Source organism: Coregonus lavaretus (genome assembly GCF_964263955.1).
Source record: "Coregonus lavaretus genome assembly, chromosome: 21".
NCBI lineage: Eukaryota > Metazoa > Chordata > Actinopteri > Salmoniformes > Salmonidae > Coregonus > Coregonus lavaretus.
Genome location: NC_140008.1, coordinates 39,088,377 through 39,210,272, shown reverse-complemented (window position 1 = coordinate 39,210,272; position 121,896 = coordinate 39,088,377). Strand labels below are relative to the sequence as shown.

The 121,896-nt window shown below is 43.9% G+C and overlaps 1 protein-coding gene across 1 annotated transcript; it reads left to right on the top strand.

The window, feature by feature from the left end:
* The first annotated feature begins 4,658 nt into the window (after nt 1–4,658).
* On the top strand, nt 4,659–100,227 carry LOC311149013 (rho GTPase-activating protein SYDE2-like). Its single transcript, XM_084186084.1, has 7 exons — nt 4,659–7,110; nt 35,664–36,413; nt 47,275–48,452; nt 53,116–53,242; nt 75,122–75,303; nt 75,579–75,810; nt 97,003–100,227. Exons 1-7 carry the CDS (start codon nt 4,872–4,874, stop codon nt 97,764–97,766), a joined length of 5,472 nt encoding a protein of 1,823 aa, XP_084042210.1. The 5' UTR covers nt 4,659–4,871; the 3' UTR covers nt 97,767–100,227.
* The last annotated feature ends 21,669 nt before the right edge of the window (nt 100,228–121,896 follow it).

Genomic DNA, 121,896 nt, shown 5'->3' with positions numbered 1-121,896 from the left:
CCACCAGGACAACAATCCTAAGCACATAGCCAAGACAACGCAGGAGTGGGTTCAGGTCAAGTCTCTGAATGTCCTTGAGTGGCCCAGCCAGAGCCTGGACTTGAACCCGATCTAACATCTCTGGAGAGACCTGAAAATAACTGTGCAGCGACACTCCCCATCCAACCTGACAGAGCTTGAGAGGATCTGCAGAGAAGAATGGGATAAACTCCCCAAATACAGGTGTGCCAAGCTTTTAGCGTCATACCCAAGAAGACTCGAGGCTGTAATCGCTGCCAAAGGTGCTTCAACAAAGTACTGAGTAAAGGGTCTGAATACTTATGTAAATGAGATATTTCCGTTTTTTATTTTTTAAACATTTGCATAAATTTCTAAAAACCTGTTTTTGCTTTGTCATTATGGGGTATTGTGTGTAGATTGATGAGGTGAAAAAACAATAAGGCTGTAACGTAAGAAAATGTGGAAAAGGTCAAGGGGTCTGAATACTTTCCGAATGCGCTGTATATCCTCTGTAAGTGTTTTATTTATACATCACTAGTGATTTACTAGGCATGATATGATACATTTACTGTAAGGTCAAGAATATGTCCTCTGTAAATGTCATGTATAAGTCAAACTTCCCTTATAATTGATATGCCTGATAAGTGAACAACTCCAATCGTAATATGGTATCATATGATGACATTACATCCTGTACAGTATGTTATGGGTGAAGCCTTGATGAAGATGTCCTGGCAAAACAGAGTGCACTCTGGGACGATACCGCTTTAATCCATAGCTGTGGCTGTTGCTACTCTGCTCTTAAAAGTCCTTAACCACTAATTTCCAGTGACACTATACCTTAGTGATATGGACATACTTAGTTAATGAAGACATTGTTTTTTCATGTGCTAGTTGTGGTATCAAACCCAAGTGATGATGGTATAACATCACCAATTATAGCATCCCATGGCTCTGGCCACAGCTGTTATCTGATGCTTTGCTGTGCTGTGGTCCACATTTACATCCTGAGAGCGAGTGGACTGCTAAGTGCCAGGAAAGAGGGCTGTCAGGTTGTCAGCGAGGCTCACGGGGAATGCTGGGTGGTGGGTGCTGCTGAGAGGCGCAGACCTGGGTTCAAATACTATTTGAAATAATTTCAAATACAATATACTGTATGTGCTTGATTAAGCTTGCCTGGTCAATAGAATAGTCCAAAACCTGCAAACCTTGCCCATCTTGCACTCCAGACAGGCTAGACCAAGCACTCAACGTATTTGAACGATTTCTAATAGTATTTGAACCCATGTCCACTGGGTGCTGAGGCATGCCCTGTGTTGTCTCTCTTCTCACTCCCACTGCCAGCAGTGGCCATGGGTAGATGTTTTCTAGAAGCAAACAGTTGCTTTTCACACCACTGGCTGGCCCATTCTGACAAACAGATGTTGTGGAGCGGAAAACCCGGGATATCCGCTAGGGACAAATCCTTTTTTAAATATGTCATTAAATGCTTCATGTAAGGCAAGACATGTTGCTGTTCCAGCTGTACATTAAACACATGTTATCGAGATGTGTGTGTGTTTTAGGTAACAGCATAATTATCATAATCATTACATTTCTAAACATGTAGTGGACCAGGGCCCAGGTTCCCAAAAGCATCTTTGATGGTTCTAAAGATGAACTTAGCCTTAAGATGCTTTTGGGAAACTGGGCCCAGGGCATTTCGGTGGTATTGAGTGGTATTATAGAGGAAAGACTATCTCTCGGGCTCGCGCTTTCTCACACTTGCTCTCTCTAGCGTGCGGACATGCCTGAGTTCATTGATGTGTGGCAGTAAAATGGAGCCAGACTCCAGAGAGGGAGAGGAGAGGTTGGGGATGGATGGTGAACAGTAGCAGTGAGGGAGACAAGGAGTCTGACCTCTGTGATGATAAACATGTCAGTGGCGGTCTGTTGATAAAGCCAAGCAGAGACAAAGGCAGGGCAGGGGGGCCAACCCCAACTCACTGAGCCTGAGCGATAGCCTGATAGCCAGCCTGGACAGCAGTAGGCTTATGGTTAGAGATGTGTATCTCTACTTCTCTGTCAACGTCATGTCCTACCTGAAGAGGCTTAAGTTACCAGAGCAGGTTAAGTAGCAAACACATGCACTGGCTTAAAGATAACCCTGCCCTGGTCTAGCCTGGGAGTGTCAGTGTGTTGGTGAGTGTGTTGTCTAGATGCTTAACGGTATGCACTACTTATAAAGCTGTGTCAGGATGTATAAGATTTCAGGGAAGGAGTTGTGATGTTGTGATGACAACATTTTGTTTGGCAGTGTTTGGAATACAGAATAATGTCTGTATATAAATGTATAAACAAATTCTAACTATTCACTTTAGGGACAATCAGGACAATATCACAATAAACTCAGTTTGATTGGTATTTTCCCAGACATTTTGAAATGAGAATAGAACATTAAACACTGTGTTCTCAACTGAAAACATATAATTTATGTTTTGTGTTGTTTTCATGGTTTTCTCATCATTCCAAATGGCGAGAGGATACATAGGAATGCATGTGAAAAGAATAGTGACTCTCTTGACCATAAAGGAGGCCCTTCGCAATGCTGCAGTTCTGACAGTCAGGGATCCAGTCTAATTTATACCCTGAGAAAGGCTGCATGTCATGGCCATACATTTAGTTGCGGTGTGCATTGAAAAATGCGAAGGCCCATAAACCAGGCTGGGGGGAGAGACTGGGAACAATGGCCAGCCATCGGGAAGAGAGCCCCAACAGCTGCAAAGCCCTGTGTCCACCACACTCTCACACACACACACAGGTTTGTCTGAATAGGGTCCAACCAAGCAGATGTTCTGCCCCTGCCATCACAAAGAGGAACGTGAGTGATTGAAAAAAGAAACAAAACATCCTCTTCTTTCCCTGCTGTATCATAGAGGTTGCAGAGTAAAGCAAACAGACTCCCCCGTGTCTGTAAGTTGGAGAATGTTCAATTTTTCAAACAACTGAAACACCCTTTTCCTGCAATCTAGAGCCATAATCATTATGCTTAATTCTATGTTTATTCAATAAATATGTTTATTTTTCTACATATCTAAGCACACCTCTAGAGCTGTCTGTTACCTCCTGACTGGTGATTTTTTGTCTTTCTCTGCATCACTGCTAAAATCTGGGTAAAAGATTGAAAGGAATGTGAGTCTTAGTTAGTAATTGCCTGCTTTTCAAATCTATCAACCTTGTCAGCAGGCATGCCAGCTAAGATACTTAGACAAGCTAGCTACTCTAACTTAATTGATAGCCTGAAATGGCTTCTTGGTAGCTAGTTATGATGTTGGGAGATAAATTCCCAATCTGGGCTAGCTAAAGCCAACTTCATAAAATGTATAAGTGGCTAGTAGTATTACAGAGAAACAACATCCGTTTTTACCAAAAAAAGAAAACATATTTTGTTTTATTTGACATTTTTAAACAGGACAAATCTGAGTGGCCACATGCCCCTGTGCCCCCTATGGGTATGATGCCTCTGAGCAGAAGGCTACTCATGGTCTTGCACTTTCATTAAGCAGGTCAAGGACAGAGTGCTGTTATATTTGGGCGGCAGGTAGCTTAGTGGTTAAGAGCGTTGTGCCAGTAACCGAAAGGTCGCTGGTTCTAATCCCTGAGCCGACTAGGTGAAAAATCCGTCGATGTGCCCTTGAGCAAGGCACTTAACCCTAATTGCTCCTGTAAGTCGCTCTGGATAAGAGCGTCTGCTAAATGACGTAAAATGTAATGTATTTGAATGCTATAAAGGATTTTCACTTAAAAATAAGGAATTCCCAGCAACACTATATCATAGGTCTTATTCCAGAATAACAAAAAAGGGAATAATTTGTGTAATTACATTATATCCGTACATAAAGTAACATACGTTTGTTATTTTCTAAGAAAGTACAGAAAAATGAATGCATAAGTGATAAGTAACCTGTTCAATCAAGTGTTTTAGCCTACTGGAAGTGAAGGCAGATACAGGATAGCAATACTTGGTAGACATTAGTCTATTCACTCTTATCTTTTCTTGTGGTTTTATTGGCATGCTCAACTCATTAAAACAAATCTTGAGCATCTTGTGAATCTGTTCTGCAGACATGCACAGAAGTCATGTGGTTCACTCATGCCTTGTACTCCATATCCCCCGGGAAAACGTGCACTGACAAGTCAGTAAAAATCAAGAAAATATATATTGAGATTGACAAACATGTTGATGATAAACACGTATATATTATAGCTATATGCGTTGTTATAGTTTGTGGATTGGCTTGGAAACCACATTTGAAACAGTTATTATATTATTAGTATTATTCTTATTATTAGTAGTAGTAGTAGTATAATATTATTATGCTTGACCAAGCCTGTAGGACTTTGCATAATGCGTTTATAGATTCTCTGGAATGTAACCAGTGATTTACTAATCTGTCACATGTTGCCTCTAGGATACTATGTCACATGTTGTGTCTTTCTGTTACCAAATTCATAACATATTCGGTGAATTTGTACAATGTAGCAGCCAGCTAAACATTTTTGAACCTACTGCTTGCGCACGAGTTTGCGCAATGCGCTCCTATCACGGTCAGGAAATATTCCAAATATTTGAGACGCAAGCACGGAGATGAGGGGAGACAGAGAGCGGAATGCGGAGAGAGAGGGTGAAGAGCGAGAGGTGCAATTGAGCAAGTGAGCTAACAAGCTAACTAGCTATAGACAGTGAGGGGGCAGATTAGAGGTGACAGTGGAGAATGGAGAGGACTCCGTACACTCGGCGAGTTTTGTCCGCAGAAAGGGTACTCAAACTCGGTCTCTACCGACCAGGGGGCGTGTGCTGAAACTGGAGAAACACCGGTGGAAAGTAAGGAATGGCTGATCCTCTGCGGAGGACTTTACTAGCAAAACTTCGGGGGAAGAAATCCAAGAAAGGGACACCGGCTGGTGGATACGGCGCTGCAGCTAATGGGGGCAGAGAAGGTAAAGAAAAAGTTTATCAAAACCCAGACGGACAAGCTCATCCAGTAGTAATGTTCGCAGAGTTGCATTGTGTGACAGACAATATCATGAGAGGTAACGAGAGTTATGTGAACGGGATTGTAGAAAACAAGGTCGGATCAATTTTGGAGCAGAGCACGGTAGGAGTTGTTGAGACTAGTGTGTTTCCCCAGCAGTACGAGCCTCCAGCTACCATGCACATAAACACTAGCCGGGGGCCGGGAGACAATCAGGGTAGCGGGGGCTCGGAGTTTAGGGGTCGAGTTAATGAAGAACGCTTGGGGGTCTCACTTCAAATAGCAACGCAGTACGGGGGACACGATAGAGACGAGATGAGCAGAATCCATAAACAAGGGCCCGGCTACTTTTCGAGACAAGTACAACAAGAACACATCGGGAGACCGCACGAACAGAGAAAACACTTTGGCCCAATTCCGCGACAGTACAGCGCAGGGGACTCAATCGGGTTCGGGGGCAGTAGTCCTAAAAATCCTATTATATACCACAGACGGCCTGGTTTTGTAGATCGAGAGGTAGTTAAACTGACAGATGGCCACTATCCTGCTTCAAAGAGTAATGGGACAAGTGTCTGCTTTGACAAATATCTAAAGACTCGAGTCAGCGACAGGCAGGCAGACTCCTGCCATCAAACTGTGTACAACTACAAGGCAGAGAAGGCACAGATGTCAATAAATGATTTAAAAGGCAAGGCGAACTTGCATCCTGGCCAAAACCAAATATTGGAAACAAACGTTACAACTAACTGGATGCAAATGTATCCGCCGGGTGTCCTATGTGCGCATCATCCGACCGGTAGTTACACCGAGGAAAACATTGTTATTAAAAACATTGAGCGTTACGGGAGCTCGCCTGAATTTACGGGGAACAACATTAGGGGGACACATTTGCAGAGCCCCACATTCTTCCCCACTGAATTGGAGATATGCGAAGTAACCGTGGCCTCCCATTTCATATGCGCTAGAGAGGGAACACTCCGACACCACTCTATAGATAGCGAGGATGACGATTATTATGATAACGAAATTCTCCCCTTTTACGCATCGGAATCAGTAGGACCAAATGACAGAAAAGGCTCTGATAAAGTAGAAAGCATAGAGTCGGGAATAGATGTTCCAAAAGGACATGTCATCAGTGACAGTGCGCAGGAGACAGACAGACTACATAGCCAGCTGAAAGAGGCTTATTACCTGCTTATAAACGCCATGCATGATATTAGTTTTGATGGTCAGGTCCGTGTCAACGGATGTATAGATGAGAAGAGCTCCTCCAGTCACTCTCGGGACAGCATGTGCTCGTGGTCATCCTTCAAGCACATGGCCAGTGATGCTTGGTCATCTGGAGAGTACAGTGCCCAACAGGTGTCTGACATGGACTTGCTCCTGTTGTGCCTGCTGAGTGAAAATAATAATAATTTAATTAGCAAGAGCCTTGTGAACCAATCTGCTAGCAGGATTAGGCCCCCCTTACTGCGTTCCTCTAGTGACGGAACTATCAAATACTCCAGTGGTGTGCACAATGGGCCCTGTATCCAGGGCCTCGGTTCCCAAAGCCCTGCTGTTGTTGGGGCCTGTGAGGATGGGGATGGAGCAAGTAGGCCGAAGGCTGTTGGAGCCTCTGACCCATTTGAGAAACAGACTAGCTACGATGGTGGCACGAGCAGCGACGACCTGCTCCAAGACACCGGTGACGATGGCAAGTTGAACGAGAGGAGAGGCTCGGTCAACAGCCTTACCGGGTCATCTGACAATGCAGAAACCCAGCAGGGTGGTAACAACAATCGAGACAGCGAGATGAGCGGTTGGGCTCTGGACCAGGGAGGCTCTGCCAAGTCCCACGGTGTCACCGTCAACAAGATGCAGGAGTGGATGCACAAAGGCCGCCTACTGTCATCTGAGATGAAGCAGCGCATCGCAGGCTCCACGCCCCAACCCCATGGTGCCCACGGTGGCCTGGATAGGGCACCACGGCCCAGCCAGGGCCAGGTCAGCTCAGTTCCAGGTGGATCTAAACCAGCAGCCCTGACAACCAGAGTTCACAGGGCTAAACCAGCCGCAGTGGTCTCATGCCAGGGCCAGGCAACGCAGCAGTCAGGTAGGAAGGCCCCTCCTGGGGTGGTGGTGGCCCCCCCAGTGGATTCACTCTGCCATCCAGGGAATCTCCCCCCTGTTGTCCTCCTCCAAACTCCTTAACCCATATTAAACCAATCCGTCTGGTGGTGGTGGTGGTCTCAATCTCCCCCCTCTGGATGCAAACCAAAGGGACGCAATGAATGCTTGTCTGACCGGCCTATTTGCTTTCCTTAGTAGGATTCTCTAAAGTCTAACTGGTGGTGGGTTCTGGTTCTTCTCCTTCACACACTAATTTACAATACATTTTAAACATTGAGTATTGCGTCACAGGGTTATAGAGGGTCACACTGTAGTATTAACAATAACCACTAACTCACTCTGTAGTCTCATGCTGTTGATAACGGTGATACTGGGAATGCATAAAAAATTTATCTTAAACAATTAAATGTAATGTGTATAAATGTTTAATGTTGCTTACCAGCATAATTTGAGATGAAAACATTGTATCATGAAACACAAATGGATATCCTGTTTTGATATTACTATGTTAGAAAATCTCAGGTTGGTGTTCCATGGTGTGTGTGTGTGACTGTGGTGGGTTGAGAGTCTGGTCGAGGGTAAATCAACAGGGCACTAGGCCACATGTGCCGGCTGCTGTTGTTGACTCTCTGGTGCAGTGCTAGAAATAGTGTGATCTCCGAACTGCAGCGAAAAGGCCTCTCTGTTTGACTTGAGAGAGGGGGGGGGGGGGGACCTTCTAATCTCTCTCTCTCTCTCTCTCTCTCTCTCTCTCTCTCTCTCTCTCTCTCGCTCTCTCTCTCTCTCTCTCTCCTCATCTTTCTCTCTTTTTTTCCATCTCTGTCACTCTATTCATCTTTGTGTACTCGACTCTCTTCTTCTCTCATCATAGAAAAGTTCATCCACTTCTGAACTTTTCCACTGTCCAACCATACCTGTTGAAGTTGACAAACAGCAGAAGAGAGAAGAAAGAGCTGGGGAGAGAGACATACAAGCCTCTAGGCTATTTCTGCTGTGTATGAAAAGGGATGTATAGAAAAGACTAGCTCAGGGACCTGGGAAGGGAAGGTCCCTCTCTCTGTAGGTTGCTCTTGGGTAGAGGAAAGAAGGAAGTGGGGGGATTGGGCTGTCATGTCCCCCCTCCTTACTTCTCCATGGTAACTTGCATTTTAAAAGGACCTGGGAGTGAATATTTAGAATGCCATTCATGTTGTTTAACTTGTTTGCACCCTGTTACTTAATTCCTCAGTATCAATGAACAAAATGGGGAGTGATTAAGTATTTACAAAGATCAGCCCTAGAGCTTATCCTACCCCTGTGGGCCCCTCTCTCTCTCTCTCTCTCTCTCTCTCTCTCTCTCTCTCTCTCTCTCTCTCTGTCTCTCTGTCTCTCTGTCTCTCTCTCTCTCTGTCTCTCTGTCTCATCTTTCTCTCTCTAGATCTCTCTCTCTCTCTCTCTCTCTCTCTGTCTCATCTTTCTCTCTAGATCTCTCTCTCTCTGTCTCTCTCTCTCTCTCTCTCTCTGTCTCATCTTTCTCTCTAGATCTCTCTCTCTCTCTCTCTCTCTCTCTCTCTCTCTCTCTCTGTCTGTCTCATCTTTCTCTCTCTAGATCTCTCTCTCTCTCTCTCTCTCTCTCTGTCTCATCTTTCTCTCTCTAGATCTCTATCTCTCCCTCTCTCTCTCTCTCTCTCTCTCTCTCTCTCTCTCTCTCTCTCTCTCTCTCTGTCTCATCTTTCTCTCTCTAGATCTCTCTCTCTCTCTCTCTCTCTCTCTCTCTCTCTCTCTCTCTCTCTCTCTCTCTCTCTCTCTCTGTCTCATCTTTCTCTCTCTAGATCTCTCTCTCTCTCTCTCTCTCTCTCTCTCTCTCTCTCTGTCTCATCTTTCTCTCTCTAGATCTCTCTCTTTCTAGCTCTCTCTCTCTTTCTTTCAATTCAATTCAATGTAAGGGCTTTATTGGCATGGGAAACATATTTTAACATTGCCAAAGCAAGTGAAGCAGATAGTAAACAAAAGTGAAATAAACAATAAAAAATTAACAGTAAATATTACACTCAGATGTTCCAAAAGAATAAAGAGATTTAAAATGTCATGTTATGTATATATACAGTGTTGTAACAATGTGCAAATAGTTAAAGTACAAATGGGAAAATGAATAAACATAAATATGGGTTGTATTTACAATGGTGTTTGTTCTTCACTGGTTGCCCTTTTCTTGTGGCAACAGGTCACAAATCTTGCTGCTGTGATGGCACACTGTGGTATTTCACACAGTAGATATGGGAGTTTATCAAAATTGGGTTTGTTTTTTAATTCTTTGTGGATCTGTGTAATCTGAGGGAAATGTGTGTCTCTAATATGGTCATACATTTGGCAGGAGGTTAGGAAGTGCAGCTCAGTTTCCACCTCATTTTGTGGGCAGTGTGCACATAGCCTGTCTTCTCTTGAGAGCCAGGTCTGCCTACGGCGGCCTTTCTCAATAGCAAGGCTATGCTCACTGAGTCTGTACATAGTCAAAGCTTTCCTTAAGTTTGGGTCAGTCACATTGGTCAGGTATTCTGCCACTGTGTACTCTCTGTTTAGGGCCAAATAGCATTCTAATTTGCTCTGTTTTTTTTGTTAATTCTTTCCAATGTGTCAAGTAATTCTCTTTTTGTTTTCTCATGATTTGGTTGGGTCTAAATGTGTTGTTGTCCTGGGGCTCTGTGGGGCCTGTTTGTGTTTGTGAACAGAGCCCCAGGACCAGTTTGCTTAGGGGACTCTTCTCCAACTTAATCTCTCTGTAGGTGATGGCTTTGTTATGGAAGGTTTGGGAATTGCTTCCTTTTAAGTGGTTATAGAATATAACGGCTCTTTTCTGGATTTTGATAATTAGCGGGTATCGGCCTAATTCTGCTCTGCATGTATTATTTGGTGTTTTTTGTTGTACACAGAGGATATTTTTGCAGAATTCTGCATGCAGAGTCTCAATTTGGTGTTTGTCCCATTTTGTGAATTCTTGGTTGGTGAGTGGACCCCAGACCTCACAACCATAAGGGCAATGGGTTCTATAACTGATTCAAGTATTTTTAGCCAGATCCTAATTGGTATGTCACATTTTATGTTCCTTTTGATGGCATAGAAGGCCCTTCTTGCCTTGTCTCTCAGATTGTTCAGAGCTTTGTGGAAGTTACCTGTGGCGCTTATTTTTAGGCAGAGGTATGTATAGTTTTTTGTGTGCTCTAGGGCAACGGTGTCTAGATGGAATTTGTATTTGTGGTCCTGGCAACTGGACCTCTTTTGGAACACCATTATTTTAGTCTTACTGAGATTTACTGTCAGGGCCCAGGTCTGACAGAATCTGTGCAGAAGATCTAGGGGCTGTTGTAGGCCCTCCTTGGTTGGTGACAGAAGCACCAGAACTTCAGCAAACAGTAGATATTTGACTTTCTCTCTCTTCCTCTTAAAGAAAAAAGAAATGCATTAACCTCTCAAAGTGTGAGTGATTGAATTACTACCCCAGACTATGAACTCTCCTTTTATAGGCTCTTTCTTAATTTATGCAGATGTTTATATGTCTAGGCTGACACTAAAAGTGATCCCTGTTTATCCTCCTCCTGGTTTTTTAATTGTAAATTAGAACTCAATTTGAAGTCAGGAATATAATTAATTAGTGTAAATTATATTTTAGGACAGTCATTTTCAAGTCTAGTGTGCAATCCCCTGTAGATTCATCACCTACACTGTGCTTGCTTTTCACAGTGATGTGAGTCTGTGTGTCTAGGGAAGTAGGTTAAAATAGTGAGAAGTTGTCAGATGTCCTATCGCATGTATGTGTGCGTGTGTGTGTGCGTGTGTATGTACGTACAGTGAGGGAAAAAAGTATTTGATCCCCTGCTGATTTTGTACGTTTGCCCACTGACAGAGAAATGATCAGTCTATAATTTTAATGGTAGGTTTATTTGAACAGTGAGAGACAGAATAACAACAACAAAATCCTGAAAAACGCATGTCAAAAATGTTATAAATTGATTTGCATTTTAATGAGGGAAATAAGTATTTGACCCCTCTGCAAAACATTACTTAGTACTTGGTGGTAAAACCCTTGTTGGCAATCACAGAGGTCAGACATTTCTTGTAGTTGGCCACCAGGTTTGCACACATCTCAGGAGGGATTTTGTCCCACTCCTTTTTGCAGATCTTCTCCAAGTCATTAAGGTTTGTCAGTGGGCAAACGTACAAAATCAGCAGGGGATCAAATACTTTTTTCCCTCACTGTACGTGTGTGTGTGTGTGTGTGTGTGTGCATGCATGCATGTATGCATGCGTGCGTGCGTGTGTCTGTGCGTGTGTGTGAGGTGAGACCAAGGTTATTATAGTAAATGAAAACTGAAACTAAAATAAAAACTACAATTGGAAAAACAATTTAGTAAACTGAAATAAAAAATAAAATCGAAAAATATTTGAAAAACTAAAACTATACAAAAACTATTATCTTTGCCTGCAAAATGAAATAAAATAAAAACCATCATAAATTATGTTTAGTTGTATTTTTTTCTTCTAAACTTTGGGCCAAAATCAAATAGGGTTTTCAAGCTATTTTTTCTAGTGGGGTTTTCGAGCTTCTGAATCTGGTGGGTAAATGTTGCCAGTAGATGCCGATGTTTCAAATAGGCCTACCCACTGGCCACAGACGTCAGTTCAACATCTAGTTTTGATTTACGTTTGGTTGAGTTGTCAACTAACGTTAATTCAACATGAAATCAACAACAAATATCACCATGTCATTGGATTTAGGTTAAAAGTTGGGTTAAAAGTTTGTGAAGCTTGTGAAGTTGCTGGACCCGTTCGCAATCCACACCGACCAACTTGCTGACCAGTGACTGGGCCAAGCTAGAGCAGCCTGTGAAGTTGCTGGAGCCATTCGCAATCCACACTGACCACCTTCAAACTGACAGCCAGTTGCTGTCTGATGTGGTACCATGCCTTCTCAACCTTGAGTAACACTTGCAGTCTACTACTGTTGTAAAACAGTTAGCACAGGTCCTCCTGAAGTCACTGCATGAGCGTTTTGCCTGCATAGTGAATCCTCCGGCAGCCAACTTCGATCCAACCCCTGCAGCAGCTTGCCTGATGGACCTAAGTGTGTCTCTGGTACTTCACTCAACAGAGATGGAGCCACTGATGAGGGAAGCAGAGTCAGAGAGTACAGCCGTGGAGCAGCAGGACCCCAGGAATATGCCAGCACGATGAATCCAGCAAGCATCTTGACCACAGTGCTTCTTATATAGATTCCTCGCATCAAAGATTGTGTCTGGGGTCACTGTCCAGCCGGAGGGTCAACCTGGCAGGGCATTAAGTGCCCCGTGTGAGCTGCGGAAATACCTGAAAGAGGTAAAGTGGAGCATGTTAACAGAGTCACCTCTCCAGATCTGGCAGGCAAGGATGGCTGTTTATCCAAAGCTGTGCCCTGTGGCACTTGATCTGGTTTCTGCCCCTGCGTCCATAGCGTTCGTGGTGAGAATATTCTCTGTATGTGGACAACTATCATCAGGCATGAGAAACCGAACGACCACCTCTCTGGAACGCAGAGATACACCAGAAAATCTTGTTTGGTTGAACAGAAAGGCACACACACACAAACCAAGGTTTTCCGTTAGCCGGTAATAGCCGGCTTTTGGCCGATAAAAAAATAGAAAAGCCGATAAATAAAATTGTCGCCGGCCAATTGTCAGGGAGAAGAAGAAAAAATCCCATTTGAGAAATAATGCTTTTTAGCCTATTAATTGATGGCAATACCAGTCGATGGAAACACATTTGACTGGTCATGCTTATTGGTCTATAGGTTAATTTGCATAATTTAGTGGAATTAAATTGGTGTGTGTGTACAGTATATTTGTTATGTATCTTATTTATCACATGCGTACAGCATACAGATACAGAGCCTCTGAGCTGAATATCTGTCAGACAGCACGAGAACTGCTGCTACAGCATATCAAATATCAAATGCATAGGCAACAGAAGGCAGGCTTCATCAGCACATCACACACCACTTTGCATTGAGCTGGAGGCAGTATGCATTTTGAAAACATATACTTTATTGATTGAAACCTGAACGTTTTACCTCATACAGTATTATGAGTCATGTCTGTCTGACCTTGCTTCAAAGTAGCCTAGCCAAAATCAGACCATATCCGTGGAGGCTATTATTTTATATCAACTTTCTTTCATTGTTCAGTAGCCAAAGGCACAGTCCTAGTCATATTAGCAACCCATGCTAGTTGTTGCATATCAGAGCTCCCCTCTTTCTACATTTTTAATGGATATTTTCATCTAGAGCTGGGATGATACACCGAAAATTACCGACACCAGCATTGCTAACTCATACCGAAGCAATTTTGTACATGTCGGTAATTTTCGGTGATTACACAATGTTCCTTCATGCATTAAACAATAGTCTAAGGAGCGGCGCGGTATATATCAATGCGACACGGCATTTAAAAAATAATTGAGCTCCGGGAGCTCAACACTTTGATCTATGCAGTTTCATTTGAATCAAGACTACAGCAGCCAATCAGAGCCGTGTTCTATCCCATGCTTCCCACACCTGTTGTCGGCTGTTTTCACAAGTGATGTTGCTAGTAGAAGCTTTGTTCATTAGTGGGGGGAAAATGAACAGAGACGAAGAAAATGCAGTCCCAGAAACCAATAACAATTACTGCCAAATAATGCTGTGTCGGTTATTTGGGCTTATTTTGTTGTTAAACCTAGTGACATCGAGCAGAGTGAGGCAGTGTGCTTGAACTGGTGCATAACTATAGCAACCACTCGAGGAAACATGAGCAACTTATTCCACCATTTGAAACACAGGCAAATGGTACAGCATGACGAATGCATGGCGAAGAAAAATGAGGCAGAGGACAACAAGTGAGCAAAGCCCAGTCAACAATCCATTATGGAATCGTTTGCACACACAACTCCCTAACAAGATGCCATAACGTACCACATCGCAAAAAACATGGCCACATATTCAGCAGTTGAACAAAGTGAGTTCAAGGAGATGGTTCACATTCTGGACAAGAAATACAAAATGCCATGTACAAGAAATGCCATGCCAAAATAACATCGGAGCTGAAACAGGTGCACTTTTTCGCGACAACAACTGGAGCCCTACATGTAATTGACACTGCACTACATCTGCAGAGGACCACACTGGGGAGATAATAGCCCAGGCCAGAGGCTGCGGGACTAGCTAGCCTGGGATCAGCCAAAGGAGCATCACAAATGTAATGAACGCATCACAAATGTTGTGAAAGCCACCAACCTAAATGGATGGACGAGGTTGCAGTGTTTTGGCCATTGAGTTCACCTCGCGATCGATATGTGTTGTAATAAAGTTAAATATAATTGAGCAAAAAGTTATAGGCCTACATTTTGATTGTTTGGAGCAAATAATATGCTGCAATTACCAAACACCAATATACTAATGGACAGAAATCAGAAATAAATGCGTAACTAAATGAATGTTTAAAATAGCAGCATTATATCATCTTATAAATCATATGCTGGATCACATGGTAACCAAATAACTTAGGCTAATATGGCCATTTCTTTGACCTGGTGTAAAAAGGGCGCTAATGAAGCGTAACTGTAGTCTTGCCAACAGCAGCCTCTAGAGTACCTGTGCCCCTCCCCAAAAATGTATTCATTGCAATTTATCGTTATGGATTTATAAATTTTTTTGCAATATGGATTTTTGTCCATATCGTCCAGCTCTATTTTCTTCTCTGTCAGATGAAACCGCTCGTATGTGCGGTGCGCTTTTGACAACCTTGTTTTCCCGCTAATTGCATTATGGAATGAACATTCGCACGTAGCCTACTGCCTTGTGTGCATTAGTGCGCGTATAATATGAAAAAAATAATAGTTTATAAACATTTTAAGCTAAACATTCTGACCTGTTGCATCAGACTCATTGCTTTTTAATGTTTTTTTTATGTAGCCTTGGCCTATTGGTTGTATGAATATGAGATCTATCGTTCCGCTACTGTCTCAAGAGTCTGTTTGGAATAGGCTATTTCTTTCTCGACACGCTGACCAGAGAATAGGTCAAGTTTTCTACTATGGGGATAGTAGATTGACATAGGCTGGTGATTTTGCTCTTCGTTACTCGTCTTGTTGGCTGAGGAAAATACATGTGGACAGTTATTCTAACATCTTCAAAGTGCGCATCAGAATTCGGTAAGAAGGACCGCACATCGTTGCATCCTCAACTTGCATGTTCTGTTAATATGAATTACCATAATCTAAATGTGATTTATTTCATTCTGAGCACTGTGGGTGGACGCCCTGATCAGGTTATGCACCCAATGCATATGGGTCCAGTTAGTTTATCAAATGTCTGCCGCCACATTTTCCTAACGGAAACCCTGACACACACACGCACACACACACACAGACACACACACACACACACACACACACACACACACACACACACACAGACACACACACACACAGACACACAAGCTGGCTGGTTTGCTGTGAACTGATGGATTTGTGAAGAAGTGTTGTCTTGCTTATGTTTTTTGCTCTTGTTGCAGCTGTTTTTATTAACCCTATTTGAAGGGGTTAGTCAGTGACACATGTTTAATATTACATAATCATTACATGTCGAATGTGCCATGACTTCATTTGTTGTTTTTTCCTCTCTTTCTGTTATATAACGGTAAAGGTACTTGATTCTTCTTACATCTACTACAAAACAAAACAAAAAGCATTGGATTGAGGTAAACATATTTCACCGTATTTCTTGCACCAGTCTAGGCGCTTATCCTTTAAATCCAAGTCACATTAGGATTGAATTATAATTTAAACCTAACCAAACCTATGTCCTGGCCATGGAGTTGTATGAAGTACTCTAGTGGCCAAAAGCCTGTGTTAGTATGGGCAACGTCATTGAGGACTTTCACCATTTTGATTCAGTCAACTGGGCTGGACTTCCAACTTCATTGGCTGATCCCTCCTGATGACCCAGTTGGAGTCGTGACAGCCGGGTCATCAGGAGGGATCAGCCAATGAATTTGACTTGTGAAGAAGAAAATTGACTATTTCAAGATGGAGATGGCCTCAGTGGGGCTGTCCATGCTCTCACAGACTCCTTCATGACACAGATACAGAGATGTTATGTCTATCCAAGTCTATGGTCCTAGGCCTATCACCTTATGTATTACTGAGTGGCAAGAAGTGACAGCCCCAAAAAACAAACTATAGGCCTACAATACATATATGCTCCTGGCCTCTCCTAGCCTCCCACTCATAGGCTACATTCTGTCCCTAACACTAAAACTGAAACAAAATAATATAAAAGCCAAATATAAATGTTTTTATCAAACTGAAACAAAATAGAAATGAGTAAATCAAGTCTGAAATCTAACTGAAACTAAACTGAATTTATAATAAAAATCTAAAAACGAATAGAAATCGAATCTAATATTAGATCACAAAACTATAATAACCTTGGGTAGGACCTCCACGATGCTGTTGATGGTTAAGAAAAATGGGGGAGACGTAGAAAGGGACAAACACAGGCAGAGTTGGGTTGAGTTGGGTTTTCTCCTGGCAGTGTGGGGGTCACTTCTCTGTATCCAAGCATTTTGTTTTCGTCAGCTCAGGGCTGCTTAGGGCTGAGGGGGCTCAGAAGAATGGGGCTTAAATCAAACCTGCATTAGAACAACAGCCATCAAATCAAATTGTATTTGTCACTTGCTTTGTAAACAACAGGTGTAGACTAATAGTGAAATGCTTCCTTAGCGTCCCAAAAAGGCAGAGAGAAAAATAGAAAAAAGAATAACACGAGGAATAAATACAATGAGTAATAGTAACAGTGCATTCAGAAAGTATTCAGACCCCTTCCCTTTTCCACATCAATCTACACACAATACCCCATAATGACAAAGCAAAAACAGGTTTTTATACATTTTTGCAAATTCATAAAAAATAAAATACAGAAATACCTTATTTACAAAAGTATTCAGACCCTTTGCTATGAGACTCGAAATTAAGCTCAGGTGCATCCTGTTTCCTTTGATCATCCTTGAGATGTTTCTACAACTTGATTGGAGTCCACCTGTGGTAAATTCAATTGATTGGACATGATTTGGAAAGGCACACACCTGTCTATATAAGGTCCCACAGTTGACAGTGTATGTCAGAGCAAAAACCAAGTCATGAGGTCAAAGGATTTGTCCGTAGAGCTCCGAAACAAGTTTGTGTCGAGGCCCATATCTGGGGAAGGGTACCAACAAAATTCTGCAGCATTGAAAGTTCCCAAGAACACAGTAGCCTCCATCATTCTTCAAAGGAAGAAGTGTGGAACCACCTAGACTCTTCCTATAGCTGGCCGCCCGGCAAAACTGAGCAATCGGGGGAGAAGGGCCTTGGTCAGGGAGGTGACCAAGAACCAGATGGTCACTCTGGCAGAGCTCCAAAGTTCCTCTGTGGAGATGGGAGAACCTTCCAGAAGGACAACCATCTCTGCAGCACTCCACCAATCAGGCCTTTATGGTAGAGTGGCCAGACGGAAGCCACTCCTCAGTAAAAGACACATGACAGTCCGCTTGGAGTTTGCCAAAATGCACTTAAAGGACTCTCAGACCATGAGAAACAAGATTCTCTGGTCTGATGAACTCAAGATTGAACTCTTTGGCCTGAATGCCAGTGTCACGTCTGGAGGAAACCTGGCACCATCCCTACGTTAAAGCATGGTGGTGGCAGCATCATGCTGTGGGGATGTTTTTCAGCGGCAGGGACTGGGAGACTAGTCAGGATCGAGGGAAAGATGAACGGAGCAAAGTACAGAGAGATCCTTGATGAAAACCTGCTCCAGAGTGCTTAGGACCTCAGACTGGGGCGAAGGTTCACCTTCCAGCAGGACAACAACCCTAAGCACACAGCCAAGACAACGCAATAGTGGGTTCGGGACAAGTCTCTGAATGTCCTTGAGTGGCCCAGCCAGAGCCCGGAATTGAACCCGATCGAACATCTCTGGAGAGACCTGAAAATAGCTGTGCAGCAACACTCCCCATCCAACTTGACAGAGTTTGAGAGGATCTGCAGAGAAGAATGGGAGAAGCTCCCCAAATACAGGTGTGCCAAGCTTGTAGCGTCATACCCAAGAAGACTCAAGGCTGTAATCGCTGCCAAAGGTGCTTCAACAAAGTACTGAGTAAAGGGTATTTTTATACATTTGCAAACATTTCAGAAAACCTGTTTTTGCTTTGTCATTATGCGGTATTGTGTGTAGATTGATGAGGGGGAAAAAACGATTTAATCCATTTTAAAATAAGGCTGTAACGTAACAAAATGTGGGAAAGTCAAGGGGTCTGAATACTTTCCAAATGCACTCTATAGCCATGCTAGCCAGCAGGGTAAAACGCCCACTTGCTGTTTGAACTTTGAAGATTTGATTTTCTGTGTCCCTGCCTCTCCCTTTCTCAGTACCTGTTATGCCTCAGTCTGTGGCTCAGTCTGTTCCCCTCGTAAAATTTGTCAGAGGTCACACTATGTAAATAATAAGGCGTAAAAGCTTCATAAACCCTTTTAAAGGTTGACATAGATGTTTCACAAATAATAGATGTTTTACATACTTTATAAAGGTGATATATCCAGTTTTAAGAGCTGATGCTTTGCAATATTGTGGCATAACCCTTTTGCCATAACACATAACCCAGGGTAAAGTGATCTCCCCTGCCCTTGTTGATCTATTAAAGTGGCTACAATATCAAATAGGCAGGAAATATGTAATCTGATCCTCTTTGCCTGCTTCCCTCCACTGTTAAGTCTTGTTAAGAATATCACTCTCAGTGTCTGTATCACGCCAAGTCTTGTTACTGAGCTGCATGGTTTTCTCTCATAAACACACATAGCACCAGTTCCAGGTTACCAGGTACAATGCTTCCTCTTGTCTGCTGTTTATGTAAGTGGATAGATTTATGGATGATGGTGATGCTAAAGACAGATCAGGTGATGAATGGAGGAGGCATCAGGGTAGCAGAGCCAGACGAGGATGACTCAAATACGAATCATACAATACTCTCCAAGTCAAAGTCAAGCACCAGCATCTTCATTTTCATCTGATGACTCAGTCAGGAAGGTATGTTTTGTGGTTTTTGTTGATTAATATTCCAAAGAAAAGTAATTATCTATATGAATGAATAGGCAGAAGAGAATAGGAACTGTTTCCAGTTCTCACCCTTGCAACAGGGTGGCAGGGTCATGTGATTGCAGGGAAGAGGACTGACTGACACACACACACACACACACACCAGTGTGTTATTTAACCAGGCCATCTGTTACCCCTAAGGTCTTGGGTGTTCATTGGGCAGGAAGGCCACTCTCTGAGACACAGGGGTACAGCACTCACTCTGCGTGACTTTTAATTGGCCTGCACTCTGTGTCTTTTGTGTGTGTGTGTGTGTGTGTGTGTGTGTGTGTGTGTGTGTGTGTGTGTGTGTGTGTGTGTGTGTGTGTGTGTGTGTGTGTGTGTGTGTGTGTGTGTGTGTGTGTGTGTGTGTGTGTGTGTGTGTGTGTGTGTGTGTGGGAGACCAATGTGGACACTGGTGGTGAAGGTCACCAGACGTTCACACCAAATAGCATCCCAGGGCAAAGGAAGGCTCAGGATAACTGCCGTTATCTTGGGGTCGGGTCAGGATATACACGTACACACAGACAGTGCACACACACTGTGCTCACACTCACATTGCGCTCACACACTGAGGTTGAGGTTCTCTCACAGCTTACTGAGATGATGGATGATAGGAGTAACTTTTCTAGAACACGCAGAAGTTCTTTTTCAGTTGGTTCTTTCCTGTTTGAGGCTCCATGGCAAAGGCTATGTCCTACATACAGCATATTTTTATTTTCAAAGCACTGTATGTTGATATGAATGGCATATGCGTTTACAGTTTGAGTGTGACGGCACAGTAGATAGATAGTATGAAAGGGAAGGAGTAGTGTTGTGGCAAGGTGGTGCCGTGCCGTGTGTGATGGAGGTGTAGGAGGTGTAGGAGAAGGCTGTAAATCTAGAGGAGCTGTGGTCTGGAATGTTCTACGTGTTGGAGCACGCTCCCTCTCTCTTATGAAAGACCCCTTAGAGGAGACAGCTCTGCAGTGACCAGCTCAACTCACACTAGGCTGTAAGACTGCAGCCTCTAATTCAACTTGAGCTAAGGCTAGGGCTGTTGCGGTTACCGTATTACCGCCAGACCGGCAGTCATGACTCATGACCGTAGTCAAATTCCACTTGACCGTTGAGGTAAATTTAAAGCATTTAAGACATCACATGTAGAACATCTAGAAACATATTAGAGCTTAAGAATATGCATAGGCCTATGTATGAGCCCAAACCCGAAAAAAGCCTGAATTAAAATAATGATTGTGCTGTTATACAATACATAACCTAATAGCCTACCGCACATTGCGCAAGGCCCCAAAAAAAAAAGATTTAAGATGTCTTTGGGACATAACTGGTCTGGCCTATAGGCTACTGCAAATATACAGTGGGGGAAAAAAGTATTTAGTCAGCCACCAATTGTGCAAGTTCTCCCACTTAAAAAGATGAGAGAGGCCTGGAATTTTCATCATAGGTACACGTCAACTATGACAGACAAATTGAGATTTTTTTTCTCCAGAAAATCACATTGTAGGATTTTTAATGAATTTATTTGCAAATTATGGTGGAAAATAAGTATTTGGTCACCTACAAACAAGCAAGATTTCTGGCTCTCACAGACCTGTAACTTCTTCTTTAAGAGGCTCCTCTGTCCTCCACTCGTTACCTGTATTAATGGCACCTGTTTGAACTTGTTATCAGTATAAAAGACACCTGTCCACAACCTCAAACAGTCACACTCCAAACTCCACTATGGCCAAGACCAAAGAGCTGTCAAAGGACACCAGAAACAAAATTGTGGACCTGCACCAGGCTGGGAAGACTGAATCTGCAATAGGTAAGCAGCTTGGTTTGAAGAAATCAACTGTGGGAGCAATTATTAGGAAATGGAAGACATACAAGACCACTGATAATCTCCCTCGATCTGGGGCTCAAGATCTCACCCCGTGGGGTTAAAATGATCACAAGAACGGTGAGCAAAAATCCCAGAACCACACGGGGGGAACTAGTGAATGACCTGCAGAGAGCTGGGACCAAAGTAACAAATCCTACCATCAGTAACACACTACGCCGCCAAGGACTCAAATCCTGCAGTGCCAGTCGTGTCCCCCTGCTTAAGCCAGTACATGTCCAGGCCCGTCTGAAGTTTGCTAGAGTGCATTTGGATGATCCAGAAGAGGATTGGGAGAATGTCATATGGTCAGATGAAACCAAAATAGAATTTTTGGTAAAAACTCAACTCGTCGTGTTTGGAGGACAAAGAATGCTGAGTTGCATCCAAAGAACACCATACCTACTGTGAAGCATGGGGGTGGAAACGTCATGCTTTGGGGCAGTTTTTCTGCAAAGGGACCAGGACGACTGATCCGTGTAAAGGAAAGAGTGAATGGGGCCAAGTATCGTGAGATTTTGAGTGAAAACCTCCTTCCATCAGCAAGGGCATTGAAGATGAAACGTGGCTGGGTCTTTCAGCATGACAATGATCCCAAACACACCACCCGGGCAACGAAGGAGTGGCTTCGTAAGAAGCATTTCAAGGTCCTGGAGTGGCCTAGCCAGTCTCCATAGAAAATCTTTGGAGGGAGTTGAAAGTCCGTGTTGCCCAGCGACAGCCCCAAAACATCACTGCTCTAGAGGAGATCTGCATGGAGGAATGGGCCAAAATACCAGCAACAGTGTGTGAAAACATTGTGAAGACTTACAGAAAACGTTTGACCTGTGTCATTGCCAACAAAGGGTATATAACAAAGTATTGAGAAACTTTTGTTATTGACCAAATACTTATTTTCCACCATAATTTGCAAATAAATTCATTAAAAATCCTACAATGTGATTTTCTGGAGAAAAAAAATCTCATTTTGTCTGTCATAGTTGACGTGTACCTATGATGAAAATTACAGGCCTCTCTCATCTTTTTAAGTGGGAGAAATTGCACAATTGGTGGCTGACTAAATACTTTTTTTCCCCACTGTATTTTTTGCTTTGTTATTATTTATATTTCATCCCATTTTTCTCCCCAATTGGTAGTTACTATCTTGTCTCATCGCTGCAACTCCCCAACAGGCTCAGGAGAGACTATATGTATTTATCAGCTGCTAATATTAAGCACATTGCTCTGCTGTAAAACCGGAGTAGCCTTCCCGGCGCTTTTCGAGTGCATACGGATGACATGTCTTTATCCCCCTGCCTCTGTTCCTGCCCATTTGATAAATGGCCCATTCTAAATCGAAACTAACTTCACATATTAGTAAAGACAAGATTAAATTGAGAATAGTCTGATGGGTGAGAATATTATCACTTGATGGGAGAACAGCATGTGCAGCCTGAGGCAAGGAAGCTTTTTTTGTGACATTTTCCCAATCATCAATATAGCCACATCATGCAGTCCATATATGTTTTGATTTCTAAGACATTCTAAGGTTTGTATCATTCACAACTAAAGTTGCAAAATGATTCTAAATCTAGTGTATAGGACCTGTTTCAAATGATGACTTTTACGCTCAACATACCGTAAAACTTAAAATAATAGCCCGGGCGTTTATTTGCTTAAATCACTGAACAAAACTATTTCCTTAATGCACACAGCTTTTGCTCATTTGCATAGTTAATTGTTTAATTCCAGCATTCACTTCCATCATTTTAATAAATGTCTTCTTCCTGCACTAATTTGTTATCATTTACACACTGTCACGTTTCTTTTGTCTTAGTATCCCTTTATTAAAATAAATACATTAAAATTCCTTGACAATATGACTGTAAGTCGCTTTGGATAAAAGCGTCTGCTAAATGATAATTATGATAAATAATTATATTATTATGATTATTATTTTCCTCTTTGACTGTGCATTTTCGGCAGTTCTTACTTTCGCCACTAAAGGACGATTGGACGGTTTTTACTCCCAAAGTTTTTGTGCTTGCCAGTTAGCTAACAGTTCTCAGCTGTTAGCAGCCAATTGCTATCAGTATCTTACTGCCGATAAAAACGGATGATTGCCATATTTTTTTCAAATCATTACTGAATTATTTAATGTAACAAATCAAACATTAAACCTCGTAAACAATTTATGGTAATTCATTTAGACCCTGTGTTTATTTAAAACAGGCGTTTATTTGCTGAAATGTGTGTTGTTGCCCGGCTATTAAAAGGGACAAGCAGCTATTTGATACTCTGCGTTTAATTGAAGTTTTACGGTAGCTCTTATGCGCACTCGCTCAGGAAAGGGAAAAATATCCTTTCTATTTTATTCTGTTATTTTTAGTTATATTCTTCTTACTTTAAAATCATATAATATAAAATAATGGCATGGAATTTATAAGCATATCTTGTCTGCTAAATTAACTAGCCTATGCTGCCATTGGAATGGCACATAGCCAGATAACATACAGTAGGCCGACTCAGAATATTCCACTGGGAAAAATCTGGTTGATCAACGTTGTTTCCACGTCATTTCAACCCCAAAAATGTAATGACGTTGATTCAATGTGGAAAACTAATTGGATTTGCAAAAAGTCATCAACATAAGGGCATTTGGTCTTTTTTTCACCTAACTTTTAACCTAAATTCAATGGCATGGTGAAGTGTTTTGTTGATTTCATATTGAATTCACTATGCCCAGTGGGATGCTATTCTGTTCTTCTGAAATACATTTTCTTTATATCAAAATGTTTCTTTAGACCTGCCTAAAATAAATAATGGATTTATTGTGATGTTGTATATTAAATGGATTTATTATACCTTTTTAAAAATGTAGATGCGGCTTGTATGCGTGGAGGCCTGAGATGCTAAACGTATTTATATTAATTAACGGTCAGTTACCGTAAGACCGGCAGTCATTTGCATGACAGTTACCGTATGACAAAATGTCATGACCGCTACAGCCGTAGCTAAGGCTAGCACTAAAGCTAACATGCCATCCCAATGCTAAAGCTAACAGGCAATCCCCCTTTACTCTGCACAAGCTAAAGCTAACATGCCATGTGGGTCATTCCTCCAATTAGGTGCCTTTTGAGTAGTGTAACTTGGTCAGGGCTCCAGACTAACGTTTTTCCTGATGGCACTGGTGCCACTAACTTTTTCAGTTGATGGCACCAGCCCGTGATTTGGTCGCAGCCCACCAAAAATATTTGCGGTGTCACGCAATAGAACAATTTGTAATAATCTCATAAAGTGATTCAAAATGCTTAATAAGAAGTGTAATAGACTTACTGAAATGGCATTCAATAAATAAGTTGTTACATCTAACATGTCTAAGCAGGAATGCATGATTGATGCAATGCAGCCTAATGCAGTGATTGTCATGAGTTTGGGGTTGATAATTAGGCCATTATTGTTATATTTTACTGTCAAAATAGGGCTCCAGAATTATAATTGTTTTGTTCAATAGAGAATAATTTGCATTAATCTTTATGTGCATTAATATGACATACAGTGGGGAGAACAAGTATTTGATACACTGCCAATTTGACAGGTTTTCCTACTTACAAAGCATGTAGAAGTCTGTCATTATTATCATAGGTACACTTCAACTGTGAGAGACGGAATCTAAAACAAAAATCCAGAAAATCACATTGTATGATTTTTAAATAATTAATTTGCATTTTATTGCATGACATAAGTATTTTATCACCTACCAACCAGGAAGAATTCCGGCTCTCACAGACCTGTTAGTTTTTCTTTAAGAAGCCCTCCTGTTCTCCACTCATTACCTGTATTAACTGCACCTGTTTGAACTCGTTACCTGTATAAAAGACACCTGTCCACACACTCAATCAAACAGACTCCAACCTCTCCACAATGGCCAAGACCAGAGAGCTGTGTAAGGACATCAGGGATAAAATTGTAGACCTGCACAAGGCTGGGATGGGCTACAGGACAATAGGCAAGCAGCTTGGTGAGAAGGCAACAACTGTTGGCGCAATTATTAGAAAATGGAAGAAGTTCAAGATGACGGTCAATCACCCTCGGTCTGGGGCTCCATGCAAGATCTCACCTCGTGGGGCATCAATGATCATGAGGAAGGTGAGGGATCAGCCCAGAACTACACGGCAGGACCTGGTCAATGACCTGAAGAGAGCTGGGACCACAGTCTCAAAGAAAACCATTAGTAACACACTACGCCGTCATGGATTAAAATCCTGTAGCGCACGCAAGGTCCCCCTGCTCAAGCCAGCGCATGTCCAGGCCCGTCTGAAGTTTGCCAATGACCATCTGGATGATCCAGAGGAGGAATGGGAGAAGGTCATGTGGTCTGATGAGACAAAAATAGAGCTTTTTGGTCTAAACTCCACTCGCCGTGTTTGGAGGAAGAAGAAGGACGAGTACAACCCCAAGAACACCATCCCAACCGTGAAGCATGGAGGTGGAAACATCATTCTTTGGGGATGCTTTTCTGCAAAGGGGACAGGACGACTGCACCGTATTGAGGGGAGGATGGATGGGGCCATGTATCGCGAGATCTTGGCCAACAACCTCCTTCCCTCAGTAAGAGCATTGAAGATGGGTCGTGGCTGGGTCTTCCAGCATGACAACGACCCGAAACACACAGCCAGGGCAACTAAGGAGTGGCTCCGTAAGAAGCATCTCAAGGTCCTGGAGTGGCCTAGCCAGTCTCCAGACCTGAACCCAATAGAACATCTTTGGAGGGAGCTGAAAGTCTGTATTGCCCAGCGACAGCCCTGAAACCTGAAGGATCTGGAGAAGGTCTGTATGGAGGAGTGGGCCAAAATCCCTGCTGCAGTGTGTGCAAACCTGGTCAACACCTACAGGAAACGTATGATCTCTGTAATTGCAAACAAAGGTTTCTGTACCAAATATTAAGTTCTGCTTTTCTGATGTATCAAATACTTATTTCATGCAATAAAATGCAAATGAATTACTTAAAAATCATACAATGTGATTTTCTGGATTTTTGTTTTAGATTCCGTCTCTCACAGTTGAAGTGTACCTATGATAAAAATTACAGACCTCTACATGCTTTGTAAGTAGGAAAACCTGCAAAATTGCCAGTGTATCAAATACTTGTTTTCTCCACTGTACGTCTGCTGCAGAGGATAAGTTCATTAGAGTTACCAGCCTCAGAAATCAGCAATTAACTGCACCTCAGATTGCAGCCCAAATAAATACTTCACAGAGTTCAAGTAACAGACACATCTCCACATCAGCTGTTCATAGGAGACTGCGTGAATCAGGCCTTCATGGTCGAATTGCTGCAAAGAAATCACTACTAAAGGACACCAATAAGAAGAAGAGACCTGCTTTGCCAAGAAACATGAGCAATGGACATTAGACCGGTGGAAATCTGTCCTTTGGTCTGATGAGATTTTTGGTTCCAACCGCCGTGTCTTTGTGAGACAAAGAGTAGGTGAACGGATGATCTCCGCACGTGTGGTTCCCACCGTGAAGCATGGAGGAGGAGGTGTGATGGTGTGGGGGTGCATTGCTAGTGACACTGTCTGTGATTCATTTAGAATTCAAGGCACACGTAACCAGCATGGCTACCACAGCATTCTGCAGCGATACGCAATCCCATCTGGTTTTCGCTTAGTGGGACTATCATTTGTTTTTCAACAGGACAATGACCCTGTGTAAGGTCTATTTGACCAAGAAGGAGAGTGATGGAGTGCTGCATCAGATGACCTGGCTTCCACAATCACCCGACCTCAACCCAATTGAGATGGTTTGGGATGAGTTGGACTACAGAGTGAAGGAAAAGCAGCCAACAAGTGCTCAGCATATGTGGGAACTCCTTCAAGACTGTTGGAAAAGCATTCCAGGTGACTACCTCATGAAGCTGGTTGAGAGAATGCCAAGAGTGTGCAAAGCTGTCATCAAGGCAAAGGGTGGGTACTTTGAAGAATCTCAAATATGAAATATATTACTATTTTGGTTACTACATGATTCCATATGTGTTATTTCATAGTTTTGATGTCCTCACTATTATTCTACAATGTAGAAAATAGTAAAAATAAAGAATAACCCTTGAATGAGTACCTGTCCAAACTTTTGACTGGTACTGTACGTATTTTTCAGACATTTAAGTTAGGTTCAATTTAGCTTCTGAAAGAAAGGTGAAAAGGTATTTTCTATATGTTTAAAATAATTTTTTTCCAGGAAGCTGAAAAGGCATATTTTCTGGACATTGAAAAATAGGTATTTCCGGATGTTGAAATCAGGGTCATTATCGGTTCTGAATGAAGTTGAGGTACTTATTTTCCTGAAATATTGATTTTTTCAGAATGAAAGTTGAAAATAAGTACTTTATGGACGTCTATGTTTGGACCAAATCAAGGCTGGTCCAGACTGGATAAAATCTGAACCAAACATAAACCTCTATGATGGTTCAGATTTTGTCTGGTCTGGACCAGCCGGACTGGACCAAAATCTATGTCTGTGGACATTGAAATCAAGGCCGGTCCGGAACTGCACCAAAAAAAGACATCCAAAAGGCGTCGTCGGTCCATGCTTACTGAGGTGTAGCCTACAGTGTTTTCTGAAATTGAGTTTTATGAATGCCCATCTATGTGGTAAGCCTACCATTTGTAAAAGACGAAAAAACGACGTGCAGACAGGATTTTAAAAAATACGTCCAAAAGAAGTCTGCTCAAGCTTACTAGGTTGTGTAGCCAACATGTCGGCACGCAATGGAATTTAATGAATGCCCATCCAAGTGGTAGGTTCACCGTTTGTAAAACAGGCCATTGTATTGGCTTTATTAGTCCTGATTCCTGTGACTAGGACGGCAGGTAGCTTAGTGGTTAAGAGCGTTGTGCCAGTAATCGAAAAGTCGCTGGTTCTAATCCCCGAGCCGACTAGGTGAAAAATCTGTCGATGTGCCGTTGAGCAAGGCACTTAACCCTAATTGCTCCTGTAAGTCGCTCTGGATAAGAGCGTCTGCTAAAGGACTAAAATGAAAATGTAACTAATCAATTTGTCTATTTAAGCACTGAATATCAGCTACCCAACTTGATCAGGAGTTATCGCGAGCCTATTTGCAATGTGTTTACACAGCAGGAAATGCAAAAGTATTTTCTTTTTCGTTATGATCAGCTTGTCAAAAAATTTACAGATACAAACGTGAAACCACTAATCATGACAATGGGGTGAAACTCCTGGACAACAGTTGTGATTTTCCATTCCATAATGTCAATTTTACTTTGACCTGTCCTGTTTGTAGGATATGTTGCTTTGTTTACATGACAGCTCATTTTGTATTTGATTGAGCGCCGTTTAGGGTAGGCTATTTGATCGAAGAAACCTGCATTATGTAAAAAGTGTTGGTCTCATTACATTGTCATACTCTTTCTACCATATCCTATATCTGCTACATGATTTATGTTCTAGAATTTTTTTGACTGAACGTTGGTGGAGCGCTGCAGAGATGCGTCTCTCCAACAGCACCCTGGAGAGGCGCGCTGGGAATGGACCAGCAAAATATTTTGCGCCCCTGCCTTTGACAAAGTGGGCACTGCTTATCACCTAAAAAGCCCATATGCCACTGGTTGAGAGAAATTGTCATTGTTTTTGGCAGAATTCTGTCAGGTTTAATGTGTTGTTGTTGGAGGTGCATCTTGGTCAGTTTAGCTCAGAAAATACCACCCCCGTCAATCTGCGGCATAGGCGGCTGCCTAAACCTGCCTAATGAGCGGCAGACCATGCCTATAGCATATCATAATCACATCAATAAATTGGTTATAACAAACTGAACACCGTAACACGTGACAGAAAAATGTATGCAGAGGACGTGACAAATAAACTCAAAACGGGGGAATATTTACATGTTGCTCAGGAGGTAAAGGGAAAGTCAGGTGACTAGTTGTGGAAAATACTGGAGATCAAGAAAAATAATGTAAGGAGCAAGCTCTGCGTGCATATTATGTGTGCCAAACAGGTGCTGTATGGTTTACAATATCATTTTTCTGACCGTTTGGAACAATGTAAACAACACTAAATAAAGTATAAGCTTACCAGAGAGTATGTTGTAAAGTTTTTTTGTTAGCCTTTATTACACCAAAGACTAAAAACAGTCGCGCTCATTCGTGAATGCAATTTCCGAAATGGAACAGTTTATTTATTGTTTAAACTAATTATTCAAGGCTGACTTTATTTTATTGTAAAACTACAATGCTTGATTGCATTTCAAATCATGAATTACTTGTATGCTGTGTGATGACATGAACGAATGAATGATTGATTGATACAGTAGCCTATAGAAGTATTTAAATGTAGGCCTAAGTAAGTTACGGTATTAAGACTAAACAGGATGTGCTCTTAGGCCTACAGCTTGATGGTTGTTATACAAGGCTGTTATACTAAGCCCACTAATGATAATGACATTACTTATTATAAGAAGAAGAAGAAAAAGAAGGAGAAGAAGATCAAGAAACAGGGGTTGTGAAATTGTTTACTTGACATGTCGTAGCGTGAGGCTTGGTGCTCACGGAATTAGTAGGCTATTAAACAAACACTCAAACAGGCAACAGAAGCAGGATCTTGTCTTATTTCTGTAGATACAGTGGGGAAAAAAAGTATTTAGTCAGCCACCAATTGTGCAAGTTCTCCCACTTAAAAAGATGAAAGAGGCCTGTAATTTTCATCATAGGTACACGTCAACTATGATTGACAAAATGAGAAAAGAAAATCCAGAAAATCACATTGTAGGATTTGTAATTAATTTATTTGCAAATTATGGTGGAAAATAAGGATTTGGTCAATAACAAACATTTCTCAATACTTTGTTATATACCCTTTGTTGGCAATGACACAGGTCAAATGTTTTCTGTAAGTCTTCACAAGGTTTTCACACACTGTTGCTGGTATTTTGGCCCATTCCTCCCTCTAGAGCAGTGATGTTTTGGGGCTGTCGCTGGGCAACACGGACTTTCAACTCCCTCCAAAGATTTTCTATGGGGTTGAGATCTGGAGACTGGCTAGGCCACTCCAGGACCTTGAAATGCTTCTTACGAAGCCACTCCTTTGTTGCCCGGGCGGTGTGTTTGGGATCATTGTCATGCTGAAAGACCCAGCCACGTTTCATCTTCAATGCCCTTGCTGATGGAAGGAGGTTTTCACTCAAAATCTCACGATACATGGCCCCATTCATTATTTCCTTTACACGGATCAGTCGTCCTGTCCCTTTGCAGAAAAACAGCCCCAAAGCATGATGTTTCCACCCCCATGCTTCACAGTAGTTATGGTGTTCTTTGGATGCAACTCAGCATTCTTTGTCCTCCAAACACGACGAGTTGAGTTTTTACCAAAAAGTTCTATTTTGGTTTCATCTGACCATATGACATTCTCCCAATCCTATTCTGGATCATCCAAATGCACTCTAGCAAACTTCAGACGGGCCTGGACATGTACTGGCTTAAGCAGGGGGACACGTCTGGCACTGCAGGATTTGTGTCCCTGGCGGCGTAGTGTGTTACTGATGGTAGGATTTGTTACTTTGGTCCCAGCTCTCTGCAGGTCATTCACTAGGTCCCCCCGTGTGGTTCTGGGATTTTTGCTCACCGTTCTTGTGATCATTTTGACCCCACGGGGTGAGATCTTGCGTGGAGCCCCAGATCGAGGGAGATTATCAGTGGTCTTGTATGTCTTCCATTTCCTAACAATTGCTCCCACAGTTGATTTCTTCAAACCAAGCTGCTTACCTTTTGCAGATTCAGTCTTCCCAGCCTGGTGCAGGTCTACAATTTTGTTTCTGGTGTCCTTTGACAGCTCTTTGGTCTTGGCCATAGTGGAGTTTGGAGTGTGACTGTTTGAGGTTGTGGACAGGTGTATTTTAAACTGATAACAAGTTCAAACAGGTGCCATTAATACAGGTAACGAGTGGAGGACAGAGGAGCCTCTTAAAGAAGAAGTTACAGGTCTGTGAGAGCCAGAAATCTTGCTTGTTTGTAGGTGACCAAATACTTATTTTCCACCATAATTTGCAATTAAATTCATAAAAAATCCTACAATGTGATTTTCTGGATTTTTTTTCTCAATTTGTCTGTCATAGTTGACGTGTACCTATGATGAAAATTTCAGGCCTCTCTCATCTTTTTAAGTGGGAGAACTTGCACAATTGGTGGCTGACTAAATAAAAAATTTCCCCACTGTATATAAAGCCAGGCACATTTAACAGTTAAGCTATTGATTATAGACCTAATTAACTTCGGGTTTCCTCTCTCCTCACTTTTCTTAGACAATAAGGCAAGGGCTGTTTTCTCATCTACTCATTCTGCTGCTGCCTCCGGCATTGTTCTCAACACCAATATCCTGGTTAACGTTGCTATTATGCACATAGCAACAGGGTCTAGGAAAAGGCGGCAGTTCAACATTGCACTGATGTGTTTCAGAACTGTGGACAGCGACTGCTATCCAACGCGGGAGAAAGCGCATTTGTTATCAAATAATATTATTTTTATTAGTGTTGCACCATTGTTTATGTAATATAAGCATATAATATTTCAGCAGCACATGTCTTAGACTGATGGACTGTGCCATCCCCACGGCCTCCACAATGGATCAGTCCACTCAGGGCGAATCAGACAGGTGTCTTGTACACCATGATATATATATATATATATATATATATATATATATATATATATATATATAATGTTATTTTTAAAAATGTTTTTATTTGCTACTACTCCACTAAATTAATCTCGGTGACCAACAGCCTATTGACCAAACAATCGACCTGTCGACTAAATGGGGTCAGCCATATTATGAAGTGGCTTCTGTTCAAACCAGGAATGGGCAACTGGCAGCCCATGGACCACCTTTTGTCATGGGCCACCTTTTGTAGGTCTCAGTGGGGGGACTCAGTCGGGGTCTCAACTTAGTATTGAGAGTTAGAACAGTAGAATACACAAGGTGCAATTCTTAAATTGGGTTGTCCATCAGCAGTTTTTGTCTTGTTATGTCAGTCACTGGCTCTGACTGCTAGGGCTGGCTCTGATGTATGAGGTATGGATGTGGGTACGCAGACCCTGCAAGCCACTACAGCCCCTCATGATGAGTTCCGATTTTTTGTGGCCCCCACCCCCATCAAAAATGCCCATCCCTGGTTCAAACCAATGAAAGCTGTTTTATATGCCAGTAACTAAGTGTCTTATATAAGAGTCCCGTGTAGCTCAGTTGGTAGAGCATGGCACTTGCAACGCCAGGGTTGTGGGTTTGATTCCCATGGGGGGCCAGTATGAAAATGTATGCACTCACTAACTGTAAGTCGCTCTGGATAAGAGCGTCTGCTAAATGACTAAAATGTAAAATAATAGGCTAAAGGAACAGAATCACAGGAATATTTTTTCTCAGGAAGCATGAAATTATTCAATGTCCAAAAAAACATCTGTTGTGGAGAGAGGAATTTTAAACTTTAAGGCTCGTATTAAGGGATTTGGGTAGTGTAGATGGCAGCAATTATTCCAAAGTCAACCGTTGCTTTCATTAAGCATTAATAAAGTGCAGTCTGTCGATGTCAGGAGAGGAAACCCAAGCCTTAGCTCAGAGAGGTAGATTTTTTCAGGGAACTTATCCCAGTGGAGCTCTAGTCTCTCACCATAAAGTCCACACACGCACGCACGCACACACACGCACACAGACACAAACACACACACACACACATACACACACATAGACACAAACACACAAAAGCATCTTAGTCTCAATCTAGAGAACTCAGAATAGCTAGACAATTTACGCAACTTTACAGGCCATGTGATATCTGTTTTCAAAAATTCCAGTACTTTTATTGTACTGGTTAAAAATAAATGGAAAGCAATTTATTCAGACACAGACGAGTGCACACACACACACCAACACCCAACCCTGGATCCTATGTATATTGTTTTATATGTGAAAATATTCTCGGCAGTCAGTCTGTAATTTGGTGGTTGTAGACTGGCTAACATGAAATCTGTTTCCTTAAGGAAATTGTAACTTTTCATTAGCGTGTCCTGTGGAGGGGCTCGTCTGGGCTGAGAGAGGAGAAGGCACGTATCAAAATAGTCTTTACAGAGAGATGACTGCCATGCCATGCGTGTTGCAGCAGGATCCAGGCCTTAGCACTGCTCCACTCAGATCCAGCTTGTCGGTTTTTCTCTTTCTCTCCCAGCAGGCAGCATCTGCTCATCAGCCCATGGCTTGTCAACACTCCCAGCAGAAAAACACGACCTGTCAGACAGACAATCTTTGCATGATTTGCAGGGTTACTTACTCTGCTAGGTAAACAGTACACACAGAGCTGCGAACTGTACAGACACACAGAGACACCCCTTCTCTTCTTGCGTTGAATGGGGATGTAACTCTCTGAACCCTTTGAGAAATATCAAGCCAGAAGCCACCACATCACCACCTTTTATCGATCCCTATTCATGTTCGTATTGCCACTGGCTGTACTTTCACTAAACATAAATATAACCGCAACATGTAAAGTGTTGGTCCATTGTTTCATGAGCTGAAATAAAATATCCCAGAAATGGTTTATACACACAAAAAGCTTATTTATATCAAATTTTGTGCACAAATGTGTTTACATCCCTGTTAGTGAACATTTCTCCTTTGCCAAGATAATCCATCCACATGACAGGTGTGGTATATCAAGCAGCTGATTGAACACCTTGTGCTGGGGACAATAAAAGGTAACTCACACAACACAATGCCACAGATGTCGCAAGTTTTGAGGAAGCTTGTAATTGGCATGCTGACTGCAGGAATGTCCACCAGAGCTGTTGCCAGATAATTACATGTTCATTTTTCTACCATAAGCCGCCTCCATTTGGCCTCACAAGCGATTTGCTGTAGCTCAGTTGGTAGAGCATGGCGCATGCAACGCCAGGGTTGTGGGTTTGATTCCCACGGGGGGCCAGTATGAAAAATTTATGCACTCACTAACTGTAAGTCGCTCTGGATAAGAGCGTCTGCTAAATGACGTAAATGTAAATGTGAACTGAGTGCCCCATGGTGGCGGTGGGGTTATGGTATGGGCAGGCATAATCTATGGACAATGAACACGATTGCATTTTATCGATGGCAATTTGAATGCACAGAGATACCATGAAGAGATCCTGAGGCCCATTGTGGTTCCATTTATCCGCACCCATCAACTCATGTTTCAGCATGATTATGCACGGCCCCATGTCGCAAGGATCTGTACACAAGTCCTGGAAGTTGAAAATGTCTCAGTTCTTCCATGGCCTGCATACTCACCAGACATGTCACCCATTGAGCATGTTTGGGGTGCTCTGGATCGACGTGTAGGACAGCGTGTTCCAGTTCCCGCCAATATCCAGCAACTTCGCACAGCCATTGACGAGAAGTGGGACAACATTCCACAGGCCACAATCAACAGCCTGATCAACTCTATGCGAAGGAGATGTGTCGAGCTGCATGAGGCAAATGGTGTTCACACCAGTATAGTGACTCGTTTTCTGATCCACGCCCCTACTTTATATTTATTTTTATCTGTGACCAACAGATGAACTGTAACTCAGTAAAATCTTTGAAATTGTTGCATGTTGCGTTTATATTTTTGTTCAGTATATTTCAACCGCCCCAACCATAATGCTCATCCCTCCATCCCCTCCTGATCCCTCGCTTTTCTATTTTCACAGCTGTCAGATTTGCTTTCCGCTCTGTTTGAGGAGTGTAAAGACTGTTTGAGGCGCTCTGACTCTATCCCATCTCTCTTTCTGTTATCTCCTATTAAGTCTGAGCTCACACATTCCCCAAGCCGACATTCCCGAGATGGGAAGTCATTGGAGCATAATGTGCCATTGGGGTACAGCGAGGAGGTGTTCTAGAGGCCTGCAGGGCTTGTAGCATAGGAATTAAAACGTTTGTGTTTGGTCAAAATAGAGCAGAGGCAGGAGAGGAGGATATTAACCAACACGCATTTCATTCTGACTGTTGGAAGTGAAATACAGCCGTGAGGAGAGATGGCGTGTTTGGTCTTTGAATAGTGTGTTTGTGGTTGAGAGTGTGAGTGTGAGAGACAGAGAGGGGGAGAGCGAGAGAGAGAGAGCGAGAAAGCAGCAAAGGCACAACGTTATCATCCCAAGGCAAATATAATCAGTTAATCAAATGTTGGGTTTAGAAAACAAGTGGGAGGCTATGATTCAACAGGTGGTGATAAGGGTTGTAAAACAGCCACCACAGTTTCCACAGTGATAGTTGCCGGGATGTCTCTTTGTGTCTTAGGGCCCCTGTATAAAGGGGTATAGGTAAGCAGATGGTCGCGGTGAGATATCAGTATTAGGATGCGTCCAAAATGGCATCCTTTTCTCTACATAGTGCACTACTTTGGACCAGACAATAGGATGCCATTTCAGATGCAGCCTCAGTCTCTCTTCTGTTCTACAGTCTGACACCTCTCTCTCTCTCTCTCTCTCTCTCTCTCTCTCTCTCTCTCTCTCTCCTGCAGCTCTGATAGAGAATGACCACTCCTCCTTCTCCAATGGCTGTGATGTGGGCGGGGGCAAGGCCGTCGAGCCATCGCTATGGAGACCCCCGCTCAACACCATCACCGTCTCCAAAAAACGTAACTGGCTCCAGCAGAGCTCTGGGAGGCCGCATCACACCACGGACGACCCCCAGTGCTTTCTGGGAGCAGAAGAATACAATGGACAAGGACAAGGACAAGCTCCCCTCCCCCCTCTTAGCCCCTCCCCAGAGAACCTAAACCCTACCGGGCCACCCCTATCCCGCCCCCTCCGCCTACACCTGCCCCTCGTTAGCATGGGCCACGCCTGTGTGGCGCCCCATCCCAGGTGTGTGGACCCGGCCGAGGAGAATGATGCGGACGATGAGGGGGAGATCTGGTACAACCCCATCCCTGAGGATGAGGAACCAGAGCTGCATCACAGCCACAGACCCACTCCCACCCCCCAGGTCAGGCTGATGGTCCATACACGGCCCCAGGATCCTCACGTCCCCCAGGCCCAGAGGAGGCCCAGCAGGGGAGAGGAGGCCGGGGTCGGGCGGGCCCCGGAGGGATGCAGCCCTGACCTGGAGGGTGTGGGGGAGAGCCAGGGTGGCAGAGGTGGAGAGCAGAGTCAGCAGGGGAATGCCATACATTGCATGGAGCCGTCTCTACATCAGCACAGACAGATGCTGCTCGCGTGCAAACCTCAGAAGGAGGGGCCATCCAGGTCCAGCAGAGCCACAGCTACAGGTAAAGAACACGCCCTCTAGAATTCTAGGTCTACCTATCCCCCCCCCCCCCCCCCGTCTCTCTCTCTCTCTCTCTCTTGCTTCCAGAGTACATCTATCCATGTCTTTCTCTGTCTCCTATTCTTTTATAATCAATTTCTCCTTTCCTTTCTCTGTATTTCTTATCTCTAGCTGTAACTTTACTTTCCCTACCTCAACTTAGTGCTGCCGGCTGTCTGTCTGTCTGTCTTGAGAGGTGTTTGTGGTTTATGGATTTTTGTGGTTACACACCTTTGGGTAAATTCATTTGAATTCAATCTAAACCCTCCATACATATTTGCCCATTGTAGAAGTGCTCAGAAAGTCACCTTTTGGACTTGAATGCCAAAACATTCAAGAGTCAAAGTTGACCTATTTTGCATACCCCACCATACCATGAGACATCCATGTCTTCATCACTGGAAAAGATAAACGGTTGAGATTGATATAATTTAAAAGATCGTTATGTTTGGAGGAAAATGGGTTGGCTTGCAAGCCATAGAACACCATCCCAACCCTGAAGCACGGGGGTGGCAGCATCATGCTGTGGGGGTGCTTTGCTGCAGGAGGGACTGGTGCACTTCACAAAATACAGTGGGGGAAAAAAGTATTTAGTCAGCCACCAATTGTGCAAGTTCTCCCACTTAAATAGATGAGAGAGGCCTGTAATTTTCATCATAGGTACACGTCAACTATGACAGACAAATTGAGAGAAAAAAATCCAAAAAATCACATTGTAGGATTTTTAATGAATTTATTTGCAAATTATGGTGGAAAGTAAGTATTTGGTCACCTACAAACAAGCAAGATTTCTGGCTCTCACAGACCTGTAACTTCTTCTTTAAGAGGCTCCTCTGGCCTCCACTCGTTACCTGTATTAATGGCACCTGTTTGAACTTGTTATCAGTATAAAAGACACCTGTCCACAACCTCAAACAGTCACACTCCAAACTCCACTATGGCCAAGACCAAAGAGCTGTCAAAGGACACCAGAAACAGAATTGTAGACCTGCACCAGGCTGGGAAGACTGAATCTGCAATAGGTAAGCAGCTTGGTTTGAAGAAATCAACTGTGGGAGCAATTATTAGGAAATGGAAGACATGCAAGACCACTGATAATCTCCCTCGATCTGGGGCTCCACGCAAGATCTCACCCAGTGGGGTCAAAATAATCAAGAACCACACGGGGGGGGACCTAGTGAATGACCTGCAGAGAGCTGGGACCAAAGTAACAAAGCCTACCATCCTGCAGTGCCAGACGTGTCCCCCTGCTTAAGCCAGTACATGTCCAGGCCCGTCTGAAGTTTGCTAGAGTGCATTTGGATGATCCAGAAGAGGATTGGGAGAATTTCATATGGTCAGATGAAACCAAAATGGAACTTTTTGGTAAAAACTCAACTCGTCGTGTTTGGAGGACAAAGAATGCTGAGTTGCATCCAAAGAACACCATACCTACTGTGAAGCATGGGGGTGGAAACATCATGCTTTGGGGCTGTTTTTCTGCAAAGGGACCAGGACGACTGATCCGTGTAAAGGAAAGAATTAATGGGGCCATGTATCGTGAGATTTTGAGTGAAAACCTCCTTCCATCAGCAAGGGCATTGAAGATGAAACGTGGCTGGGTCTTTCAGCATGACAATGATCCCAAACACACCGCCCAGGCAACGAAGGAGTGGCTTCGTGAGAAGCATTTCAAGGTCCTGGAGTGGCCTAGCCAGTCTTCAGATCTCAACCCCATAGACAATCTTTGGAGGGAGTTGAAAGTCCGTGTTGGCCAGCGACAGCCCCAAAAACCTCACTGCTCTAGAGGAGATCTGCATGGAGGAATGGGCCAAAGTACCAGCAACAGTGTGTGAAAACCTTGTGAAGACTTACAGAAAATGTTTGACCTGTGTCATTGCCAACAAAGGGTATATGAGAAAGTATTGAGAAACTTTTGTTATTGACCAAATACTTATTTTCCACCATAATTTGCAAATCAATTCATAAAAAATCCTACAATGTGATTTTCTGGATTTTTTTCCCTCATTTTGTCTGTCATAGTTGACGTGTACGTATGATGAAAATTACAGGCCTCTCTCATCTTTTTAAGTGGTAGAACTTGCACAATTGGTGGCTGACTAAATACTTTTTTCCCCACTGTAGATGACATCATGAGGATGGAAATTTATGTGGATATATTGAAGCAACATCTCAAGACATCAGTCAGGAAGTTAAAGATTGGCCGCAAATGGGTCTTCCAAATGGACAATGACCCCAAGCACACTTCCAAAGTTGTGGCAAAATGGCTTAAGGACAACAAAGTCAAAGTATTGAAGTGGCCATCACAAAACCCTGACCTCAATCCTATAGAACATTTGTGGGCAGAACTGAAAAAGCGGCCTACAAACCTGACTCAGTTACACCAGCTCTGTCAGGAGGAATGGGCCAAAATTCACCCAATTTATTGTGTGAAGCTTGTAGAAGGCTACCTGAAACGTTTGACCCAAGTTAAACAATTTAAAGGCAATACTACCAAATACTAATTGAGTGTATGTAAACTTCTTACCCACTGGGAATGTGATGAAAGAAATAAAAGCTGAAATAAATAATTCTCTCTACTATTATTCTGACATTTCACATTCTTAAAATAAAGTGGTGATCCTAACTGACCCAAGACAGAGAATTTACTAGGATTAAATGTCAGGAATTGTGAAAAACTGAGTTTAAATGTATTTGGCAAAGGTGTATGTAAACTTCTCACTTCAACTGTATATTTGGCCTGCAATTTCTGAGGCTGGTAGCTCTAATTAACGTATCCTCTGCAGCAGAGGTAACTCTGGGTCTTCCATTCCTGTGGTAGTCCTCATGAGAGACAGTTTCATCATAGCTCTTGATGGTTTATGCGACTGCACTTGACGAAACTTTGCTTATTTGAGCTGTTCTTGCCGTAATATGGTCTTGGTCATTTACCAAATAGGGCTATCTTCTGTATACCCCCTTACATTGTCACAACACAACTGATTGGCTCAAACTCATTAAGAAAGAAAGAAACTCCACAATTTAACTTTTAAGAAGGCACACCTGTTAATTGAAATGCATTCCAGGTGACGACCTCATGAAGCTGGTTGAGAGAATGCCAAGAGTGTGCAAAGCTGTCATCAAGGCAAAGGGTGGCTATTTGAACAATCTCAAATATAAAATATATTTTGATTTGTTTAACGCTTTTTTGGTCACTACATGATTCCATATGTGTTATTTTATAGTTTTGATGTCTTCACTATTATTCTACAATTAAAAAATAGTAAAAAGAAAAGAAAAACCCTTGAATGAGTAGGTGTGTCCAAACTTTTGACTGGTAGTGTATATATTTTTTCTTCAGTGTATGTACAGTATATATACATAATATATATATATATATATATATATATATATACAGTGGGGAGAACAAGTATTTGATACACTGCCGATTTTGCAGGTTTTCCTACTTACAAAGCATATAGAGTTCTGTAATTTTTATCATAAGTACACTTCAACTGTGAGAGAAGGAATCTAAAACAAAAATCCAGAAAATCACATTGTATGATTTTTAAGTAATTAATTTGCATTTTATTGCATGACATAAGTATTTGATACATCAGAAAAGCAGAACTTAATATTTGGTACAGAAACCTTTGTTTGCAATTACAGAGATCATACGTTTCCTGTAGGTCTTGACCAGGTTTGCACACACTGCAGCAGGGATTTTGGCCCACTCCTCCATACAGACCTTCTCCAGATCCTTCAGGTTTCGGGGCTATCGCTGGGCAATACGGACTTTCAGCTCCCTCCAAAGATTTTCTATTGGGTTCAGGTCTGGAGACTGGCTAGGCCACTCCAGGACCTTGAGATGCTTCTTACGGAGCCACTCCTTAGTTGCCCTGGCTGTGTGTTTCGGGTCGTTGTCATGCTGGAAGACCCAGCCACAACCCATCTTTAATGCTCTTACTGAGGGAAGGAGGTTGTTGGCCAAGATCTCGCGATACATGGCCCCATCCATCCTCCCCTCAATACGGTGCAGTCGTCCTGTCCCCTTTGCAGAAAAGCATCCCCAAAGAATGATGTTTCCACCTCCATGCTTCACGGTTGGGATGGTGTTCTTGGGGTTGTACTCATCCTTCTTCTTCCTCCAAACACGGCGAGTGGAGATTAGACCAAAAAGCTATATTTTTGTCTCATCAGACCACATGAGCTTCCCCCATTCCTCCTCTGGATCATCCAGATGGTCATTGGCAAACTTCAGACGGGCCTGGACATGCACTGGCTTGAGCAGGGGGACCTTGCGTGCGCTGCAGGATTTTAATCCATGACGGCGTAGTGTGTTACTAATGGTTTTCTTTGAGACTGTGGTCCCAGCTCTCTCAGGTCATTGACCAGGTCCTACTGTGTAGTTCTGGGCTGATCCCTCACCTTCCTCATGATCATTGATGCCCCACAAGGAGAGATCTTGCATGGAGCTCCAGACCGAGGGTGATTGACCGTCATCTTGAACTTCTTCCATTTTCTAATAATTGCGCCAACAGTTGTTGCCTTCTCACCAAGCTGCTTGCCTATTGTCCTGTAGCCCATCCCAGCCTTGTGCAGGTCTACAATTTTATCCCTGATGTCCTTACACAGCTCTCTGGTCTTGGCCATTGTGGAGAGGTTGGAGTCTGTTTGATTGAGTTTGTGGACAGGTGTCTTTTAGACAGGTAACGAGTTCAAACAGGTGCAGTTAATACAGGTAATGAGTGGAGAACAGGAGGGCTTCTTAAAGAAAAACGAACAGGTCTGTGAGAGCCGGAATTCTTACTGGTTGCTAGGTGATCAAATACTTATGTCATGCAATAAAATGCAAATTAATTACTTAAAAATCATACAATGTGATTTTCTGGATTTTTTTATGATAAAAATTACAGACCTCTACATGCTTTGTAAGTAGGAAAACCTGCAAAATCGGCAGTGTATCAAATACTTGTTCTCCCCACTGTACATGGCGGAGGCTCAATCAAGCTAGTCGTCTTGACTTCTTTCTTATGTCATTCTTGTTGGCACCAAAAGTTTTGAAAGTGTTGATATGGGACAGAATGCGGTCGGACCATCAGATAATTGGCATATACATTACTCTTAGTGAATTTCCACGTGGGCGAGGATATTGGAAATTGTATCAAAGCCTATTGGTTGATAACTTGTTTTTAACGGACAGAGGAATGTATAACTTAATTTTTCTGATATAACATAGGTAAAGCAAATCCCCTTATTGTATGGGACACTTTTAAATGTGTCTTTGTTACATTACAACCTGTATTTTAAATGGATTTTTATTTGGATTTCATGTTATGGACATACACAAAATAGTCCAAATTGATGAAGTGAAATTATTTAAAAAACTTGTTTCAAACTATTCTAAAAAATAAATCACGGAAAAGTTGTGCGTGCACATGTATTCACCCCCTTTGCTATGAAGCCCCTAACAACCAACTACCTTCAGAAGTCACATAATTAGTTAAATAAAGTCCACCTGTGTGCAATCTAAATGTCACATGATCTCAGTATATATACACCTGTTCTGAAAGGCCCCAGAGTCTGCAACACCACTAAGCAAGGGGCACCACTAAGCAAGCGGCACCATGAAGAACAAGGAGCTCTCCAAACAGGTCAGGGACAAAGTTGTGGAGAAGTACAGATCAGGGTTGGGTTATAAAAAACATATCAGAAACTTGAACATCCCACGGAGCACCATTAAATCCATTATTAAAAAATGGAAAGAATATGGCATCACAACAAACCTGCCAAGAGAGGGCCGCCCACCAAAACTCACAGACCTGGCAAGGAGGGCATTAATCAGAGAGGTAATAAAGAGACCAAAGATAACCCTGAAGGAGCTGCAAAGCTCCACAGCGGAGATTGGAGTATCTGTCCATAGGACCACTTTAAGCCGTACACTCCACAGAGCTGGGCTTTACGGAAGAGTGGCCAGAAAAAAGCCATTGCTTAAAGAAAAAAATAAGCAAACATGTTTGGTGTTCGCCAAAAGGCATGTGGGAGACTCCCCAAATATATGGAAGAAGGTACTCTGGTCAGATGAGACTAAAATTGAGGTTTTTGGCCATCAAGGAAAACGCTATGTCTGGCGCAACCCAATACCTCTCATCACCCCGAGAACACCATCCTCAGAGTGAAGCATGGTGGTGGCAGCATCAGGGACTGGTCAGAATTTAAGGAATGATGGATGGCGCTAAATACAGGGAAATTCTTGAGGGAAACCTGTTTCAGTCTTCCAGAGATTTGAGACTGGGACGGAGGTTCACCTTCCAGCAGGACAATGACCCTAAGCATACTGCTAAAGCAACACTCAAGTGGTTTAAGGGGAAACATTTAAATGTCTTGGAATGGCCTAGTCAAAGCCCAGACCTCAATCCAATTGAGAATCTGTAGTATGACTTAAAGATTGCTGTTCACCAGCGGAACCCATCCAACTTGAAGGAGCTGGATGCAGTTTTGCCTTGAAGAATGGGCAAAGGTACCAGTGGCTTGATGTGCCAAGCTTATAGAGACATACCCCAAGAGACTTGCAGCTGTAATTGCTGCAAAAGGTGGCTCTACAAAGTATTGACTTTGAGGGAGTGAATAGTTATGCACGCTCAAGTTTTCTGTTTTTTTTTTGGTCTTATTTCTTGTTTGTTTCACAATAAAACATATTTTGCATCTTCAAAGTGGTAGGCATGTTGTGTAAATCAAATGATACAAACCCCCCCCCAAAATCAATTTTAATTCCAGGTTGTAAGGCAACAAAATAGGAAAAATGCCAAGGGGGGTGAATACTTTCACAAGCCACTGTATAATGTTGTTGATCCATCCTCAGTTTTCTCTTATCACAGCCATTAAACTCTGTAACTGTTTTAAAGTCACCATTGGCCTCATGGTGAAATCCCTGAGCTGTTTCCACTTTGACATTATGGGGTATTGTTCATAGACTAGTGACACAAAATCTCCATTTAATTCATTTTAAATGTAGGCTGTAACAAAATGTGAAAAAAAGTCAAGGGTTATGAATACTTTCGGTAGGCAATGTATTTTTTTTTCATGGCAATATGTAGAATTTGCACGACATTTGCTTTAAAACTGTATCATTTTATCTCCGCCACATGGCAAAATGTGTTGAATTGCAGGAAATAAACTTTAAAACAGCTTTTTTCAACAGGAGGGCCTCTAAAATGTTCGGTTGGCGACTGCACCATTGGCCACACCCATGGCCACGCCCCCACCTTTGCTCACCACCTAAGCCCCATTTTTATCCAGGAAAAACCTGCACACACACACTCCTTCCACACAAATACATTGTTCCCTCGCTTAGCAGCAGTCTGGGCCCAGAACTTTATTAAAGGCAATCAAGCCAAGGGCCATAAAATCCTGCTCTTTGTGAGAGGTGTCAGTGGCAGGCTGCCTGGGGTGGGCCTGGGGGTCACAGAGGGTACGCGGGCGAGAGGGGTGGAGGGGGCGACACTGGTCACCCAGCTCCGGTTCCAGCGGGTGGAATGCAACCCTTCGCCCTTTGACCCTATGAACATGGCCCCCCGAGGTTAAGTATCAATCAGTGCCCCCGAACATCAGGTAGAGGGTGTCAGGTGTCTTTCCCTCTGTCTCTGCTGTTGCTGTTACTGTTGCCAGAGGGGGAATGGCTACAGAAGGGAGCTGTGAGGGAACTATGGAGAACAGCACTGTAGTCGTTGGAAATTGTTTTTTAGGTAAGATTATTCCACTTGGTAAATGTTATATCCACCGGATTTGACCCGGTTGGCTGTTGTGGATGACGGTTCTGTTTATACCATTCGATTTTGGATAATTGCCATAGACATTTCCACATGTACTAATCTGAAAACAGATATAAAATCAGACAATGATTTTGAACAGACACTTAACAAGTGTTTTATTATGGGGGAATTATGGGGAATTATGAAACGGTTAGTTTCAGGTACGCAATCTGATTGGTCAAAAGTGTGTTCCAGTGGTTTCAGTGTGAGTCGTGAGTTTGGCCAAACCTAAACCTCAGTATCTGGGACTTGGCCCCACCTTAGATGTTGTTTGGCACTTCTTCCAGAGGCTCTTTCCCCTCTCTCTGTGTTGGTGTTTGTTATTGTGAGGAAGCACTAGCTAACAGAGAAGTATATTCAGCAGCCAGAGGAAATGGAAGGAAGGCTAAACATGGTTTATTATGGAATGTCAGATAACACCCCCTTTCACTGGCCAGGCCTCTGATTCGCAGGACAAGGGGTGCCTTTGTCCCCCCCCCCCCCACCCTGCCCTACTCTTGCCCCCATCTTACCCCCTTTCTACACACTCTGACACCTCTTCTGGCCCCTCCTTGCCTCCCTCTTACGCATCATCTGCCCACTCCCTGCCTCCCTCTTAAGGCGTCCACATGATTCCCATCAGAAACAGTTTGGAACATTTCGTGCATATATAATGACGACATTTTGTGACGTTTTTGTTCGTTTTGGTCTTCGGCAAGGGTTTTTTCGGCTGTTCGTGCACGCAAATCTTTTTTCTCAAGGCAAGCCGAATTTCGTAGCCGAAGTCTGCCCTTTCGTCGGTCAACAGTAGGGATTCTTCAATGAAGTTTTTGTTGTTATTCAACGATAGATGACTAGTTTTCATGCAAACATTTTTACTTGAGAAATACTGCACCAAACATTTTAGTTAGATGTAAAATTGTGCGATTAAGATCTCCTTGGCAAAAACGTCAAAATTAATGACAGATTTCTTGAGTTACAGTATCTTAGATTCATTCAGACTATTTTGAGGAAATGTATACAGGCTCCGGCGTCTCAAGATGGATAAACAGGTATTTTAAGGGAGTATGCGAGCACACTCGTTCGGTTCGCCTAACCGAGTTCAGCTAGGCGCCAGCCGAACCAAAGCATGCTAACCCTTTATCACTTTCTCCAGAATAGCACAGCAGGCCTCTCTGAAAATAGAGCAGGGGATGTTGACAGGTCATACTACCCTCTTCTCTACTCTTTAAAAAAAATTTACTCTCATCTCTCTCTCTCTTACTCTCTTCCTCTCTCTTTTACTCCTATTCCCTCTCTCGCTCTATCGCTCTTTTCTACTTTATCTTGCCTCTCTTTTACTCTCCCTCTCCTTTCCTTTTGAAGGCCCTCGGATCAATCCCCCCCCCCCCCCCAGGAACTCAGTCAGGGTCTGAACTTACTGATGAGTTAGAATAGTAGAATTGGATACACCACAGCCTGTAGTAAATGTTTGCTGCCAGACAAAAGATACCCTGTGTGTTAAAAGGTGGATTCTGTTGCGTTCATTGCCACAGTTATAAACTGTACAGCACAAGTCTCAAAAAAGTTGAAGAAACTAGATATTACTGTGGCTGCAGCAGAAACGTTTTTGGGACTCAAGGATTTTACATCGAAAGACTTGCAAGGGGTACTGGCGCCGGAAGACCCGCCCTCCCAGGTTCCCCTTGAGCCTGTGTAGGGATCAGATCTGTTTTATTTATTTTTAACAGATGAGTTTGATTTCTTTGATTTCTTTATTTTATGGTCATTTTTTGGAAGTTCCGTTTTTTTGGGAATCCTGTTTCCATCCCGCATAGTAGGTAGCGGGATGCACATTAAATTGTGTGATCGCCAATATACCATAGAAGAAGAAGTAGAATAATAGAATACACAAGGTGCCATTTCCAAATGTGGTTGTGCATCAGCAGTTTTTCTCTTTTGTTATGTCAGTCACCAATAGTCAGTCAGTTAACATTTATTAGATTGCTAAGTTAGTTTAGCGGCCAGCTATCTAAACTTGTTATCAAATTACCCCATTGATTTTGTTAGTCACTCTCACTCAGATATCATATTAAAAACTGCAAACATTTCTCTCCACCCTATGGCAAAATGTGTAGAATTGCAGCAAACTTGCTTCAAAGTTGCCCATCCCTGATCTAAACTGTAGCTAGCCCGGCTTGAGGCTGAGGGGTGAGAGTTCCCCTGTCCATGTCCTCTCTGTACACCCTGCTCAGCGCTGGCTGCTGGACCAGATGGATTATTTTAACCTGACGAACTTCTACTGAAACAAAATAATAGAATTGTATTTGTCAAGAGGGGTTGTTGTTGTAGAAACAGAGTTTGTATGACTGGATGGATTGAAGGAAGCAGGCAGAGCGCGCTGAAGGCCAGTGACAGTCCCACTTCAGAGGCTTTCTTTCTACTAGACTCTCACTCTGGCCACAGAGCTTCTGTCCTGGATCTGACTAACATACCTGATTGCAATTTCATATTCCTGTTAGGCAACTTATAAATGCATACCACACGTACAGTATCTATACCCATTTAATGGATATGTTTACAGCTAGAGTAATGGACTCCCTTCAGTAATGTTAGCCCTGAGCTGTGAAGCATTCCTCTTTGTGTAGAAGTTTTTTCAGACGTAGCTAGCTTGCACCTTTGCTAATTTGAATTTCCCCAGCATTTAATTCAATTAACCACATCACTAGAGTTCATTCTTAGCTAAGGGCTGACCTATTTTTTCAATGGTGAAGTTTGTCATGGTCTGGTCTGGCATGCAAGCGGTTGCCAACGGTGCAAAGCGATTGAATTTAGTCCCATATTAGTCTCATTTCAACCCCTGTCTAACTGTCAGGTGTCTCATCTTTGCTAAAAAAGTGATAAGCTAAAAACTGACATATACAGTAAGTACATGGCTAGAAATCTTTCCAGTTCCCTTCTTTAGTGTCTCGAGGTTGAGTGTTGTGTCTATTATCTTGGTGTATTTTCTCTGGTGACGTCTATGAGTTTAACATGATCTCTACCCCTCTCTCTGTCCTGGTTGTTTCCCTGCAGCAGAAGCCCCTGACCTGGCCATCCCTGGCTTCTCGCCGCCCTCCAGCCCCAACCCTGCCAAAAAGGGAAGCTCCCTCAACAAGATCAAGTCCCCACGCACCGTCAGGAAACTCTCCATGAAAATGAAGAAGCTTCCGGAACTCAGCCGCAAGCTCAGCATCAAAGGGACCCCTAGCAACAACAACAACAGCAGCTGCAACGGAGCCAGCGCGAGCAGCCACTCAGAGACAAGGACCCAGTGTCCCAAAACCAATAGTGTGTCAGAACCAGGCCTGGCTCCTCCCAGGTTGTCCCCAGGGGGCGGGCAGGGGGCGGCGGCTAGCCATAATGTGATCTCGAGGTATCACCTGGACAGCAGTGTGTCGACGCAACAAAGCTACAGCAAGAAGAAGGGCAGCGGGACCTCCAAGTCGGCTAGCAAGGGGGGCTACCTCAGTGACGGGGACTCTCCAGAACTGGTGGCCAAGTCTGGGAAGCACGGGTCCTCAGAGGGCAAGGGAGGCAATGGGAAGGAGAAAGACCCAGCCATTGGAGGAGGAGAGAAAACAGGAGCTGGAGGAGTAACAGTAGGAGGTGGCAACCCCAAGCTGCACGGCACAGAACTAGACATTGACGCGTTCCGCCACTACGCCTTCACAGAACAGCCCAAGTGCACCCAATACATCTCGGGCCTGATGAGCCTGCACTTCTACGGCGCCGAGGACCTCAAGCCACCACGTTTCGACTCCCGAGACGTCTACTGTGCCATCCAGGTGGACTCGGTCAACAAGGCGCGCACTGCCCTGCTCACCTGCCGGACCACCTTCCTAGATATGGACCACACCTTCAATATTGAGCTGGAGAATGCTCAGCACCTGAAGCTAGTGGTGTTCAGCTGGGACCCCACACCCAAGAAGAACCGGGTGTGCTGTCACGGCACAGTGGTGTTACCGGCACTCTTCAGGGTGACCAGGAGTCATCAGCTGGCGGTGAAGCTGGAGCCTCGAGGCCTGATCTACGTGAAGCTGAACCTGATGGAGCAGTGGCAGAACTCCCTGGATAGAGGCTACAATGGGGACCGGGAGCCACAGATGTTTGGGGTGGAGGCCTGGAGGGTGGTGGAGAGGGAAAACACGGGACTTATGCTGCCCCTGCTCATCGAGAAGTGCATCACGGAGATCGAGACGAGAGGCTGCCAGGTGAGTTCAGTTCATGAGTGTTACTGTTGAAAGTTTAAATGTTTTTACAGCCTTTTATGTCCAACAATGAAAATTCAGCCCACGGGCATTGGACTTTCAGGGAACCCTGATATAGACCTTGGACTTTCTTAGTTAGCCAACTACCAATTTTGGCAATGAATAGCCGGTACAGTGCTATTATATTGCGACACCCATCAAGCTGAGTGAGTGGCCTGGTTACTCAGCATTCTGTGAGAGAGGAACATGTCCAGAGGCGAGTTCTGGATGATGCTAGTTGAGTGGTAGACATTAGACACCATACATCACATAACAGGCCTTCTTTTTTTCATCTGGCAAGTGGCCTTTTGTGTGATGCAGAAAGAGAGGGAGAGAGAGAGAAAGAGAGAGAGAGAGAGATGGAACAGGGCGAGACGTGCAGCAGGGGTATTGGGCGGCTGGCTGCAGATGTGCCATATGAGAACTGCCCTCTACCTCCTCTTCCCCTCTTCTTCTTTGAAGCCCAGTGCCAAAGGAGAGAGACTCCAGGTTTTTTTATTTTTTATTAGTTGAGATGCCACCCAGCAGTAAAAGTGTCTGGCTGAGGACGTTTATCAGTGTTACTCTGAAGGGGCTGTCTGGCTTAGACACTGAGCATGCCATGGGACTGTCCCTAACTGGGGTGGCTGTGCATTTGGGCCAGTCAGTTTTCTATGTGCTTATGGTTTTAGCCACTGGCCAAGTTCATTTATTAGCTGTGTTTTCTTTGTACGCCTCCATTTATTTTTCTCTCCCCCTTTCCTTCTCTCACTCTCTCCATGCTCTCTCCATTTATCTCTCATGTTCTCTTTCTCTGTTGTTTAAAGAGACAAACATACGTCAGAGACATAGTAGAGCTAGTGTAAGGGGATATGACTATGTATCACTAGATGCAGTTTGGAGCCATCTTCACCCTGTGGTCCCCCAGGGGCCCAGGCTGAGAGGGGTTAGGAGGGAAGCTACACCAGATTACACAGGAATTCATAGGACGTGTTACTGAGGCATGCAGAGAGAGCCAGACACACAGCATAGCATGTCTTTAGAAATAATTATGTGTATCCCTAGATGGAGACTACTCTCGTTTCAGTGTCTCCACAAATGCATGGCCCGAGGGGCTCTGAAGCTTTTAAGGCACTTGGGGGATGATTGTGGCTGTTCTGAAAAGACTGCAGATTGGTTTCACAGAAGCGAGTAATGTGTGTGTGAATGCTATAATGCGTTTTTTTTGTGTTTGGTAGAGTCAGATGCCTTTAAGAAAGCACAGTATCTTTACCAGATACCAGATATCAGCTGCACTAGTTGTTTTCTCTCAAGTAAAAAGTCAGTTGGCAAAGTATAAAATACGATTTTGTGAATTGTAGTGCTTGCATTGTTTTGCTAGAAGCTACGAGGGGTCAGAAGTCTGTGAATGGTGCAGGTGCAACCATCTTTTTGCAACCTGTCAAGATCCCCATCCCTACTGATCGGCTTAGTTAGGGGTCCAACAAGGCACTGTTTGTGTCTGTGTGTGTGTGTGTGTGTGCATGCTCGCTCATTCAGGAAGTCCCTGACTCACCACAGGAAACCATTCTGTTGTTTCTAATTAAGGCGAGGACAGACCATTATTTCCTATTGGTGTGTGTGTGTGTGTTGCTCAGCAGTGCAGTAGATAAGGCCAAGGCCTCTTCACTACCAGCTGTCACACCACCGCCTGCTTCTGCTCTGCTCTCTCCTCAGAGCTTCTACTTACCCTAAACTAAAGGAAGAGCTTTCTCTCAATGGACTTGTTGTTCATTGTGCCCAGTGACTTCTGTTTACTTTTGCACAAAGCTAAATCCCTGCCTAATCTGCCTCTAGTGTGAAGGAGTGAGGTTTAGAAATGCTAGATAGAACAGAGAGATCTCAGTCACAAACAGTGTGGCTAGTAGCCTGTGTAGACGTGTGGTTGGAGCCTGTAGGCCTGAAAAAAACTATAGATACTGTATCCAGTTTAGTGTTGTCACGATACCAGAATTTTTACTTCGATACCGATACCAGGTTTAGTATCACGATACTCGATACTGAAACATTACTCAATACCAAAACGATACCAAAGCAAAAAAAACACAAAAAAAACGGATTATCTAAAGTCACAGAATAACCACTGGGCTTTCTTTTTTTAAACATTAAACAATATGTTGATAACTGGTAGAACTAAAATAACAAATAGAATATATTATATTCTATATTCAATTTCTTTCAAAAATTAAACACCATATAAAATAACAGAAGAACATCTCCAGTTTTCCTTATGCAAAACCATATCTGAGACTCAGAGCATACAAATAATTGTACAATTACATCTAAAAAAATTTAGAAATGTAATTATATACATATCAAGGTTAATTTGCTCATCTGTGGCCACAATATTGGGAAAATGACAATCATTAGACCTATGATTCATTACTCATTTAAACTATATACACTGCTCAAAAAAATAAAGGGAACACTTAAACAACACATCATAGATCTGAATGAATGAAATAATCTTATTAAATACTTTTGTCTTTACATAGTTGAATGTGCTGACAACAAAATCACACAAAAAGTATCAATGGAAATCAAATGTATCAACCCATGGAGGTCTGGATTTGGAGTCACCCTCAAAACTAAAGTAGAAAACCACACTACAGGCTGATCCAACTTTGATGTAATGTCCTTAACACAAGTCAAAATGAGGCTCAGTAGTGTGTGTGGCCTCCACGTGCCTGTATGACCTCCCTACAACGCCTGGGCATGCTCCTGATGAGGTGGCGGATGGTCTCCTGAGGGATCTCCTCCCAGACCTGGACTAAAGCATCCGCCAACTCCTGGACAGTCTGTGGTGCAACGTGGCGTTGGTGGATGGAGCGAGACATGATGTCCCAGATGTGCTCAATTGGATACAGTTCTGGGGAACAGGCGGGCCAGTCCATAGCATCAATGCCTTCCTCTTGCAGGAACTGCTGACACACTCCTCCACATGAGGTCTAGCATTGTCTTGCATTAGGAGGAACCCAGGGCCAACCACACCAGCATATGGTCTCACAAGGGGTCTGAGGATCTCATCTCGGTACCTAATGGCAGTCAGGCTACCTCTGGCGAGCACATGGAGGGCTGTGCGGCCCCCCAAAGAAATGCCACCCCACACCATGACTGACCCACCGCCAAACCGGTCATGCTGGAGGATGTTGCAGGCAGCAGAACGTTCTTCACGGCGTCTCCAGACTCTGTCACGTCTGTCACATGTGCTCAGTGTGAACCTGCTTTCATCTGTGAAGAGCACAGGGCGCCAGTGGCGAATTTGACAATCTTGGTGTTCTCTGGCAAATGCCAAACGTCCTGCACGGTGTTGGGCTGTAAGCACAACCCCTACCTGTGGACGTCGGGCCCTCATACCTCCCTCATGGAGTCTGTTTCTGACCGTTTGAGCAGACACATGCACATTTGTGGCCTGCTGGAGGTCATTTTGCAGGGCTCTGGCAGTGCTCCTCCTGCTCCTTCTTGCACAAAGGCGGAGGTAGCAGTCCTGCTGCTGGGTAGTTGCCCTCCTACCGCCTCCTCCACGTCTCCTGATATACTGGACTGTCTCCTGGTAGCGCCTCCATGCTCTGGACACTACGCTGACAGACACAGCAAACCTTCTTACCACAGCTCGCATTGATGTGCCATCCTGGATGAGCTGCACTACCTGAGCCACTTGTGTGGGTTGTAGACTCCGTCTCATGCTACCACTAGAGTGAAAGCACTGCCAGCATTCAAAAGTGACCAAAACATCAGCCAGGAAGCATAGGAACTGAGAAGTGGTCTGTGGTCACCACCTGCAGAACTACTTCTTTATTGGGGGTGTCTTGCTAATTGCCTATAATTTCCACCTGTTGTATATTCCATTTGCACAACAGCATGTGAAATTTATTGTCAATCAGTGTTGCTTCCTGAGTGGACAGTTTGATTTCACAGAAGTGTGATTGCCTTGGAGTTACATTGTGTTGTTTAAGAGTTCCCTTTATTTTTTTGAGCAGTGTAGTTTAGTTCCAAAACAACATAAAGAAAACACACTTTGAAGCTAATTTCTGAAGCTTCTATATTGCAATATAGTCTACACACCATAGAAATACAATGGATTTTACACAGCATACTACGATTCCCAGAGTGCATTTCAACTCCCAGGGTGAAATGCTCCGCCCAGGGCTGCTGGCTGGCTACTGATAGCAAGCCCAGACAAACGTGAAGTAGTCTAAATATATTGCTGTCATAGTTAAGTTATGAGTGCATTTGACATTACTTTTGGGTTGTAATCATATTATAATGCTCAAATGAATGTCATACTGAATATACACTGAGTGTACCAAACATTACTCCACACCTGCTCTTTCCATGACATAGACTGACCAGGTGAATCCAGGCGAAAACTATGATCCCTTATTGATGTCATTTGTTAAATCCACTTCAATCAGTGTAGATGAAGGGGAGGGACAGGTAACATAAGGATTTATAAGCCTTGAGATAATTGAGACATGGATTGTGTATGTGGGTGAATGGGTTGTGAATGACCAGGTAGTATTTGGGAAAGTATTTAACCTAGGTGTGTGTTTTTGCATGTTGTATGTGTGTGCGTATGTATTCAACCTGGTTGTGTGTGTTTCTGCAGGTTGTGGGCCTCTACCGTCTGTGTGGCTCAGCAGCAGTAAAGAAGGAGCTGCGGGAGGCCTTTGAGAGGGACAGCCTGGGAGTGGAGCTCTGTGAAAACACCTACCCTGACATCAACGTCATCACAGGTAACATTACACTGCCAACCGCATCAGAACCTCTGTCCCCTAACATCTGTTAAAACCCTTGCTGTGTGTGTGACAAATACACGTCACACGAGTCTGTGCGTTTGTGTGTGTGTGTGTGTGTGTGTGTGTGTGTGTGTATGTAGTAAAAACATTCCAGTCAGCATACCACCAGTATGTGAGTGTGCCTGAGGGGAGGGCCCTCACACGAACCAACCAACCAACCATCCAGCCAACGTGCTTTTAGGTCATTCCTTCATTCCTCTCTTCCAGGTTCAGACACGCAACTCTCTCTGACCACCTCCGGTACACACACACACACACACACACACACACACACACACACAAAAACACACAGGTTTGCCATTATCTACACGAGAAGAGGTCAGTGACAAACTAGGACAATCTATTTCACTGGCTAAATATTTGTGTCTGTTCTGCCTGAACACGTGGGGACTGTCCAATGTTCCCCTTTCCCCTGCAGAAGGATATTAGCCTGATCAAAATGGCTAAATTAACCAACACCAATTATCTGTTCACTTCTAGAGTCTGCCTGCCATGTCATCTTCAGTCAACCAATGAATACGGATTCTGGGAATAGACAGTTAAGAGAAAAATACTTGCTCATGGATTTCTCCCACCGAAAAAGAGAAAGACCATGGAAGCCCTCTGCATTGTGGGAGCTACTGTTGGTTTTGGGAAGAGGCCCATATAGGCGTCCTCGTATGATGCCAGCTTTGATCTAAACCAATTTGCATGGCAGAGCAAAGAACACAGTTAACAGTTGAGCGGGTTATAAAAAAAGGGCCAACACCAGCGTGGATTGTTGGTTTTTGCTTGCTGCCTAAATTTCCTATGCCGAGCGAGCGGCTGTTGCAGATGGGCTGAGGGAGAGAGAGGGAGAGAGGGAGAGAGAGGATGGGTGGTTGTCCTGGGCTGGGCAGGGCTGGGTTAGGCTGGGTTGGGCTGGGCTGAGAGCGGTGGTAGATAGAGGTTATGGGGGTTGGTGGTTTGAGTGGAGTCAGGCCAGCCAGAGAGAGGCTAGCTAATAAGCATGCCAAACGTATGATCTAAGAGGAGTCAGCGACGGCTGGCTTGTTCCGTGGCTAATTTAAAAAGCAGAGGTAGTGAAATGGATTAGCCCAAGTCAAAGTTAAATCCAAAGTGTGCAAAACATGTGCACTGCCTGGCCTTCCTTTGTTTCAAACCATGATCCCAGACAAAGTAACTAACTCTATAAAACAGCCTCATCATGATTGTCATGCTCTGAATATAGAACAGTAGCTGACATAAATTAACTGAATTGATTTAGCCAACGCTGTTTTTGTATCAGCAGAATTTCTGGGGTTAGATTTTCCTTGCGATACAGCATTTTAGGTACAACAGCACTTTCAGTTTACCCCCATTGAAAAGTTTTTGCCATGTACATTCAGAAGTTTTATGTAGGTTAACATGGATGACAACAGCAGTCTAGACTTTGCAGATCTGTACTGTAATTGAATCAGAGTCTGTGTTAACATCTGGGATGTGGCTTAGATCAGGGAGGGCGATGGAGGGGGGCAGAAGCGCTCTCTCTCTCTTAGCCCCCTTTGACTAAGGGACATTCCTCCAGGGCTGGGAGGCTTTGGCAGGACCCAGTATACCCAGACCCACCCTCCAGTCCCCAGCTCCTTTAGACAGGAGCACAGATGGAGGGACAAGCTGCTAATTTTACTTTTAGTCACGGTTGTGTGTTTCAGTCCACCGGGCAGGCATTACCTCTGACTCCTCTGGTCCTGCTTGTAGAATACGTAATGCTTAACCAAGGGAGGCCGTTGAGAGGCCTACTGGGTCAGTCACAGCATCTGCCATTTTTAAGTTCTTCTTGAAGTATAATTTATTTCTAGCCTATGTAACACAGCTAGGAGACTGTACAAGGATCATTGTAGCTTTAACTGATGTTGTTACTCCACCTAGTAGAGAATGTTACTCCACCTAGTAGGGATGTAGCTCAGTTGGTAGAGCATGGCGTTTGCAACGGCAGGGTTGTGGGTTCGATTCCCACGGGGGGCCAGTATGAAACAAAAAACAAAAAACGAAATAATGAATGCACTCACTAAGTGCTCCGGATAAGAGCGTCTGCTAAATGACTAAAATGTAAATGTAGTAGCTAATGTAGCTATCTGCGAGGATAGCCTTATCAGCCCTGTCTAGCAACTTTCTGCTTGGCAGGAAGCCAACAAGAAGCCTCACTAATGTATTCTAAATGGAACAGAACAGTGAAAGGTAAGCCAATGTTTTGAGCTGCTAGTTGCTCCAACGAAGAAACCGAAAGCGTAGCAACTAAAAATGTCATCTGATTTAAGTGTGCAGAGACTCCTTTTTCTCTTGTTAGTTTGTTATAGGGTTGCAAAGGGAGGGTATTATATTACTGCTAACTATCTGTGTTTACCTGTAAACTACCAGAATTTGGGTATTTTTCAAGGACTTTTATCACATGACATCTAGTGGCCTTTTTGGGTACTTCAGATTATCACAGGTGTCTGTAATTATCTCTGGCCCTCTATGTGGCCTTATTACATGCAAAATATATAAAATAATTAAATAAGATGATTTTAAAATAAAAAATAGAATGACAAAGCTGTAAAATATTATCCTAAATATAAACCATTAAGTTAGTGAATACCATTGGTGTTTAATATGAGGGTTTCAACATAAAATATCCTTTATATATATTTTTTACACACTTTTATTTAATTTACAGTGTCAATATGTCTTTGTTGTAAATATTGACACCAAACTGGTGGCAGTTGTGAGAAAAGGTCAATAGTTGGAAGAGTTGCAGAGTTAATAGAAAATAATGCCATTGTTGATTAGATGCTTTTTTCATTAATTAGGCTATTGTCTCTTAAACAATATGGTCTATCTACTAGAAACTCATGGACAATATGGACACAGATATAAAACATTTACACTATATATGAATATATATATTTTATTAAAGTATAAATTACCAAAGTTACCATAGATTGCTATAGATTACCTTGTTTTGCAACCCTAGTTTGTTATCATGGATACAGACCCCAGTTTGTAGCTCAGCTAGCTGACTTGAATTATTTTTCATACTGCCAGTCCACTTCCCTCCTCCCTCTGCCCTTCCACTCCAGTCCTCCCCTCCCCATGCAGTGAAGACACGGAAAGTCATTAACAAGTGCCCCCTTTGTTGCCGAACAAATACAGATGGTATTTGGCTCACTCATGCATGGTGGATTAGCTGAGCTCTGTACCACCAGGAGGCAGGGAGCAGACGAGGGAGGCGGTCGGCCCGCCATACAAAGACCTACAGCCCTGGCCCTGTGTGAGTGGGTGGGTGGGTGTCAGAGAGAGCAGCTGGCATAACCTGGAGGCAACACAAGGACTGGGCAGGGCAAGGGAAGGCAGCATCCCCTACCCCCTGTCCTAGTTGTAGTGTTGGTAGGGGAGAACAAACCCTTCATTTGTTCCTTTAGGGCGGCACCGACCGACGGCAGCAGTGACCTGTAGTTTTGTTTGATCAAGAGTTCAAAGGTTTTGGAGCATTGCCCCCATTGCAGTATGGGTCTTGTAGTGTATGGATGTTATAGTGTTTCCTTATATTTCTATAGAGATTCTGCAAAAGTCTACTCTACTGTTTCAGTTGTACAGAATGTAGGGCCGATCTATGTTGAGAGATGCCTGTCAGTGATTACATTTTTGACCAAAAAAAACATTTCTCAAGCAATTCAAAGCTAATTACTGGCACCTTCCAGTAAAATCCCAAAACAACTTCCCTGAAAAACCAAAACACCTTCCCAGAACAACAGTCCTCCTCTCCATGGTGTGTTTGTTGCCTGTCAGACAGGCTGTGAAAATAAGGGTAACAACTGCAGAGCAAGGCCACCTGTTCACCCGTGAGCCTGACCTTGCCTTGTGTGAGTGTGTGTGTCAGGCCCCAACAGGGGTTAAGGTACTCCAACGGCAGAGTCATAGCAGGCTAATTATTTACCCCACACATAATGGCTGCGGTCTCTCTGCTCTGGGTCACTACACACACACACACTTACTCACACTCTCTCTCTCACAGACACACACACACGCATTAGTGTTGCACAGTATACAAAACGTCAGTACTTTTTCAATACTAGAACACTTCCGGCTTTATGGGTTAACTTTCCTTGCTAGCTTACAGCTGAAGCTAACATCAATTCACTAGTACTTTGTTTGTGATAATATGCGAACCATAACGCAAATTCTGCTGATTTCAAAGCTGATTGTCACTAAAACAGTCCTACAGTCATTGCCAAAAACTTTATTCATTCACTTCGTCTTCCTCGCCTCAGTCAAGGCTGTCCTTTCTCTCTCACTGTGTATGTGAAAAACATCATTAGGTCTTAAAGAGACAGCGAGCACTTTTATGAATGAAAAGATTGATTTTTCTATGCACATTTTGTTGAGCAGTACAATAAAATAACTCCCAAATGGAAAGGAAACAGATTGTTTTTCATCCACCAAAGCAAGCTCAATAACTCAATGCGTGCACACACTCCTATCGAATATTAATTTACCTTTATTATGAATAGGCCTAGGCTATATATTGATTTACACAGTTTATCAATAGAGATTTACCATTAAAATAAATAATTACCATTATGTTGGGGTGGCAGGTAGCTTAGTGGTTAAGAGCATTGTGCCAGTAACCGAAAGGTCGCTGGTTCTAATCCCCGAGCCGACTAGGTAAAAAATCTGTCGATGTGCCCTTGAGCAAGGCACTCAAACCTAATTGCTCCTGTAGATCGTCTGCTAAAATGTAAATGTTGTTATGTAGTTAGATTGGTCAAGTTGATTGTATAATTGATTAATTAATGCATAGGGGAGAGTGGGATAAGTAAATATTTTTTTTTACATTCAGCGTCACTCAATATAAAATATACAATATAAATGCAACATGTAAAGTGTTGGTCCCATGTTTCATGAGCTGAAATAAAAGATCCCAGAAATGTTCCATACGCACATAAAGCTTATTTTTCTCTAATTGTGTGCACTAATTTGTTTACATCCCTGTTAGTGAGTATTTCTCCTTTGCCAAGATAATCCATCCACCTGACAGGTGTAGCATATCAAGAAGCTGATTAAACAGCATGATCATTACACAGGTGCACCTTGTGCTGGGGACAATAAAAGGCCACTCTAAAATGTGCAGTTTTGTCACACACCACAATGCCACAGATTTCTCAAGTTTTGAGGGAGCATGCAATTGGCATGCTGACTGCAGGAATGTCCACCAGAGCTGTTGCCAGAGAAATGAATGTTCATTTCTCTACCATAAGCCGCCTCCAACGTTGTTTTAGAGAATTTGGCAGTACATCCAACTGGCGTCACAACCTCAGACCATGTGTAAGCACGCCAGCCCAGGACCTGGCGGGTAGGAGCGTTGGGCCACTAACCGAAAGGTTCCTGGATCGAATCCCCGAGCTGACAAGGTAAAAATCAGTCGTTCTGCCCCTGATTCAGAGGAGTTGGGTTAAATGCAGAAGACATGTTTCAGTCGAATGCATTCAGTTGTACAACTGTGGGGGTGCTATCTCCCTTTCCCTCCACATATGGCTTCTTCACCTCCGAGATCGTCTGAGACCAGACACCCTGACAGCTGATGAAACTGTGGGTTTGCACAACTGAATAATTTCTGTACAAAGTGTCAGAATCCGTCTCAGCTCAACTGTGTGCTCGTCGTCCTCACCAGACCTGACTGCAGTTCGACGTCATAACCGACTTCAGTGGGCAAATGCTCACCTTTGATGGCCACTGGCACGCTGGAGAAGTGTGCGCTTCACGGATTAATTCCATTTTCAACTGTACATGGCAGACAGCGTTTATGGTGTTGTGTCGGCGAGTGGTTTGCTGATGTCGATGTTGTGAACAGAGTGTCCCATGGTGGCGGTGGGTTATGGTATGGGCAGACATAATCTACGGACAATGAACACAATCAAAAATGTTCAATGGTAATTTGAATGCACAGAGATACCGTGATGAGATCAGGAGGCCCATTGTGCTATTAATCCACCGCCATCAACTCATGTTTCAGCATGATAATACACAGCCCCATGTCGCAAGGATCTGTACACCATTCCTGGAAGCTGAAATGTCCCAGTTCTTCCATGGCCTGCATACTCACCAGACATGTCACCCATTGAGCATGTTTGGGATGCTCTGGATTGATGTGTACGACAGCGTGTTCCAGTTCCCGCTAATATCCAGCATCTTCGCACAGCCATTGAAGAGAAGTGGGACAACATTCAACAGGCCACAATCAACAGCCTGATCAACTCTATGCGAAAGAGATGTGTCGCGCTGCATGAGGCAAATGTTGGTCACACCAGATACTGACTGGTTTTCTGATCCACGCCCCTACCTTTTTTAAAGTATCTGTGACCATCAGATCCATATCTGTATTCCCAGTCATGTGAAATCCCCAAATCAGGGCCTAATGAATTTATTTCATTTGATTTCCTTATATAAACTGTAACTCAGTAAATCTTTGAAATTGTTGCATGTTGCGTTTATTATTTCGTTCAGTGTAGTATTATTTCTAACAAAGATATCTACATATATTTCAGGGTGTTGTGTAACCCTGGAAATAATCAGAATTAATGTAAATATTGCAGTTTTGAAAACAGCTTGTCCAAAAACCGCCATAAAAAAGCCAGAGTACGGTTTGCAACTGACATGGGGACAAATATCGTACTTTTTGGAGAAATGTCCTCTGGTCTGATGAAATAAAAATAGAACTGTTTGGCCTTAATGACCATCGTTATGTTTGGAGGAAAAAGGGGAACGCTTGCAAACCGAAGAACACCATCCCAACCATGAAGCACGGGGGTGGCAGCATCATGCTGTGGGGGTGCTTTGCTACAGGAGGGACTGGTGCACTTCACAAAATAGATGGCATCATGAGGAAGGAAGATTATGTGGATATATTGCAGCAACATCTCAAGACATCAGTCAGGAAGTTAAAGCTGGGTCGCAAATGGGTCTTCCAAATGGACAATGACCCCAAGCATACTTCCAAAGTTGTGGCAAAATGGCTTAAGGACAACAAAGTCAAGGTATTGGAGTGGCCATCACAAAGCCCTGACCTCAATCCTATAGAAAATGTGTGGGCAGAACTGAATTAGTGTGTGCGAGCAAGGAGGCCTACAAACCTAACTCAGTTACACCAGCTCTGTCAGGAGGAATGGGCCAAAATTCACCCAACTTATTGTGGGAAGCTTGTGGAAGGCTACCTGAAACGTTTGACATAAGTTAAACAATTTAAAGGCAATGCTACCAAATACTAATTGAGTGTATGTAAACTTCTGACCCACTGGGAATGTGATGAAAGAAGTAAAAGCTGAAATAAATCATTCTCTCTACTATTATTCTGACATTTCACAGTCTTTAAATAAAGTGGTGATCCTAACTGACCTAAAACAGGGAATTTTTACTAGGATTAAATGTCAGGAATTGTGAAAAACTGAGTTTAAATGTATTTGGCTAAGGTGTATGTAAACTTCCGACTTCAACTGTATTGAATTCAGAAATGTCCATCCCCAACTACAACATTTTCCATCTAGATAGAACTGCCAAAGGGGGTGGAGTTGCAATCTACTGTAGAGATAGCCTGCAGAGTTCTATCATACTATCCAGGTCTGTGCCCAAACAGTTTGAGCTCCTACTTCTAAAAATCCACCTTTCCAGAAATAAGTCTCTCACTGTTGCCGCTTGCTACAGACCCCCCTCAGCCCCCAGCTCAGTGTTCGTACTGCTTGGTGACCTAAACTGGGATATGCGTAACTCCCCGGCCATCCTACAGTCCAAACTATATGCCCTCAATCTCACACAAATGATCAAGGAACCTACCAGGTACAACCCTAAATCCGTAAACATGGGCACCCACATAGATATCATCCTGACTAACTTACCCTCTAAATACACCTCCACTGTCTTCAACCAGGATCTCAGCGATCACTGCCTTATTGTAACGGGTCCGCGGTCAAACGACCACCCCTCATCACTGTCAAACGCTCCCTAAAACACTTTAGCGAGCAGGCCTTCCTAATTGACCTGGCCCAGGTATCCTGGATGGGTATCGATCTCATTCCGTCAGTAGAGGATGCCTGGTTGTTCTTTAAAAGTGCTTTCCTCTCAATCTTAAATAAGCATGCCCCATTCAAAAAATTCAGAACTAAGAACAGATATAGCCCCTGGTTCTCCTCATACTTGACTGCCCTTGACCAACACGAAAACATCCTGTGGCGTCCTGCATTAGCATCGAATAGCCCCCGCGATATGCAACTTTTCATGGAAGTTGGGAACCAATATGCACAAGCAGTTAGGAAAGCAAAGGCTAGCTTTTTCAAACAGAAATTTGCATCCTGTAGCACTAACTCCAAAAAGTTTTGGGACACTGTAAAGTCCATGGAGAATAAGAGCACCACCTCCCAGCTGCCCACTGCACTGAGGCTAGGAAACACTATCACCACCGATACATTTCGAAGAATTTCAACAAGCATTTTGCTACGGCTGGCCATGCTTTCCACCTGGCTACCACTACCCCGGCCACCAGCTCTGCACCCTCCGCTGCAACTTGCCCATGCCCCCCCCCGCTTAAAAAATATGCCAATTATATGATGGTATATGCCAATTATATGATGGTCCGACCGCATTCTGTCCCCTATCAACACTTTTTTTATCATTATTTGGTCTATAAAGGTTAATTGGCCATATCTGTTTATGGTCCAATAACATATTTAAAATAATCCATCTACCTTGCGGATCTGTTTGGACAAATTACTGTTAATTAATATCATCACCCCTTTTGAGTTTCTTTGCCCATAGGTGAAGTATATTTCCCCCCCCAGTCCTTTTCCCACACAACTTCATCTGGAATTGTTGAATGAGTTTCCTGTAAACAATAGATATTATATTCCTTCTCTTTGATCCAGGTAAATATTGTTCTTCTTTTGTTATTATCTGCTAAGCCATTACAATTATAACTGGCTATACTTATTTCACCACTTACCATAATGAGATACAAGTTTCAAATCTATTTATCATAATATATGTTTGTAAATGTACCAATAAAAAGTACCATAGTGATTGAGTGTCCATACAGCTGTACCATGATATTTGCATTGCTACTAAGTAACCCTCCAATTGTTCTCCACTATTCCCCCCGCTAAAGCCCCTCCCCATCCCAAGTTGAGTTGTCATCCCAGTGATCAGTATATCACCCCCATCACCCCGGATCTCTAGGCCCCCCGAGAGGCCAGGACCCATCCTTCCAAAACAGCACACAGTGCCACCCACAGAACAGAAGCAGGTCAACCGCCAAAAGCATTTTCAATGCTCTCACCTCAATATACAGTCATGGCCAAAATTGTTGGCACCCCTGAAATTTTTCCAGAAAATGAAGTATTTCTCACAGAAAAGTATTGAAATTACACATGTTTTGCTATGCACATGTTTATTTCCTTTGTGTGTATTGGAATAACACAAAAAAAACAGGAAAAAAGCAAATTTGACATAATTTCACACAAAACTCAAGAAATGGGCCGGACAAAATGATTGGCACCCTTAACTTAATATTTAGTTGCACACCCTTTGGAAAAAATAACTGAAATCAGTCGCTTCCTATAACCATCAATAAGCTTCTTACACCTCTCACCCGGAATTTTGGACCACTCTTCTTTTGCAAACTGCTCCAGGTCTCTCATATTGGATGGGTGCCTTTTCCCAACAGCAATTTTAAGATCTCTCCACAGGTGTTCAATGGGATTAAGATCTGGACTCATTGCTGGCCACTTCAGAACTCTCCAGCGCTTTGTTGCCATCCATTTCTGGGTGCTTTTTGAAGTATGTTTGGGGTCATTGTCCTGCTGGAAGACCCATGATCTCGGACGCAAACCCAGCTTTCTGACACTGGGCCCTACATTGCGACCCAAAATCCTTTGGTAATCCTCAGATTTCATGATGCCTTGCACACAGTCAAGGCACCCAGTGCCAGAGGCAGCAAAACAACCCCAAAACATCTTTGAACCTCCACCATATTTGACTGTAGGTACTGTGTTCTTTTCTTTGAAGGCTTCATTACATTTTCGGTAAACAGTAGAACGATGTGCTTTACCAAAAAGCTCTATCTTGGTCTCATCTGTCCATAAGACGTTCTCCCAGAAGGAATTTGGCTTACTCATGTACATTTTGGCAAACTGTAGTCTTGCTTTTTTATGTCTCTGTGTCAGCAGTGGGGTCCTCCTGGGTCTCCTGCCATAGCGTTTCATTTCATTCAAATTTCGACGTATAGTTCGCGCTGACACTGATGCACCCTGAGCCTGCAGGACAGCTTGAATTTCTTTGGAACTTGTTTGGGGCTGCTTATCCACCATCCGGACTATCCTGCGTTGCAACCTTTCATCAATTTTTCTCTTCCGTCCACGTCCAGGGAGATTAGCTACAGTGCCATGGGTTGCAAACTTCTTGATCATGTTGCGCACTGTGGACAAAGGAACATCTAGATCTCTGGAGATGGACTTGTAACCTTGAGATTGTTGATATTTTTCCACAATTTTGGTTCTCAAGTCCTCAGACAGTTCTCTTTTCCTCTTTCTGTTCTCCATGCTTAGTGTGGCACACACAGAAACACAATGCAAAGACTGAGTCAACTTCTCTCCTTTTTATCTGCTTTCAGGTGTGATTTTTAGATTGCCCACACCTGTTACTTGCCCCAGGTGAGTTTAAAGGAGCATCACATGCTTGGAACAAACTTATTTATCCACAATTTTGAAAGGGTGCCAATAACTTTGTCCGGCCCATTTTTTTAGTTTTGTGTGAAATTATGTCAAATTTGCTTTTTTCCTGTTTTTTTTTGTGTTATTCCAATACACACAAAGGAAATAAACATGTGCATAGCAAAACATGTGTAATTTCAATACTTTTCTGTGAGAAATACTTCATTTTCTGGAAAAATTTCAGGGGTGCCAACAATTTTGGCCATGACTGTATATATAGCTATTGAAAATATATATCTATTGAAATATCTTGCATGTCTTAATTTCCATCATTATCAATTAATATGCGTAATAATGTTGGTAGTTCATGCGAAGGATTGTTACCTATAACCCGGATTGCCATTGCATTACATTACATTTTTGTCAAGCAATTATTATTTTAGTAAACAATTATTGTGGTTCATCATATATTCTCCCTAACATCCTTACCCCCTTGCAACAGATGTGGGATACATACACACGCACATACTCTAACACACTCAACCCCTTTCCTCCACAATCAACCATAAGATCAGATGCTCAACGGTTGTTACATCCCAGAGGCCAACTCAAGAAAGGACCTGATTTACGAATGCATATACAGTTACAGCTGTTTGAGAAAGCATGCAAGATTGAGCAAAAATTGACAACAATGTGAGATTTGATTAACCTATGTCAAGTCCTAGGTGATGGAGATCAGATCCACCCTTTTCCCCTGAAACACAAACACTCTGGTCCCCCGTTGTAACCATTTTCCCAAGCATCTCCGTGCAGTCAGACCTTTGATTATTTTTGTGCCACCAGGGCCACAATAATATGCCCCCTCTCTGATTGTCTGAGTGTGACTCCCTCCCCATGGGTTACTGCAGCCAGTGTTGCCAGCACTGCTACTACCTAGTTGGGGGTACCCCACTGGAATCTCCACCGGCTAGGTACAAGGTCATCAAGGTTCTCATTAGCAGCTTTGAGAATTTCCTTGTATATTATCCTATCCCATCAGGGGGCTCTGGCTTTGTAGGACCAACCCTGCCAGGCAGGCTGAGAATCTTGAGGGGGCGGTGCTGCTCTAGTAGGTCTCTGACCGCATTTATCTTTCTGTTTTGGCTGCGTATAGGGAACTTACAGCAGGGCCATAAAACAGATGGGGACTTCTCTTTGGTGTATGGGTCGCTCAGGTGGGTGTCTAGGATATAGGGTTGGGGACCGTTCCATCAAAACACACTTAATAATCCTGCCTTCATCCTGTCTCCTGAATCCAAGTGTTTGACATGGGGGAGTGGACCATTCATTTTATGATCAAACTTTATCAATGTAGAAGCAACAGTCATTTTCAATGTCTTACTTTGATCTGGTTTCTGCCAAAAGCCTTCCAATTTCATGAAAAACATGATTTTGACTGTTCAAGACCTTTAAAGCCACGGCGACAATTGCAGGTGAAAACTCAATAAAACAAGTTTCAAATATAATGTCTATACATTTCAGCTGTTTCAAAAACATTGCTCTACTATTATTATTTTTACTGTATGAATGTTGGGCTCAACGAGACATTTCTGTTTACACTGCCCTGCTTAGAGTGGGGCAACTGTCGGGTGAGTGTCGTGCGCGACCTCCGGAGGTAGCTTTTTACTAAACGCAAGTTTACATTACAGCAATGTCTCTCGAGAATCGATACCTCTCGGAAATCTCTCAAAATTCTCCTTATTTCTCATCAATGCGAATAGACCCTCTAGAGAGAGAAGTCTGCCTTCCCTGATTGCTTGACACAGCAGATGTAGTTTTGCAGTATTTTTTTCTGCGATACCACCACGGCTGTGTGGTGTTGGAATGCACAGACAGCAGACTCTCTCGTCTGTACTGCTGTGTTGAGGCATGTTGGGTCTTGAGGACAGTTATGGAGGGGGCTCAGTTCAGACTCATAATGTGCAAACAGACCTGGGTTAGGCTCAGCGGAAGGGGAAGAAACGGTCACGCACCATGAGGTCTATGACACAGTAAAGGAGCGAAATGGGAAGGATATCATTTTTGACACAGCAAAGACTCAAAAGAAAATACACTGAGTGAACAGCCTCAATTCGTCGGGCATGGACACTACAAGGTGTCGAAAGCGTTCCACAGGGATGCTGGCCCATGTTGACTCCAATGCTTCCCACAGTTGTGTCAACTTGGCTGGATGTCCTTTGGGTGGTGGACCATTTTTGATACACACAGAAAACTGTTGAGCGTGAAAAACCCAGCAGCATTGCAGTTCTTGACACAAACCAGTGTGCATGGCACCTACCACCATACCCCATTCAAAGGCACTTAAATAAAAAACGTTGCCCATTCACCCTCTGAATGGCACACATAGACAATCCATGTCTCAATTGTCTCAAGGTTTAAAAATTATTCTACACTGATTGAAGTGGATTTAACAAGTGACATCAGTAAGTGATCATAGCTTTCACCTGGATTAACGTGGTCAGTCTATGTCATGGAATAAGCAGATGTTCTTAATGTTTTGTACACTAAGGTTATGTATAAATCTTTAACATAGAGTAGGCCCCTACTATACATATTTTCTTCAGATTAGTTTAGTAAATTCACACCTAGTGTAGTTGTTGTTGATATTCTTATATCTCTATACTGTAACTGTGTACTATTGCTCTTGCCAGTGTGTTTAAGTTCGATGTCTCTGCTGGTCTCTGCTGAATAAATCACAACTCCGCCAGAGAGTCATCTTGGACTTTTCAACAGTAAACTGAATCTACAGTGCATTCGGAAAGTATTCAGACCCCTTGACTTTTTCCACATTTTGTTACGTTACAGCCTTATTCTAAAATTGATTAAATTGTTTTTTTCCCTCATCAATCTACACACAATACCCCATAATGACAAAGGAAAAACAGGTTTTTATAAATTTGTGCACATTTATAAATAATACAATTCTGAAATATTACATTTACATAAGTATTCAGACACTTTACTTAGTACTTTGTTGAAGCACCTTTGGCAGCGATTACAGCATCGAATCTTCTTGGGTATGATGTTACAAGCTTGGCACACCTGTATTTGTGGAGTTTCTCATACTCTTCTCTGCAGATCCTCTCAAGCTCTGTCAGGTTGGATGGCGAGCATCGCTGCACAGCTATTTTCAGGTCTCTACGGAGATGTTCGATCGGGTTCAAGTCCGGTCTCTGGCTGGGCCACTCAAGGAAATTCAGAGACTTGTCCCGAAGCCATTCCTGCGTTGTCTTGGCTGTGTGCTTACGGTCGTTGTCCTGTTGGAAGGTGAACCTTTGCCCCAGTCTAAGGCCCTGAGCGCTCTGGAGCAGGTTTTCATCAAGGATCTCTCTGTACTTTGCTCCCTTCATCTTTCCCTTGATCCTTACTAGTCTCCCAGTCCCTGCTGCTGAAAAACATTCCCACAGCATGATGCTGCCACCACCATTCTTCACCGTAGGGATGGTGCCAGGTTTCCTCCAGACGTGACGCTTGGCATTTAGGCTAAAGAGTTCAATCTTGGTTTCATCAGACCAGAGAGTCTTGTTTCTCATGGTCTGAGTGTCCTTTAGGTTCCTTTTGGCAAACTTCAAGCGGGCTGTCATGTGCCTTTTACTGAGGAGCAGCTTCCATCTGGCCACTCTACCATAAAGGCCTGATTGGTGGAGAGCTGCAGAGATGGTTGTCCTTCTGGAAGGTTCTCCCATCTCCACAGAGGAACTCTGGAGCTTTGTCAGAGTGACCATCGGGTTCTTGGATCACCTCCCTGACCAAGGCTCTTCTCTCCGATTGCTCAGTTAGTCCGGGCAGCCAGCTCTAGGAAGAGTCTTGGTGGTTCCAAACTTCTTCCATTTAAGAATGATGGAGGCCACTGTGTTCTTGGGGACCTTCAATGTTGCAGACATTTTTTTGGTACCCTTCCCCAGATCTGTGCCTCGACACAATCCTGTCTCGGAGCTCTAAGGACAATTCCTCCGACCACATGGCTTGGTTTTTGCTCTGACATGTACTGTCAACTGTGGGACCTTATATAAACAGGTGTGTGCCTTTCCAAATCATGTCCAATCAATTTAATTTACCACAGGTGGACTCCAATGAAGTTGTAGAAACATCTCGAGGATGATCATCTCAAGGATATACTTGAGCTCAATTTTGAGTCTCATAGCAATGGGTCTGAATACTTATGTAAATGAGGTATTTCTGTTTTTAATTTTTAATACATTTGTTGAAATTTCTATAAACCTGTTTTGACTTTGTCATTATGGGTTATTGTGTGTAGATTGATGAGGATGTTTTATTTATTTAATCAATTTTTGAATAAGGCTGTAACGTAACAAAATGTGGAATAAGTCAAGGGGTCTAAATACTTTCCTTATGCATTGTACATCACTATGTCAACAGGAGTCCACCTACTGTGTTCCTGCCAGACTACATGCACTGGAAGGAGAATAGAGTAGAACAGCACTTTATTAGTCCATCTCTGGGGAGGAAATCCAGGTTATTCCACCACTAAAAAGCAGCCTAATCCCAGATTCCCAGCTAATGGTCAATCAGCTCTTTGTTTCCTGTTTCTGGCTGGATTAGCAGGTAGCAGGGATGGAGATTATGCCAGGCAGTCTGAAATAGACGGGACAGCATTAAGTTAATGACTCTCTCTTCCTTAAGTGGACAACGGGATTGGACAGGATTAAAAAGTGAACATTGATTCATGCTCTCATTGCTCCTCTAAATCTGTTAGGCAACATTGTCACTATGAGACTACTAGACGGTGAGTTGTAATGTAGAATGTTACAAATAATATATTGGTGACCATTTACATTAAACTCTTCCAATGTTCTTTCAACCCTATGTTCCATCAGCCCCATGTTCCCTCAGTTCCCACAGCCCTATGTTCCCTCAGCCCTACTGTATATTCCCTCAGTTCCATCAGCCCTATGTTCCCTCAGCCTTATGTACCCTCAGCCCCATGTTCCCTCAGTCCCATGTTCCCTCAGCCCTATGTTCCCTCAGCCCTATGTTACCTCAACCCTATGTTCCCTCAACCCTATATTCCCTCAACCCTATGTTCCCTCAGTACCCACTGAACCATTTTTCTATGGCACAAATGCTTATTGTTATAAAATAGAAAATGCAGATTATTTCAGCATCTATGAAGAGTCTTGATGGTTCCAATCTTCTTACATTTAAGAATGATGGAGGCCACTGTGTCCTTGGGGACCTTCAATATTGCATAATTTTTTTGGTGCCCTTCTCCAGATCTGTTCCTCGACACAGATCCTGTCTCGGAGCTTTCCTTCGACCTCATGGCTTGGTTTTTGCTCTGACGTGCACTGTCAACTGTTTAACATTTCTAAAAAACCTGTTTTCGCTTTGTCATTATGGGGTATTGTGTGTAGATTGATGAGAATTTTAGATAAAGGCTGTAACATAACAAAATTTGGAAAAAGGGAAGTGGTCTGAATTCTTTCCGAATGCACTGTATGTGAATATGTAAGGGTATGGGACTTACTGAATATGTCCAATCAAGCCCTATGTTCCCTCAGTTCTAACTTCTAAACCAGGGCAACTCGATTGAGGGAACGAGACATTTTTCAACTTCCGGTCAAATGTCACCAATTATTAAATATTTCAGGGGGTCCTAGGCCATATCATTGTATATATTAGATCCAATCATTATAAAAATACTTTTTTATCTCAGAAAATGCAATTTGGGCTGCTATAATATTGACAAAGGTTCAAGGTCATAGTGATTGGACATATTCAGTAAGTCCCATACCCTTACATATTCACATAGATGCTGAAATAATCAGTATTTTCTATCTAATAACAATAAGCATTTGTGCCAATTTTAATTACAATTGGTTCAGTGGGTACTGAGGGAACATAGGGCTTAGAGAACATAGAATTGAGGGAACATATGGTTGAGGGAACATAGGGCTGTTGGAACATAGGCCTGAGGGAACATAGGGCTGAGGGAACATAGGGCTGTTGGAACATAGGCCTGAGGGAACATAGGGCTGTTGGAACATAGGCCTGAGGGAACATAGGCCTGAGGGAACATAGGGCTGAGGGAACATAGGGCTGTTGGAACATAGGGCTGAGGGAACATGAATACCTGTGTAGTAATAGTAGTTTAGCAAGGGCAACAGCATAGGCAGAAGGTAGCCTAGCGGTTAGAGCGTTGGGCCAGTAACCGAAAGGTCGCTAGTTCAAATACCTGTTAAAAAATCTGTCTATGTGCCCTTGAGCATGGCACTTAACTCTAATTGCTCCAGGGTCGCAGTTGATAATGGCTGACCCTGGCTGTGTCCCCACTCTCTGAGAGTGTCTCAGGGGGAGTTGAGATATGCAAAAAAATAAATGTACTATTCACACATGCGTATATACACACTTGTACATGTGTAAAATAGGACAAATATAAGCACCTACCTAATTTATCATTATTGCACTCTGGAGAACTGTTATGAAAACAACCAAAACCTAATTAAGTGTGGGTTATATCCATGCTTAATGGATTAGGCAGCTCTATTTAGATGTCTTAATCTGGATGATATTGTCAATCTAGTCACGTACGTGTGTCTGAACTGAAGTTGTCTTTGTATGGCACTGGACCTGTAGTACTTACTGACTGAAACAGTCCAAGTCTCTGAGGACCCACTGACTGCACAGCTCAAAGCTCTGCTCTGAAAACCGATAGCCACCCAGCTAGCACATAACGTTTTGAGAACCATTTCTTAGAGCTTGGTGAGAGCATGTTTGTCCTATGGTTATTTTGCATACAACCTTCCCACAACTTTCTGGGAATGGTGCAGTATAGTTGCTTGGCTTTGGAACATTCTCAGCACATTAACACATTTTACAAAAACATTTTATTTCTTGGTATTTCATTACTTTAACAGAACGTTTCCTAAAAGTTCATTTCAATTTTGGTAATGTTCTAGGAACTTTGTCCGACTGGTTTGACATTGGGAATGTTCTCAAATAGTTCAGAACGTTAAGAAACAACGTTCTGTGGGAATTTCAGTACTTCAGCATAAGTTTCCGACAGGTTTGCTCATAGTTCTATTTAAAGACATGTTCTCAAATTGTTCTGAGAACATTAAGAAAACGTTCCATAAAAACCACAAGAAAACTTTAGTAACATTCAGAGAATGTTTTAAATGTTTTATTTTAGCCTCCAGAGTGGTCATGTTTCAGAGGATGCATGGCTCTCGACCTTCGCCTCTCCCGAGTCCGTATGGGAGTTGCAGCGATGGGACAAGACTGTAACTTCCAGTTAGGGAGAAAAAGGGGTAAAAATAACATTATTTTAAAACATACATTCCGTTCTCAGAACGTGAAGAAAACGTTCCATAAAAACCACAAGAAAACTTTAGTAACGTTCAGAGAATGTTCTAATAATGTTATTTAAAAACATATACAGTGGGGAAAAAAAGTATTTAGTCAGCCACCAATTGTGCAAGTTCTCCCACTTAAAAAGATGAGAGAGGCCTGTAATTTTCATCATAGGTACACGTCAACTATGACAGACAAATTGAGAAAAAAAAATCCAGAAAATCACATTGTAGGATTTTTTATGAATTTATTTGCAAATTATGGTGGAAAATAAGTATTTGGTCACCTACAAACAAGCAAGATTTCTGGCTCTCACAGACCTGTAACTTCTTCTTTAAGAGGCTCCTCTGTCCTCCACTCGTTACCTGTATTAATGGCACCTGTTTGAACTTGTTATCAGTATAAAAGACACCTGTCCACAACCTCAAACAGTCACACTCCAAACTCCACTATGGCCAAGACCAAAGAGCTGTCAAAGGACACCAGAAACAAAAGTGTAGACCTGCACCAGGCTGGGAAGACTGAATCTGCAATAGGTAAGCAGCTTGGTTTGAAGAAATCAACTGTGGGAGCAATTATTAGGAAATGGAAGACATACAAGACCACTGATAATCTCCCTCGATCTGGGGCTCCACGCAAGATCTCACCCCGTGGGGTCAAAATGATCACAAGAACGGTGAGCAAAAATCCCAGAACCACACGGGGGACCTAGTGAATGACCTGCAGAGAGCTGGGACCAAAGTAACAAAGCCTACCATCAGTAACACACTACGCCACCAGGGACCCAAATCCTGCAGTGCCAGACGTGTCCCCCTGCTTAAGCCAGTACATGTCCAGGCCCATCTGAAGTTTGCTAGAGTGCATTTGGATGATCCAGAAGAGGATTGGGAGAATGTCATATGGTCAGATTAAACTTTTTGGTAAAAACTCAACTCGTTGTGTTTGGAGGACAAAGAATGCTGAGTTGAATCCAAAGAACACCATACCTACTGTGAAGCATGGGGGTGGAAACATCATGCTTTGGGGCTGTTTTTCTGCAAAGGGACCAGGACGACTGATCCGTGTAAAGGAAAGAATGAATGGGGCCATGTATCGTGAGATTTTGAGTGAAAACCTCCTTCCATCAGCAAGGGCATTGAAGATTAAATGTGGCTGGGTCTTTCAGCATGACAATGATCCCAAACACACCGCCCGGGCAACGAAGGAGTGGCTTCGTAAGAAGCATTTCAAGGTCCTGGAGTGGCCTAGCCAGTCTCCAGATCTCAACCCCATAGAAAATCTTTGGAGGGAGTTGAAAGTCTGTGTTGCCCAGCGACAGCCCCAAAACATCACTGCTCTAGAGGAGATCTGCATGGAGGAATGGGCCAAAATACCAGCAACAGTGTGTGAAAACCCTGTGAAGACTTACAGAAAACGTTTGACCTGTGTCATTGCCAACAACGGGTATATAACAAAGTATTGAGAAACTTTTGTTATTGACCAAATACTTATTTTCCACCATAATTTGCAAATAAATTCATTAAAAATCCTACAATGTGATTTTCTGGAAATTTTTTCTTAATATGTCTGTCATAGTTGACGTGTACCTATGATGAAAATTACAGGCCTCTCTCGTCTTTTTAAGTGGGAGAACTTGCACAATTGGTGGCTGACTAAATACTTTTTTTCCCCACTGTACATTGCATTCTCAACATCAACAAAACTCTCTCTATCGTCTATCTTGTTAAGTGTGTACAGGTGTGTTGGCTGCGCCCAGTAATTGGCCACACCTGATCTTAATGAGTGCTTGTTTCCTTTGAAATGGGGTTGGTTTGAATAGACTAAAATTAACAGCTTTTTATGCATTAAATAAATGGCATGCTATTTCCATCCTGGTGACGCACTGGACTAATTCCATGGATAGAGAACAAAATATTATAGGTTTGAATCTCACTGATGTCGTGTCACAATAAAAAAAATTATGTGTTTGCATGATTAATGCCTAAGGAAATTAATTTCCATGTGTCCTATCTGTGCTTGAAGTTCAAAAAAGTTAACCCCAAATAAGCTAGCAGTGTTATTATGAAAGTTTTAAGGAAGTTATTCAAAAACCTATAATTGTCATTCTCAGAGCGTTTTCCTCCCAGGAAAACTTTCAAGGATCCAGAGTAAAACTTTATCAGAACCTCCCTGCAACCTAAAAATAAACGTTCCCAGAACAAGCGAAATGTTCACTTCAAATCAAATTGTATTCGTCAAATGCGTTGTGAACAACAGGTGTAGACTAACAGTGAAATGCTTACTTACGGGCCCTTTCCAACAATGCAGAGAAAAAGAAAATAGAGAAATAATAAAACGGAAAACACGTAATAATAAAAGTAATAATAAATATACAATGAGTAAAGATAACTTGGCTATATACGGGGTACCAGTACTGAGTCGATGTGCAGAGGTACGAGGTAATTGAGTTAGATATGTACATATAACTATGAATAAAGTGACAGATAATAAACAGTAGCAGCAGAATATGTGATGAGTAAAAAAAAGTTAGTGTAAAAAGGGTCAATGCAGATAGTCCGGGTAGCTATTTGGTTATCTGTTTAACTATTTAGCAGTTTTATGGCTAGGGAGTAGAAGAACGCTCTCAGAAAGTTTTTTCCCCCAAAATGTTTTTACTAAATATTTAGCAGTCTTATGTCTTGGGGGTAGAAGAACGTTCCCAGAACGTTTGTTCTCAGAACGTAAACCCAAAAATTATACGTTCCCAGAACGTTTTAAAAAACATACGTTCCCACAACTTCCAATGAACCAAATGTGCTAGCTGGGTAGTTAGGCACAGAATTTTTTTAAAAAAATAATCCTCTAAGAATTGACATGCTGTCAATAGTTTTTTCTTCTTTCTTTATTTCTGTATTTGTCTGTTATTTTTTGCCCTCCCCCTTCATGAAAAGAAAAGGCAAAGCAATAATTTCTCGGGGGCTTAGTGTAGATAGACAGTGTGGGTTTCATGTTTGTACGTCTCTTTTGTCTGAGCCTGGTGAAGGCTGAATGTGGCTGGAGTTACAGGTGTGAACGCCCGCGCCATCACAGAACCGAGTCCCCCACCCTCTTCGCCTCACCAGCTTCTCTGACATTTTGAGGCTGCCACGTCACGCCCGATTTTAATCAGAACAGAGCCCACCACAACAATGAGTCCTAAAAGCCTTGGCAGCCAGCAGAGTGTGTGCCAGGTCTTGCCTGCTGTATAAAAGAAGAGGAGAAGAAAACACTTAGATTCTCTGAATAACGACTCTTCATAAAGATAATATTGTTAGGGATTAGTCAGATATTTAAGCTGTCTTGTGAAGTAGTACATAAGAGGTATTTCACTCCATTGAGCCGTGGGAAAATCGTATGAAGCCCAGTTCATCAGGTTCAGAGAGCACAAACAGACAGTGGTGTTGTTCATTGTCTCCTTTCTGCTGAAAATCTTTGCTGTCCTCTTAAGTAACATATGGTAGCTGTCATCATCATTATCAGAGTTGTTATTAACAGAGATTATTTTTCTGTTAACTCAGTGAAGGGTTTCTCATGCTCTCTCTCTCTCTCTCTCTCTCTCTCTCTCTCTCTCTCTCTCTCTCTCTCTCTCTCTCTCTCTCTCTCTCTCTCTCTCTCTCTCTCTCCCTTCCCCTACTTCTTCTCTCGCCATCTCCTCCCTCTCACTCCCTCTCTTTCTCTTTCTCACTTTCTCACTTCTTCCCTCTCTCTTCCCTTCTCTTCCTCTTCCTCTCTCTCCTCTCTCTTTCTCCAGGTGTTCTGAAGGACTACCTGCGTGAGTTGCCCTACCCCCTCATCACTAAGCACCTGTACGAGGCTGTGTTAGACTCCATGGCTAAGAGGCCTCTGCGTATTGGAGCAGGAGGATGTGAGAACGACCCGGCAGACACAGAACACACCGTCAGTCTCCTGGAGAACCTGCCAGAGGTGGAGAGGGTAAGGGACAGTTCCTCTTCAATCGATCAATCAAGTTGATTCATAAATCCCTTTTTACATCAGCGTTTGTCACAAAGTGCTTTTGCAGATGCCTCTTTGGGTTCACAGTGCTCTTGGTTCTCTACATTCACCAAGTTCCTTCAGTAATGTTCATTAGTACTGTGCAGCATTCACAGTACAGTTTCTAACCCTCTTGATGTTAGGAAATAACAGTAGCTGTGGGAAATAACAAAGTCCGCCCTTACACAGCATGCTCTCTGTCTCTGTGACCCCAGTTGACCCTGCGGAGGCTGCTGGACCATCTGAAGTTGGTGGCGTCACACCACGAGGTCAACAAGATGACGTGTCAGAACCTGGCGGTGTGCTTCGGCCCCGTGCTGCTCAGCCAACGCCAGGAGGCCAGCTGTCATAGCAACCGGGTCTTCATCGACTCGGAGGAGCTGGCCAGCGCCCTGCACTTCAAGAAGCATATCGAAGTGCTGCACTACCTGCTGCAGCTATGGCCAGGTAACCTCCACCATAGAGATACACTACAATACTAGAGTGGCCTATGACATTAACCTTCATAACTCTAGAATGTGGTGATAATGGCAGCCATCTTGGTCAGATATACATTCTAAACCAGTGTAGTACCATGCAGTACCTCTGGATCTAGAGGCCTTTTATATTTACTAAATTACTATCTTAATTACTGGCTCATTACTCCTGCAGTGAATGTATCAGGCTTTTAGTTCAGGCCATTGAGTAGTGTGTTTACAGTACATGGGCATTCTTAATTACTGAACCAACAACTTAATAAACAAGTAATAACAAACTTAAGTGCTCACCCAAAATCAGACAAGCCATTTCTTAGAAGGGCAAATTGTTCCCAGCGCTGTGCTGTAGTTCTGTTCCAAACATTACTTTAAAAGACTGGGTTGGCGCTTTGGTCTCTGGTGGTTTGGCTTGGCTGGCTGGCTGGCGCGCACACACACACACACACACACACACACACACACATACACACTCATACACACACACACGGCTGGCGCGCACACACACACACACACACACATATACATACACACACTCATACACACACACACACAAACACACACACACACACACACACAGCAGATAGCCATTCGTCACATCTCTTCAGTCATCATAGATGAAATGCACCACAAAGTGCTTCATCATGACGGGAGGGCCAAAGCCTTACTGTAAACCAATCTCAGTGGGCAGGGACGCTTTTATATAAATCACTGTCCAGAGAAAGTATGCGTCTAAAATGGCACACTATTCCTTATATAGTGCACTACTTTTGTTCAGAGCCCTATGGGACCTGGTCAAAAGAAGTGCACTGTAAAAGGGAATAGGATGCCATTTGGGATGCTGCCGAAGACATCCTGGACCAACTGTTGCTCTATGGTTGGTAATTTGTCTCCCTGTCCAACTGTTCTGCTCTCAGCAGCTGTCTTCTCTCAGCAGCTGTCTTCTTTGTGTGGACGGTGATATGAGAGACAGATATGCACTGTTGAGTATAGCTGGGATAGAGGGATATGAAAGAGAGATGCGTATGAGTGTAGGGTTGCTAGGGGGTTTGGATGTCAAATCCTGTGCAGATGGATGTGCTGCCTCTAAGGAGGATGGGGAAGACTATACAGTAACTGTCTGATCCCCTCAGATCACGAACATTCTCTCTAACCAACTCCATTTAACTTCATAGTGTTGTATATACAGTGCCTTCAGAAAGTATTTACACCCCTTGACTTTTTTTGTCACTGACTTACACACAATACCCCATCATGTTAAAGTGAAATTATATTTTTCTAAATTTTTAACAATTAATAAAAAATGAAAAGCTGAAATGTCTTGAGTCAATAAGTATTCAACCCCTTTGTTATGGCAAGCCTAAAAAAAATGTGCTTAACAAGTCACAGACTCACTCTGTGTGCAATAATAGTGTTTAACCTCTACTGGATGGGTGTCCCGAAATCGGGACAGTTGTTGCTCAATACGGATAATGTGACTACAATGACGTTGTAAACAAAAGCACATTTTCAGGGACATATACATGTCTTATATGGGCAGAAATCTTTAATTATTGTTAATCTAACTGCAGTGTCCAATTTACAGTATCTATTACAGCAACAAAAAAAAACATGCTATTGTTTGAGAATAGTGCACAACAACAAAACACTTTTATCACGACAACTGGTTTGATACATTCACCTCTGAAGGTAAAAGAATTTACTTACATTCAGTAATCTTGCTCTGATTTGTCATCCTGAGGGTCCCAGAGATAAAATATAGCGTAGTTTTGTTTGATAAAATCCATTTTTATATCCTAACACCATCCATGTTGTATGCACGATCGATGTTGTATTCCCACTCGTTCAACTTGCAAAGAAAGACATCTGTGAATATCGAAAACTAAACCTTGTTTCAGCTAGTCAACTTAGATTCCTATTTATTCCTCAGACACTCCAGAAGGTAACCAGCCTTTCCTTCATCATTCTGCATTAGGTATATCCGATACAGAAACAATTTTAGCCACAAAGAAACGACAACATTACGCGCCGATGAGACAGGCGGTGTTCACTTGATTGACTGTATCTTGGTCCAATGACCACCTATTGTTTTGAAACATAGCTAGCTAGATAGCCAATGATCTGGGCTTTACAGGAGTATGAAATGGTCCTTTGTCTGACTGAGGAAAAGCCTGTGTATTCAGCATGCGCGCAACACGGTTTAGTGTCCATTGGGAATCTAAAGGAAGTGGCGCATCGCGTTACGCACAGCTCGATTTAGTAAAAGTTTTCTGCAAGTACAATATGGCTACTAGTACTGGAAAAGCTAAATCAAAGTCCAGGTATACAGATTTGGACGGGATTATAGCAGAAATCGACCGGGAAAGTGTCACAGAACCAGTAGATGAGGACTTCGTTTTTTTAATGGTTGCATATTATTCATTTGAGTGATTTTTAAAAAAAAATCTTTGAAAAAACTTACATATATACATATATATATATATATATATATATATATATATATATATATATATATATATATATATACAGTATCTCACAAAAGTGAGTACACCCCTCACATTTTTGTAAATATTTGAGTATATCTTTTCATGTGACAACACTGAAGAAATGACACTTTGCTACAATGTAAAGTAGTGAGTGTACAGCTTGTATAACAGTGTACATTTGCTGTCCCCTCAAAATAACACAACACACAGCCATTCATGTCTAAACCGCTGGCAACAAAAGTGAGTACACCCCTAAGTGAAAATGTCCAAATTGGGCCCAAAGTGTCAATATTTTGTGTGGCCACCATCATTTTCCAGCACTGCCTTAACCCTCTTGGGCAAGGAGTTCACCAGAGCTTCACAGGTTGCCACTGGAGTCCTCTTCCATTCCTCCATGACGACATCATGGAGCTGGTGGATGTTAGAGACCTTGCACTCCTCCACCTTCCGTTTGAGGATGCCTCACAGATGCTCAATAGGGTTTAGGTCTGGAGACATGCTTGGCCAGTCCATCACCTTTACCCTCAGCTTCTTTAGCAAGGCAGTGGTCGTCTTGGAGGTGTGTTTGGGGTCGTTATCATGTTGGAATACTGCCCTGCGGCCCAGTCTCCGAAGGGAGGGGATCATGCTATGCATCAGTATGTCACAGTACATGTTGGCATTCATGCTTCCCTCAATGAACTGTAGCTCCCCAGTGCCGGCACCACTCATGCAGCCCCAGACCATGACACTCCCACCACCATGCTTGACTGTAGGCAAGACACACTTGTCTTTGTACTCCTCACCTGGTTGCCGCCACACACGCTTGACACCATCTGAACCAAATAAGTTCCAGTAATCCATGTCCTTAGTCTGCTTGTCTTCAGCAAACGGTTTGCGGGCATTCTTGTGCATCATCTTTAGAAGAGGCTTCCTTCTGGGACGACAGCCATGCAGACCAATTTGATGCAGTGTGCGGCGTATGGTCTGAGCACTGACAGGCTGACCCCCTACCCCTTCAACCTCTGCAGCAATGCTGGCAGCACTCATATGTCTATTTCCCAAAGACAACCTCTGGATATGACGCTGAGCACGTGCACTCAACTTCTTTGGTCAAGCATGGCGAGGCCTGTTCTGAGTGTAACCTGTCCTGTTAAACCGCTGTATGGTCTTGGCCACCGTGCTGCAGCTCAGTTTCAGGGTCTTGGCAATCTTCTTATAGCCCAGGCCATCTTTATGTAGAGCAACAATTCTTTTTTTCAGATCCTCAGAGAGTTCTTTGCCATGAGGTGCCATGTTGAACTTCCAGTGACCAGTATGAGGGAGTGTGAGAGCGATGACACCACATTTAACACACCTGCTCCCCATTCACAACTGAGACCTTGTAACACTAATGAGTCACATGACACCGGGGAGGGAAAATGGCTAATTGGGCCCAATTTGGACATTTTCACTTAGGGGTGTACTCACTTTTGTTGCCAGCGGTTTAGACATTAATGGCTGTGTGTTGAATTATTTTGAGGGGACAGCACATTTACACTGTTAAACAAGCTGTACACTCACTACTTTACATTGTAGCAAAGTGTCATTTCTTCAGTGTTGTCACATGAAAAGATATACACAAATATTTACAAAAATGTGAGGGGTGTACTGGGGTTGAGGGGTTTAGATACTGTATATATATATATATATATAATCACTAATGAAATATGTGTATGAATAGCAAACAAGGCACTCAAAAACCACAGCCACAGCATGTCAAAGTCAACATAAAATACATTTTGGCTATACATTGTGGGTCTATATATACAGTACCAGTCAAAAGTTTGGACACACCTACTCATTCAAGGGTTTTTATTTATTTAAAAAAATGTTTACATTGTAGAATAATAGTGAAGACAGCGAAAATATGAAAAAACACATATGGAATCATGTAGTAACCAAAAAAGTGTTAAACAAATCAAAATATATTTTATATTTGAGATTTTTCAAATAGCCACCCTTTGCCTTGATGACAGCTTTGCACACTCTTGCCATTCTCTCAACCAGCTTCACCTGGAATGCTTTTCCAACAGCCTTGAAGGAGTTCCCACATATGCTGAGCACTTGTTGGCTGCTTTTCCTTCAATCTGCGGTCCGACTCATCCCAAACCATCTCAATTTGGTTCAGGTCAGGGGATTGTGGAGGCCAGGTCATCTGATGCAGCACTCCATCACTCTCCTTCTTGGTAAAATAGCCCTTACACAGCCTGGAGGTGTGTTGGGTCATTGTCCTGTTGAAAATCAAATGATAGTCCCACTAAGCCCAAACCAGATGGGATGGCGTATCGCTGCAGAATGCTGTGGTAGCTATGCTGGTTAATTGTGCCTTGAATTCTAAATAAATCACAGACAGTGTCACCAGCAAAGCACCCCCACACCGTAACACCTCCTACTCCATGCTTTACAGTGGGAACTACACATGCGCAGATCATTCTTTAACCCAAACCGCGTCTCACAAGACACGGTGGTTTGAACCAAAAATCTCAAATTTGGAGTCCAGACCAAAGGACACATTTCCACCCGTCTAATGTCCATTGCTTGTGTTTCTTGGCCCAAGCAGGTCTCTTCTTCTTATTGGTGTCCTTTAGTAGTGGTTTATTTGCAGCAATTCGACCATCAAGGCCTGATTCACACAGAGATGTGTCTGTTACTTGAACTCTGTGAAGCATTTATTTGGGCTGCAATTTCTGAAGCTGGTAACTCTAATGAACTTATCCTCTTCAGCAGAGGTAACTCTGGGTCTTCACACTGTGTGCCCTCAGGCCCCTACTCCACCACTACCACATATCTACAGTACAAAATCCATAGGTATGCGTGTGTATAGTAAGTATGTTATCGTGTGTGTGTATGCATGTGTCTGTGTCTATGTTTGTGTTGCTTCACAGTCCCCGCGGTTCCAGAAGGTGTATGAATGAGGGAGCTACATAGCATTTAGTATGAAGTCCCCCAGGGGTCTTCACAAGAAATCTCCCATCACCTGCACTACTTTTTCTGTTACCCTCTGCTTTACAGCAGAACAATCTTGTGTAGAGGACTGAGGGTGTTTTAAATACTGTAATTGTAAACATTGTGTAAATATTATTTGAATTACTTATTTTTTCACTTTGTGTGTGGTTTGTGGTGTGTTCACTTATGACATTAGATCAGCGTTGGCTGTTAACTTGGCCCTTATCTTAAATAGTTAACGTCTGTGTTGTGAGGCATTGGATCAGCATTCTCATCGCATCTCCTGTTAGTACCTTTTATGTACATACATGATGGACCATAATGATCCATCATGTATGACATTCCTGGGAGTGTGTAAACTTGTATTGTTTATTACCATAGCATTTATGTATTTTCTCTATATTTATGTACTTGAAAATGTATCAATTTACCAATTCGGCCACTTGGAGGCCACTTGGGTATATTCGGGCAAACTCGTGAGGGACACCTGGGTGACTTCATACTAAATGTTATGTTGCTCCTTCATTCTTGAAGGTATCAGTCTGAAACTTTGCATATACACTGTTGCCCTCTTGTAGACAACATCTAAATTACCCACAGCTTCCTATCTGAATGTATGGCTTTTCTTTTTCATGTCAAAGACAATGCAACAAAAATAAAAATAGAAAACGTATGTTTTTTTGTTTGTTTTATCTTTTACCAGATCTATTGTGTTATGTTCTCCTACATTAATTTAACATCTCCACAAACGTCAAAGTGTTTCCTTTCAAATAGTATCAAGAATATGCATATCCTTGCATCAGGTCCTGAGCTACAGGCAGTTAGATTTGGGTGGGTCATTTTAGGCGGAAATTGAAAATAAGGGTCTGATCCTTAAGAGGTTAACATGATTTTTGAATGACTACCTCATCTCTGTACCCCACACATATGGTTATCTGTAAGGTCCCTCAGTTGTGCAGAGAATTTCAAACACAGATTCAACCACAAAGACCAGGGAGGTTTTCCAATGCCTCACAAAGAAGGGCACCTTGGTAGATGGGTAAAAAAATTACTTTAAAACAGTTACAGAGTTTAATGGCTGTGATAGGAGAAAACTAAGGATGGATCAACAACATTGTATTTACGGAGTGCAAACAGAGTGAAAAGAAGGAAGCCTGTACAGAATAAAAATATTCCACAACGTTCTGTTTGCAACAAGGCACTAAAGTAAAACTGCAAAAAAGGTGGCAAAGCAATTAACCTTTTGTCATGAATACAGTGTTAAGTTTGGGGCAAATCTAATACAACACATTACTGAGTACCACTCTCCATATTTTCAAGCATAGTGGTGGCTATACTTATGTCAATTAGATATTTCTCAATAAATGTGCAACATTTTCAAAAAACAACTTTTCACTTTGTCAATATGGGGTATTGTGTGTAGATTGGTGAGAGAAAAAAATATATTGAATCCATTTTGAATTCAGCCTGTAAGACAACAAAATGTCGAATAAGTCAAGGGGTAGGAATACTTTCAGTGCTCCATATACAAAATCTTACATGAAACAAATTCTGTACATGGAAAATATCCTTATTGAAAGATTGTAAACATGTTAGTGCTAGTTAGATATTCAGTCCAAGGAAACCAACTCAGATAATTTTGTACCTGAGAGAACACTTTTACTCACGGGTGGCCAAAAATAACTAATTGAAAGCCATGCCGCCAATATAATTTCACAGTGTGCCTTGCCGTTTTCGAGTTAATTACCCCCCATGAATGTATTTGTTAGTGACATAGACGTGGTTCTTGAATTCGTACATTTTTTTGTCCTGTGGCCTTCACCAAGTGAGTTCCTAGGCTAATATTATAATTATAATTAAACTCTTTATGATGATACATTACATATCTCATAAGGCCTTATTTTGAGGCCTAGCATTACCCTAATACATTGGCCTGAAACTCATGGTTTACATGCCTTGTCAGGTCCGCTAGTAGGGTTGCAAAATTCCAGTAACTTTCCCCAAATTCCCAGATTTTAATCTTCCAACTGGGATTTCTGGAAACTTGCAAGTCACATTATGCTGGCTTGCAAAGTGATGTGTAATTCCTGTTGGAATCCAGCCAGAGTTTGAATATCCAACAGTTGGAATTTTTATTCACCCGCAACCTGCCTTCATAATGACTGCAAGGGTTAGGAACAGTGTGCGGATGCTATCTAAGCCATTTAAACTGGAACAACCATTTCAGTAAGGGGTGCAAAAAATCTAACGAATGATTGGATCAGTATAGGAAAATGTATGTTATTTATCTTTGTGTAACATAATATGAATCAACCAATCACTCAATGTACATGCAAAAACACAGATATAAAAAATAATTCAAAAAGATCAACCTGAAGTAGAGCATGCTGGGTAAAATGTTCATTTATTATCATAACTTTATGTCCACTTCCTCAGCTCAGTGTGTAATGTGGCCAGTCTATAATTAAGGACATTCCAGTCCTAACCTTAGCCCATAGCTCTCCCAGTTTCACCCTAACATTTCAAAACCATTATAGGATATTTTCAGCTTCTTCACAAGGTCCACACCTTCATTTTACATTTACATTTTAGTCATTTAGCAGACGCTCTTATCCAGAGCGACTTACAGTTAGTGAGTGCATACATTTTCATACTGGCCCCCCGTGGGAAACGAACCCACAACCCTGGCGTTGCAAGCGCCATGCTCTACCAACTGCATTGTTGCATAGGCCTAGAGTGTGTGTCTGGGAGTGTATGAGTGAGAGAATGCTTGGCTTGGCCTCTGTACGTGTTGTGTTTTGTTTCGGGGAGGAGAGTGTTAATGTACTGTATGTGAGTGCAGTGGCGATTTTAGCATGTCAATCTTGGTGGGGCAAACCAAAAAATAAATAGGTTTTATGCATGCAAGCAAAGCCACTACACAACACAACACTAAACAATACATTATTTGCACTATAACGGTGACAAACGTTGCCCTCAAACTGTTAGGGCCTACATAAAGCTGTCTCAACAGCAGAGTCCCAACAGCAGTCCCAACACCTTACCACTGCTACACCTGGCTATCAGCGGAGCCTTGTCTGGCAGCGAAACAGTTTATTCAGCCTCATTTACTGCCTTAAAAAAAAGCATAGCTGATATGGCTGACTTGCTTAAACAAATGTGGTTTCCATTGACAATTGACATGTACAAACTATGGCATAAGGGTAAGCAGATAAGAGGCAATCCGTAATTTCGATTAAGATATTAATGAGCGAGCTAGGATGGACGTAGTCAATATAACTATTTGTTCAGCACTTTTGAAATGTACAGTGACAGAATTCAGAACATGGGCCGTTCTTACAGTGTTCTCCCTGTACACCAAGTCAAAACCATAGGATAAATAAACAGGGCATATAAGCAGACAATGAAAGCTCTTACAATATTTGATTATTACATTTCTCTAAAACAGCCTATAGGCTACATGTGCACCACCAAGTCAGAACAGTAGTTGAAATTAAGAGGGGGAAAAGGGACCAAATTATTAGGGTGAGGCATATGGGCTACTAACAGCTTACTACACAACATACACTTAGTATGACATTCTTAGCTACGGTATACATACAGTGGGGAGAACAAGTATTTGATACACTGCCGATTTTGCAGGTTTTCCTACTTACAAAGCATAATTTTTTATCATAGGTACACTTCAACTGTGAGAGACGGAATCTAAAACAAAAATCCAGAAAATCAAATTGTATGATTTTTAAGTAATTAATTTGCATTTTATTGCATGACATAAGTATTTGATCACCTACCAACCAGTAAGAATTCCGGCTCTCACAGACCTGTTAGTTTTTCTTTAAGAAGCCCTCCTGTTCTCCACTCATTACCTGTATTAACTGCACCTGTTTGAACTCGTTACCAGTATAAAAGACACCTGTCCACACACTCAATCAAACAGACTCCAACCTCTCCACAATAGCCAAGACCAGAGAGCTGTGTAAGGACATCAGGGATACAATTGTAGACCTGCACAAGGCTGGGATGGGCTACAGGACAATAGGCAAGCAGCTTGGTGAGAAGGCAACAACTGTTGGCGCAATTATTAGAAAATGGAAGAAGTTCAAGATGACGGTCAATCACCCTCGGTCTGGGGCTCCATGCAAGAACTCACCTCGTGGGGCATCAATGATCATGAGGAAGGTGAGGGATCAGCCCAGAACTACACGGCAGGATCTGGTCAATGACCTGAAGAGAGCTGGGACCACAGTCTCAAAGAAAACCATTAGTAACACACTACGCCGTCATGGATTAAAATCCTGCAGTGCATGCAAGGTCCCCCTGCTCAAGCCAGCGCATGTCCAGGCCCGTCTGAAGTTTGCCAATGACCATCTGGATGATCCAGAGGAGGAATGGGAGAAGGTCATGTGGTCTGATGAGACAAAAATAGAGCTTTTTGGTCTAATCTCCACTCGCCGTGTTTGGAGGTAGAAGAAGGATGAGTACAACCCCAAGAACACCATCCCAACAGTGAAGCATGGAGGTGGAAACATCATTCTTCTGGGATGCTTTTCTGCAAAGGGGACAGGACGACTGCACCGTATTGAGGGGAGGATGGATGGGGCCATGTATCGCGAGATCTTGGCCAACAACCTCCTTCCCTCAGTAAGAGCATTGAAGATGGGCCGTGGCTGGGTCTTCCAGCATGACAACGACCCGAAACACACAGCCAGGGCAACTAAAGAGTGGCTCCGTAAGAAGCATCTCAAGGTCCTGGAGTGGCCTAGCCAGTCTCCAGACCTGAACCCAATATAAAATATTTGGAGGGAGCTGAAAGTCCGTATTGCCCAGCGACTGCACCGAAACCTGAAGGATCTGTAGAAGGTTTGTATGGAGGAGTGGGCCAAAATCCCTGCTGCAGTGTGTGCAAACCTGGTCAAGACCTACAGGAAACGTATGATCTCTGTAATTGCAAACAAAGGTTTCTGTACCAAATATTAGGTTCTGCTTTTCTGATGTATCAAATACTTATGTCATGCAATAAAATGCAAATTAATTACTTAAAAATCATACAATGTGATTTTCTGGATTTTTGTTTTAGATTCCGTCTCTCACAGTTGAAGTGTACCTATGATAAAAAATTACAGACCTCTACATGCTTTATAAGTAGGAAAACCTGCAAAATCGGCAGTGTATCAAATACTTGTTCTCCCTGGCATATTACATCATTTATGCAGCCGTATAAAATACTATTTTGGACTCACCTTGTTGTGCTCACTTGAACAGGAAGGTGGCACGGCGGTCCTTCTTGGGCAAATTTTGTCATCAAACTTTGTCATCAAAGTCTGGCATTCTCTGGATTTATGGTGCTTTCAAGACAACTGGGAACTCGGAAACAAACAAGGTCGAATCATGATGACGTCAGTGATCTTCAGGTCGGAGCTCTAGAAAGAGGCACGAGTACCCGACTTGCGATTCCGAGTCAGAGCTAGTTTTTTTCAGAGTTCCCAGTTGTCTTGAACTCACTGAAGTCAGATTTCCCAGTTCTCAGTTTCCAGTTGTTTTGAGCGTGAAAGAAGTCATGCTGGATTGACAGCATGGCCAATGTTGAATGTCTATCCTTTTAAGCTTGGAAAAGAGACCCTTAAACCCAGACTTGGAACCACACACTCACTCCACTGAATAGCAGGCTAGTGATTGCTTTGATTTTGGGCAGCTCCATGGTAAGAAATGTGACCGTTCCTGGTGCAAAAACAATGTCCTATCCTGGAGCTCAAGTAAATGACATTACTAAGCTGCTCCCGAATGTACTACGTCATGACATGGAAATCCATTCTATCGTAGTCCATGTGGGTTTTAATGACATTATGAAGGGCAGCTCTGAACAGTTGAAACTGGATTTTAAAGAGCTGATTGACTCTCTGCTAGACACTAACAAAAAACCCATAATATCTGGCCCTATGCCCTCTCTGAATCGTGACATTGAACGCTTTAGCAGGATACTTGCGCTTCACAACTGGCTACGTGATTATTGCAGCTCAATGGGTGTAACTGTTGTTGACAATTTCGATACCATTTGGAAACAAAACACGTTTTATAAGGAGGATGGGATCCACCCAAATCATTTGGGTTCCTGGATCCTTTCACAGCATTATAAGGCTGCGTTGAGACAATGACTTATCAATGACCCAAGCCCAGCTCAGCTAATCCCTACCATTGTGACGCAGAGTTGTCATAATGCTTCAGCAAATGTACATTACACCAGGGGCATCGGTAGACACAATATAAGTAACCTAATTTATGTCCCTATAACTGCCCTGATTGCCTCTGCTGATCCTACAGCTATAGCATGAAGTAATCATGTGCCTAAGAACCAGATTTATACTGTTAGCACTGAGCCGGTGTGCCTTAGGAAGAAGTCCACTGTGTGCAGCTCACCCTTCATTAACATAAAGAACATGAGCACATATACTGCTGCTGAAACTCACTTAGATAATACCTTTGATGATACAGTGGTAGCAATACAAGGTTATAACATTTACAGAAAATATAGAAATGCCAATGGTGGAGGTTTTGCTGTTTATATTCAGAACCACATTCCTGTGAAGATTAGAGAGGATCTCATGTTAAATACTGTTGAAGTAATATGGCTACAGGTTCATCTGCCTCACCTAAAGCCCATTCTGGTGGGAAGCTGCTATAGACCACCAAGTGCTAACAGTCAGTATCTGGATCACATGTGTGAAATGCTTGATAATGCATGTGATATCAATAGAGAGGTACAGTGAGGGAAAAAAGTATTTGATCCCCTGCTGATTTTTTACGTTTGCCCACTGACAAAGAAATGATCAGTCTATCATTTTAATGGTAGGTTTATTTGAACAGTGAGAGACAGAATAACAACAAAAAAATCCAGAAAAACACATGTCAAAAGTGTTATAAATTGATTAGAATTTTATTGAGGGAAATAAGTATTTGACCCCTCTGCAAAACATGACTTAGTACTTGGTGGCAAAACCCTTGTTGGCAATCACAGAGGTCAGACGTTTCTTGTAGTTGGACACCAGGTTTGCACACATCTCAGGGGGGATTTTGTCCCACTCCTCTTTGCAGATCTTCTCCAAGTCATTAAGGTTTCGAGGCTGACGTTTGGCAACTCGAACCTTCAGCTCCCTCCACAGATTTTCTATGGGATTAAGGTCTGGAGACTGGCTAGGCCACTCCAGGACCTTAATGTGCCTCTTCTTGAGCCACTCCTTTGTTGCCTTGGCCGTGTGTTTTGGGTCATTGTCATGCTGGAATACCCATCCAAGACCCATTTTCAATGCCCTGGCTGAGAGAAGGAGATTCTCACCCAAGATTTGACGGTACATGGCCCCGTACATCGTCCCTTTGATGCGGTGAAGTTGTCCTGTCCCCTTAGCAGAAAAACACCCCCAAAGCATAATGTTTCCACCTCCATGTTTGACGTTGGGGATGGTGTTCTTGGGGTCATATGCAGCATTCCTCCACCTCCAAACACGGCGAGTTGAGTTGATGCCAAAGAGCTCCATTTTGGTCTCATCTGACCACAACACTTTCACCCAGTTCTCCTCTGAATCATTCAGATGTTCATTGGCAAACTTCAGACAGGCATGTATATGTGCTTTCTTGAGCAGGGGGACCTTGCGGGCGCTGCAGGATTTCAGTCCATCACGGCGTAGTGTGTTACCAATTGTTTTCTTGGTGACTATGGTCCGAGCTGCCTTGAGATCATTGACAAGATCCTCCCATGTAGTTCTGGGCTGATTCCTCACCGTTCTCATGATCATTGCAACTCCACAAGGTGAGATCTTGCATGGAGCCCCAGGCCGAGGGAGATTGACAGTTCTTTTGTGTTTCTTCCATTTGCGAATAATCGCACCAACTGTTGTCACCTTCTCACCAAGCTGCTTGGCGATGGTCTTGTAGCCCATTCCAGCCTTGTGTAGGTCTACAATCTTGTCCCTGACATCCTTGGAGAGCTCTTTGGTCTTGGCCATGGTGGAGAGTTTGGAATCTGATTGATTGATTGCTTCTGTGGACAGGTGTCTTTTATACAGGTAACAAACTGAGATTAGGAGCACTCCCTTTAAGAGTGTGCTCCTAATCTCAGTTTGTTACTTGTATAAAAGACACCTGGGAGCCAGAAATCTTTCTGATTGAGAGGGGGTCAAATACTTATTTCCCTCTTTAAAATGCAAATCAATTCATAACAGTTTTGACATGCGTTTTTCTGGGTTTTTTTGTTGTTATTCTGTCTCTCACTGTTCAAATAAACCTACCATTAAAATGATAGACTGGTTATTTCTTTGTCAGTGGGCAAACGTACAAAATCTGCAGGGGATCAAATACTTTTTTCCCTCACTGTATACTTTCTGGGTGATTTAAATATTGACTGGCTTTCATCAGGCTGCCCACTCAAGAGAAAGCTTCAAACTGTAACCAGTGCCTGCAACCTGGTTCAGGTTATCAGTCAACCAACCAGGGTAGTTACAAAGAGTACAGGAATTAAATCATCAACATGTATTGATCATATCTTTACTAATGCTGCAGATATTTGTTTGAAAGCAGTATCTAAATCCATTGGATGTAGTGATCACAATATAGTAACAATATCTAGGAAAACCAAAGTTCCAAAGGCTGGGCCTAATATTGTGTATAAGAGGACATACAATAAGTTTTGTTGTGATTCCTATGTTGTTGATGTAAAGAATATATGTTGGTCCGTGTTGTGTAATGAGGAGCAAACAGACACTGCACTTGACACATTTATGAAATTGGTTATTCCAGTTACTAATAAGCATTCACCCATTAAGAAAATGACTGTAAAAACTGTTAAATCCCCGTGGATTGATGAGGAATTGAAAAATTGTATAGTTGAGAGGGATGAGGCGAAAGGAATGGCAAATAAGTCTGGCTGCACAACCGATTGGCAAACGTACTGCAAATTGAGAAATCATGTGACTAAACTGAATAAAAAGAAGAAGAAACTACACTATGAAACAAAGATAAATGACATAAAGAATGATAGTAAAAAGCTTTGGAGCACCTTAAATGAAATTTTGGGAGAAAAGCAAACTCAGCTCCATCATTCATTGAATCAGATGGCTCATTCATCACAAAACCAACTGATATTGCCAACTACTTTAATGATTTTTTCATTGGCAAGATTAGCAAGTTTAGGCATGACATGCCAGCAACAATTGCTGACACTACACATCCAAGTATATCTGACCAAATTATGAAAGACAAGCGTTGTAATTTTGAATTCTGTAAAGTGAGTGTGGAAGAAGTGAACAAATGATTGCTGTCTATCAACAATGACAAGCCACCGGGGTCTGACAACTTGGATGGAAAATGTCTGAGGATAATAGCGGACGATATTGCCACTCCTATTTGCCATATTTTCAATTCAAGCCTACATGAATGTGTGTGCCCCCAGGCTTGGAGGGAAGCAAAAGTCATTCCGCTACCTAAGAATAGTAAAGCCCCCTTTACTTGCTCAAATAGCCGACCAATTAGTCTGTTATCAACCCTTAGTAAACTATTGCAAAAAATGGTGTTTGACCAGATATAATGCTATTTTACAGTAAACAAATTGACAACAAACTTTCAGCATGCTTATAGAGAAAGACATTCAACAAGCACAGCACTTACACAAATGACTGATGATTGGCTGAGAGAAATTGATGATAAAAAAGATTGTGGGGGCTGTTTTGTTAGACTTCTTTTGACATTATCGATCATAGTCTGCTGCTGGAAAAATGTATGTGTTATGGCTTTACTCCACCTGCTATATTGTGGATACAGAGTTACCTGTCTAACGGAACACAGAGCGTGTTCTTTAATGGAAGCCTCTCCAACTGTCACGATCGTCAGGGAGAGAAGTAGACCAATGCGCAGCGTGTTGAACGAACATGTTACTTTATTTAATTAAAGCACGAACCAAAACAATAAACGACTCGTGAAGTCCACGGTGACAATGACCGACACGGAACAAGAACCCACAAACACAAAAGGAAAACAGACAGTATAAATATGGCTCCCAATCAGAGACAACCAGCCAACAGCTGACACTCGTTGCCTCTGATTGGGAGTCACTCAGGCCAACATAGAAATACACAACCTAGAACCCCCAACATAGAAATAGAACACATAGAATGAACACACCCTGGCTCAACATATAGAGTCCCAGAGCCAGGGTGTGACAGTACCCCCCCCTAAAGGCGCGGACTGCGACCGCGCCTCAATAAGAGCAAAACAGGGGAGGGCTGGGTGGGCATACCTCCTCGGCGGCGGTTCTGGCTCCGGCCTTGCCCACCACCCTCCAATAATCCCCCCATAGCACCCCTGGTCCGGTCTGGCCCCGCTGGCTGGAGCTGACCTGAACGTAGCAGGAACGGCTAGCTTCAGCTCCGTTGTGGAGCAGTTGAGCGGTACCTGATTTGGCACCGATGACCCAGGCACGGGTTGTGCCGGACTGACGACGCGCACCCCTGGCTTGGTGCGTGAGGCAGGAACGGACCGGACCGGGCTGACGATGCGCACCCCTGGCTTGGTGCGTGGAGCAGCAACGGGCCGGACCGGGCTGACGATACGCACCCCTGGCTTGGTGCGTGGAGCCGGAACGGGCCTCACCGGACTGACGACTCGCACCCCTGGCTTGGTGCGTGGAGCAGCAACGGGCCGGACCGGGCTGACGATGCGCACCCCTGGCTTGGTGCGTGGAGCCGGAACGGGCTTTACAGGGCTGACGACTCGCACCCCTGGCTTGGTGCGAGTAGCAGGAACGGGCTGGACCAGGCTGACGACTCGCACCCCTGGCTTGGTGCGAGTAGCAGGAACGTTCTGGACCAGGCTGACGACTCGCACCCCTGGCTTGGTGCGAGTGGCAGCAACAGGCCGGGCCGGGCTGGCGACTCGCACCCCTGGCTTGGTGCGAGTGGCAGGAACAGGCCAGGCCGGGCTGGCGACGCGCACCGTAGGCTTGGTGCGAGTGGCAGGAACAGGCCGGGCCGGGCTGGCGACGCACACCGTAGGCTTGATGCGAGTGGCAGGAACAGGCCGGGCCGGGCTGGCGACGCGCACCATAGACTTGGTGCGTGGAGCAGGGACAGGCCGGGCTGGGCTGGCGACGCACCCCGTAGGCTTGGTGCGTGGAGCAGGGACAGGCCGGGCTGGGCTGGCGACACACCCCGTAGGCTTGTTGCGTGGAGCAGGGACAGGCCGGGCTGGGCTGGCGACGCACACCGTAGGCTTGGTGCGTGGAGCAGGGACAGGCCGGGCTGGGCTGGCGACGCACACCGTAGGCTTGGTGCGTGGAGCAGGGACAGGCCGAACCGGGCTGTGGAGACGGATAGGAGACCTGGAGTGAAGAGCGGCCACAACCCGTCCTGGCTGAATGCCTACCCTCACACACTCTGTGTGAGGCATCCGCACAGGACGTACAGGGCTGTGTACCCGTACTGGCATAACAGCACGTGACACTGGAGCAGGATATCCGGGACCGCGGAGAGGCATTGGAGACCACGAGCGTTGAGCCGGCACACTCCGTCCTGGCTGCATACCCCCCTTCGCACGACACGTGCGGGGTGCTCGCACAGGACGTACAGGACTATGCCGGACCACTCGTGGCACAGTACGCCGCTCCGCATACCGCGGAACCTGCCCCGTCCCATGCTGCCATGCCAGAGTACGGGAAGTTGGTTCCGCTCTCCATCCAGGCTCCGCCAACCTGCCTTCTGGCCCCCCTAACCCGATGGCCTCCTCTCCAAATCGCCCTGTGGCAGCCTCCTGCTGCCCAGCCGGCCATGCCGTGTGCCCCCCCCTAAAACATTTTTTGGGGTTGCCTCTCGTCCGTCCGACGATGGCACTGCTGACGCCGCTGCTCCTCTCTCGCCAGGGCCTTAATCCTAGCCCAAGGTCCCTTGCCCCCGAGCATGTCCTCCCAGGACCACGATTTGCCCACCTGGGCCATCGCCAACCTCTCCATCTCCTTACCCGGCGCTTCCTCCCATGTCCAGTCTGCCTGCTCCTGGACACGCTGCTTGGTCCTTTTATGGTGGGTTCTTCTGTCACGATCGTCAGGGAGAGAAGTAGACCAATGCGCAGCGTGTTGAACGAACATGTTACTTTATTTAATTAAAGCACGAACCAAAACAATAAACGACTCGTGAAGTCCACGGTGACAATGACCGACACGGAACAAGAACCCACAAACACAAAAGGAAAACAGACAGTATAAATATGGCTCCCAATCAGAGACAACCAGCCAACAGCTGACACTCGTTGCCTCTGATTGGGAGTCACTCAGGCCAACATAGAAATACTCAACCTAGAACCCCCAACATAGAAATAGAACACATAGAATGAACACACCCTGGCTCAACATATAGAGTCCCAGAGCCAGGGTGTGACACCAACATAATCCAGGTAGAATCAGGAATTCCCCAGGGCAGCTGTCTAGGCCCATTACGTTTTTCAATCTTTACTAATGACATGCCACTGGCTTTGAGTAAAGCCAGAGTGTCTATGTATGCGGATGACTCAACACTATACATGTCAGCTACTACAGCGACTGAAATGACTGCAATACTTAACAAAGAGTTGCAGTTAGTTTCAGAGTGGGTGGCAAGGAATAAGTTAGTCCTAAATATACTAAAAGCATTGTATTTGGGACAAATCATTCACTAAACCCTAAACCTCAACTAAATCTTGTAATAAATAATGGGGAAATTGAGCAAGTTGAGGTGACTAAACTGCTTGTAGTAATCCTGGATTGTAAACTGTCATGGTCAAAACATATTGATACAACAGTAGCTAAGATGGGGAGAAGTATGTCCATAATAAAGTGCTGCTCTACCTTCTTAACAGCACTATCAACAAGGCAGGTCCTACAGGCCCTAGTTTTGTCACACCTGGACTACTGTTCAGTCGTGTGGTCAGGTGACACAAAAAAAGGACTTAGGAAAATTGCAATTGGCTCAGATCAGGGCAGCACGGCTGGCACTTGGATGTACACAGACAGCTAATATTAATAATATGCATGTCAATCTCTCCTGGCTCAAAGTGGAGGAGAGATTGACTTCATCACTACTTGTATTTATGAGAGGTATTGACATGTTGAATGTTTTGAGCTGTCTGTTTGAAATACTGGCACACAGCTCGGACACCCATGCATAACCCACAAGATATGCCACGAGAGGTCTCTTCACAGTCCCGAAGTCCAGAACAGACTATGGGAGGCGCACAGTACTACATAGAGCCATGACTACATGGAACTCTATTCCACATCAAGTAACTGATGCAAGTAGTAAAATTTGATTTAAAAAACAGATTAAAAAAACACCTTATGGAACAGCGGGGACTGTGAAGCAACACAAACATAGACACAGCCACATGCATACACACACACACGATAACATACTTACTATACACACGCATACACATGGATTTTGTACTGTAGATATGTGGTAGTGGTGGAGTAGGGGCCTGAGGGCACACACTGTGTTGTGAAATCTGTGAATGTATTGTAATGTTTTTAAAATTGTATGAACTGCCTTAATTTTGCTGGACCCCAGGAAGAATGGAAGAGTAGCTGCTGCCTTGGCAGCAGCTAATGGGGATCCATAATAAATACAACTACAATTGCTTGCAGTTAGCCACTAATTCCTTCCAAACCACTCATTGTTGAATTTGCGATTTCCAACTTGTTGTGTAATGTTTATGTCCAATGGCCGATGAGCACTGATACGTTTTATCTATAATTTCTCTTCATATGACAAGAATTAAAAAGCATTTGCCAGTAGATTGCCAACTTGATTCATGATGATGACTGCTAGATTGCTAGCTAAGATTTTGAAAGTATGATGTTGACATGATCAGTCCAATCAAAACTACTGTAGATATAATGTGATTTGACGTTATTTTATCTGTGGCCAATGACCTTGAGCCTCTTGGATGGGCACCCTAATGTAACTCAATGGCTGCACCCAAGGGGCTTGAGCTCTACCCTTTGATTTGGTGGTGACGTAGTGTCCCCATGAGCCAATCACAGCGCAACTAGAGAACATTACCCAATCACGGCGCAACTAGATAACATTACCAACCCCTACGCTCCGTATTTTCCGCTGGCTGCCCCACCACCACCGAAAGCACTGAGCTAGGCTGAAACACCTGCATTTTGGAACTGCCTTACTCAAGAAAGTAAAAAAGAGACCAAGTTTGTATGCAGCTTTATTAACTTAATTTTTTTTATTACATTGTTTGCAAACTGATATGTGACACTTATTAATGTCAAAATATAATGCAAAACAGGCAACCCAATTGTTTTAGCTTAAAAGGAGCTCTGCCCCACCTGCCCTGAATGACGGGTCACCACTGTGTGTGTGTGTGTGTGTGTGTGTGTGTGTGTGTGTGTGTGTGTGTGTGGGGGGGGGGGGGGGGGGGGGGGCTGATATGTATATGTGTGTTACTGTATGTGACTGCTGGGCCTTGGTATTTGGTGTATTTCATAAGGAGGCAAAAGTGTGCGTGTGACTCATTGGCCTTGGTGCATGCTGTGGTGTTTATTTTGTGGTCAGGGAGAGATCACGCTATGGCAGAGTGGTGGAGTATAGGGGAAGGAGTAGGAGAGGGAGGAGAGGAGAAGGGTGTCTGAGGCTCTGGATATTTTTAACTGGTCAGGGACAGTACAGTGGAAACAGCCCTGGATTTGGAAGTCTCCAGGAAGGTGTGTGGCAGCCTGGCAGGATGGGGTGGAGGGTAGTTCAGGGTTATTTCCTTATCCTTGGATCAATGGGAGGTGCCTCCTTGAGCCCTGAAAATAAGAATGTTCCTACTGTACATGTACTGCATAGCACAAGCATTATTTGTCCATCAACAGTTTCTCAAAGGGTTTACAATGATTAAAAACATTATTCATACAGTATGATATCAAAACCAGCTGTTGGCTCTACTGTCCTACTGTGGGGTTTGTGTACTTTACTTTCTACCTCCTTCAGCATAAAGGAGCTGTAAAAGTAAAGTCAAATGTCAAGATACTTTCATGTAAACTGTCTGACTGACAGGTTGCTCTTGTTGCAGTGTGTGGACATTGTCAGTTTTACCTCTGAAATGTTTTTTTGTTTTTGTTTTATTCCGCCACTGACTGTAGGAGGTATCTAAAGATGTACTGTCGGGGACACAGTGTAGTAGGTAGACAGAGAGACCGACAGGAGGACAGATAACTGGGAAGTGGTGGTTGCCGTGTTGGAATGCTCCGTGTTCTGTTCTTCTCCTTAGATCAGACATGCTCATATCATGTGATTTCCCTCCTCCTCCTTCTTCACCCAAAAGCAGGGATGTGTGTTAGGTTAGACGTGATTTGTAAACAGTAGTTCACAGGCATTTGAAGACTAGGTTAAAACGTGTGTTGGGTGTAGAAGTGAAGTAGTACAGTGTGTTGGAGTGGATTTAGCATGTCAATGCAGCATGGCATGGGTTGATGTCGGAAATACCACCTTTAGATCCTGACTTTAACTCCAGGAGGACCTTGTGTAATTTTAAATAAAAATATTGGATTTGAATAATTGGTTTACACCAACAATGCTTGAAGAGCATGTGCCATACACCAGGAGTTAACACAGCTAGGACTATGGCACTGACTGAATAGCTTCCTGTTTACGCTTTAACTCTTTCTTTCTCTCTCCCTGTCTTTCTATCTCTCCTTCCAGTGGTGGACCCACATGGCAAGACCTCGTCCCCCATCCCGGAGCCCCCCGGCCCAGCCGACCAGCCGGCCGCTCCCCCCCTGCGTCGGAGGAAGGAGCGCCCCCATGTGCTGAACTTAAGCGATGCAGAGATGGCCGGGGTGCTGCGGCCCAGGCCGGGCCGACTGGACAGCCCTAGCAACCGTTACGCCGGGGACTGGAGCCGCTGCGGAGAGAGCTACTTCCCGCCTCCTCTGTCCAGGGAGGAGAATGACTATGATGATGTTCCTTCTGAGGATATGGAGGTCACTGAAGAGGGACAGGAGGGGGTAGAGGACAGGGGACAGGAAGGAGGAGAGGAGCAGAGACAGGAATGGTTACTGGACAGGGGACAGGAGGAGGGACAGGCAGAGCCAGCCACAACCGAACAGGAGCCCCCGCTACTCGAGGAGGTGATGGAAGGACCTGTAGAAGTGGAGAAAGAGGAGAGAGAAGCGGAGGAGGAGAGCGATGCAGAGAAAAGAGTGGAGGAGAGCAATGGCTCCAGTGGCGGTCAGCCGTCAGACGACAGGGTGTTTGATGATGATAATGATGATGATGATGATGAGAGCATCCTGCCCCTCCACCTCCCCGAAGAGCACACGTACCAGGCCTACATAAAGATCCAGGACATCAGCCCCGTGCTCAGCAACAGGGTCAACCTGCGAGACCTGCAGGAGAGCATCGACACGCTTATAGGCAACCTGGAGAGAGAACTAAACAAGAACAAGCTCAACGTCGGCTACTGACTCAACACACACACAGCCCAACAGGCTGCTAACTCAAACACACAGCCCCCAATGGGGGGGAAAGGCTTAACTAATTCTAGGAGCTCAAGACTTGAGTTGTTGGCGTTCAGGGATTGGGCCCCATGGTTGCCGTGGTGAATCCATGACGACACAGTGACATGTGCACCAACAGTATTGTGCGTTCCTGCAGAACTCTGGTGTTTAGAACTCTGGTGTGTGATTGGCTGGACACTTCATTTTGCACCTACCCACAATACATTCTGTGATGTTTCCTTAATGTTTTGTTTTTGTTGACTTGTTTCTGTTGTTCTTGTCCGGTTGTGTGTTTGTTGTTGTTGTCGTTGTTGTTGTTGTTGTTGTTGTTGTTGTTGTTGTTGTTGTTATTGCTTCTCTTCTTATTAGAATAACCCATTGACCCCCAGGGATGTAAACAGTGCCTTAATTGTGTGAAGGTGGGACTTTAAGGCAGGGGACAGCTTTTCTATTGAGGTACGAAACATTATGATGTACAACAATGCACTTATGAGGCAGGCTTTATTGTATAGTAGCTGACGTTTAGGTACAGTATATGGTACATGCAGTATGGCTGGCTATGGACTGGGAGGAGAACAAGGGAGGAGAGCCACCAGCTAGCGGTTAGCCCACTGAGCACTCCTCCTGGGGCATGAGGGCAACGCTGCTGGGCCCTGTCGGATGGGCAGATGGAGCCTGGGATAGACCTACAGACCCTATCATATACACAGTCACAGACATACCTGCTCGAATACGATGGAGATACACATATAAATGAGAACATATGGGTGATAAGTGTTTCTCTCTACTTGCTAGAACACGCAGAGTAGCTAATCTAAAGCAAAACAAATATAGAAAAATGGTTTAATGTATTTGAAAAAGTAATCAGTGAATATGATGACGTTGATGAAAACCATTGCTGTCTGGTTTTCTTTCACCACCTCCTGCCCAACCTCCCACATGATCTAGACAGCGGGTTTAAAGAGGCAAAAGCCCAATATGGGAGACTTATGTATGGTACATACTGCCTGAGAACAGCACTTCCCATGTTTCATAGAAACAGTTACTGTGTGGAAAGGGCTACAGCGAGGGCTATGAGAGTCCGCTACCTAAATACATATAAGCAAGTTTTCAGCAATCCAGGGATTCAGAATGATCAGTATTTAACATATATATGTATATATAAATGTATTTGGAGTATATAATTTTTTACAGTTTATATATATTTCCATACAGGCATATTTAAATGCTCTCCGTTACCTTGTAGTATGGATCTATAGATATTAACAGTCTCAGACTATATGTTGTGTTGCTTTGTTTCCTCCTCCTCAAGCTACCTGTACACATCTTAAACGTGCTGGACTAATGGTACAATTTAAGTTGTAAATTATATAAGCTAGAAATATGTTCTTGCAGGAAAAGAAATATTGTTATTTTTGTTATATATTTTTGTACATATTTGCCATCTGTTTTTGTCGCCGGTTGGTCTGAGCTGTGTACATATTTGTGTTTAAAAGGTAATGATGAACATTGTTGCATGGTCAAAAGCTTTATTACTGACATAAACAAGTATATTTCCCATCTCCTGAGGTTATCATATCATATTTATGTGTACATACAGAGATTATTTAAAATGTGTTCCTATCCCACTTTTTTGTCATCCCGTTGGCAGCTGCTCACACACACAGACTAACAACAAGGTTGTTCAAACTGACATTAAATTGAAATAATAAAACAAAGGAAAATCATTCAGCTAGCTAGCTAATCCCTGAGGCAATGGCGGTGCAGTGCAGTCGTTTCCGATGGTGATGGGAAAACTATCCAGTGTCGAGCTGTGGTTGTGTCCCAAATGGCACCATATTCCCTACATAGTGCACTACTTTTGGGTCCTGGTCAAAAGTAGTGCACTACATAGCGAATAGGGTGCCATTTTGGATGCACATGCCATTACATAAGTATGTTTTTCTGGTTGTGTTTCTGGTCTGGCACTCATTCCTTACCTCCAGGCATGGATGGCGTGTGGACTGGAGGTTCAGTTTGGAATGTTCAGCAGAGTGCCAGTCCAGTTTACCAGCTGTTTATCCCTCACATGGAAGACACACACACACACACACACACACACACACACACACACTCACTCACAGGCGACTAATCTAGTCAAGCATCATCTCTGTCTCTTTTCACTCTCTATGAGCTGCCTTTCCTCCGTCTCTCTATCAATGCATTCCTCCCTCTCTCTATCTTTCTCTTCCACCCTCTCTCAATCTTGTGTCAGATGTCCACATGCAAAATGCACACATACATAAATGTCTGCCTGTACTGTACTCTTCTTGTATGTTTTTTGTAATAGTTGTTTTGTTTCATCTTTGTCCTGTCTGTGTCTGTTTGTCTCTTGGAAATAGAGAGCTATTATGAATGCATCACTAAACAGAATATTACTTTGTACTGATCTTGAGAAATGTATGGTCATATTAAATTATATATTTCACGTGTCTTTGCGTCTTTCTGGTTATAACATTTTTTACAGTTGATTTCAATCGTCTTCTGAGGCCAAATTATTGCCCTGTTGAGAGTAAAGTGAAACGGTGACGCATTCCATTTCGAGGTGCATATAATGTCTGTTATACATATTTTTGCTATTCACTTTTGACCATTATTCCACTGTCATAACACTAAAATAACAGTAAATATTGGGTCTTAGTTTCTACTGTGTTGCTTCTGGAATCCATTGTGATTTCCTGTTTTATTTTAATTAATGATTTAGATGTAGGGTTCTGCAGGTGTTTTGGTTAATCTATGTTCGCTATGAAACAGTTGAAGCAATAAAACACAGGATAGAAGTGAAGTGTTCCTGGCTTCTTCCACTGCAGATGGAGTTGGGAAAAGTTTTGGGAATTGCCCCTATACTCTGTGGGACTCTCCCGGTGCACGACACTGCTTCGGGGACATTCCCAAAAGACAACCCGCATCATAGTAGCCCTGTTGAGTGGCCCACCTCAAGTAGTAACATTACAATTATAAACACCTTCAGCAGTGAGTGAATGTCACACCCTGGCTCTGGGACTCATTATGTTGAGCCAGGGTGTGTTCATTTCTATGTGTGTATTTCTGTGTTGGTGTTCATTCTAGTTTGTTGTATTCTATGTTTGCCTGAGTGACTCCCAATCAGAGGCAACGAGTGTCAGCTGTTGGCTGGTTGTCTCTGATTGGGAGCCATATTTAACTGTATGTTTTCCCTTTGTGGTTGTGGGTTTTTGTTCCGTGTTCGGTCATTGATACCGTGGACGTCACGAGTCGTGTTTTGTTTTGTATTTTGATGCTTTAACTAATTAAAGTATGTTTGTTCATCACGCTGCGCCTTGGTCTACTCCTTACCTCGATCGTGACAGAAAAACCCACCATGCAACGACCAAGCAGCGTGTCCAGGGGCAGCTCTTGGGCTGGACATGGGAGGAAGCGCCGGGAGAAGAGACGGTGGAGGCGCGCCGTAGAGAGGAGCTACGGCGTGATCAGGGTCGTCGTCGGACGGTCGTGAGGCAACCCCAGAAAATTTTTAGGGGGGGGCACACGGCATGGACGACGGGGCTGACGGAGGAGAAAAGGGGGCGGATCCAGAAGGCCACCAGGCCAGGGGTACACCGCCCTGTACGTCCTGTGCGGATGCCTCACACAGAGTGTGTGAGGGTAGGCATTCAGCCAGGACGGGTGGTGGCCGCTCTTCACTCCAGGCCTCCTATCCGTCTCCACAGCCCGGTTCGGCCTGTCCCTGCTCCACGCACCAAGCCTACGGTGTGCGTCGACAGCCCAGCCCGGCCTGTCCCTGCTCCACGCACTAAACCTACGGTGTGCGTCGCCAGCCCAGTCCGGCCTGTCCCTGCTCCACGCACCAAGCCTACGGTGTGCGTCGACAGCCCAGCCCAGCCCGGCCTGTCCCTGCTCCACGCACCAAGCCTACGGTGTGCGTCGACAGCCCAGCCCGGCCTGTCCCTGCTCCACGCACCAAGCCTACGGTGTGCGTCGACAGCCCAGCCCGGCCTGTCCCTGCTCCACGCACCAAGCCTACGGTGTGCGTCGACAGCCCAGCCCGGCCTGTCCCTGCTCCACGCACTAAACCTACGGTGCGCGTCGCCAGCCCGGTTCGGCCTGTTCCTGCCACCCGCACCAAGTCTACGGTGCGCGTCGCCAGCCTGACCCGGCCTGTTCCTGCCACCCGCACCAAGTCTACGGTGCGCGTCGCCAGCCCGACCCGGCCTGTTCCTGCCACTCGCACCAAGTCTACGGTGCGCGTCGCCAGCCCGACCCGGCCTGTTCCTGCCACTCGCACCAAACCTACGGTGCGCGTCGCCAGCCCGGTCCGGCCTGTTCCTGCCACTCGCACTAAGCCAGGGGTGCGAGAAGTCAGCCTGGTAAGGCCCGTCCCTCTTCCACGCACCAAGCCAGGGGTGCGAGTCGTCAGCCTGGTAAGGCCCGTTCCTCCTCCACGCATCAAGCCAGGGGTGCGCGTCGTCAGCCTGGTAAGGCCCGTTCCTCCTCCACGTCGACAGCCTGGTAAGGATCGCTCCTGTTAAGTCCAGTCCTGCTCCAGCCGGCGGGGCCAGACTGGACCAGGGGTACTATGGGGGGTGTATTGGAGGGTGGTGGTCAAGGCCGGAGCCAGAACCGCCGCCGAGGAGGTATGCCCGCCCAGCCCTCCCCTGGTTTGTTTAGTTGAGGCGCGGTCGCAGTCCGCGCCTTTAGGGGGGGGTACTGTCACACCCTGGCTCTGGGACTCATTATGTTGAGCCAGGGTGTGTTCATTTCTATGTGTGTATTTCTGTGTTGGTGTTCATTCTAGTTTGTTGTATTCTATGTTTGCCTGAGTGACTCCCAATCAGAGGCAAGGAGTGTCAGCTGTTGGCTGGTTGTCTCTGATTGGGAGCCATATTTAACTGTATGTTTTCCCTTTGTGGTTGTGGGTTTTTGTTCCGTGTTTGGTCATTGATACCGTGGACGTCACGAGTCGTGTTTTGTTTTGTATTTTGATGCTTTAACTAATTAAAGTATGTTTGTTCATCACGCTGCGCCTTGGTCTACTCCTTACCTCGATCGTGACAGTGAACATAGAATTCCAGATGATACAGACAAATTTCAGCTGTAAATGGTTTCGTAACTTTTTTTGATGTGATGGGAGTTCGTGTGGCATTTTTGTTATGAACTAGATTCAGTACAGTGAAGCTTCAGGGTACAGAGTATACCACACCGGTGACAGTAGTACTACTGTAGCTAGTGGGTATGTTTTTTATCACCCTGTGAAAAAATCTATAATTCTCCCAGCGCTTTTGATTCAGTCTAAATCTAGATTGGCATTTCAGCCCTTTTAGAGCAAGCCAAAGTTTTCATTGAGAATTTGAAGTTGCATATCATTTCAGGTTATACTGTATAATGTGCTAGTCTGAGAGTGTCAAGTAGGCAACAGTTTGTCTCCGTGCCCATTAAGAAAGTTTTAAAGCTGTTATTTCAAGATATAAAACTATTATGTAACCCAATGAATAAGCAGGGAAGTGTTATAAATAATTGTAAAGATACACTGTCTACCAGCTCTCACAGTCTCACTTCAGAATTTGATGTTCATCCATATTTCTCAAACGTCAAATTTCAAAGTTGTTCCAAATTTCAAAGTGTTTAAGGTTAAGTTTAGGCATTAACTCCGAATTTATAAGGTTAGACATTAACTCAGAATGGTTAAGGTTGGGGATAGGCTTAAAACCAACATATCAAAAACTACTTTTATCGCTGGATTTGAACTTGCAACCTTTGGAATCGGTGGCAGATGCAAAACCGAAACCTACTTGAAGGTAACAGCTCTCATTGTTGCTCCTAGTGGCCAGTTTCCACGTCATCTCCCGACGTCCTCAGACATAGCTGGACGTTGAATGCTGACTTGTATCATGGGTGACCTGGCTGACACTGTCCTGTACAGAGAACTATTTATTGATATCTTCCAGTTTTATTTAGGTACAGTAGGCTACAGTTGGCAGTCCCATATTCAAGACTTCAAAATTATATTTTAAAAGTATTTCCTAAACTTCAATGTTTTATCGCTTCCCCTTTGAAGTAGTTTTCTCTGTCATCTTAATGAAAGAAGCTAATTGAAACTCCATATGAGGAGACAAAGACCAGTTAGACATAATAACTCTGGTTTGTTTTGTCAGTGAGGGCCGCAGCCGCCACTTGATATCAGCCCGTCTATTGGAGTGAACTCAACTGAACTTTTGATCATTTTCTGGAGAGAGAGAGAGAGAGAGCGATATAGGTCTCTTTGGGTAAACATGACAGCCACCTGCATGTGAAACTAGACATACTCCACCCGTCTCCCTTCCCTGTCCCTCAACCTCCCTCTAAACCCTCCTTAGATGAGCATCAGTGGCTACGTTTAGACAGGCAGCCCAATTCTGATATTTTTTCCACTGATTTGTCTTTTTTACATCAACTCTTTCCACAGCAGATCTTTTTCAGAACTGATCTGATTGATCAACAGACCAATTACTGAAAAAAAGATCAGAATTGTGCTGCCTGTGTAAACTCAGCCTCTGTGTGTGTTGCTTTAGCAACCTTCTCTACCAAGGAGGAGAGGAGAAAAAAACACACTTTCACTTACAGGGTCAGTGATCAGTTAAGTATATTCTCAGAAGTCTAGAATAGGATTATTATACACTGCTCAAAAAAATTAAGGGAACACTAAAATAACACATCCTATATCTGAATGAATGAAATAATCTTATTAAATACTTTTTTCTTTACATAGTTGAATGTGCTGACAACAAAATCACACAAAATTATCAATGGAAATCAAATTTATCAACCCATGGAGGTCTGGATTTGGAGTCACCCTCAAAATTAAAGTGGAAAACCACACTACAGGCTGATCCAACTTTTGATGTAATGTCCTTAAAACAAGTCAAAATGAGGCTCAGTAGTGTGTGTGGCCTCCACGTGCCTGTATGACCTCCCTACAACGCCTGGGCATGCTCCTGATGAGGTGGCGGATGTTCTCCTGAGGGATCTCCCAGACCTGGACTAAAGCATCCGCCAACTCCTGGACAGTCTGTGGTGCAACGTGGCGTTGGTGGATGGAGCGAGACATGATGTCCCAGATGGGCTCAATTGGATTCAGGTCTGGGGAACGGACGGGCCAGTCCATAGCATCAATGCCTTCCTCTTGCAGGAATTGCTGACACACTCCAGCCACATGAAGTCTAGCATTGTCTTGCATTAGGAGGAACCCAGGGCCAACCGCACCAGCATATGGTCTCACAAGGGGTCTGAGGATCTCATCTTGGTACCTAATGGCAGTCAGGCTACCTCTGGCGAGCACATGGAGGGCTGTGCGGCCCCCCAAAGAAATGCCACCCCACACTATGATTGACCCACCGCCAAACCGGTCATGCTGGAGGATGTTGCAGGCAGCAGAACGTTCTCCACGGCGTCTCCAGACTCTGTCACGTCTGTCACGTGCTCAGTGTGAACCTGCTTTCATCTGTGAAGAGCACAGGGCGCCAGTGGCGAATTTGCCAATCTTGGTGTTCTCTGGCAAATGCCAAACGTCCTGCACGGTGTTGGGCTGTAAGCACAACCCCCACCTGTGGACGTCGGGCCCTCATACCACCCTCATGGAGTCTGTTTCTGACCGTTTGAGCAGACACATGCACATTTGTGGCCTGCTGGAGGTCATTTTGCAGGGCTCTGGCAGTGCTCCTCCTGCTCCTCCTTGCACAAAGGCGGAGGTAGCAGTCCTGCTGCTGGGTTGTTGCCCTCCTACGGCCTCCTCCACGTCTCCTGATGTACTGGCCTGTCTCCTGGTAGCGCCTCCATGCTCTGGACACTACACTGACAGACACAGCAAACCTTCTTGCCACAGCTCGCATTGATGTGCCATCCTGGATGAGCTGCACTACCTGAGCCACTTGTGTGGGTTGTAGACTCCGTCTCATGCTACCACTAGAGTGAAAGCGCCGCCAGCATTCAAAAGTGACCAAAACATCAGCCAGGAAGCATAGGAACTGAAAAGTGGTCTGTGGTCACCACCTGCAAAACCAGTCCTTTATTGGGGGTGTCTTGCTAATTGCCTATAATTTCCACCTGTTGTCTATTCCATTTGCACAACAGCATGTGAAATGTATTGTCAATCAGTGTTGCTTCCTAAGTGGACAGTTTGATTTCACAGAAGTGTGATTGACTTGGAGTTACATTGTGTTGTTTAAGTGTTCCCTTTATTTTTTTGAGCAGTGTACATTGCATTAAGTATTAATTACAAAGAAAACGCAGCATAAAAAAATCTCTCTGGTCACTGTTCAGAGAAGTAGAACTGGTGCTGCAGGATGAACAGCGGTGATGAACCCGCAGCGCCAGTTCTGCTTACCAAAAGTGGCCCACTAGGCGACTTGCATTCCACGCCAGGCTCGCTTCATCCCACAGCGCCAGTTCTGCTTACCAAAAGTGGCCTACTAGCACTGGTGTAACATAGTTTCTCTGGACCCACACAAGGTCGAAGTTCACCTCCCTAAAATATCATCCAATTTCATGAAAAACATGATTTTGACTGTTCATGAAATGTGATGATATTTGGATGAAACCAGATCAAAGTATGATGACCAAAGTATGAAAATGTTTTGTTGCTTCTACATTGATAAAGTTTGATCATAAAGTTACCAGTCCCCTCCCCCATGTCAAACACTTGGATTCAGGAGGCCGGATTATTAAGGGGATAGGGTGACATCACTCTCTCTCATTTTAATACACCAATGGTAACATGATATTCTATTACCTATTTAACAAGTACTGCCTTGCAGTGGCGGCTCCTGAAAAAATTCTCAGGAGGGGCAATTTTTCTGATGATTTAGGTGACCTACACACATTTTAAAAAAGATATGTCCAGCAACAACATGAAGACAGGGGCAGCATATAAGTCAATACCAGAAGCATTTATTGACTGATCTCAAAAGTGTTGGCTTACAAAATCAAAATAAGTTATCACAGTAAAAATAATCAAGGGTGTTCTTTCACATTCCTCAACACTGCATAAACAATATGCATTTCCATAAACAAATGAAATAAGAATGAAAACAGAATTTGAAAGTAATTTCTAGAAAAGGTAAACACAGCTATCTGTATGGCTTTGTAAAAATGAACAACCATATTCTGGCCAATTGTATAGATTTGTCAATATGAACAACCATATTCTGGCCAATTGTATAGATTTGTAAAAATGAACATGAACAGATTTTTATTTTTATTACTTTTTTTAAAATGAAAAAAAACTATTTTAAACAACATCAACTGTGAACTGATTTGGGCGTGTGTGTGTTAAAGAGACAGACAGGGAGGGACAAAGAGAGAGAGAGGCTACATTACTTGTACTGAAACTGTTCTCTTCTCTGTTTCAATACAGCAAAGCGTTCAATGACTTTCTCATTGAAATCAGGCATGCTGAGGACTAGTTCCCTCTCCATGGAAAGCATGGCCAGTGCATTCAGACGTTCCTGGCCCATTGAATTTCGCAGGAATGTCTTAACTCGTGTCAAAGTTGAGAAACATCTCTCAGCTTCAGCTGTTGTCATGGGAGTAGTTATGAGGATGTTCAACAGAGTCACAGTCTCAGAGAACGTCTCCTGGAGGTTGTAGCTCATGAGAACCTGGTACAGTGCCAGTGCACCACAGCCTCCCTTGAATTCAGGATTCTCATAGATCAGAGATAGTTCTGTCTTGAGCTTTGCCTTGCTCAGCATGGGGTATGCATTCACAGTGGCATTCAGAGCCTCATCAGGAAATGAATGGCAGTACCTTTCAAACATGTCTGCTTGCAGTAAGGTAGCACTCACAAGGTGGCCAGAGAAAGAGAACCTTTCTTTGGTGTGATCCAGGATGGTGTTGCAGACCTCTTCAGACAGCCTCTGCTTCTCCTCTTCTCTCAAAGCTGTTCTGGGTCTTTTGGCTCCTGTTGCTTCTTGCAGCTGCTGTTGAGAGGAGTCCCTGAAGGCAAACAGACCAATGTGTTTGTTGGCTTTGTACAGTATTGTTGTCTATGTGATGCACAGGTATATGCAATGTATCCATGTATAGTACAAATACTTAAGTTCCACTTAAAATGGGCAGGGATGCATAAAGTCTTTAGTGTTTAAGTTAGCCTTTGTGTCTCACATAGCCTGGATGTTCAGCACAGTATACAGTGGTGCTCATAAGCTTATGATCCCATGCTAAAGTTGACTAAAAAGAGGAATAAAAAAGAAAAGAAAATTGGTGTCCTTAAAGGTTGGATTTTCCAACTTTTTTAATTAAGTCATTAAGATCAATTTCCAAAAGATGATTTTTTTATTTTTTTATTCCTCTTTTTAGTCAACTTTAGCATGGGATCATAAGCTTATGAGCACCACTGCACAGTACACATAGTATATAAAATAAGATAGATTACACCACTGGCCATATATAATGAGAATAATGTGATTTCAAACACAAATGCAGTCTCCTTTCATGCATACATTTTCAAATAAAGCTCTGCTTTGAGAAAGATCGAATGATATTGTTTAATCTTACCTTATGGCCTGCACACTGCTTGTGAAGCTGTCGAGGGCACGTTTGATAAAGACAGCATCGATGTCCTTCTTCTGTAGCTTCTGGTACAGAATGTCGACGTGGGGCATGATTTTGTGAAAAAGCCGCAGGAAAAAAATAAAATCTTCATCATGTAGCATCCTCACGTAACCAGATGCCTCTCTCACAGTAAGCTGGTCAAATGAACCCAATGAACCCGTCCGGATGGCTTCAAAACATTCTATGAGGTCGTCTCGATTCTCGTAGACAGTGTTCACGACTCTGCTGTTGAAGTTCCACCGTGTGGATGAAGGTCTGGGCAGTCTTCGTGCAACAGTCTGGTCAAGAATGCTGGTGCGTTTGGGTGACCGGGAAAAAAACGTTGTAATCCCGCTCAGATCGGAAAAGAAAATGTTCACTTTTTGATGCGAGAAGTAGCTTGATGCATGATCAAATTCAGCTGATGCGCATAGCAATGCACGTAATGGGCATTCTTGAAATGCTCACGCACCTTCTGCTGCACACCTGCCTTCTCTCCCCTCATCACACTGGCTCCATCGTAAGCTTGCGCAATGAGTTTGACTTTCTCGTCATCGGCAAAAAGACCGTTCAGTCTCTCCAAAAGTACACTGGCGATTGAGGCTGAGGTTGATTCCGAGATGGGAAGGAACTCAAAAAAGCGCTCCTGCACTTTGTGCTTGCTATCTATGTACCTCAGCACAAGCACCAACTGTGTCTGCGTAGAAACATCCGTGGTCTCGTCAGCTTGGATAGCTACGAAGTTCGCAGACTTCACCTCCTCCACAATATGTTCCCTCGTGACCGCTAGCATACACTCCAGTAGCTCGTTTTGAATGGTCTTTGATGTGCCCTTGAAAACTTTAGCATTTTTAAGATGGTCATCAAACACCTCATCTAATTGTGCCACAAAGTTGACAAGTCCAAGAAAAATACCAGGGTTGGTGGAGCCCTCAGTTTCATCTTTGCCTCGCAAAGCTAACTCAAACACTCCGCAAAACTTAACACACTGGATTAGCCGGCTGACTGAGGATATGGCGGTTCTTGCTAACCTCATCGTTGTGGCGGCGGACAGCTAGCCTGTATCCCTCATCCAGTTGAGTGGCAATATTCACTCTTCCCAAAGATGACAATCTCAAACAGCTATCCATGTGGGTCTTTGACAGCTCATGTTTCTTTATCTTTTCTGAAAGATGGTGCATGTCGGTTACACCAGTCGCTGTCCAAGCGGTGCTGTCTGCTGTGCCGCCTTCAGGGTGGAAGAGTAAGCAGGGGTAGCAAAAAACTGCATTAGCTACATCGCAGCCTGCTAGCCAGGTTTTCCGTTCATACCAATTTTTGGAAAATCCTCGGGTGTAGGACTTCCCCCCTTTAGTAGACACCTGTTGAATTATTAAATTTGGTCTGGGAGGTCCTAATTGTTTCGTTGCCAATTTATCTTCATTTGTTCGCCGACAAAAAGGAACTTCTTTCAAAGACACAATCGAGTTGGACTGAAGCCTAGCCATTTTGATAGTAGTAGTGAATTGATTGAGGCTGCTACCTGGTCTTTTCTTAGTTACGTTCATTCGTGGTTACGTTATGTATGACGAAAGCGCGTAAGTGCATGCCCACAGACACCCATAGAGAATGTATTGAAAGCTTTGAAATGTGAAAAAAATAGATTTTACATGGGAGTCTATGACAGACTTCTGGGCGATTTTCAACCTGACTGAAATCGCCCAAAAAACGGGCGGGGCCATTTGAAGCACGACTTTAGCCTGATTTGACATTTAGTGGCTGGCAGATCAGACGTGAACACTGATAACTGCTGTTGCCGTGATATAATTTTTTATAAATTTATTAAAAAAATATATATATTTTTTTTATTTATTTTTTTATAATTGATTAGAAAAAAAATCCCTTCCTTTTCCCGTTTGGCAGTGCGTCGCCCATATCGCCCTATTGAACAAGCCGTCCCTGCTGCCTTGTAACCAACATCGGAGAAGCGGTGTTTGCGGAGGAGATTAGTTTAAATTGCTAGATAGCTACTTTACTGGTGGCAGAATTTGACTGTGGGTGTCAGCAAATATTTTAAAGTTTACACTATTCATACAGTGGGGGAAAAAAGTATTTAGTCAGCCACCAATTGTGAAAGTTCTCTCACTTAAAAAGATGAGAGAGGCCTGTAATTTTCATCATAGGTACACGTCAACTATGACAGACAAATTGAGAGAAAAAAATCCAGAAAATCACATTGTAGGATTTTTAATGAATTTATTTGCAAATTATCGTGGAAAATAAGTATTTGGTCACCTACAAACAAGCAAGATTTCTGGCACTCACAGACCTGTAACTTCTTCTTTAAGAGGCTCCTTTGTCCTCCACTCGTTACTTGTATTAATGGCACCTGTTTGAACTTGTTATCAGTATAAAATACACCTGTCCACAACCTCAAACAGTCACACTCCAAACTCCACTATGGCCAAGACCAAAGAGCTGTCAAAGGACACCAGAAACAAAATTGTAGACCTGCACCAGGCTGGGAAGACTGAATCTGCAATAGGTAAGCAGCTTGGTTTGAAGAAATCAACTGTGGGAGCAATTATTAGGAAATGGAAGACATACAAGACCACTGATAATCTCCCTCGATCTGGGGCTCCACGCAAGATCTCACCCCGTGGGGTCAAAATGATCACAAGAACGGTGAGCAATAATCCCAGAACCACACGGGGGGACCTAGTGAATGACCTGCAGAGAGCTGGGACCAAAGTAACAAAGCCTACCATCAGTAACACACTATACCGCCAGGGACTCAAATCCTGCAGTGCCAGACGTGTCCCCCTGCTTAAGCCAGTACATGTCCAGGCCCGTCTGAAGTTTGCTAGAGTGCATTTGGATGATCCAGAAGAGGATTGGGAGAATGTCATATGGTCAGATGAAACCAAAATATAACTTTTTGGTAAAAACTCAACTCGTCGTGTTTGGAGGACAAAGAATGCTGAGTTGCATCCAAAGAACACCATACCTACTGTGAAGCATGGTGGTGGAAACATCATGCTTTGGGGCTGTTTTTCTGCAAAGGGACCAGTACGACTGATCCGTGTAAAGGAAAGAATGAATGGGGCCATGTATCGTGAGATTTTGAGTGAAAACCTCCTTTCATCAGCAAGGGCATTGAAGATGAAATGTGGCTGGGTCTTTCAGCATGACAATGATCCCAAACACACCGCCCGGGCAACGAATGAGTGGCTTCGTAAGAAGCATTTCAAGGTCCTGGAGTGGCCTAGCCAGTCTCCAGATCTCAACCCCATAGAAAATCTTTGGAGGGAGTTGAAAGTCTGTGTTGCCCAGCGACAGCCCCAAAACATCACTGCTCTAGAGGAGATATGCATGGAGGAATGGGCCAAAATACCAGCAACAGTGTGTGAAAACCTTGTGAAGACTTACAGAAAACGTTTGACTTGTGTCATTGCCAACAAAGGGTATATAACAAAGTATTGAGAAACTTTTGTTATTGACCAAATACTTATTTTCCACCATAATGTGCAAATAAATTCATTAAAAATCAGTTCAGGCTATTCTCAGAAGTCATTAAATCAAATCAAAGTGTATTGGTCACGTACACAGTTTAGCAGATGTTATAGAGGGTGCAGCAACATTTTTATATTACTAGCTCCTAAACTGGCATTTTTAACTCGAATACTTCTAGTACCTTGACCTCAAAGTCAATGAAAAGTCATTTTTACTTAAAATGTTTATGTGGTACTGACTCAAAACAAGTGACATCTACTCTATTTTTTAAAAGTTATGATAACAAATAAACGTTTTTCCCAACATGCTCTACTGCAGGTAGATATTTTGGAATTGTTTTTAATATCTGTGTTTTTGCATGTACATTGAGTGGTTGATTGAATCATCTTATGCTACACAAAGATAAATAACATTTTTCTAAACTAATCCAATCATTTAGTTAGATTTTTTGCACCCATTACAGAAATGGTTGCTCCAGTTTAAATGGCTTAGGTAGTCTCCTCTGACTATTCCCAACCCTGACAGTCATGAATGCAGGTTGCAGGTGAATAAGAAGTTGAAATGTGACTTGCAGGTAGGGTTGCATAGTGGGGGTATATTTTTTTCAAGTTTATTCAACTCAAATCTGGACCCCCTACAGGGTCACAGTGACTCTATCAGTTTGAGTAATGACAACAAAATCACTTTAAGTAACTGTACTCAGATATATTAAGTGCAACAGGTTTCCTCAAAGGTTTTGAGTAAAGACAGCACATTTCTGTACAGTACATATCAAATCAAATCAAATTGTATTTGTCACATGCGCCAAATACAACAGGTGTAGACCTTACAGTGAAATGCTTACAAGCCCTTAACCAACACTGCAGTTTTAAGAAAAATAAGTGTTAAGTAAAAAAAGAAGAAAATAGAAAAATAACAAATAATTAATGAGCAGCAATAAAATAACAGTAACAAGGCTATATATAGAGGGTACTGGTACAGAGTCAATGTGCGGGGGCACAGGTTACTCAAGGTAATGTAGGTAGAGGTAAAGTGACTATGCATAGATAATAAACAGAGAGTAGCAACAGCGTAAAAATGCAGAAAGAACAGTCTAGGGTGGTTGGAGTTTTTGGCAATTTTTAGGGTCTTCTGACTTGTAGTCAGAGGCCGAGCAGTTGCCATACTAGGCGGTGATGCAACCAGTGAGGATGCTCTCGATGGTGCAGCTGTATAACTTTTTGAGGATCTGAGGACCCATGCCAAATCTTTTCAGTCTCCTGAGGGGGAATAGGCTTTGTCATGCCCTTGTGTTGAGGATCAGCGTAGCAGATGTGTTGTTACCTACCCTTACCACCTGGGGGTGGCCCGTCAGGAAGTCCAGGATCCAGTTCCATGCATGCGGTGTCCTTCAATAGGACGACTATTAATCACATTTTACCTAAAGTCCTGCTTCCTTCTGATGTGTTCTTTCTGGTCTTTTGTTCCTGCCCGGTTACTTGGAAGCTCATCTGAAACCTGTAGAGTATATCTCTGATAAATCACTGAAAGATTCAGGAGCAGGGTGGTGAGATGAGAGGAGGAAGAGAGGAGGAGTGGAGAGGGGGTATAATTAGAGAAGATGAAGAAGATAGGAGATGGCGAGGAAAGAGGTGAAAGTGAAGAATGGAGAGAGGGGAGAACAGAGAAGGGGTGTGATGAGAGGGAGAAGAAAGGATGAGAGGAGACAGGGTTATATGGGGAGAAGATGAGGACAAGAGGAAAGGGAGAGAGGACAAAACAGAGAAGCGGCGCTTCTGATCCTATGGTCGGGGCCTCACACAACATAGAGTAGCCCTGCTCGCTGTCTCTAAACTAGCCCCTCTACTATCCCCTGGCCTCATCTGTCACTCAGGACTAGTATATTTAATTTTAATAAGGCTAATAATTCCTCTTAGAGGTAAGCTGCTCATCACCTCTCTCTATCCCTCTCTCTTTTTCTCTCCTCCTGTCTCTCTCTATGCCTCTCCCCCCTCTCTCTCTCTCTCTCTCCCTTACTCTCTCTCTCCCTCTCTCCCTTCTTCAGGAGAGCAATCTCCTTTCAGTGTGAGAACAGGATGAGGATCAGGGTTGGCTTTGGTGGGGATGAAAGAGAAAGCAAAGCCAAAGGTAAGCTTTAAAAGATCCCTTGACAGCTGCGTTGGTCTTTCTCATTGAGATTTGGACCCCTGCATTTCGCAAGTGGAACACCTAAACTAGCGTCCTCTTATTCACCACAAAACCAGGCTTCGATCCTTTCTCATACATTTGCCCCTGGCCTGATTGATACAGGACTGGTTGTGGTGATGATTCAATCCTCAGAGGAGGAAGTGCTGTGATATTGCTATTCCAGAATGCCATGATGTCACCACCCAGTCTCCTCTCAAAGTTCTGCTTAAATCGTCTCAGCTCAGGTTTCCCAGAGCGCACTGGGACTGTAAGGCACACACACACACATACACACACACTCACACACACACGCCTTAAAATCCCTCCCATTGTGGTATGTGCCACAGCTGTCAGCTTTATGGTGGAGAGAGCATGCCTAGACTTTGGTCAAAACTCAACATAGCTTTAAAAAGAGAAAATGAAAGGACTCAATAGGTAACATTCCATTCCAATACCCTGGCCACCTGATCTCTTATGGGTTCAAAGGTCAACTAATGAAATGTACCTCCCACCCCTGAGGGGACTTCAGAGGAAACTTGAGTGATTTATGTGTGTGGCAACATTTGTGATGAAGCAGAAAATTCATGATCAGTCTCAACTTAAGTGTTAAACACTTTGCATTACAGTGTTGTTATTACTGTGTAATTACAGTATATTGTAACCAGTATTGGCTGAGGGTTAGGTTTGAACTGGGATGTGGACATGAAGGTAGGGTTAAGGTTAGGGTTGTTTTTGAGGCTAGGGTTATGGTTGAACCAGGATGTGGACATTAAACTAGGGTTAGGGTTGTGGTTGAGGCTAAGGTTAGGGTTGAACTGGGATGTGGACATGAAGCCAGGGTTAGGATTTCTACATCATGGTTCAACCTTAAGCCTACCCTTAACCACAACCCAAATCCTAACCCTAACCCTAGCTTCATGTCCACATCTTGGTGTAAATCTAACCCTCAACCCTAACCCTAGCTTCATGTCTACCTCCCGGTTCAACCATAACTCTAACCAATCACAACCCAAACCCTAGCCCTAAGATGTTGACCGGGATGTGGATATGAAACTAGAGTTAGGGTTAGGGTTGAACCGGGATGTGGGACATGAAGCTATGGTTTGGGCCAAGATTAGGCCTTTTGAAATTCAACCATAGCACTTGATATCACACTGTTGCGGTGTGAGAAAGAACAATCTCTCCACGAAAGCATGTCCATGGCAACACTGTGGCGTTATGTAACCTCCTGCTGTCCTCCTACCAGTGCAGCACAGTGGCCTCCATCTGACTCTACTTTCATCTACTCATATTTGCCTTCCTGTCATGTGAGGTTTCACGCTGCCACTTTAGTGTTCGCATCCACTCCAATCATGGGTGTGTGTGAGTGCATGTGTAAAAATAAACGTGTTAAGTGAGTGTATGTGTGTATGTGAAGATAAATGTGTGTTTGTTTGTCTGGACGTGCAAGTGTTTGCGTTAAGTGTGTGGGCTCTAGAAAACATTATTTAGCCCCTGCAGCTGGGCCTAAGAGATGAGATGAACATGTGTGAAATGTGTGGAGTGCCCCTTCGCAGAGAGATTTAGACTTCCCAGTGCACCCCCCACCCCTCTACTCCCCAACCCTTCCCTACCCCTTCCCTGGACACCCACACCCCCACTAAGAGCAGCTAGCAGCGAGGTCCAGGCCAGCACAATGCCCAGTCAATGGCTTAATTTGACAGGCCAGATTTACAGGCCTCCTGCCCAGCACCTGCTTGCGTTGTTCGCCAGGATTTGGAGGAGAAACCTCAAGAGGCAGCTAGCGGTGATAAAATAGGAATGCAGCCAGGCCAGGCAGGGAAAGCATTCCCCCGTAGTTTCTTCCTACGTCCCACAGTTAAAGATCTGTGGCTTAGATGCTTAGATGAAGAAATCAATTGAGGAAAATCTAACAACATGAATACGCTCCTTCTCTGGAGGGGGTGGTGGGAAGTTCTGGGGAGTTCAAAGGGTTTATGAGAGTTGTTGTTTACTGTTCTGTTAGGGCTATCATGTGACCATCTTGATAACAGCCTACAGCATACTTTCTGTGTGTGACTGTAGAGGGGGTTTGCGGTTTAACAATGCATACTTTCTAAAACTACAACCACTAACCCATGTATGCTTGTATATCATGCCATAGTCAAGTATCCCTTCATGAGCCTCTCAACTATAACTTATGTAGCTCAGCTGGTAGAGCACGGCGCTTGTAACGCCAAGGTAGTGGGTTCGATCCCCGGGACCACCCATACACAAAAAAAAAATTATGCACGCATGACTGTAAGTCGCTTTGGATAAAAGCGTCTGCTAAATGGCATATTATTATTATATTATTATGAAAACAGTGTTATAACTGCATTAAAACAGATTATAACTGTGTTATAACCACAGATATATGTATGATGGAGCACATTCAATAGTCAGCCTGGGAGTGCAGCAGTCAGATCAGGTCCCAGAGAGAGTTGAGGAGGAGAGGACAGAGTGGTGGGAAGATGGAGGGTCCTTTGTCACCCTTCCCTTGTTGGTGCTCGGGGGCCATCTGGATGCCTGCCCCATCCCTCAGACCCCCCTACACCTACCTCACTGAGCCCTCTCACCCCTCCTCCTCCCTCTCACCCCTTCCACCTCCTCTCTCTGACAGGTCCCCGTGAGTAAGTCATGGAGAGTGAAGTCACCTGTGTGGCATTTCATCTGTCTGACGTTCTTTCCCTTGGTGTTCTCCATGCATTCTCTCATACTCTGTGTATTTCTCTTGTGTTCTCTCCCTCTCCCTCTTTATCTCTCGTTCAGAGATGGCTTCGGACCCATGGCGTGACAACCTGGCAACAGCCAGCTGCCTCTGCATTTTGCAGTATCCTCCCTCCCTCCCCTAATCCACCCATCCATCTAACTCCCTCCCTCCCTCCCTCCCTTTGCACCTCCGGTCTCTTTCATCGTAACCACCACCTGTCACTGGTGACTATGGAGCTCAAATGTAACCCTGTCCCTCCCTTTTCAGACTCCCTATTTCACCCCCCAGGGAAGAGTGCCCCCATAACAAACCAGATCAAACTCACCCCATTAATCTCCAACCCAACCCCTGCATAGGGTAAACTCATAAAAAGTTCAGGCGATGCTGAAAATATTTTTTGTCCCACGCTACAGACGGCTATATCGGTCCGCTAAAACAGGACTAGTAAAGGCCCAGTGCACTACTTTTGTGAAAAGAATAAAATAATAATACTTTTTTTATTATTTATTCTGCAGCACCCTCAGCACCCCTAATTCCCATGGCTATGCAGACGTGTGTGTGTGCATGTGCATGTGTGTGCGTGAAAAACTCATTCATTAACTCTGAGGACGCTCTCTCTTCACTACGTGTACCCACAAGCAAAACAAGATTCACACAGTTTTCTGAACAATTTAATAAAAACAAATCCAGATTTCAATAGTGTACATGGAAAATATAGAGTGTAACAAATTACATTTTCAATCGAATAGACAATTTGTGGCACTGTGTTAAATTAGTTGTGTGGGTGGTGGGCCATTGGTCTCAGGAAGCATCAGACATCAGACTGAACACTGGACACCAGGGTTGAGGTCAGGTGTCAGACTGAACTGTGGTTTAGGGTGTCAGATGTCAGCCTTGTTGTCTGTGTCAGACAGCAGACCCATGTCCTTCAGTATGACTTTCTCCAAGGACAAGTATTCCTCATACTCCTTCATGGCCTCCTGTGTTGTCATGTGTTGCTGCCATGCTATGTTGTTGTCTTAGGTCTCTCTTTATGTAGTGTTGTGGTGTCTCTCTTGTTGTGATGTGTGTTTTGTCCTATATATATATATATATATATATATATATATATATATATATATATATATATATATATATATATATTGTGATGTCACGAGAGGCTGTGTCCTGGAGGGACGTTACATCCCCCTGAGGTGGCTGCAAACCCAGACAGCTATGGCTCCATCTGCTGGTATGGTCGGGAACTCCACCCCTCTATGGCCAATCTTCCCACGCAGCTGAAACAAATCAGGAGCTGATGAGCTGAAGGTTTTGGGAAGGGAAGAGACACACTGAGGGAGTGTGTGGGGGGTGAAGAAACACAGTCTCCAACCTGGGCTCTCTGGAGGACAAGAGTGCTGCACGTCCACTTCCAGGAGGAATATAAGGATTTGGAGACACTTACCTTTGGGAGATACTCACCTTTGGATATATGCACCTGTGGAAATACGTGAGAGACATTTGGAAGGACTTTTTGCTGGGTTGGCCACTAGCTGCAACGTGGACTACAGTAAGGCTGGGGAAAAGTTATCTGAGCGAGTGAGAATTATGATTTTGGATGTGGAAGAGACATCCCTGAACTGTTAACCCTTAAAGAGCCACAAGAGAACAGAATTTTGTTATATTTTCGTTAATTTCCCAAGACCTATAATAAAATCCTTGGTTTGTTTGAACCTCGTCTCCTTGCACTACTTGAGCAACCCCGCTGAAAGCTGTGTAGCCTCTCGTGACGTCACAGATGGTGGAGAATACAGGCATACTCAAGCGTTAATAGTGCATGTCAGAGGAGGATACCGAAGGTTTGATCACCCAGTTTTCCAAGTTGGCCGTAGGCTCCCCGCCGACTGAAATGGAGGACATATTGAAAGCCCTTGTTACTGGCCAGCAAGCCCAGATGCAAGCAAACGTGGCTCTCTTGGAGGAGCAAAAGAAAGCCAACCTTCTGAAGGCAGAGGAATTGCAGTTGCAGAGACAGAGGGTTGTCCAAAATACCCGCCCAATAAAGGCAAGTGACTTTATATCTAAGATGGGAGCTACCGATGACATTGAGGCATACCTGCATGCATTTGAGGCCACGGCCACTAGGGAAGCCTGGCCCAAGCAACAGTGGGTTGGTCTGTTAGCCCCCTTTCTAACCGGGGAATCGCTGAATGCTGTCCGGGACCTGGGCCCTGACCAGGTTACTGACTATGATGCCCTGAAGGCTGAGATCCTCAGCAGATATGGACTCACAAAGTTTGGTATGGCCCAGCGCTTTCACAGCTGGACCTTCCAACCAGACCAACCTCCTCGGGCGCAGATGCATGAACTTGTCCGAATCGCAAGGAAATGGCTGGATCCGCAGAGGAATACAGCAGCGGCGGTGGTGGAGGCCGTTGTGGTGGATCGTTACCTACGCGCCCTGCCTTATGAGGCAAAACGGTTCATCAGTCAACAGGCCTTGACCACGGCTGATCTGACCGTGGAAGCTGTGGAAAAGTACCAGGCCACAGCGGAGATGCTGAATGCTTCCCGAAAAGACCCCAGGAGTGCGGCCCCACCACAAATGGGAAGAACCCGTCCAAAGGACCCCAAGGTCTCGAACCCAGCCACGTCAGGACTTATCCCGGCTCCAGGGGGAGCCAGAAACCAGGCGGGTCCAAGAAGAGTACACCAGGAGGGGGAAACTCGACAGTGTTACCGGTGTGGGGAGATGGGACATATCTCCTGGCAGTGTGGGAAACCAGCCGATGAACCTATGCCCACTGCGGAGTCCTCCAGCTCAGCACCCACACACCGTTTTGCCTCGCTCTTGGGAGTCGTAGATGGCGGCCCAGATCGACCCCCCACCTGCCCGGTAACTGTGAATCACCATGATGTGGAGGCCTTACTGGATTCTGGTAGCCGGGCCACCCTGGTGCGTAAGGATTTGGTGGTCCCAACGTGTCTGACCCCGGGGAAAGTCCTCCCAGTTTCCTGTGTCCATGGGGACACCAGAGAATACCCCATTACTGAACTTACAATGACCAGCACACGGGGAACCATACACACGACGGCGGGGGTGGTTGATTCCCTCCCCGTCCCTGTCCTAATTGGACGAGACTGCCCAGCCTTTTACCCACTCTGGAGAGAGTCTCAGGAGAGGATAACCCAAGTACCTCGGAAACGGAGAGGCAAGACTCATCCTGGGAAGGCTCCGGTGCAATCCTCCGAGTTACTCACTCCCGCCCGGGCTCTGATAGGGATGGCAGGTGCCCAGACCGACACCGAGACTGGTCCGGATACGGGAGAAGAGAACGCAGCCCAGGAAAGTGCTCCGTTCTCCAGTGAAGAAGACGTCCCAGGCACCCAAGAGCTTCCCCCTCTCACAGGCCAGTATGGTACGGCTCAATTACAAGATCCTACTCTTGCAAATGCCTTAAGAAATGTGCAGGTATTAGAAGGTGTAGTGTTAGGTGATAAGACAAACCCTACTTACCCCCATTTCGCAGTAAACCGGGGGTTAGTATATCAGATAGTCAAGAAAAATGATGAAGTGCATGAACAGCTCCTCGTGCCACAGCCCTATCGGGCCACAGTACTCAACCTAGCCCACACACACCCGCTAGGGGCCCACTTGGGGGTAGAGAAGACTAAGGAAAGAATCATGCAACGTTTCTTTTGGCCAGGAGTACACAAAGAGATAGAGAACTACTGCCGTAGTTGCCCTGAGTGTCAGCAGGTTGCGCCAAAGCCCACATATAGAAACCCGCTCATTCCCTTGCCCATTATCGAAACTCCTTTTGAGATGATTGGATTAGACATAGTCGGGCCCTTACCGAAAAGTTCCAGGGGACATCAATACATTCTGGTCATTCTGGACTATGCATCCCGGTACCCGGAGGCCATTCCGCTGAGGAAGGCTACATCCAGACAAATCGCCAAGGAGCTGTTCCGTCTCTCAACTAGTCTGGGAATCCCAAAAGAGATATTGACGGACCAAGGGACTCCATTCATGTCCAGGGTGATGAAAGAACTCTGTGCTTTACTGAAAATCAAACAGCTGAGAACCTCGGTCTACCACCCCCAGACAGATGGCCTAGTCGAACGTTTTAACAAAACACTAAAATCCATGCTGCGGAAAGCGGTAGGGGAAGATGGGCGCAACTGGGATCAGCTGTTACCATACATATTATTTGCGGTGAGAGAGGTACCTCAGTCTTCTACTGGTTTTTCACCCTTTGAGCTCTTGCTTTCCTACAGACCCAGAGGACTGCTCGACATCGCCAAGGAGGCCTGGGAGGAGCAGCCATGCCAACAGCGGACACTGATCGACCATGTCGGGGCTATGAGGGAGAGAATGAAGGCCATCTATCCCATGATGCGGGAACACCTGGAGGCCAGTCAGCGGCAACAGCAAGCCTCCTACAACAGATCTGCTCAACCCAGGGAGTTTAAGCCGGGGGACAGAGTGCTGGTCCTGGTGCCAACCGTTGAGTGTAAATTCCTGGCAACCTGGCAAGGACCATATGAGGTCATTGAACGCATGGGAGAAGTAAACTACAAGGTGAGGCAACCAGATAAAAGAAAAACTGAGCAGATTTATCATGTTAACCTTTTAAAGAAGTGGCACGCCAGAGAGGCGATGTTCAGCTGTCTACCCCCCACAGAGACCAAGGAACCGGCGCGAGAAGAGGTTCAGCTGGGTCCAAATCTGTCCCCACATCAACGACAGATGGCCCTGGAACTCGTGGAGCAGAACCAGGATGTCTTCTCCTCCCTTCCCGGTCACACAGAGGTGGTCCAACATGAGATCCGCACCATGCCTGGCCGAACGGTAAACCAGCGCCCGTACCGCGTGCCAGAGGCTCGTAAAGTGGTTATACAGAAGGAGGTAAGGAAGATGCGGGAGTTGGGAGTAATCGAAGAGTCCCACAGTGCCTGGGCAAGTCCCATCGTACTAGTTCCCAAGCCAGACGGTTCAGTACGATTTTGTAATGACTATCGAAAGTTGAATGAAGTGTCTGAATTTGATGCATACCCAATGCCTCGTGTCGATGATTTAATAGACTCCTTGGGGCATGCTCGTTTCCTAACCACTCTTGATCTCACAAAAGGCTACTGGCA

Coding starts and splice junctions, on each gene's coding strand:
- LOC311149013 (XM_084186084.1), top strand. CDS start 4,872: ATGGCTGATCCTCTGCGGAGGACTTTACTAGCAAAACTTCGGGGGAAG. Junction 53,243..75,121: donor TGACATCAACGTCATCACAG/GTAACATTACAC, acceptor CTCTTTCTCCAG/GTGTTCTGAAGGACTACCTG. Junction 75,811..97,002: donor CCTGCTGCAGCTATGGCCAG/GTAACCTCCACC, acceptor CTCTCCTTCCAG/TGGTGGACCCACATGGCAAG.